Genomic DNA, 144,179 nt, shown 5'->3' with positions numbered 1-144,179 from the left:
ATTCTTAAAAAAAGGGGAGGGGGGCTTCCCTGGTGGCGCAGTGGTTGAGAATCCGCCTGCTGATGCCGGGGACACGGGTTTGTGCCCCAGTCCGGGAAGATCCCACGTGCCGTGGAGCAGCTGGACCCGTGAGCTGTGGCCACTGGGCCTGTGCATCCGGAGTCTGTGCTCTGCGACGGGAGAGGCCACAACAGTGAGAGGCCTGTGAACCCTCCCCCAAAAAAAACTTTCTGCCAAGAATATTTATCCATGCATTAACTTTGGAAATTATTGATTTGTAAGATGTACCTGAACAACAATGGAAAGTGTGGAAGTTGTGAGAATGGGCTGGCTTGTCTGGGGCCTAGGCTTGACTATCAGATCTAGATGCAGATCCTGTATCCTGGCTTTCACACTTAATATATGTATTAGCTTGCATCAGGTACCACATCTCACTGAGGCTTGGTTTTCTCATCTGTAAATTGCAGATAAGAACAAAGTTCTCTTGAGAATAAGAGATACTATATGTAAAGGGCCTAGCATTGTTCCTGACACATAATAGGCTCAGTAAATAGAAGATCTAGGGCTTCCCTGTTGGCTCAGTGGTTGAGAGTCTGCCTGCCGATGCAGGGGACACAGGTTCGTGCCCCGGTCCGGGAAGATCCCACATGACACAGAGCGGCTAGGCCCGTGAGCCATGGCCGCTAAGCCTGCGCGTCCAGGGCCTGTGCTCCGCAACAGGAGAGGCCACAACAGTGAGAGGCCTGCGTACCACAAACAAACAAACCAAAAAAAATAGTAGATCTGTTGGTCTTTAGTTGCTTTAAAATCTTTACTAAATCCAACATTTGAGTCATATCACATTGTTTCTACTTACTATTACTTTTTGTTTTTGCATGTCTGGTAATGTTTTTATACTGTGCACTGGACATTGTTAGTGATACATTACAGGCTCTGGATTCTGTTATCTTTCCTCTAAAGGACGTTGACTTGTTCTAGTAGGCAGTTCATTTACTGGCTAATACCCTTCATATCGTGTAGGTTCGGTTTTATGCCTTGTTACAGAGGATATGTGGAAAACCAAGACGTTCCCCAAGCAACTCTAACTTGGCAGGACCCAACCTCCAAAATCTGTCTCCCCTGCAGATCTTGTCAGGGCTTGGTTTTAGGCTTTGTTAGGGTGGGTGTAGAGCAGTGGTCTTTGAAAGGAGGTGATTTTCTCCCCAGGTGACATTTGTCAAATCTGAAGACATTTTTTTGTTGCCACAACAGGGGAGCAAAGGGGAGTTACTGGCGTTTAGTGGGTAGAGACCAGGGATGCCGCTAAACATCCCACAGCACATGAAACCCCTCCACATAAGAATTATCTGTCCTGCAATATCAATAGTGCCAAGACTGAAAAGCCCAGGTCTAACTTAGGGCTTTCATTAGGGCATGGTTCTGCCTGGGGGGTTAATGAGGTGTTCAGGAGGCCCTCCACTCTGCCTGGAATGGACTTCCAGTGACTTTCTTCACTACATGATGTCTAATATCTCTGGTAGGTTACTCTCTGGTAAGCCTAATATATCATGCTCTGCAGATGCTATTTCTTGAAGGTAAGATTGCAAGGAAATGACTGGAGAAATGAGAAGAATTTGTGGCTATTTTTACAACATAGCCACCTCTGCTTTTAGTGCTAGTAATTTTTAGTTCATCTAAGTTTCTTAATGCAAACCTTTACTTTCTTTTGAGCACTAAACTTAATATAGAATCTCTGAAATTATATCATTATATTTTTGATATAATGCATATTTGCTGACGTATATGTGTGACTATTGAATATCAGAACCTTACATTCAAAAGATAGCTTAATCCGATAAAACAAAAAGTTATACATGCTGGCCATATGCCTCAAAAATTACCTGACACTTTGAATTACATTTCATTAACATCTCTACATTTTCACCCATATTATTGGCTTTTCCTAGTAAGGGAGTTCAGTGACAGCACATTGTAATTAAGTAGCCAAAATATAAATAATGAATAAAGGCTTAAGACAAAAAAAAAAAATTCTATCCTTCCCAAAGGAGTTTTTTTTTTTAACATCTTTATTGGAATATAATTGCTTTACAATGGTGTGTTAGTTTCTGCAGTTCCTGCTGTATAACAAAGTGAATCAGCTAGACGTGTACATATATCCCCATATCTCCTCCCTCTTGCGTCTCCCTCCCACACTCCCTATCCCACCTCTCTAGGTGGTCACAAAGCACCGAGCTGATCTCCCTGTGCTATGTGGCTGCTTCCCATTAGCTATGTATTTTACATTTGGTAGTGTATATAAGTCCATGCCACTCTCTCACTTCGTCCCGGCATACCCTCCCCCCTCCCCATGTCCTCAAGTCCATTCTCTACGTCTGCGTCTTTATTCCTGTCCTGCCCCTAGGTTCTTCAGAACCATTTTTTTTAGATTCCATATATATGTGTTAGCATATGGTATTTGTTTTTCTCTGACTTACTTCACTCTGTATGACAGTCTCTCGATCCATCCGCCTCACTACAAATAACTCAATTTCATTTCTTTTTATTCCCCAAAGGAGTTTTATGACAAGGTACTATGGATGAAATATGCCACCCTACTTGAATCAGAGTATATTAAGGCCCATAATAAGCAGGAGTTGTCTCCAACTCCACATGGTGGTGTCACCTTGCACCTCACAGCCTGCTCTACCCCACTGCCTCATGACACACATGTCAGTCTTCTTCCTAGGACAAAATCCAGGGCTCAACTCAGGCACAAGTAATAAAGTATATTGTTTTCATCAATGTACTGCATTTCTAACCCATAACGTGAGTTCGCCTTCTCTTTTCCTCTCTTCATTTTCATAATGTAATACACAATTAAAACAAAACTATTATCCCAGGGCCTCCCTGGTGGCGCAGTGGTTGAGAGTCCGCCTGCCGATGCAGGGGATACGGGTTCGTGCCCCGGTCTGGGAGGATCCCATATGCCGCGGAGCAGCTGGGCCCGTGAGCCATGGCCGCTGGGCCTGCGCGTCCAGAGCCTGTGCTCCGCAACGGGAGAGGCCACAATAGTGAGAGGCCCGCATACCGCAAAAAGAAAAAAAAAAAAAAAAAAACTATTATCCCCACTCTAGAAATTATACTTCTTCACTTGGCTTGGAATCTACTACCCTACTTAGTAAAACACGGGTGTTGTGGAAAATTAGAAAACCAAGACATTCTGGTATGACTAAGTAGAAACAACAATATAAATGGGCCAAATATTTTGCATAAACAATATGAAGATTATGTCTAAATACTAAGTTATTCACAGTATTAATTTGATTCTTCTGTCATTACCATAGTGCTTTTTTCTTTCTGGGCAGACTATAGAGTGGTACATGCACATGATGTTCCATGGTATTCAAAATTGTTGCCTTTTGTTTGCAAACTTAGGGAAAATGAGGTCAATTCAATTCTCATTTAGTTGGCTTTGTTCAATATAAAACAGAAGTAGTACTCAATTTGTCTTTGATGATTAGAATAATGGCTAAGCTCACCAAGGCTAGAAATATGGATAGTAATTTGAATATTCATAATCCATGACTCGGTAAAAGGAAAAGAATTAGCTATATCAAAAATATACATAAATATCATAAAAAGAGTAGTATTTGAAACCCAGTGAACATGTAACAAAACTATTTTGGAAAAAAAAAAAAACTCTTGTGTTTACCATTTTCATGCTATATACCCCGTTAAGTGGCTGGCTGCAAAAGAACCCCTTTAATGATCAGGATCGATATGGTATTCTTTAAGCCACGATTCATTTTAACCATAAAATTATGTGTATTTAAATAAATCGAGAGTCAGTAATTTTTATGTTACAAGGAACATATGACATCCTATAGCTAAATATTTTGAATACCTAACTTCTGCTTATTTTACCTTAATTACAACATTATGCTTTGACATTAAATGGAAAACATAATCTGATTTATCAAAAAAGATTACAAAGTTAGTACTTTCAGGACACATTTATTTTCCAATTGATTTCATTGATCTTACAGGCGGAATAGTATCTTGATCTATTACATTCAACAACACCAAAAAGTCTACAACTCTGGTGTCAATATCAATAATTACTAAAAACCAAGCAAGCAATTTACAACTATCTGCAATTAAGGAAATTAGATCCAAAAGGCATGTAACAGCAATAACAATAAAATAGTATTTGTGTTAAGACATAAATAGCCAACATAAATTTAGTACCTCAGGCATTTTTCTAATTTATACAAATTCTGGAAATTGAGGAGCACATTGGCCAGTCCACCAATGATCATGAAAGAGAAAATACATAAATGTGCCTATTTTGCTAATAGTATATGTTCAGCACTTTATCTTGACATTGTGTGGTACAGTTATCCCTTCCAAGCATTATACGTCAGTACAACATATGCCTCAAGCTCTTTTACAGATGAATGATCTGATGAAGATGCCCTCATTTCAGAAACTAAGGTCATTAATGTTTATCTTCACTTGTAACATTTCGGAAGACTTGCTGAACCTAAAGAAAGCCCAATCTCAGACTGCTGGATGAACAGCGACACCTAGTGGTCATTTTAGCCCTAAACAAATATCTTAAAAGTATAAACTCAAGGGTATCCATGAAGCAAGTGAAATTGACACAAATGCATCACCTTTAATAGCGACACAAGCCTATTTCCAATGAAACTGTATCTGCAAATCATAAATACTTTTAGTAGATTTTCTCTTGATCAGTACTAATATAAATTTAATGAAAAGCCAGCATTGGACTTTGAATCTTTATTCTTAATCAACAACACTTATATAGGTAAATATCCTCCTTTGTAGATTTTTGTAAAAATCCAATTTCAATTTCTTCATGTCTGAGTTCTTGCTCATAAAAGCATGACATAAAGAACTCTGAAACACTCTGACCTACTGAATAATCAGTTTTGTGGCTCTTTTATGAATACATGGTTTGGAATGTCCCAGAAACAAATTCAGACACTCTATACAACAATGCACTGAGGTTCAAACTCAACACATTATAAAAAAGTGCCACTCTGTTCATTATTATTGGATTGAGTTTACACTGGAGATGTTATTAATTTTTTGGAAACAGAGAGTATCCAGTTCAACAATATTTTCTAACACAACTGATTCATGAATTATGGAATCATTTTACCATGAAAAAGTCATCGTTTAGTAGGTATGACTGTTTCCTGTTAATGAAAAAGTTGGTAGGTACATTCTTTGGCCATCTGCACAGCCCATCTGAGGCAGTCCAAGCAAGCTTCTGCTGTTCGCTGGAACCTTAGCTCACCATTCCCCATACACACTTCCCGTCACACCTAACACTGCTCCCCACACCTTTCTGGCCAACTCTAGAGAAACTCCACCTTCCTGTCACCAGGAAAGATTCTTCCTGGGCACAAACTGTATCTTGCAGTTCCATTATTGTTCATGGGACACACAGGGTTTTTCCCTTCCAGAAGGACTGAGGCACCCCCTACAGTGCCCAGACATACATGAAGGAATATAGGTGGAATCACTATCTATCGACTTATTTCATCTCCCCTAAATTAATTGCCAAGGATCAAGACTGGATTTTCTCCTTCCCTGTAACCTTTTAAGGCTTTGTTGATGATAATCAATAGATGCAACGTTTAGACAAGTTTCTGCATTAACACACAAGCCGCCCTAAATGAAGAATGAGCCTATTTAACACTCCCAGATCAACAAAATACCCACTCCTGAGCCACATGCCATGCTAGCAGTTACCTGGGACATTCACCTAAATGACACCTGTGGGCACAAAAGGGCTGGAGAGGCCAAGACTCCCAGTGACTGTTCACAACAGGCACCTTCGAACTGGGGAGCCATGAGGACATTTAAGAGTTTCCTGTAAATGCTAGTCACACATGTTCCAGTAGGCATCTCATGCCCAAGTAGGTAATCAGTTAATTTTAATAAATTAGTGACTGTGATTTATGTGCATTTAAAATGAACACTAAGGTCAGATTAGGTGCTGTAAGTGTAAAGCCCAGGGTTTTCTCCAGCCAACTCCCCGCAGTAACTCCCCAGTCCTCTTTTTCCAAGGTCCTCAGTTACAGGAGGATGCACGGGCTGTAGCCACTAGTAGTCAAATATAATGTTTACTAAGGGGACGGGCAGCCATGAGTGGCATCGGAGGCACCTGGAAGTTGCCTTCTATTGTCATCATTATATAGACTTCATTCTCCCTTTTCCCCCTTCTTTGTCCCTTTGCCTCCCTTATTTCTGCCTAAAGCTAACAGTGACAGTATGAAACACTGCTGTGCCCTGCTGCTATCTGAACTCCTGTGCTGAGTAACGAAGATGATTTCTGAATTCCAGGAGAAAATACTGCTAACTATTCAACACTCAACACACCCAGATAGTCTCAGATGAAGAGCTACGGGCAATCATAGGTTATTATTACTGTCTGCTCATAATAATAAACTTCTCCCCCAAAATAACCCAGAACTTGAACTGACATTTTGAGCGAAAGGTCTATTCTCTGTCAACATTCACATATCTTGACTTTGCACATGTTTTAAGGATGAATTAGTTCAGGTTTGCAAATAAGTCCTCTCAAAGTTACCAGCCCACAAAAACATCTTCATTGCCTCCTCTCCCTGCAGAAACTAGCCAAAGAGTGAAGTAAATTATGCTTTTTACTAGCTGCCCAGGGTCATTCTTCACTGGGCCTGGAAGAGTGGAGAAGGGTCTAGTTGAATGGCTAGATGAGTTGCCGCCACCAGATCCCCACAAGCCTAGAAATAATTTGGTCTGGGTCTGAGCACTAATATCATGCTGCCAAGTCTCTTTCTGAAAAGCGTAAAAGCAAAATATCCCATTCCTGCAAGAAAACCAACCACAAGGATGGTGCCAAGAACTTTTGGGGCCCTTTTCTTGGCCACCCGGAATGCGGTTGGCAACACCGCAGAGATTAATATATTGTTGACATGTCCTAAAACCTTGTTAAATGTTTTTCTCTTCAAGACACGCTCGTAATAGGTTTCCAAGTTCGGTCGCTTTCCATTTCCCCAGTTTCTCCTCGCAAACCCCAGGAACTTCAGTCGATGCAGTGTAACAGCAAGCGAGATGTCAGCCAACGTGAAGGATTCCCCGCAGAGCCATGGCTGGCGGCCCTCTTCTAATTAGAGAAAGGGACATGGAGGATAAGGGGCAAGCACTGTACAAATAAACTTTGGTTGGCATCTTTGGTCTTAGTCCTGACGGCAAGGGTGAGTGTAGCAAAAGATGAAGGCCATGGTACATTTTCTTGACAATACTCAGCAAGTAATTCTATGCTTTAAAAAAAAAAAAAAAAAAAGCCCATGCAAATGTATCCCAAGCTAGGGGCAACTTGTTTGACATCTGTCAGGCACCTGGGTCCCTAGGTGCCACTAGTACCACTTGAGCTCAAAGCCTGTCTATCATTTTGAGGAGTTGAGAGCCTCCAAGCCAAAGGAGTTAACAGATATTTCCTTCTGGGTTAAGAAAATGACAGGTGTACTTTAGGAAAGTCCATATGTCACTCAGTAGGTGCTGCTTTTAGTTACTTATTTAAAACAGAAGAAAGTCCCTACTGTGAAGCAAGTTTCAGGTAAAATAGTCTTTAACTTTGTTGTCAATCAGAATAGTGCAAGTGGTCCATACGTCTGCACCTGGGCTTCATCGTGAAGCCAGGTTCACAGGTGTAGCAGGTGGATGCTCACCAGCCAGCCTGCACATACGCACAGGCTGGCTCCCATGTTATACTTTACTTCAATTTGCAGTTTTTCCCCCTGCCTAAGGAAAAAACTAGAGGGAGCATTCAAGCAGGTACTCAGGGTATTCAACCAAACTAACCACTTCAATTAAAATTTGTGAAACAGGCCAGGTAGGAATCTATGAAGCATAACTTAAATTGTGCAGAAAAATTCTTCACCAGTCATATTTCACATAGATGCAGAGTTACAATTAGACACCTGGGTTTTGCTGAATTTGACACCTAGTATTGTTGCTGTCATAATTTAAACTGCCCATGAGTACTAACAATTAAAAACAGATTACAGAATGTTTTTGGTGAAACCTAAGAATGTTCCCATAAATACTCCTGATGTCCAGAAAAAGAGAAAAAGGACACAAATGAGAACCTACCTGGGGTTTCTTCATTTCTTCTTTGCAACTCAGTTTCAACCTGATCCAAGACTTTCTCCAACTCATCAAGAATTTTCTTCAAATATTTGACATTGTCGTGGTCAAGGAGCTTGGACTAATTAACAAAAATAACTTATAGGTTATTTATGCCTGTAAAAATAATCAGTGTAGAGCAGAACAGACACAAACTCGTGCAGAGTTGGAGCCTGTTTATTCTAGACAATGAGAAGAAATAGAATAACGTTGTTAAAGCAAAAGCAAACCGGACAGAAAATGTCCTGGCTGTGAAAATATCCCAGGGGTCAGACCCACTGTTCACTGGCAACTCCTGTGGAACCAAATGATCAGAGAGGGCAAAGAATATGAGGGGTTGGGCTTCCCTGGTGGCGCAGTGGTTGAGAGTCCGCCTGCCAATGCAGGGGACGCAGGTTTGAGCCCCGGTCCGGGAAGATCCCACATGCCGCGGAGCAGCTGGGCCCGTGAGCCATGGCCACTGAGCCTGCGCATCCGGAGCCTGTGCTCCGCAACGGGAGAGGCCACAACAGTGAGAGGCCCGCGTACCGCAAAAAAAAAAAAGAATATGAGGGGCACGAAGAGACTCCTCTCATGCCCAACTCCAGAATACAATGTCAGCAGCCTTCAACAAATGAATAACTGAGGGCTCAGAGATGCGAGAGGAATCTGAATGCAGTGAGTTAAAGAGGAGGTGGAGAGTAAGGCGTGCTGTATGTGCAGGCGTTTCTCTGGAGAAGCTCACTTATTTAGCTTGTGTAGAATAAAGGAGGCTGGGAAGTAGAGGCAGGATTGGGAGTGCTGACGTTTGCTAGATTTTCAACATGGGAGAAGCTTACACAGTTTGCTGGAGGAAAGAATCAGCAGAAAGAGAAAGGCTGACTCTAACTGATGAAGCAAAGACCTGCTCCTCAGAAGGCAGACACATCAAAATGCATTAACTCAAAATGGATTTAAGACTTGAAAGTAAGACCCGAAACCATAAAACTCCTAGAAGAAAACACAGGCGGTAAGCTCACTGACTTGGTCTTGGCAATGATTTTTTTAATCTGACACTAGAAGCAAAAGCAACAAAAGCAAAAATAAACAAGTGTGACTACATTAAACTAAAAAGCTTCTTTCTGCACAGTAAAGGAACCCATCGACAAAATGAAAAGGCAACCGACTAAGTGGGAGCAAATACTTAAAAATCATATATCTGATAAGGGGCTAATATTCAAAATCTATAAAGAGCTCATATAACTCAATAGCAAACAAACAAACAATCCAATTTGAAAATGGGCAGAAGATCTGGATAGACATTTTTCCAAAGAAGACATACAATGGCCAATAGGTACATGAAAAGATGCTCAACATTGTAAATCATCAGGGAAAACAAATCAAAACCACAATAAGATATCACCTCACCCCTGTCAGAATGGCTATTATCAAAAAGTCAAGAAATCACAAGTGTTGACAAGGATGTGGAGAATGGGCAACACTTGTGTTCTGTTGGTGGGAATGTAAATTGGTGCAGCCACCATGGAACATAGTATGGAGGTTCCTCAAAAAAATTAAAAATAGAACTAACATATAATCCAGCAACTCTACTTCTGGGTATTTAGCCAAAGAAAAACAAAAACACTAACTCGAAAGATATCTGCCCTCTTATGTTCACTGCAAAATTATTTACAATAGCCAAAACATGGAAACAACCTAAGTGTTCATCAATAGATGAAGGGATTAAAAATTGTGATTTGTATATATAGAATGGAATATTTTTCAGCTATTAAAAGACTGAAATTTTGCCATTTGCAACAATGTGGATGGACCTTGAGGGCACTACGCTAAGTGAAATAAGTCAACCAGAGAAAGACAAATCCCATATGATCTCTCTTATTGGTGGAATCTAAAAACAAACAAACAAATAACCAAGCTCATAGATGCAGAGAACAGACTGGTGGTTGCCAGAGGCAGGTGGGTGAGGGGTTGGGGAAATGGGTGAAGGGGATCAAAAGGTACAAAGGAAAAAAACTGAAGGCATGTGGGGTATATGTATTAAAAAAAAAAAACTCGCCGGTAGCTTTATTGGTATAAAAAAGTCATAGACAGAGGTCTAGCTGCCTCAAAGTGGAAAAGTACCTGAAATGACAGCTTCCTAGAATATTTTATTAACTTGCTTTTACAGTTTATAAGTTTCCTTGGCAACCAGCATGAGCAATGACTGCTTTTTAAGCAATTGTCGTTAGGTCTGAATATCAAATCTAATAAAGACAAATTCTTTCTAAAAGCAGAGCATAAGCCGAAGGTAACATGTGTTCTGGTGACTTGCAATATTTAATAGAAGATGTTCTAAAAAACAGTGATACTCTACAAAAAGTAGAACATTTAATACAAACAGCGGATGTCAGTTGAGGACAGCCCAGTTTACTTACCTGAAGTCGCTTCTGTTTTGCAATGTACGCCTCTTGTAAATCTGGGTTTTCTTCGGCAAGTTTTTTCAGTTCAGACTCTGTGTTACCAATTTGGCCTGATAACAAAATCATTTTTGACACAGAAAATTATTTCCTCCCTTCCATACAAGAAACAAAGCAAAGCAGAGAAACTCAATGGTAAGAGCATAAGGCCTGGGGGTCGTGCCCTTCCTCTGCCTCAGACTCTCCCTCTGTGTGCCTCAGTTTCCTCACTTTGAAAATGGAGCTATCCGGTGCTTTGTGACCACCTAGAGGGATAGGATAGGAAGAGTGGGAGGGAGACGCAAGAAGGAGGAGATATGGGGATATATGTATAAGTATAGCTGATTCACTTTGTTATATAGCAGAAACTAACACATCATCGTAAAGCAATTATACTCCAATAAAGCTGTTTAAAAAAAAAACACTGCAGACAAAGTCTAAATAAATACTGCACTCTGTTTAAAAAAATGTTTAATGCATGAGATCCCCTATGCACACACGTTGTCTCTCTCTCTCTCTCTCTCTCTCTCTCTCTCTCTCTCTCTCTCTCTCACACACACACACACACACACACAAACACACACACTCACTGGAGCAACCAGTTGTTCTTTTCTTCCTAGTGACTCTCTACTCTTTTTCTGAAGACCCTCTCTCACTTGTAACATTCTGACTTTCCTGAACTATAAGGGTGACCTTTCAGCTATTATATTACTAAGACGAATGAATCAGGAAAATAAGAAAACTAAACACCCATCTTGATCCTTTCATTGTCCTCTTAAAAGGGGGTTTCTACCTCTACATTGTTCTTCTGCATCAAAGGACCCTGCCGCTTATCTCAGTAGGTGGGAGCTGCTAGAGAGAAAGACGGGTAGAACCTTGTCGTGGAAAAGCCGATTAACAATTCCCAGGAAATAAAACTAGAATCTGGGTAAATAAATAATAAAATAAAATGGAGCTCTCAGAGTATCTGCCACACAGGCTGAGAATGAAATGGGAGGCACCGTGGAAAAGCATTGAACACAAAGCCCAGCACATCATAAGTGCTTGAGCAGGGTAGTTCTACCTTTCAATACCTTCCAAGTTTTCTGTAATAAATTTCTATGGAAAGGGAAGGAAAAAGCCTTATTTAGAGAAATATTTACTCTAGGGAAATATAGTCAGAATACTTGTTCCAAATCATATAATGAGTATTTCTGAGGAGAAGGCGGAGGAACAGGAGGAAGGTGAGAAGCTGGAAGAGGGAGGAGAAAAATGGAGGGAGGGAGAGCAGGGCAGGGAAGGCAAGAGGAGAGGAGTGAGGAGGAGGGGGTCGAAAAGAAAGTAAAATAGCATCAGTAAGAGAACTGTAAAGGCGAGGTATGATGCAACAGAAAGAACGTGCTTTCTGGAATTGAAGCTCTGGGTGTGAGTGTGCCTGGTCAAAACCCCCAGTCTGGGGGCTTCCCTGGTGGTGCAGTGGTTGAGAGTCTGCCTGCCAATGCAGGGGACGCGAGTTCGTGCCCCGGTCCGGGAAGATCCCACATGCTACGGAGCGGCTGGGCCCGTGAGCTGTGGCCACTGAGCCTGCGCATCCGGAGCCTGTGCTCCATAACAGGAGAGGCCACAACAGTGAGAGGCCCGCATACCGCAAAAAAAAAAAAAAAAAAAAAAAAAACCCCGGTCTGATCACAGCCCCTTCCCTTCCCAATCCCCTGGGCCATGGAGCACACCTCCTCCTCACCTTAATTAGTTGTTTGTATCTTTGTATCCCATGCACTGACCCTTCCCTATCCTCAGAGCAGGAGGAACAAGAGAGCTGGAGGTTACAGCTCAACCTCAGTGAATCTCTGATCACTAAACTCAGAGGAAGAGTAATGGGTAGACAGCCTGTAGCCCAGCTCTTCACATAATGAAACAAAAATTAAGGACCAGAAATGTGAACTCAGTCGCCCATAACTCCCAGCAGATCCCAGCTTTCCTTATCTCCTAGTCCATTTGTCCATGAGAACATGTTATGTTCTCTACTTTTCCACAGGCCACTCTTCTGAGTTTTATTTAAGATTGGCCCTCAAGGCCAAGAGCTGGAAAATCAGGTCCTGTAGACAATAAATGTCCAGCTGAACAGCTGAAGCACAGATTCATCTGACTGGTGCGTGGATCGATATATAACATGCACGTCCATGAGGCAAACTCAACAACCCCGCCCCCAAGTCTTCCTGAGGTGTGCTAGGTCTCAAAAATGAATTAAAAGAAACTTGAGACAGAATTCCAGGTCTTTAAGATCTTTACATACTGCGAATCCTTGTTGTTGCATAAGCTGGGATCATGGAGTCCACAGTTAGCTCAGGATGTAAAATGCAGCCATGTGTATAGGCATCCATGGGCAAGGAGTCAAGTAGTTCTCGATAATGCTGTACCCGTGGGTAATACATGCTTCCTTTATCAGGCATTAACCTGGGTGTTTTTTCTAAAATACACACACAAACACATACACAAACATTGAAGGAAAAGTTACAAACAAGATGTTACATCCAAAAGCAAGAAACAAAAACTCCAGCCCCTCTACCTTAACATTTTCAGTATTATATGAAGGGATTTAAAGGATGCTATCTCTCCAGCCCAGACATTCAAAATTTGAATTGGACTGAGGTACCAGACCAGATTCCCAAACCACAATCACACTTCTCCACCTTGCAAATCACTACTCTCAAGGTCTAGTTTTTTATGCCAACTCCTCTGCAGAAATTTCCCCAACCTTCCACAACTACCAACATCTGACTAAGTCAAGTGTGCCTTCCTCTGTACATGCAAAATACTCTGTACATACTCCATTATAGCCCTTATCACCTTAATTAGTTGTTTGTATCTTTTTGCCCCATAAACCCCTTCAGGGCAAGGAACGTATGATCCGGAGTCTAGCATAGTGTCTCATACATTTTAGGCCCTTGGTAAATGTTGGTTAAGTGAATGAAGGCTCATTATGGAAAGATGATCAGGGACCACACCTTCCCAGGCTCCAGTTAATACCAAGAGTGATCCTATTGATGCTATGCGAATGGGAATTGATCATCTTCATGGAATTCACCAGCAATTTCTAATATTTTATCTCTGGAAAGTGGGTTCTACATAAATCTTCATTTGCTGGTTAAACTCTTGACTATAGACTCCTTAAGGGCAGGGACTATGTATTGTTCTTTGTTGAATCCCAGCGCCCAGTATAATGTTTGGCTTATAGTAGGTGTTGAATAAATTTCAATTAATGAATTAATGTATTCCCAAATTGCTAGTTATTATAGAATAGTTGAGCTGCAGAAGCTCTGTAGCAGTTAATGAGGACACTGAGGTATATAGGCTGAGACATTCTCCCAAGATCCCACAGCTAATTAGAGGCAGACCAAGAACCAAAGTCATTAACTCCTAATACAGTGCTCTGTTTCGTTACATCATTGTAACATCTTCAAAGGGTTTACTTCTCAGAGACTATTCAAGAAGAATAAAAATGAACCATGTGATCCAAAGGTCAGGGCTAAGTCCCTACAGACAGAATCTATTCCCACTTCTGACTCTCAAACTTCCCCTAAAAAAAAAATGCCAACAAGCTTATTAATCTAACAGGTGAAAAGAATGACCTCAACTCTATTCATTTCTTTTTTGCTTATTCACTTATTCATTTAGTTTGAGTTATTTATTTAATTTGGAATCCTCTTGAGCATCGCACACTCAATCATAAGCATTGACAATTCAGAGTTGGTTGGAGAGTAAGATTTCAGGCAAGATCTCATAATGCCAGACCAAGTAGTACAAGATTTTGAACCAACAGGCTATTTCTGACTCTCTAAGAAAAAAGAATATGGATTACTCCTCAAACCAGTGGGCAAATGTCTAATTCCCTGCTGGGAGTCCAATTCTGAAGTCTGCATTAGAATGACCAAGAATGAAGTGTCAGCTACATTCTGCTTGTCAACCATGAATTTGCCCAACTAGAGCACACTTCCTTGCTGACTTTTCAGGATCTCAGAATATCATCAGGATCCCAACCAATGCATGGTAAACATTCCCATGAGGATAACCGACTGGAGGCCTTCTAAGCTCCTTGAAATTCTAAAGAGTTCTTAACCTTTTGTGTGCCACTGACCTCTTCTCAAAATAATGTTCTTAAATGCATAAAATACAAGACATAGGATTGCAAAGGAAATTGATTATATTAACATAAACTATCAAAGTAATTTTAAATTATAAAATACTAATATGGGTGTCTTTTTTTTAATTTTTTAAAATTAATTAATTTATTTATTTACGGCTGTGTTGGGTCTTTGTTTCTGTGCGAGGGCTTTCTCTAGTTGTGGCAAGCAGGGGCCACTCTTCATCGCGGTGCGCGGGCCTCTCACTGTCGCGGCCTCTCTTGTTGAGGAGCACAGGCTCCAGACGCACAGGCTCAGTAATTGTGGCTCACAGGCCCAGTTGCTCCACGGCATGTGGGATCTTCCCAGACCAGGGCTCGAACCTGTGTCCCCTGCATTGGCAGGCAGATTCTCAACCACTGCGCCACCAGGGAAGCCCTGGGTGTCTTTTTATTAATACACTAACAAAAGCTAGCAGCAGGTCTAATAACTACCATAATTTCAAAGTAGTGATGGGCATAAGTGATATTTTAAGATATCTGCAATAACTTGATATGCTATGAATACATCACAGTCACATGAACATATGAACAAAGTCACAGGCACTCCTGATATTGCTTTGGATTATGCCTACATTGGAAATGAAAGGAAATGATAAATTTCTGTTTGAAATAAGTGAAAAATAAAGATGTAATTTTTTCCCCTCTAAGATATCAAATGTCCTGAATTCTATTCACAGACGACTAGCGGTAAAAGTTCTCAAGGTACGGTCTAAAAACCCCTGGGCTTCCTGAAGACACTCTCAGGGGGTCTACAAGTCAAAGCTATTTTTATAGTAATACTAAGATGTTAATTGCTTTTTCACTCTTATTCTCTCTTGCGTGTACGACGGTATCTTCCAGAGCTTATACAACATGTGGTAACTCCATCACTCTAGCATTAATGGAATGTGGGGTTGTATATTCTTGTATTTTAAACTATTCTCAATTTTAATTTCTAGTTTGATGATATTGATAGATAGAACACATAAACAAAATCTCTCAAATGTCCTCATTAACTTTTAAGACAAAGGGGCCTGAAACCAAAATGTTTAAGAACCACTGTTCTGGGGGGTCCAAGAACCACAGGTTAATAACCATAAATGATACGGCATTTTAAAATGCCTCTCAAGTGGTTAAATTTATAGCTACTGGCTCTGGCTGCTTTCTTGTGCCTGGCCGGGGGCTTGTCTTCAGAAGAGCATACGACTTCCTTCCTGGGAAAGAGAATAAAAGCAGGAAAAACAACATCCAATTGCTTTCTGGGGAAGGTCCATCTGGCCAAGTCTGAATCCAAAGATTTGAATGCACTAAAGTAATCTTCTACTCAGTGCTCCATTACTATATAACTATCTCCTAAAACACTTGGTCAGGCAGAGCATCAGATACCCACTGAACCCATGTTCTTTTCCCAGCTCACTTTCTCTCTTCAAGGACACCCTGTCCAGTATCACACATCCAGTGTGCCACCAGCACACAAAAGTGTCCAGTGCCTCTGGAAAGAGAGTTTTCAAAAGACAACTGGGAATTTCCTTTGAATTATACAGAAAACTTCCCTCTCATTCTCATTTTATTTTCCAGTCCTTCCATAAAGCATTTTTGTTACGACACTAAAAAGAGAAAATCTTTTCTTGGTATTCTACCTCAATCAGGAGTGAGAAAGCAGTAGAAGGGTTACAGGGTTTGAGAAACAGGCAATAAGAATAATTCTGGGAACTCTTCATTGGGGTGGAAGGTTGCAGTAGTGGAAGCCAGGATTAGTGACTAAGCTGGAAGAATAAATAAGTACACTGGCATAAGACCTGACGTTGTAGAACTGAGTAGGGACAAAGGCAGGTCTTGTACTGCACCTAAATTTAGGCATCAAATTAGAAACAGGCAGATGGACATAAAGCAGAAAGATGTGATAAACAACAAAGAGAGAAAACAAAAGAACAAAATTCTAAATCAGAAAGAAACAATAAAAGCATTCTGTAACCATTTACTGGGGACCAACAGCTCCATATTGTCTCAAGTCCCTGTACTGTTGGGTAGAATAACAATGGCCCTGAGCCATTAAAAAAATTACATTCAGTTTCCCCAAGAGCAAAAACTAAAAAGAATCTAGGGGCTTAAGGCATACATTTTAATTATTTTCCTAAATTGGCTGCTTTGATTTCCTACACTCCCCAGTGATGGCAGATAAAGGAGGCATTATGACTGTTTTCTAGAAAGACACCCCCTAGGTCTATTTGAATAATTGTCAGGTCTTCCTTCAATGAGAATAGATTAGACTTCATTTCTATCTCTATCCCTTTGCCGATTTTTTATTTTACTTAGATCACTTAGTGATGACATTGGTACATAAGATAATATGCAGCATGTAGCTGAACAAAATTGTACCCTTCAACTAGTCATACACCAGGCTATTAAAAATATAATAATGGTAAACAATGAATTATGACCTGAAGCAAAGGATATGGTTACAAACTGACTACAATTCAAGGCTGTCATAACTTCAGAGCTAGGAAGATCAAATCTAAACACAGATGAGAAAAAACACGATGTCGAATTACACAAGTTCATTACACACATCCAGAATTTTCTGAGACAGAGCCAGATTTGTAGCAAGATAGCCAATACATTTTATACCTTAAATGTTTGACTACTGTTTAATTGGTAGTATATTCAAAACTTTTATAGGAACATTCATAATTGGGGGCCAAAAATTCCTTGATCAGATAGTTTGTTCCAATTATTGTATATACATAATAAAGAACCAGGACTTCTGTAATTTTAACACCCCGTCCTGTTCACTAAAATTGAACAAATCTGAGAAAGTTTTTTTAATTACTTTTTAAAACCACGTTTATTGGCATAATCATTAGTTTTAAAGGCTCATTTTCTTTTCCTTACCGTATACCATATTTTCTCTGCACTCAGTTACAATCCTTTGTGCTAACCTGCAATTTCAGTAGATGTGAGAAAAAGTGTATAATGTTATTCAACTATATATGAGACCCTTTTACTAACAGATATAAAATTATTTATTCTATGACCTTAACAATAATTGAAAATTCCTTACATAAATAACTATATTTTTAATATAACAGTAATTTCAGAATGAATATTATCTTTAAAATCTGAGTTGATTTTCAATATATATTGATAAAACTATATTTATAAAATAAATTTATATTTCCTAATCAGACTTAGTATGTGATACTTTAATATATACCAGAATACTTGGATTATTTCCAAACCAAATTCTTTTCCTAAGAATACTTAAAATGATATATCTAGACATAAGACATGGGACATAGTCTTCAGAGAACTGTTATAAAACATAATAAATTACCAAAATTCAACATTCACCATATGACATCCTTGATTCCAGGTTACCACTGATTGGCAGTAATAAACAGTATATATTCTAGTATTTTGTAGTTATTTCATGCTCTATTTTTTTTTAACTTCTAAAAATCTGGATTTAATTGGGCTGCCAGATTCCTAGCAATTTACATTTTTAATTTTCCAGATAATCTGGAGATTACATGCTCACTTTTTTTTATTATTTAGTGGCCAAGTTACAGTTCACTAAAAGAGATTATGATATACCAAAAGGATGTAAATATGTAAATACTGATTATACAGAAAGGTTGAGAAAGGTGTACAGGTCAGCAAGCCATCATTTTTAGTACAATCCCCAGTTGACAGACTAATAAAGGATAGAAAATAAGAGCAAAGGAGATGCCAGTTGACTATACTCTGTTCTTTAGATGAATGGATACACTTAATTAAAGTCTCTTATGTAACCATGGGCAACTATACACCTCATGAAATCCATTCACTCATTATCATTCTAATTTGTCACCTTTCCTCAAAGTTCCATCCATAATTGGTCAAAATGCTGCAGTTCCAACCAGTTCAAATATAGCAGGTCACAATTTGCCATGTTCTAGAGAGAATCTATACTTTTGAAACAACTTGAAATCACACTAGTCTTTTATTTCATTGTTGGCTTTTGTTGGTAACTTATTAGCAGGCCAGGTCTCCCATCCCATCCTTCATTAATGCAGCTGATTTTTTAAAAGAAAATTCATATCCTACTTTTAGCCTTGTTAAACTTTATCATAGGTATTGTTCCATTTTATTGTTCCATGAGAAGCAGTTCATAAGCTAGTCATCATTTTAACTATCACAGCTCACACATCCGCAAGTATAATAGTGTTTCTTCGATGTCTTTATTCAAATCATTTATGGAATTGTTAAACTCAGTCAGAGAATAAAAGCCTAAAAGAACACCAGTAGAGATCCCTGTCCAGGCTGACATCTGTTTTCAATAACTCATTCATTTTAGTCATTCAAAAGTATTTATTAAGCTCCCATTAAAGAACAGTCACCATACCAGGCACTGGGAATACAGTTGTTAATGAAACAGGCACTGTCTCTGACCTTAGGTGCTTACAGTGGTCTACAAGTAATTGAAATAATTAAAGTGTGATAAAATTATCATAGGATAAGTGAAATGAGAGAATATAGCTAAACAAGCAACATGGTATAAGAAATTCATAAATGAATATTCTTCGTTATGGTGGTTTATTCATCGGAAAATGTGCATTACTTTCATCTAGCCATATATGCTCCTTCATTCCACAGGGGTATCATATGACTTAATCTCAAATGCTCTGCTTAATTCAAGATACACTGTATCCAGAACTATGCCCAGCACCTAATAGATTCACTTTTTAAAGTGTTAAAGACATTCTCCAGTAATGTAAAACTTAAGCTGTTTCCTTTTCATCGAGATACTCAAAAAATATATACTTTAAAAAATTTTGACAACACATTCTAGAACTCTGCCACGCTTAAAGACAGTAATTTATAGCACTGCTTAAAGCTTAAGCAATTACTTAATGCACAGTAATTTGTAGTAGTGCTTCTCAAACTTTTATGTATATATGAATCACTTGGGAATCTTGTTAAAATGCAGATTCTGATTCAAGAGACTTGCAGTAGAGTCTAGAATTCTGCATTTCTAACAAGCTCCAAGGCGACACCAATGCTGCTGGTCCATGGAATACGTGTTAAGTAGCAAGGATTAGAATTCAGCCTCCCCTCTCGTTAACAATTGGGATAACATTTGTCCGTCTCTTGTCTGGCCCTTTTCCTAATCTCCATGAGTTCTTAATGATAAATACAAATTATCTCAATGATCACTGTGATAATGCTTACATGTTTGTTTTTTATTTTAACACTTTGACACAAACTTCATCTGGAGACTAGACGCCTGCATTTATATAACTGTTTTCTTACTGTCTTCATATCTACCATGGGTTTTAGTTCCCTTAATCTTAATCTTCCTTTATCCTTTCCAGTTGAATGACTACTCTCCTTGGGAAATGGGAAAGAGTGAAATAAGAGTTAATTGGACTTGCTTTATCTCTGCAACTGATAAAATTATATCACCTAATCCAAGAGGACAAACAGAAAAGTCAGGTCACCAAGGATATGCAACCAGTTTGCGACAGCTTCAGACTAAGAGCTAGAATTCTTGATTGTCTACTTATTCTATTGGTACAGCCAGAATTAAAGTCCTTAGTTTCCATATTTTCCTCTTAATGTTTAGCCCACAGTACCTTCTCCTCTGATTCAATAAACAGTAGTAAGAAAAGGTCAGTATTCACCTTGAGTAGGACTCCGAATGCATTTCAGTTTTGCTATTATATAGTCAAAGAAAAAGAAAAAGCCTAAAAAAATTTGATGAAGCCTAATAATCATTAACATCACTATACTGTAAAGTAATACTGTATATTACTGAATATCTTACAGGAGAGATAATGTCACAGAGATAATGTCACAAAGAGAATGGTAGTAATAGTAGTTCAAGGGATGCTAACAAAAGATTTAAACATGATTTTCATTTGCTATATCTTTTTAAAGTTTTTGATGATTTACAGTAGAATTCTTATGCAATTATTTTGTCTTATTCACATTATTATAATCACTTCTCCCAAGAAACACAAATTACTATTCAACAGACTTGTCCATTTCCAAAAAGCTCAAGATTGAGAAAAATTGTCTTAAATCAATTAGCCCCCATTTTCTGTGCAGTCCCCAGCATTCAGACTTATAAGGAATAGCAAGTAGTGATGGATGGAAAAGCAGTTTAGATCAGTGGCCTTTGGTTTAGATCAGTGGCCACCTCCAATCAAAATCTTAGGGAACTAAACACTTGGGTTAAGGATAAGGGAAGCCCACTGCTAATCTAATTCCCTGGGGTAAACTCCCCCCAGCCCCCATTTAGGTCCTATACCTATCTTTCTTCTAAGTACCTCAGACTTTTGGGGGCCTTATAATTTCCCTTCTCAGCTTCCAGTAATTTGGGGTTATATTCTGGTTTTATCTTGCCCAATTAACATCCACATAACTGGTGGCAGATGAAGAGTAACTGGATCTCGTCATGCAACTTCTTTTTCAGAAGAGTACTTAGCTGATAGTTAAGAGCCCTCTGTTCTCTCTCAGTTCTGTCAGTGATCAGCTGTGCAATCCTGGGCAAATATTGAAGCTACAGTTTACCTCAAAGGCTTGTTATTAGGAAGAAGCAAGACACTGCATAAGTGGCAATGACTATGAGAGATGGTCCGTGCAATAGGAAGGTTTGGATTGGAAAGGCTTGCATTCCAGCCCTACTCTGCCATAAAATAGCTATGGTACCTTAGGCAACCCCTCTGTTTCTCTTTCCTCATGTACAAAAGGGGAATCATTAGTCTACCATGCCGATCTCAGGTTGGTTTTTTTTGAAGACTGACTAGAACAGAAATTATAAAATGTCTGACACAAAACAGGCTGTCAATAAATGATTATTACTTAAAAGCACGGTACAAATGTGAGCCCTATAATTCCTCACAAAAGATATAAAATTCAAACCATACAGATGGAACAAGGGCAAAGATCTCCAAGTATACCAGCATTCTAATCTCCCTTGCCTAAGATGTATTCCTCCTTTTCCCTCCTATTGTTTTTAAGGTAGAACCATTTAGTAGACTAAATGAAACTGATTTTCATACTGTTCATTTAAAATCAGTATTATGAATTTGACTTCAAGGCTAATAAATCACCACCACACACCATACACCTGCAGGGTTTTTTGCAAGTGAATTTAAAAGGAAAGTTCCGACGTTAAAATTGGTAGTTTACGTGAAATCTTTTCAATGGAGTTACAATGGCTTATACAAAATGTATGCTATTGACCCATTTTATATTTGTGTGCTTATGGAAATGGAAAAGGTTGTTGGCACTAAACCACCATCATGAAACCAAAAAGAGGGGAGGAAGGGAGGAAAGGGGGGAAGACGGGAGGAAATAGGAAGGAGGGAAGGAAGGAAGGAAGCGGGAAAGGGAAGGAGGGAGGAAGGAAGACACATATTCGTGTTGAAAGTAAATCCAAGAAATCACAAATAGCCTTAACATTACCATCCAGGAAAGTCTGTTCAAGATAATCAATGATCTGAGTGGCCTCACAAATAATGTTTTCCCCGTGGATAAGGACGGGCACTTCTCCAGTTGAGTTCAAACGCATAAACCAGGGCTCATTGTGCTCACTCAGGGGCAGACTTACATCATGTTCCTCGCACTTCAATGCCTTTTCAGCAATTACCAAGCGCACCTGGAAGAGTTCACACTGGTTACCACAACGCGTGGAGGCTTTTAATTAAATGACATCCCTGGATACCATCAAGCAGCTCTTTTGTGCTTCCCTGAGTTATTAATATTTTCAACATTCTTTTCAACTATACCTATTCCTGGAATTAACAAGTGAGATATATTCTAGCGTCTTCCTCTTATAAGTGAGAAAAGATAATTAAGTAATGAAAAGGATACTGGCTATATTCAGTCCACAGTCACCCTCTTCATCACTGATACTTTCTCGGTGTCCTAGACCTTACGATGTGTCCTCCCCATAATAAGGACCTGAAACAGATAGGCTAGGCCTGTTGAAGAGAGTGAATGCGACCAAGAGTAAAAGAAGGAACCCGAGACGATGTGGTTACAGGAAGGCGCTTCCCTCTGCCTCGCTCTCCACGGCCCCGGAGACAAGGCCTCCCGCCCAAATACCGAAAGCGATGATTTTTTGTCGCATTTCACGACTGGTAGTGCCTTTGCACCTCAGACTGATGCTCTCTGCTCCCCTACAAGGCGCACCGCCGCCCCTCAGGGAGCGCCCGCCGGGGTTAGGGCGTCGGAGGCCTGTTTCTAAGTGGGCCGGCTTACCCAGGCAACACCCAGAGGGAGCTGTCCCGGTGCTGAAACCCGATCCGCACCGCCCGCCCGGCGGAGGCCTTTACCTTTTGAGAGCTGAAGGAATGCGTCCAGTGGTACAGAATGAGCTTAACCTCTGCGTCCGACTTGCCTTCCGCCATCAAGGGCGCTCCCCCTCTCTGCTCGTCCTGCCTCCGGGCCATTTCGGGGACGCGCGAGCGCGGGAGGGCCTCGCCTGTCCGCCCTTTACTTCTCCAGGCCACAGCGCCCTGCAAAGCGCCCTTAGCTTTGCCGGGATGCCACCCGGAGCCGGGAAAGATGAGTTCGCGCAGATGAACGAATAGACCGCTGGGAAGTGTAGTTTCGTGGGCGAGAAAGCTGCGGGGGGTGTCTGCGCACAGAAGTCACCTGGGAGGTGCAGTTGGACGTTTTTTAGGGAAAGCGATCTCAAATATGAGTCCCTGATTATTTAAGATGAGTAATGGAAAATGTTGATTGCAAATTATTCATCGGTTTTGTAGATGGAGAAGAGGTTGCTCAGGCATAAAAGCATCAATTTCCCAAGATACTTAGGGGTCCTCTTGGAGAGTCTGTGCCTTTGGTGGAAGGGAAGTTCCCGGTCTACAGACAAAACAACAGGATGAAGATTTATGAGTTTTCATTAGAAGATGCTATTATGCGGTCATGTAATAACAACAACAATAATAATAATAAATCTCATAAACAATGGCGAATTAAAATAGCCTAGTTAAACACAGAAAATATTTTGCCCATTTTTAAAATTTTTTTAACTTATTTTATTGAAATCTAATAAAATATTTATATTATAAATATTAAAACAAGTATAGTTGATTTACAGTGTTGTGTTAGTTTCAGGTGTACAGCAAAGTGATTCAGTTATACATATATATATATGTATTGTTTTTCATATTCCTTTCCATTATGGTTTATTACAAGATACTGAATATACTTCCCTGTGCTATACAGTAGGACCTTGCTGTTTATCCATTCTATATATAATAGTTTGCATCTGCTAATTAAACTCAGAATTTTTAGAGCAGAACTACTTGGGTTCATTTCCTAGTTTTTCAATTTTCACAATTTTTGAAGTAGAGATAATTCTATTTCCCCCCATAAGGTTTTTGTGAGAAATAAATAACTAAATACAATGTTAAACACTCAAAACAGCCTAGCATGTTGTAGACACTCCATATTATGCACAAGTTCAGTTGCCTTATAAACATTTTCTTTATAATCATGGCCAAAATCATAATTTTATGCTAATCTAGTTGTTGATATTCACCTCTCAAAATTTAACATAATAGTAAATTAGAAAAATTTCTCTTTCAGTAAATATGTATTAATATGACCATGAAATGAATGCTTGTATAACTCATCCAGCAAATGTTTATTGAGTACCTACTGTGTTCCAAGCATTGTACTGGGCCCTGGTAATACAAAGTTGTGTAAGACCTGATACCTGGCACCCAAGATATAAGTCTGGTGGCAGAGACAACAAAATAAACAGACAACCACAGTGGAGATGAGAACTATCAGTCTTAGAGTAAACATAGGTACTAAGAGAAAAGAGAGGTAGGCATCCAACTCAGGTCAAAAAAGGCCCCCTAGAAGAGACAAAAATCTCATGAGGTCTTTCCTGCCTTTTACAACACTTTATTTGTTGCTCTCTCTAATTCTTGTATAATTTTAAAAAATTTTTATAGTATCTCTTTATACCCTTAAGTTAATTCAAATGCTACAGCAGAAGTGATCCTTACCAAATTTGTTTTTTACCAGTTCACTCTTCAGAATAGAAGAGGAAAAAGCAAAATTGTGACATCAGTCAGAGTGGGGTTTAAATTCTAGCTCCACCCTTAACCTGACCTCTCCTGAGCCTTCAATTCATCATGTGCAACATATAGGCATATAAAAATATATGACTGACATGGGCATTCGGTGAGGGACTGTGTATAAAGCACTTAGCACATTGCCTGAAAAACAGCAGTTGATGAAAGTATATGTGGAAAAGCCCCTCCGTGACGTTAACAGGACATCATATCACACTTGCTCCTCTCTCTTTAGGCCTCAAAATGTTTACAACTACTGTATAATCCTCCTCTCCCATTCCTCTGCACAAGAACTTCATTTTTAATTCTCTAACTTCAGATTCCAATGTATACTCTCCATTCCCTTTCCTTAATGTGGTCAATCACCTCCATATCTGAATAAATCCAATATTCTTGTTAGGTCCTCTGTCACTTGCAGCTGAAAAAGTCCTGACAATAAAGCCCACGTCTATCAAACACTGAGCACTTTCTCCATCACATATTCCCAGCAGCCAAGCCATATAAGAATCAGTGAATTGACTGATTACTGTATTGGTGTTTAATATTAAGTACTCATATATGTCCTTGGAGGTACAAATGCATACAGAGCTTCTGAAAGGAAAATTATCAATATGCATCAATAACCTTGAAAGTGGGCACAACTTCTATTAACTCCTCTCTTTGCAATTTAACTAAGGAAATAACTGCAGCAAATTCTGGTCCTAAATATCTATTTTCCCCTTCTTCAGTGGTGATAGAAATTCTAGCCAAGCACATGGTTGCTGAGAAGAAAAACTGCATTTCCCAGGCTCCGTTGTAGATAAATGTGGCATGTGACTATTTTCTAACAAATGGGATGTAATGGACATGCCAAAGGGCAAATTCTGGGAATCTTCCTAAAGGAGGCAGTTGGCCTTGTGCCTCTTCTTCATCCCATCCTCCATCCTGCTACCAGGAGGGTGGATGCTGACTTGCATTATGATGAATGGGGCCACACCCCAGGGATGGCAAGCTCTGAGCTGTCCTTGGGACACTGGGAAGCAGAACCACCACATGAACCTCAGTCTGCAAACCTCCAAACTTCTACCTGAAAAAGAGATAAAGCATCTTGTTTAAGCCACCGTTATTTGGTGCTTTTCGGGTGCTATTATCTTAACCTATCCTCCCTAATACATCAACCTCGTAAAATATAGGTGGCCTTTATTTCTTTACGCTTCTACACTCTGTAATTTTTCTATAATGAATATGTGCTGCTTTTACTTCTTAAAGATTTGAACATTAAAAGAATGTTATTAAGTAGATGAGATAAGGAAACACGTTGGTGTTTTGTTTTGTTTTGAAATCACGATAGGGGTAGAAATAGAACTGCTACATCTACTTCGATTGATCCATAATCTCTGTTATTTTCCACCCTCATAAAAGCCACTCTTAGGTGATATAAAAGCCTTATTATCCATTCACATGTTTATTCAGAGCTTCTACTAAATTTTGTGTGTATTCTGTAGTGATGTCTCTTTGTACGTCATCACGGTAGATTGCAGGCTCCGGGACAACAGGAGCCAGATCCGGGTCAATTTATTTCTTCAGTACGCTTTTGTTGAGCTCTGCCTGTCCCAGGAACAGTGCTAGATGCAGAACATAAGGAGCTAAAAGTCACAGGCACTGGGAACTCAAGTGTGGAGGGAGAAAAATGAGATTTCAAGCCAGTGTGGTAATTGCTTTGATATGTAAGAGATTATGATGGGATCACAGAGAAAGGCACCTAACATAGATAGGCTTCCCAGAAGAGGTGATGATCTTTACCCGAACTGGTACCGTAACCACTCTACCCACTGCTGCCACTGGCTCATACTGCCCCGAGAGTGCTGATTGTTAAATTTGCAGAAAGTTTGCAAGCTGGATATTCAACAGAGCCATTATTAAAACTTAAATAAAATTAAATTGCATTTAAGAAATTATTTTTAAAATAAAGCTAGCAAATACTCGAAACATCACTTTCAAATTATTTTGCTATGTTTACCATCATCTATACTCTTGAGTTGATTTATGTCTATTATATTTGTATGACGGAAATCATATATAGGGGTGGGTGCATCTCTTCCTATCTCCCTGTTCAGTGATATCATGTTAGTAGCTTAAAATTGGCTGGGGCAGGAGTATTTACACTACGGAAATTGACAAATGCTCTCTACCGTGTGTTTTGGGTTTTTTTCTCGAGAGTTAGCTTTTAAATATTTACCAGCACACCACTGAATGTATGTATGTTATTTAGTATTCAAAAAATTGTCTTGACGATGATGATGAGCAGGAGAACTGGGGGTAAATTCGTGATTAAGTTTGTATGTTCATCTCCCTTTCGTACCTTTTCCTGTCCCAACCAGCTTCAGTTCTCCTTCCTTCTCCACTTCTCAGACCCCACTATCCTTATTTCCTTTTCAGTCTCTTCACTCTTTTTAGGAAGAAAAGAAATGTGCACACATCTATCTGCCCACTGTTAAACACTGAGCATTTTCCCTAGCACATCCTCCCAGCAGCAGAACCATGAACCAGTAAACACTGAATGAATCGATTATTGCATTAGTGTTTAATATTAATAATACCATATAAGCAAAAGGCATAATGTAGAATTTTCACATCTAAAACTCACTGACCACTTTCTTACAGTCTCATCTGATCCTCATGGTAGCCTGTGAGGTAACTACCATCCATCATGACTGAGTGACTGGTCCAAAACCCTAGAGCTAGTAAGTGAAAGAGCTACATTCAAACATGACTTTTTTTTTCTTTTTTTGCGGTACGCGGACCTCTCACTCTTGTGGCCTCTCTCATTGCGGAGCACAGGCTCCGGACGCGCAGGCTCAGTAGTTGTGGCTCACGGGCCTAGCCACTCCGTGGCATGTGGGATCTTCCCGGACCGGGGCACGAACCCGTGTCCCCTGCATCGGCAGGCGGACTCTCAACCACTGCGCCATCAGGGAAGCCCCAAACATGACTCTTCTGACTACTAGTCAAGTATTACTTTCTACAACACTGCTAGCTTTACACCAAAGAGACAAAGTTGTGGACTTTCAAGCTTTACACAGCCTAGGGAAATTATAGCCACTTTCTTAAATAGTAGTCCACATAGATAGATACGTCTATTGGAACACAAACTACCATATCAAACTACTGCTTATATGTCTTTCTTGTGCATTAGACTCTGAGCCTCTTGAGGTCAAAGACCCCATATTATTCATTTTAGTATCCCCAAGAATCCAAAATAGTGCTTGGCAAAGTGAGAGAGTGGCATGGACATATATACACTACCAAAAGTAAAATAGATAGCTAGTGGGAAGCAGGCACATAGCACAGGGAGATCAGCTGGGTGCTTTGTGACCACCCAGAGGGGTGGGATAGGGAGGATGGGAGGGAGGGAGATGCAAGAGGGAGGAGATATGGGAACATATGTATATGTATAACTGATTCACTTTGTTATAAAGCAGAAACTAACACACCATTGTAAAGCACTTATACTCTACTAAAGATGTTAAAAAAAAATAGTGCTTGGTACATAAAAGATGTTCCAAAACTGCTTATTAATTGAGAAAAAGAGTAGATAAACACCACCACCAACAAGAGCAACAGCAAACAATGACAACAATAACAATAGTAATAATAAATTATAGCCTATTTAGCCCACTGCTCTAGAAATTCTATGTGTAAAGGTAATTTTATTTGACAAAATGTGATACTTACAAATCTGGACTGTGGATCATGGCTCATTAAATTGACTGTTTTTTTATGTTCATTTTTATTGAAATTCTTTATTCATTGAAGTGTTTCTGAGTGAATGAAGTTAAAATGGATTTGACTGATATTGTGAAATAACAGATCACATACGCTCTCTGAGCCTGAGTCAACTTACCTATAATTATGGTTAAAATCTACCAGATATGCTGGATACACAGATATAGCCAGTTTGGGAAAGTTCTCCGAGCTAAACAATTATGATTTGTGCACTTTCCTTTATGTCTTATGTTTCTGTCAACTTTTAATTTATCATATAGATCTGTTATAGCTGAATGATGTATATGTTTATGAGTTATCATTACGTAAAGTCCTATTACTTGTATTATCTATTTGGACAGGTATTTGGTAATTCATATTTTTTATATTTTTTAATATATGTCAACTAAGCCAGAGATCTTGAAACCTTTTGACAAACTGAAATACTCTAGGTTTCTGTTTTTTTTAAGTACTTTTATTAATGACCACAAGAGGTCTCTATCCTTTTAAGAATAATCAATCCCCCGCCATTTTTTTTTTCCCTTGACAAATTAGAAAACAGAAATGGTGATATTCTCCAGAGAATATATTTAACTAATTAAGCTATCTAGTTCAAAACCAAATTTTCCAAAATTAGGGGAAAAAATCTTATACATATGTAAAAAAAACCAAAACAAAACAGAATGTCTCCACTTCTCCTGATAACAGCAATTACCACCCAGAAGCTATTTGGCCTGACGCATGCCAGTTATCTGACCCATGTGAATTGCATAAGATGTGTAACTGGTATATACATAAGAAAAAAGGGGAGAGGTCCTTATTTAGAAATTATTTTTGAGAATTTTTACCTCAAATGTGAACAATTCCTGTTATCTGATATTCTCAAACATCTACAGAACTAATTATCTAATTGAATAAGACAAAAGATACCTCCTCAAATATCAATACATTGATTTGGTTAACAAAATTGTGATGGTTTCAACTAGTTTACCAGAGCTCTAATCAACTTGACTCCTATACTTATCACCGTGCTTCTCAAAGTGTGGTCCCCTGACAAGCAGATCAATATCACCTGGGAACTTGTTAGAAAGGCACATTCTACTCTGAAGGTGGAGCCCAGCACTGGTGTTTTTAAAAGCCCTCCAGGTTTTCCTGATGCACGTTCAGTCTGAGAACTATCAACTTAGCGTATAACCGATGAACCATCTCAATTCTCAGTCCCTAGTTTGCCACATCTGTAAAATTGGTAGAGCAGAATAGTGCATGAAAGCCAAAGACTGACTTATGGTCTCTGGAAGAAAAGGTTAAATAATTTGGAACCACTTCCACAAAATAGCCGGGTAAAACCCCATGGTGCCAAGCCACCAGTTAGAGTTTACAGGCGCAAGATGCCAAGACTCCTTCGCTTTCCCCTCAGAAAATGTAGATTACTCTCTGCGGGCTTCTAGGCAAGAGCCTCAATAACCTTAGAATAGGGGGCTTCCTTGGTGGCACAGTGGTTGAGAGCCCGCCTGCCGATGCAGGGGACACGGGTTCGTGCCCCGGTCCACAAAGATCCCACATGCCGCGGAGCGGCTGGGCCCGTGAGCCATGGCTGCTGAGCCTGCTTGTCCGGAGCCTGTGCTCCGCAACGGGAGAGGCCACAACAGTGAGAGGCCCGCGTACCACACACACACAAAAAAAATACATATATATATATATATATATATGACCTTAGAATAGCCCAGACTTGCTTTTGAAACTCCAAAATGCATCCCAGAGCAAAGAGTCATATTGAATACCAAGTGCCACTTACTAATTCAGGAGGCTCTCACTGTGAGGTTACTGTAAACTTATAATAATTTTATTAATTTCCTAGTTTCTCGAAGAATCACTACTAATGTTGACGATGCACTAAACTCTTTATTTTTTAGTAGAGAATTCACTTTGAGCTGTATTTCTGGTGGAAAGGATTTGACATATCTGTCCACCCACTCTTACCCATCTCTACTGGTGTACATTTCAGAATAAATACATGAATGGTGGAAATTTCAGAATAAATTCATGAATATGGACCAGTATACAGTTAAAACAAAGACGCATTTGCACTACACGGTTGCTAATATTTTTTGAAGTGTTTACTGTGTACCAGGAACTATTTTGAAGACTTGATATGTGGATTCTGTTTTAACACTTGCAAAATCCCTTAAGGCCGGGAGAAATATCATCCCTGTCTTATAGATGAGGATACTGAGGCACAGAGAGGTCAGGAAATTTCCCAAACTCACACTAATAAGTAAGTGTCAAAACTGGGACTTGGCCCCACATGTTCATTTCTGGACTTCAGGCTGTACTCACTGGAGTACATCACTAAAAGAATACTTTGGTGATTAAATTAATATTATGCAAATATCACTTATGGGGACAAAAGAAATTAAGGAGGAAAAAAAGGAGTCGCTTCTCAGTATGCTCTACTGGTAAATGAATAATAGCCCTAACATTTCTTTCATTAATGTTACAATAATAAAGAGATCTATTTATAAATGTTTGATGAAAGCCTCTAGGATATTTAGATGTGAAAAAAGTGTATTCCACAGAGAATACTTATTGCTTATGTCTGAAATTGCAGCTTTTGATTAGTTATGTTTCCTAAAGTTAATGTTTTCCTACTAATTTACAGTATGCTTATGTACCAATCACCCTTTCATCATAACCACAGAATTGCCATTCTCTCGGTGGAGGATACCTTTTTCTTCCTGTTTCCCAGTAAATGATCCAGTAGTTTTCCAGGACACCTTCTTTTATCACTTTCTTTTTAAGTTTAAAGGAATCTTTCCAGGGATTTAAGATCATTTGGCATTTAGCCTGGTAATTCAAATTAGAATATTTAATAATACATTGGCATTTCTTCTTCCAATGTCCTTGCTTTTGTGTTCTTTTAGTCACTAAATAATAAGCAGAGAAGTTCATTTATGCCTGCATTGTCCCTGGCCACATGAGAAAAGTGGCATTAAAACTCAGAGTCATAAGCTTTAAAGAAAGAAAATGCTACTGTTTCAAGGATTGTTCTAAGTCAGATTTTGCTCTGTGAATGTATAAATAGGACAAGATAAGGTTCTGGGCAGCAGCGGATACCAGGCACCAAACAGTCCTCTCTGTTCCTTTGGCACCAACTTCAACACTCCGGCATGATTTTTCTTCTTAACCACCCAACGTCACCAGGGGCGTCAAGAGAACAAACATGAGAGCTAGTGCTATAAAAACTACTTCATTTATCTTGTTGGTCTTAATAAGATCCTAAAGAAGCATAAGATAATAGTAAGAACAAAACACAGTGCTGAAGTTTATATTCAGATACGAAAGTCCAAAGCAACATTTCCTTTCATTTTTTATGTGCTGTATTTTCCGAATGAAAGCAATATTATGATCCATGGAGAAAAGATTCATTTAAATCCTAAGCATGTAACTGAAAGCGTGGAATCGAATCTGTGCCTTTAAAGCTACATGAGGGAGACAGGTGACACGTGGCCACAGTGAACCTGTTTCCGGTGACCCCCTGTGTGACATTGGGAACGGGTTGGAGAGACCAAGTGAACCACAGAGATCTAGAGAGAAGGAGCTGGGCTTTATAAGAAATGATATCCTTTTAGAGCAGGGAGGTTTAGCAGAAAGAGGAAAACTGGTCAAATTCAGGTGATGCTTTGGTTTTCGAAACGTGGAAAAAAATCAGGTACACATATATTAGCTTAAACTGATTTCAGCCAAGACTACTGCTGTATGCAAGTTATGAAAATGTAAAAGCCCAATTTGGCCAATTCCACGTGGCAAAAGAATGTAAAGATGGTAAATCCACAACCACCCGGAGACGTGGCCATAAATTATATGAAATTGAAACGTGTCTGAATAGGGACACAGGAAGATGAAGCACTCGGAATCACAGAAATGGTGAGAGCCCGGGGGGCTGGTCTGCAAAGGGAGACTTGAGGAGGTTTGAAGGGAGGGAGATGCCACTTCCTCCAAGACCTCCCGGAGCAAAGGTGCTGATGCTGTACAATGAAGGGGCTGAAATCCTATGGGCCCGCTTTAAATAACTGATGACCAACGAGAGCCCTCTTTTTCACCTTCCTCCTTACGCATGTGCCCTGATGGCTGTGGCAGCTGCAGATAACAGCAAGTTCTCAGGCAGACATGCAGGGAAGTTCTGGGCTCAGCTCTGCAGAGCCCTGAGCCAGCTGTCAGGAAAGCCGATTTAGAATGGACCCCCATGTGGCCAGAAGGGTGCCTTCGCTCTGCGGTGGGGTTTGTGCCCCCCTCCTTTGCGTGCTAAGTCACAGCTCCAAAATGAAGCCGCTCCCTCAGCATCAACTTTTGTGCAGGTTTCCTCCAAAGCCCTGAGCCAGCCTCCCATAGCCAGCAGGCGTTGGGTGCTGCAAATGTGATCCTGTCTGTCGTTTCGTCCTCAGCAGAAGAGCGACATGACCATATTTATTGCTGTTGCTATTCTGGGGGCCGGGTGACGTTTTTCTCCCCTTGTGGCTGAGCACTGCCCGTTCATCTTTCACCACGCCCTCCAAGTCTGCAAGGCTAAAACCAGTGAGACAAATAGATTCCATCAGAAGGAAAGTTAAAATGAGAAGTTCTGAAGTATTCCCAAATCTACTCGCTTATGGCTTGAAAAGCTATACGTTCTGTGGTCCTGTGTTTTAAATGTGTACTGTTAGCACCTTACTATTATCGTAAACTGCTATTGGTGGTATCTTTGCTAAGGAAAGAAAACATGGACGGGCGGGGGGCAGAGCGGTGGTGACAATCTGGCTGATAAACACGGCTTGGAAATTTGGCAAATGTTGAGTTTTCCACTGTTGAGTGTTGGGAGTGTCCAAATGTTACCAGAACACTGGAAGCTTTTCGCTTAGCCTCATACTCTTCCTTACTCAGACACTCCTCTTTTGTGACGCCAAAGGGACTAAATGACAAGCCACAGAAACTCCTATTAAGGATACAATGGTGCAGGGCACAGGTGACACGGCTCCTAGAAAGTAACTGTATACAGACTTGCTAAATGAAGAACTTAGATACATAAATAACTAATTACCACATGCGTTCCACCGTGCACCAAATGAGAGGGATTCTGACTTTACCACGGAGCCCTGTTCTTTACCGAGTGGTCGGATCTTCGCCGTAGCTTGTAATCACTCCACGTTCGCGCTCACCTGGCTGATCGTCTGCGCTTGGCAGCAGTTATGTCTCTAGCTTTGCAAGAGTGACTCTTCAGATTCCATGAGCCCTGCTGCAATGCCACTCTGTAACGTACAAGGCAGCAGAACATTCTAGAGGAGGCAGTGGGTTGCAGATGTGGGCACATGGGCTCTGGAGCCCGCTGCCGGGGTTTGTCCTGGCTAGCCAGCTGTGGGACTTCTGTAAGCCTCCCTTTCCTCTGCAAAATTAGGACGATATCAGGAACCGCCTCCCAGGGTATTGTGAGAATTAACTGGGAAAAAAATATATGTAAACACAGTTAGAAAAATGAAAAGGCTGAGAACAGGAGGCTTGTTGTCATCTTCGAGCCGGGACATTTAACCTCCCTCCAGCATATTTCTTTTGCCTCAACTGTAGTTGGTCTTCAAACTGTTCACTCTCAAAATCACTATAGGCGAGTGTGCTGCAGATTCAGAGGTTTCTAGCTGTCTGCCTGGGAAATAGCTTTCCAGTATCCAGGGGGATATTTAAAGTGCACTCTCAGCTGGCAGCTCGGCTGATTTTCACCTGAAATGTCCGTAAACTACAGAAGTATTTCAGTAAAGGGCCTTACGACAAGGCCTAGTTGTTCCTGTTAAGAAAGTGATATATATAAATACATATCGCAACGATGGCTTTTTTTGCCCTGGTATGCTTTTGGTCTTTCTTCCCTCTTTTCGGTTGCATATTTCTGTACCATCACACCTCAGATGTGTAAAAATGGAACTGTTTTATTTCTCCAGGACTAAAATTAACAGCTCTAGAGACTCATTTCCACTGATAGTGGAAAAACTCTTAATTTTGTCCCTTTCAGGGTAACTCAGCCACTCTAATATAATACAGATCCCTTTGGGGGAAATATTCAGTCACTCTTCTCTTTCCCTCTGGTGGTGGGAGGGAGGGTGGGGAATGGATCTAATTTTCTGGTGGTTTACAATTCACCTGACCTCAAGAGAGGGGCTTTGAAAACAATCCCCCAGTCCTCAGTAGTCTCCCTTGAGATGTCTTGTCCAGCTGGATCTTCGAAACTTGACCCCTGGCCTTGCTGCGTGTGCTGAAGGCTTCATAGCTGGCCAGTCCTTCCAGCATCAGGCATGGGCAACATGCGGCCATCCACCACCACCCCCGCAATGCTGACTCTGTCTTTGCTCTGACTGATCCTCTGAAATTCAACCACGCCTTCCAACCAGTCCCTGCCTTTGTAACACCCATCCAAAGCCTTACCTCTCACCACACCAAGGAAACCCACGAGCAGTCCACCTGCTCAAAATCCTCATCAATATCAAGTCAGGAGAACTCATCTCTGGCTTCCTCCGTATTTCAACCCCCAAGCCCCAGAGCTAGTGAGACCTAGGAGGCCTGTTGCAGATAATGTTCTCCAGGAAACCGCCTTCGAGATGCGCCTATAAAAGGTTTATTGGCACATGTTCTCCAGAACAACACTTGTAAGGGAATGAGGGAAGCTGGGTGAGCAGCGAGAGAAGTTACTACTGCCCTGCAGTTGCAAAGAAGCTGACAGTGCTGGGAGCTCTGGAAGTGGGAGGGCATTTCAGAGTTGTTCCAATAGAGGCAAGGGGTCTAGACCTTTCTATCCCCAACAGTGGACCAGTCACTGGATATATGCTGCCTTAGGGAGTTCATTTGACCTTGGGCTAGGAGGCCTTCTTTGGCTAAGGGCAATGCTTGGAGATGGACTCAGCTGCAAGGCATCGGCTGCCAGGACTCCCAGCAGCCGGGGGAACGAGTACCTGACCCAGGAGGGGTATCTGGGCAGCACGTCAATGTCCACTGCACGGCCATCTCGGGCCGTCTGCCCAAATATCCACTCCATCCCCTCTGTCCTAACGTGGCTGCCCTGTGTTGCTTCCAACTGTTTGATGAGGTGTGGCCACCCTTCTCCCCAGATGTCCAAGAGGGAAGTAGAATATGCAATCCTTCTGCCCTCAGATTCTCTGTGTATCTGGGAATACATCTGGGAATTTTTATTCCCACTCATCCTCTCCCAGACCCCTCCAAACTGCTCTGATGTCATAGCCTACATCCTCTCTAATCCATGTTCCACCGTAAAAACCCCGTGTTCAAGTCTCCAACTGATGGCTTTGGGGAACCGCACAAATCATTTCTTTTTCTTAGCAAAGCCTGAATGTTGCACATATTTGGCTTGGCATCTTGTAAACCTTTTCTGACGTAAAATTTGTTCTCAAGCTGAAAGTTTCAAGTTTAGTCCTTTGTACCTTGCCCACCCCTCTCCCTGAAGTAATGGATACTATTGATGGATGGAAGACCAGTGACACCTTGAAATGGTAAAACTTAACTTTAGTTGACATTTCATATATATTAACCTGATCAACTTACAAGGATAGACGACATGATATTCTGCCTTATCAGAAAATGCACACTTCTTTTCCTGGCTGCTCTTCGTGTTTGGTAAATTATACAAAGTGTTGAGAGCTCTCAGTTTTACAGAGCCCCCACTCACACTTCTTTGAGAGGTGCTCTTTATATGCCTGATATCAGGGCTCAGGGCTCCCGGCGCTCTTAATATTTTCTTCCCACACCCCATAGGTTTGTGCACCTGACTTGGGAGGCTAGTGCTATAAGCCTTTTTCAGCCAATTGACCAGAAACATCTGGGAGGCAGAGGCATCTCAGTCGCCTCTTTCTAATCCTGTCTCTCCTGAGTACCACAGCAGGAACCACAGGGACTTGTGACCACACCCAAGTTGGTCTCTCCTTTCACTCAAATCTTAATGATCCCTCTCGACCCTACCAAACCTTGGATTCCAGTGATCCCTTTTTAGAAAGTTAGAAGGAACAATTTATCCTGTCTCCATGGCTCTATGGGAGAAGGAATAGTGCCCTTTTTTCTCCTCTAGGAAGTCTCTGGGAATAATCTGCTCTCATATTTAGAACTATTTTCCAAACAAAAGTCCACACACTTACGGGTGTTCACCTATGTATTCTAAGGGATCTGGTAATTTTCTCTAGATTTTTTAATCTCTGTGGACTGTCACTTGATTTTGGTGGCTAATCTTGTGTTTATGTTCAAGCAGACTTTGCCATTGAGTCTTTCTACTTTAATTGTTTCTGACTAATGAGAAGAGAGGCAGATCTAATATGTAAATGATGTATATCCACCAAGGAATAGCCAAATGGTATACCAGCACTCTATACAAAGAAAGACTTCCTAAGAAATCCTATACAGGAGTCCTCAGTGGCATCCAGCAGGATGCATTTGCTGAATCAGGAGAAGCTGTGCCTCTGTGGGCAGTGCCATAACTTTTTTAAATGCAAGCAGCAATTTTATTTCATCAAAACATCATGTCACATTAAATTCAGGTTGTTAATTTCAAAGTTACCAGTTTTCAATTTATGTTGGTTTTATGTTGTAAATAAATTATAAGCATACCTAAATTATAAGTATACCTTTTCTGATGGTTTGTATATTTAAATATTTATAAAATGATTGAACCCACCATGGGCAAGAAGTCTGGATAAATTTTTGTTTTTCTTCAAAAGCTATCTGTGCATTTTTCAAGTTTGGAAAACACTATTCTGTAGCAGAGGGGGTCATATCTTGCTTCAGGGTGTGTATCAGAATCAATAAGGAGGGGCTGGTATTTAACACCCTTTTTATATTTTCTTTCCAATACTACACTTCTTCCTCATTTCATTTCTCTGCCCTACCCCCAGCTATGGGGGAAGTGCCTAGACAGTCATCATTTCTTATGAGCTCTTAGAATAAGATCACAACCACACCCTGGTGCCTGCCTCCCTCCCCACCATCACCTCTTACCAAGATCCTCTCCCTTGCTCAATAAATCCAAACACACTGTCCTGTTTTCAGTTACTTCTATGTGCCAAGCTGTTTCTACCTCAGAGTTGTTTCCTCTTCTCCAGCTGATCTCCTCCTTACTTTCCAGGCCATCTCCTACTCATCCTTCAGAGCTTAGCTTACCTGTCACTTTATTGTAAATAATCCTAAAGTTCATATGGAACCACAAAAGACCCCGAATTGCCAAAGCAATCTTCAGAAAAAAGAACAGAGCTTGAGATGTCACACTCCCTGACTTCAGACTATACTACAAAACGACAGTAATCAAAACAGCATGGTACTGGCACAAAAACAGACACATTAGGTCAATGCAACAGAATAGAGAGCCCAGAAATAAACCCACACACCTATGGTCAGTTATTCTATGACAAAGGAGGCAAGAGTATACAGTGTAGAAAAGACAATCTCTTAAATAAGTGGTGTGGAGAAAACTGGACAGCTACATGTAACAGAATGCAATTAGAACATTCTCTAACACTATATACAAAAATAAACTCAAAATGGATTAAAACCTGAATATAAGACCAAACACTATAAAACTCCCTGAGGAAAACATAGGCAGAACACTCTTTGATGTAAATCACAGCAATATTTTGGGGGGATCTGTCTCCTCAAGTAAAGGAAATAAAAGCAAAAATAAACAAATGGGGCCTAATTTGCTTAAAAGCTTTTGCACAGCAAAGAAAATCATTGACAAAACAAAAAGACAATCTACTGAATAGGAGAAAATGTTTGCAAATAATATGACCAATAAGGGGTTACTATCAAATATATATAAACAGCTCATACAACTCAACATCAAAAGAACAAACAACCCGATTAAAACATGGGGAGAAGGACTGAATAGACATTTTTCCAAAGAGGAAATGCAGATGGTGAACAGGCACATGAAAAGATGCTCAACATCGCTAATCATCAAGGAAATGCAAATCAAAAGAATGAAATTCTGCCATTTGCAACAACATGGATGGACGTAGAGAGTATTATTCTTAGTAAAATAAGTCAGACAGAGAAAGACATAACTCTTAGAATGATGGATGGATAAATGGATGGATGGATGGGTAGTTGGCTGGCTGGATGGATGGATGGGGAGGCCTTTCCTGACTTTGCAATCTAAACAAAAGTGTCCCTTGACATCCTTTTCTATAGCACTAATTTTTCTTCTATAGAACAGCAATTTGCAGTGATATATTGATTTGTTATCTATCCCCTGTAGTAATCTGTAAATTCCATGAGGCAGGTCATTAATGACTTCATACTCATTATAGGGCATTCCATTTAGAAGACACTCGCTATATATATGTTGAGTCAATGGACAAAAGGAAATCCTGAAGACCACATTCTTATCACTAAAATAGCTATAAAGAGGGAGAAAAGACCTTTCCTAACATTTTAAAGTCTTTTAATTACTGGATTACATTAACCTGGTGCATTCCAAAGAAATGATAAATTTTAGGAAAAATAACGTGGCCTTTGAGATGAAAGAGAATCACAAACTGAAAAAGCACTTGCATATAGTTTCCTCAGACACCAAAGACAAGACATATGCCATTATCAATATGACAGTGACTCTAAAGGCTACAGATTTTTTTAGTTACTTCTTGGACAGAATAGCTCTTAAGATGTATAATTCAGCAGTCAACATTTACTCAGAATAGTAGAGCGTTAATGTCATTTATCTGACATTATTTTTAAAAATCTAGAAGTAGTCGTCCCAGGATCATGGATACATTCTCCTGCTGTGTATTTGACTCTAAGCCCCTCCTATCTCAATACTGCTCTAAACCCCCAGGAGTGATGGACAAGAAAAGCAGCTAATCCAGGTGCCTCTAATCAGGAGCAGGGGGCAGGCCAGTGTGCCTGGCTGCCATAGTGCCCAGCTAGTCCAGGGCCATGTAAAAACTGCCAGCAGGATAAAGGCTACAATTCTAAACTACTGAAAACCTCAGGAGCTGGGGCTAGGGATACTTTGCTGTGTGGTAACCCTAAACTCAGGCCCTATGTCCTGTCACTTATCCAAGATGGGTGAAAGAGATAGACCTCTCAAGGCCAGTGATCTCTAAAGACAGCACAACTCCCTGAGTCCACACTCCAGAGACACTGAGGAAGGAATGGAGACTTCACAAGTCCACCAACTGATTTGGTCTAGAGTTATCAGATTTCTGTTAAGTTCTGGATTTCAAGGTCACCTCATCAATAGCTTCTTTTATTGCATAAGTATTCACTATCTATTGTACACTTATCCTGAGCAAGCATGCTCTAACATAGCACTTTTGAATTTTGACTTTTAAATGATGAGGAGGATATAGTTTATAATTATTAAAGCACTTTGAGAGAGAATTCATGTGAGAAAGATAAAGTAATATTAGGATCACTAGTATCAGGCAACTTTGAAATTATTTTATCAGTTTGTGGAATCTAAGTTAGCCCACATGAGGCTACATAACCCTATAGTAATGTTTCCCTGAAGACTCAGAGTATTTATTAAAATCACAGATTCCTGAGTCTCAACTCAAACCCACTGAATCAGAATTCACCATGGGAGAAACCTGGGCGTGCATATATATAACAAGTGCCCCCTAGTGATTGTCATCAGGGGATTTTTGGAAATCGCCTTACAGAAATGATTCTTCATCAGGAATACATTAGGGGCACTTCCCTGGTGGTGCAGTGGTTAAGAATCCGCATGCCAATGCAGGGGACACGGGTTCAATCCCCGGTGGGGGAAGGTCCCACATGCCACGGAGCAGCTAGGCCCGTGCACCGCAACTGCTGAGCCTGCACTCTACAGCCTGTGAGCCACAGCTGCTGAGACCGTGTGCCACAACTACTGAAGCCCATGCACCTCGAGCCCGTGCTCCACAACAAGAGAGGCCACCGCGATGAAAAGCCCGCGCACGGCAACGAGGAGTGGCCCTCACTCGCCGCAACTAGAGAAAGCCCACACACAGCAATGAAGACCCAGTGCAGCCGGAAAAAAAAGAAAAAAGAAATACATTAGGATCTCTGGGGAACGTACGTGGTGGGGCCTCTCTCAGAGATTTTGCCAGGGGAGGGTTAAACCTGGACAAGCATCTTTTGAAAATGCTCAACAAGGGATTCTTACCTGCACCCTGATGAAGTATTTGTACTAAAGGAATATTTAGTATGGATCTAAGGTGTGGAAACGAGGCATAATTTAGCCTAGGCTGTAACATTCAGGAAGGAAATGGTGGTGCATACTTCTCTCTAGAAGTAGCAAAACGTTGAGACCAGCAAACATGGTGGGACTGACAACAGTATACAGCTGGCAGTTTCTAAATGTCCACTCTGTCACACTCAGGTAGAGAGGCTATGAATTATTCAATCAGCTGGTGAGTTAGAAATCACTCAGGCCATCTAGATCACCCAGACTGTCTTTTTCCAACTGGCAGACTAAGTTTTAGGGGTTCCTTAAGTTTATCAGATCCATTCACTACTGTACATAAGTTACTGCATCATATGCCAACAGGCAGTTATGTTCAATCACATATAAAGGATTGATTTTTAAAATAATAACATGAAAAGATGCTGAAGATTGACATTTCAATTTAATTATTAATAGGTAGTACAATTTCAAGGTGCAAAATAAAAACAAATCAAAATGTTCTTTACTGAGCATTGCTATTCCCACCTCCTTTATTTTTCTTTTTCTTTGTATCTTTACAGGGTTTTATTTTCCCCCACCTCTCCTCCCCAACAGATTTTTACATAGATTCAAGTACATAAAAAATCATCATGTTACATACACTATTCCATACATTGCTTTTTTCCACCTAATAGATCTTGGGGATTTTTCCACACAGAGAGCTTCCTCATTCTTTTTTTAAAGACCATGAAATCTGATTTTCAATTCAATTTTATCAAGTTCTAAAGCAGACTTTCATCTCTCTTTGACCATGGCCCACCTGTAAATGTAAGTGTGTGAGTGTGTATGTTTATTTTTGAAAGATCACGGGGTGTGTCAGTTCAGGGCCTCCAACAAGCAGATGTCAGGACAGAATTAGGCATACGAGAGATTTACTGGGGTGAACACATGTGAGGCAGAAAGGCCAAAGGAAGTAGGAGTAGGTGGACAGAGCCTTTGGGTCACAATGCAGGTCTGAAACCTGTGAAAGGAAGGAGGGAAGGAAGGAGGATTGGATAGAGGAAACACAGACTGCAGAATAGCTCTAAGAAAGTTCCAGCCAGGTCAACGGGAAGCACAGAAAATATGAGCCTGTCAGAGGAGGCCTGTGTTGAGAAGGCATGGATCAGCTCTAGCAATCCCACTGTGCTCAGCTATTGGCTGGAGACAGTCTAGGTAGAGTCCTGGGTTGTCAGTGCCCCTTCCATGGAGGCCATTGACATGTAGCACAAAACTCTTTACACATTCCCATAGGTTCATCCACATGCGTCTACTCTGAACCTCCATGTCTCCCAACTTCCAGTCCTTTCCCTTCCAGGCCTCTGACCAGATGGCCAGGCTGTTGGCCATTGCCCAGAAATCTACATATTTTCCCACCTTTCACATAAAATAGATGACCAGTTTCACCACTCACAGCTCTGCCCCTTGGAAAGATTTTCCCTCTCTGCATACTTTCAAGACCACTCCTGAGTGTGGCTGTAATGCAGCCTCCATTCATTTTCAGCTTCATCCACATAACAGCCTGTCCATCGATAAACCAAGTGCAGGCTTTTCTTCCTCTTTAGCTGGTTGAATGGAACCCCAATCTTCCCATAGGTAAGGGCTGGGGAAGGGGTGCAATTCTAGGGGACATGGGGCTCTGGGCCACCTGTTCTTGCAGCTTACTGTGTCCTCTGGTTCTGCTCGGCTTGGCCCTGGATATACCATGTTCATCTTACAATAGACTGCTTCTGTGTCTGTACAACTTTGTTTTGGCAGGCTCTACAGGACCCAGCTCATAATAGGAAATTCTAAAGTAACAGTCATTTGGGGTCCCATGGTCAAGCAGTCGTGTTTTTTTTGTTTGTTTGTTTGTTTTTTTGCCAAAGTCAAGGAACTGATTCTCAGAAGCTCTGTATTCTCTTCTGCAGAGGCTATGGCCTTGCTTCAGATCTCCACAGACCTGAACTGTGATTCTTCCACTAGGGCCTGCCACAACCTTCCTATCATATCTTTTCTCACCACTGACACCAAACGCCAGCACCAAAGGATCTGCCTGATCGTATGGCCCAAGAGGCAGGACTGCTTGCCTGGGCCTCCTGCAGAACTGTTTCCGGCTCTGAGCCCTCTCAAAGCTGGCAGCCTTCCATCCATGTCGCTCAGCATATAGGCTGGAGCAGTTTCTAAGTGTGGTGTTGCTTCCGGAATCCAAGAGGCCTACCGGGTCCTCTGCTTTTTGTTGTTGTTGTTGTATATCAGAGGCCATGAGATGCAGCAATTTGCCTTTTACTTTGGAGGGGATGTCCCAGCGTAGAGCATGGCCTTGACTGCAAACACCGCCACAGATCTGAAGTCGCCGCAGCTGGAGGCTATCCGCCAAGTACCCTCCTCGCCGCAGGTTCTCTTGGAGGGAGATCTCAGCAGTGCACCCCTGCAGCCTCCCCATGGGGTGTTCCTCCTTCTCAGTAAGCTTTGCTATGTGAAAGTAGTAAATGAGGTGCAAGCGATAACAAACATTCTAGAGTGTGTTTAAGGAAAGGAAGAGGAATTTAAGCTGTATTCGGAATGCAGTCAGGATCTGAAGAATCGTCCAGGGCTCTAAGGTGTGTGTGCTGAGGTGATATGTGGATTGGGACTGCAGCACTTGGCAAGGATACAACAGTCCCCAATGTCGCTCAGTTAGAGGGAAGCCTTTCCTATTATTGGCCATTGTTTCAAATCCCATTCCAGAGCTCTTGGTACCATTCATTCCCCAATTATAATTTGCGTTTCTTTACTGCCTAATAATGGATTTGTTTTTTTCTTTCCTTCAGCTGTCAGTCACTTGGCAACTACTTACTCCTTAGTTGTGCTTTCAGCAATATTGTGCACCTCCCTTCTTGGTTAAAAAAACATTTTTTATTGAGGTATAGTTGATTTACAATATTGTGCTAGACTCTGGTGTACAGCAAAGTGATTCAGTTATACATATATATATGTATTCTTTTCCATATTCTTTTTAATTATGTTATTTCAAGATATTGAATATATTTTCCTGTGCTTTGCAGTAGGACCTTGTTGTTTATCTATTTTATATATAGTAGTATGCATATGTTAATCCAATCTCCTAACTTACCCCTCCCCCACCTTCCCCTTTAGGGAAGTTTGTTTCTATGTCTGTGTTTCCGTTTTGTAAATAAGTCCATTTGCATCATATTTTAGATTCCCCATATCAGTGATATATGATATTTGTCTTTCTCTGTCTGACTTACTTCATTAAGTATGATAATCCCTAGTTCCATCCATGTTGCTGCAAATGGCATTATTTCATTCTTTTTTATGGCTGAGTAATATTCCATTGTATATATGTACCACGTCTTCCTTATCCATTCACCTGTCGATGGACATTTAGGTTGCTTCCATGTCTTGGCTATTGTAAATAGTGCTGCTATGAACATTGGGGTGCATGTATCTTTTTGAATTTTAGTTTTGTCTGGCTATATGTCCAGGAGTGGTATCGCTGGATCATATGGTAACTCCATTTTTAGTTTTTTAAGGAACCTCCATACTGTTCTCCATCATGGCTGCACCAATTTACATTCCCACCAACAGTGTAGGAGGGTTCCTTTCTCTCTACACCCTCTCCAGCATTTTTATCATTTGTGGACTTTTTTAATGACGGCCATTCTGACCAGTGTGAGGTGATACCTCATTGTGTTTTTGATTTGCATTTCTCTAATAATTAGTGATGTGGAGCATCTTTTCATGTGTCTATCGGCCATCTGTGTGCCCTCTTTCAAGAAATGTCTATTTAGATCTTCTGCCCATATTTTGATTGGGCTGTTTGGGTTTTTGTTATTGAGTTATATGAACTATTTGTATATTTTGGAAACTAAGCCCTTGTTGGTCGTATCATTTGCAAAGACTTTCTCCCAGTCCATAGGTTGTCTCTTCACTTTGTTTATGGTTTCCTTTGCTGTGCAAAAGCTTTTAAGTTTGATTATGTCCCATTTGTTTATTTTTGCTTTTATTTCTAGTGCTGTTTTAGGAAACTGACCTAAGAAAACATTGCTACAACTTATGTCAGAGAATCTTTTGCCTATGTTCTCTTCTAGAAGTTTTATGGTGTCTTTGTCTTATATTTAAGTCTTTAAGCCATTTTGAGTTTATTTTTGTGCATGGTGTGAGGGAGTGTTTTAACTACATTGATTTACATGTAGCTGTCCAGTTTTCCCAGTACCACTTGCTGAAGAGACTGTCTTTTCTCCATTGTATATTCTTGCTTCTATTGTCGAAGATTAATTGACCTTAGGTGTGTGGGTTTATTTCTGGGCTCTCTATTCTGGCCCATTGATCCATATGTCTGTTTTTGTGCCAATACCATGCTGTTTTGATTACTGTAGCTTTGTGGTATTATTGTCTGATGTCTTGGAGTGTAATGCCTCCAGCTTTGTTCTTTTTCCTCAGGACTGCTTTGGCAATTCTTGGGCAATTTGGCTGTGTCTTTTGTGATTCCATGTAAATTTTAGGATTATTTGTTCTAGTTCTGTGAGAAATGTCATGGGTAATTTGATTGGGTTCACATTAAATCTGTAGATTGCTTTGGGTAGTAAGGCCATTTTAACAATATTAATTCTTCCAATCCAAGAGCATGTGATCTCCTTCCATTTCTTTAAATCATCTTCAATTTCCTTTATCAGTGTTTTCTAGTTCTCAGCATATATGTCTTTCACCTCCTTGGTCAGGTTTATTCCTAAGTATTTTATTTTTTTGATGCAATTCTAAAAGAGATTTTTTTTAACTTTCCCTTTCTGATATTTCATTGTTAGTGTAAAGAGATGCAACCAATTTCTGTATGTTTACCTTGTATCCTGCTACCTTGCTGAATTCATTTATTACTTCTAGTTGTTTTTATGTGGAGTCTTTAGGGTTTTCTATGTATGGTGTCATGTATTCTGCATATGACAGTTTTACTCCTTCCCTTCCAATTCAGGTACATTTAATTTCTTTTCATCATCTGATTGCTGTGGCTAGGACTTTTAATACTATGTCGAATAGAGGTGGTGAGAGTGGGCATCCTTGTCTTGTTCCAGATTTTAGTGGGACGGTTTTCAACTTTTCACCATTGAGTATTATGTTGGCTGTGGGTTTATTATAAATAGCTTTTATTACGTTGAGATATGTTCCCTCTATACCCACTTTGGAAAGAGTCAAGTCTTTATCATGAATGGATGTTGATGTACTGCCCTTCTCTATTCAACCTTTTTAGGAAATGGTTATCCCATCAATTTTCACGACTTTTACCATCTTAATAGCAACACTCCCGAGTATGTTTTTATAGTCCCTTGCCCCCACCCCCAATTTGTGTTATTTCAAATTCTGAGTTGCCTTTCCTCCATATTTTCAGAATAAAGCATTATGATTTTCACTGTTGCATGAGAGAGATGAACTCATCCTCTTTTCTCCTTCAATTCCAGGGACCTCTTTTCCAGGAGGTCTCCTCTATTCTCCTAATCACAGTCATGGATTCCCCTCATTCCTTCCCTCTGTACAGTGTCTCTTAAGAAGACCATCCCTTTAGAGATATCTGGAAGGATGCCCCTTCTACATTATCCACAAAGCTAAACAGTACGCCCATGATTCCTGAGAATCGTTTCAACTATAGCAGCCTGCAAAACTACTCTATCCTCTGAACCCTTATCACACTTGGTGCTTGTTTGCTACTTATAGTTGTCTCCCTTGCACTTTTATTATTTTTCATTTTTATCTCCTGCCTCTTTAGGTATGTTTTATACCCTTAAGAGAAAGGTCTGAGCTACTTCTCTGTCTCCAAACCTAACCGAGTAATCATATATACAAGTGCATAGATATACATACACACACACATATACACACACATAGAAATACATTTTATGATTTGTTTCAGGTACTAGGTCTTCAATGCACAGATCTAGTACCTGGAACAGTCTACTCTGTGTCTTCAAGCTTACTACCTCTTTTAAGTCTCCCTTTAACCTGTCATTTACCTTTTTCATTGTTAGAACTTTTCTGAAACCCCCTGTGAGCCTCATCATTGGACACATATGCTAAGTCTAGGGGACCACTGCTCATTAAAAAGAGCAGGCAGAGAGCCACAAGGGACAAGTCATGGGAAGAAACCAAAGAACTGCCCTTGAGACTTAAATAAGGCTCAGCTGGTGTTTTTATATCAGAATTAGACTATTTCTAAATTAGACTCTTGGGCCCTAGGGCAAGATTGCCTAGTTGTATAAAATAAGCCAACAAGTATCCAGTAATTACACAAAATTTGGCTACGAAGAAGCTAATGTTTTGGACACAAAAGACAGCCTAAGGAGATTAGAAAGGGATAAGAGGAAAAATACACAGGGAATGAGACAGCTAAAGTGGTAGGAGAGGAAGAGGGAGAGGAGAGATAAGCTGAGAGATATGGGTTTTACAGAAGCTGAGGGAGGGTTAAGTGTTCACAAATATCAAACTGGCAGCTGCCGCTCCTAGCAGGATAGGGATTGAAGAGATGCCATTGTATCTGTCAACTAGGAGGTCCTTAACGGCTAAACAAGCTTCACTAGACTGGTGAGGATAGAACCCAAATCGAGTGGCGTGAGAATGAGAGGTGGGGAGGAAAGACTTGAACGTAACTTACTCATTCAGGGAAGTCTGCAGTTTCCAGAACGGACAGGAGACTTGAGGTGAAAGCGGGACCAGGAAATGAGGGCTGTTTTAACATAGAGGACACACGAGCACCTCTGTTGGAGGGAAGAAAAGAAATTAAAGTATATCCAAGAGAGAAGGAACTGACCCAGAACGTGGAGAGGAAAAGGGACATCTTTTCCTCTGGGGTGAGGTTGTGAAGAAAGGAAGAAAATGAGGACCAATCTGAAGAGAAGGAAGGTGTTCCCAGGGGTTAGCTCTTTTCCTCCATGAGGGAGAAGACAAGTAGGAAAGAAAGAGGGGCTCAGGGATGGTGATGGGCTTCTGGAAGTTGCCTGGGAAGAGATCGGCCACGCAGTGTGGAGGGGTTAGCCTGAGGCTTGACACCCATGATTTGCAATGGCAAGTGGTAAATGTGATTCTCTCCAGAAGGGGCTTCCTAGGAGCAGGGGATGAGAAACTGTGGCTTAGGCTTGGGGGCTGGGCAGGCAGATGAACTAGGAGGTCCCTATAGAAAGGACAATGCTGAGGAAAGGACGCATTAGGGCCTTCAGGCAGGATCGGGAAGGGCCAGGGGGACATGAAGGGCATCAAAGGAGTGGAGACTTGGCTAAGAGTCCATGGCTTGTTCAGGGAATGGGAAAGACCAGCGAGTGCTGTCAAAGTGGGATTGTCAAGTTCTAGTCTGCAGTGTTGGCCTACGTATGGGTCAAAGTAAGGGCCACGCTATGTCTAAGGACTTTAAGATAAAGGCCATGATGCTGAGAAAGACGACAGACGGTGAGGCCAGGATGAGGCTGCTTGGGACAATGGCAGGCAACAGCAGGTATGGGGGAGAGCAGCTAAGCCTAGATAAACAAGGGGAGTGACCTAGAGGAGATGGATTTACTGAAAAATACAGCACAGAGCCAGTTGCTGGCTTCCTACAGAGTGGGCCAGCATGAATGGTACAAGTCTCAAAGGGAAGGGCTACTGAAAGAGACCTGTCAGAGGAGAAACTCAGGGATTACAGTTGGCCTTCCTTATGCTGCATCAGATTCAACATCCACAGATTCAACCAACCGCAGATTGAAAATATGTGAAAAAAAAAAAAAGAATTCCAGAAAGTTTCAAAAAGCAAAGCTTGAACTTGCCACGTGCTGGCAACTATTTACATAGCATTTGCTTTGTATTAGTTATTATAGGTAAATCTAGATAGGATTGAAAGAACATGGGAGGATGTACATAGGTTATGTACAAATACTCTGCCATTTTCTATAAGGGACTTGAACATCGTGGGTTTTGGTATTGGGAGGGGCAGTCCTGGAACCAGTCTTCCACAGATACTGAGGACAACTATATTTACTTATCAACTAATTTATTTTTAGTCCTTGACCTGCATTACCAACTGCCTTTTTTTTTTTTTTTTTTTGCGGTACGCCGGCCTCTCACTGTTGTGGCCTCTCCCGTTGTGGAGCACAGGCTCCGGACGCGCAGGCTCAGCGGCCGTGGCTCATGGGCCCAGCCACTCTGCGGCATGTGGGATCCTCCCAGACCGGGGCACGAACCCGTGTCCCCTGCATTGGCAGGCAGACTCTCAACTGCTGCGCCACCAGGGAAGCCCCCAACTGCCTACTGAACATCTCTGAGATATATTTCTGGATCATCTTTTCCTATATGAACCTATCTTCCCAACCTCTATAATTTACTCTTCTTCCTCCATTTCTTTAACTCTAGTCTGTAGCATCACCATCATCTGGGCAGCTATTCTAAAAAATAAATAAAAGTCATCTTCACCACCCCTTCTTGCTTTCCACCCAGCCTGCTTCCTTCCTCCATTTGGAAGTTCTCACCCTCTCTAATAAAGAGTGGTAATAAAGAGAATCAGACAGACGTGGTTTAAATTCCAGCTCAACCATTTCTACCTCGAATGATCTTGGGCACATAACTAACTGTTTTAAAGCTTATTTTCTTCTTCTGTAAAATGGTTATAACACTAGTACTACTCACATGGGTTATTATGAGATTTGAATGAATGAATGCACGTAAAGAACTTAGCACATAGTCTGGCAATACCGTAATTTCCTTCAAAGTTGTGAGGATCATTAATTTCGTAAGTCACTTCCTCTTCTGACTTCATGGTATCTGCAAAGCTTATGGCCATATTTCTTAACTTTTTTATTTATTGTGGGCAAGTTTTTAAAATGTTTATGAATCTTTTATCACAGATATGCTAATAATACTCTTTTTGAAATTTTACTGAAGTATAGTTGATTTACAATTTGTGTCAATTTCTGCTGTACAGCAAAGTGATTCAGTTATACATAGATATTCTTTTTCATATTCTTTTCCATTATGGTTTATCATGGGATATTGATATAGTCCCCTGGGCTATACAGTAGGACTTTGTTGTTTATCCGTCCTATATATAATAGTAGTAAAACTCATTTTGACTTATATAATAAATCAAGTAATTTAAATTCTACTTGCTTTTTTACACACTTGGAATCAATAAACACACTTTGGACAGCATACACCTCCAGATTAGCTTTCTGTCATTTGTAGTTTTATTAAAAATTCTCAGTAACTAATTCTAATATGTAAATAAAATGAAATCACCAATAAAATTTTAAACACATCTTCTATGAAAAAAGATCAAATTCTAAGCAAAACATCCTCACCAACATGTTGTTACTAGACATTCACACTCAAATGGCTTACTTTTTGTTACAAAATTTTCTAGAATGGAAATCTACAAGCGCCGCGTTTTGAACAGTGGAGAAAAACCAAGCACTACCGTGGCTGCTGGGCCCTGGGCTTTAATGGCCTCCCGCACCCCACCTGTCAAACCAACATTCATATTCTCTTCTTACTAATCTCCTCTTAAAGCTAAATTCAACTTCCCCCTTATCCAGGGCAAAGGTTCAGAGTGAGAGGGAAAATGAGGACATTACTAACCCCAACTAGTAAACTGCAGTGTTATTCCACTACCTCCGACGTGCTGTGTGACCGTCCTCAGCACCTCTTCCTTTTCCTGGTTATCGTTCCCTTGTCTTCTCCAACCGTTGCCATTGAACCTGAACACTGACGTTAATGAACACGTCAGTCAGACTGGGGAAACATTCCACCGGGATGACAGCAGGTAAATGGGAGTATGGGTTGTATGCTTTGTATGTATGATTTTTTGCCCAAAATCTCTCAGTGAACTACCAAAAATTCAATACTGATTTTCCCCCGTGAAGAGAGTCAGTGGCAGAGTCGGGTTAGGACTGATTAGTTGAAATGTAATAGCAGACACCTGGTGGTGGATTCTTTCTTTTAATGAAGGGTCCTTCCAAGGAAGACATCTATTAGGGATAGCAAGAGGAAAAGATTAAGGGATAAGTGGGCATATCTTTTACTGTCCCCAAATCTCCATATTCTTCCCAGATGTGTTTGCACCAGCGCCCTTTGTCCATCTACCATGGATGGACTACACATCCATTATAGATCCAGAAACTTACTGACTCTGTGCTGTGTATTTCAGAAAGTCCATCATTTGCCTGAGAGCTAATTAGGAAAAGTAAAAAAGCATTAAATGTTTCCACCATGCTTTCAAACACAAGTTTAGCCCTTAAATGTTCATATATGTAGATCCTAACACACATGGGTGGGTCAAAAATAAAAAGGCAAAGAAACAAAGGTTACTCTATGAAGAAATCCAGTTCAAAATGAGAAAAAAATGTTGGCCTGAGCAATCACACAGTTCCGCATATCAAAAAGAACCCTAAAACAGATGGAAATGTGACTGTCTACACTAGTTCCTGATCCAGAAAAATGGAATTATGGCTCAGCTGCAAAATCCTGGGCCTTCGTTTTCCCGGTGGCCTAAATCAATCCCCAGCCCAGGACAAGATGCTGAGCAAGGTGCATAATTATTTCAGGCCACTAGGGTAAGCACTATTCCTAGCAACTCTGCAGGCAGCGCCATGGATAAGGGTTTCTAATTCTCTTTGGTGATTTGGTTCTGTGTAAACTGAGATTTTTCTTTCAGTATTTCAGCCAGATAAGCAGGAAAGGCCAGCTCCAGTCCTGAGCTAGAGACAGTCAAGGTCAGTTTCAGTTCCTTTTCTGTGCAGTTTAGTCTCCTTTTTCCCTGCTGCCTTCCCTGACACCTGTGCTTATATTTTTATCTGATTATCAAAACCTAGTGAGAGAACCTTTGGCAGCCTCTAGTGCTCACTATGTCATCCAAAAGCCTCTCAGCCTAAGGAATACCATGAATACTCTGCAAAGCAGTGTCCTTGAGAGGCTAACCGAAGACCCCTGGCTATGAACCACAGAGAAGTGTCTCCCATGGGTATTTTAAGGGTGAGGTTGAAACCAGTGCCTGCTTTCCCCAGAGGCAATACTGACTTAGCAACTTGCCTATGAACAAATCTCTGATGTTTGGCTTTACACTGCACCCACAGTATATTCAGTTATTATCTAACATAGAAAGTGAAAGGTAAATCTTGTCATTCCCACTTGGAAGATGGTGAAATAGAGGTTTAAAAGTTTTAAAGAGTTGCCTAAAGTGAATTCAACAAAGCAGTGTTGCAGCTGGAAAGTAGATCAGCTGACACCTGTCTCCAGTTTTGTAGGTCAGGGACTCTTTGTAAGTTTAGAGCAGTGTTTTACTTACCATATTCCTCCTTGAAAGCTTCTGTTTACTTTCTTAAACTGTGGATGCCAGTGGAGAGGTACCAGGTGTACATTCCAGACACATACAACATACACAGACTGAGCCGTCTGCCCGTTGGGTACACAGCTCCAGGCTGAAGAATTTCTAGGGTTGTTAGAAGAATAAATGAGGCATTGGAGGGAGCAGGCTCTGAGGTAGAAGCAAATATCCTATATCCCTGCAAAGACAGGTTAAAAACACCCTCTTCATTATTACAAACAAAAAAACTCACCAGTTTATTCTGTGCTTTTTCAAACTGCATTGCTCTCCCCCTATATATTCATTAAATAAATGCAAACACATGTGCTTCGAAATGGGTAGGTGTAAAAGAACATTCTGCACAATTATATCTAGGCTGTGGCAGACTTATCTCACATGCATACATGTATCTGGGGGGATGTTAATTCACGGTGACAGCTGAGCATGACAAACGCAACAGTACACAAATTGGAAGGCCGGAAAAAATGCAACTACGAACCCCATGCAGACAAACACGCATATGAGGTTTCCCTCAACACACACGTGGCCGCACTTATGGGCGCTTCACCACATTGATAAACCCCAAACACAAACACCGGGCCCTCCGCCGCCTGCGAGCTGCCTCCACACACGCGGCCTCGCCTCCGCCTCCAGGCAGGCGGGGACTCGCGCGCGGCCCTGGGCACAATCGCCCTCCCACCCGCATCCCGCTGCGCGAACACACGCGCGCCGGCCGGTCCCGAGCCAGCCCGCCCGCCGGGGAAGCGGCGGCTCCCGGGGCTGGGGGCAGGGCCCGGGTGGGGGGCGGGGGCGGTGCGGGAGCGCCGCGGGGCCGGGCCTCGGCGCCCGGGGAGGGGACGAGGGGCGGGCGCGGGGCGGCGCCCGGCTCACGTGGGCGGGTGGGAGCAGCTGAAGGTCCGCTCCGGAGCCCGGGCTGTCCTCTCGCGCGCGGCGGTGGCCAGGGCGGCGGCGGCAGCGGCGAAGGAGGAGGAGGAGGAGGAAGGCGGCGGTGGCGGCGGCGGCAGCGGCAGCGGCAGCGGCGAGAGAAGAGGGGAGGACGGGGGCGGCGTCGGACTGGAGCCGAGCGGCGGCGCGAGCTGCCCGGGGCGCTGTCGTGAGCTCGCCCGCCGGGCCTCCACCCCCGAGCTACACCCTGCCGTGCCCAGCTCTGCCCGCGTCCGTGCCCCCGCGGGGAGCGCGCCGGGGCTGCCCCCCGAATGACGGGCGGAAGGTTCGACTTCGACGATGGCGGCACCTACTGCGGCGGCTGGGAGGAGGGCAAGGCGCACGGGCATGGCATCTGCACGGGGCCCAAGGGCCAGGGCGAGTACTCGGGCTCCTGGTCGCACGGCTTCGAGGTGGTCGGAGGCTACACCTGGCCCAGCGGCAACACCTACCAGGGCTACTGGGCGCAGGGCAAGCGGCACGGGCTGGGGGTGGAGACGAAGGGCAAGTGGATGTACCGGGGGGAGTGGTCACATGGCTTCAAGGGGCGCTACGGGGTTCGGCAGAGCCTGTGCACCCCCGCTCGCTACGAGGGTACCTGGAGTAACGGGCTGCAGGACGGGTACGGCGTGGAGACCTACGGGGACGGAGGTGAGCGGCGTCGTTGGCGGCTCGGCTGCTTCGCGAGCTAGTGCGGTGGGCTTTGCCCAGACTGCGGGGAAGCGGGGAGGACGCGAGGCGCACGTGTCCGGAAACCCGCCAAAACACCTGGGGAAGCCTCCCACCCTCTTCCCGCGCCCGCTCTTCCCGGGAGGGTGCAGTGGGACGCGACTGGTGCGCAAGGGTGGGATCTGACCCGGTTCTTGGAGCGGGCGGTGTGTGCACACCCTGGGGAGCAAGGCGTGAATATACCTGGCCGGCGCCGCGCTGCCACCGGGAGGGAGCGCGCCCGGGAGGGTTGGGCTGGAGAGGGGACGCTGTCACTTGAGCCCGTCACATTACGTTCCTGATCCCTCCCTCTCCCGGGCGGGTTTGAAATCACCACTCCCGTGGAGTTAGAGCGAACGCCCTGGGCTTGTGAGGCTGGCGGTCGCTGCGGACCGCTCCTGGGATTGGTTTCACGTGGAGTCGTATTTCGCTTCTGGTCCTCTAGTAGCCTAAAGATAGAAGCCAGAACCCCATTAACTAGGATGTTGGGGAATTGTTCCTTATCTGAGGTGCTTTTGGAAACATCCTAGTTATGGGAGTGGAGAGGCCACCTGATGCAGGTGGGATTCGGAGGATGTGGGGTTTTCTTTCTGGTTTTCATTCGGTTTCTTGAAGTATTGGTTTTCCATCAAAAGAAGGTACTCATTGTTGAGCTGCAGATAAGTGGACAAATTATGAGGAAAACACTTTAGAAATGAACAATGGAGTCTACGTTTTAAAAAATACAATTGAAAGGTATAGTTGCTAAGTTAACAGCTACTTTACTCCTGAGAATGGCAGTACGCAATCGCCGATTTGCAATAAGGTGTATGACCGAAATGGTATGCTGGCTGTGAGCAAAATTCACCTTGTTTTAATATTTAAACAATATTTGCAAAAGAAATTTTGTATATAAGAGGGCAGAGTTCCCTTTTTTTTTTTTTTCCAACCAGGAAACGTATATTATTGAAACAGGTATCAAAATCTGATGAATTTCCTTTTGTAATAAACTGAGAAGCATGACTGTCTTATGCTTTGGCAAAATACATTTTCTTATACTAAACGTAATCAGTTAATTGAAGAGGGCTGTAGGAAGCAAGGTCACATTTCAGAATTCTGCAGCTCAGAGTTGGAGGATATTAAAGGGATCCAGTTAAAAGTTTCTCCAGCCCACGGCAACCCCACGGCAGCCCAGGCCACTGCTTATATAAAAGCTTATACAATTTGTACACTTCACTTACTCAGAACAGTTGGGCCGTGTTTCAAATGCAAAACGGCAGAATGGTAGGATTTGCTAAAAAGGACATCTTTTCATCCTACAGTATAAATGAAGGATATGGTTCTCATGGATTAAAAGGAGGCGGGGGGACTTACTCTAATACTTGTATATGGGCTGCAGGAGTTTCAAGTTCCACAGTAGTTAATTAGGGCCCTTAAATGTTCTGAATGGGCATAGAGTGCCTTGGTTGACAGCCTTACAAACATGTTAGCTTGTGATTGGATTTTATTGGAGGCCCCGGGTCTACAATATAACTAAATTCCATGCTCGAAAGTTGGAATACAAAACTTATCTTTCATATGTGTGCGTTATTTTATAACCTTTCAAGAAGGCCATGGATAGTTCTTTTACTTCAGTATTTGGAAGGCTAAAAATAAGTGAGTCTTCTTTTAAAGTTACTACTCATTAAACAAAATCTCTTGGTTTAGAGTATTCACTATACCTAGCAATCAAAATATATATGTAGCACAGTAAAGGTCCTCTATGTATGTGTTGTAGAAGCTCAAATAAGTGTCTAGGATGACTGTGGATAATCAGCATCTTGTTTTAAAACTAACTTTTAAAAGAATTTTTTAAAAACCTCAAAATCTGGCATAACTGTAGGACTGTGGTTCTCTTTTTCTACCAAAAAAAAAAAATCTAATATGCTACCAATTAGGAAGGGGAGAAAAAACTCTAAAAAATCACTATTCCTACTCTTTGTTTTTCTTTCATATGCCAATCAGTTAGTTAATTAGAAAGTCCTGAATCATAAAGTGAGGGCCTAAATTGAAGTGTATTGCTACAACTTATTTCATACAAAGATTTTGGCCAAAACAGGACATATCACTTCCCCTATTTTTACTTTTTGCCTCTGCACCACAAGTCCATCCCTAGCTACCCTTTCAGACCTAGGGAAAATCTGATTCCATGTATTTTGTGGTGACATTAAACTAGAGGAAGGAAGTCATAATTCCATTGACAAGTATCACTCGGTTTATTTTATTAGTGATTTGTGTGTGAAATGTTACCGAAATAGAAACTCCCTGAATATTAAGAATAAATTAGTACCATACTCATGAAATCCAAGTCTAGGTGCCCAGAATATTTGGTGCAAATTCTGATCCTGCTGTGGTTCCTTTTTTCACCTGTCGTGAAACTATTGAAAATATCTAGGAAGACACATTGTTTTGTTAATTACATGCATACTTGCACATGCACATACCCATTCACAGCATGTAGATTTAAGTTTGGCATAATAAAGTCTAAATTTGACCGGAATTCTTTCTGAACTGGAGGCCTTCCACTACAAGCTTATTTAGTGAAAATGGCCATATCTAGAAAATCAGCTCCCAGATACAGAATCATAGAACATAACTTCAAACCCATGAAAATAATTTTTAAACTTGTGAGCTATGCATCTATATTTAAGGAATTGCGAGGAACTAATTAGAACTTTATTTGAGCAGCAGGGAGCAGGTGGAAACCACCTGCTTCATAAAGAACTAGACGCCCTTTTTTTTGCTAGGTTCATTGACTAAACCTGTTTTAAATTTCAGATGAACCACTAACGCTTTGACTGTAAATTGGTTTCTAGCAATTCTGTGGAGGAATTCTTCCATATACTGTTCCTCAACAGAATAGGATGGGAATATAGCCAATGCCATTGTTCTGCTTCTCAACTCGACAGTTAAGCAACAACCTCAACTTTCTAATTATTGCTGTTGCCTTAAACCACTTAGAGTTTTCAAGCAATACGTCGTTGGAAATTCTAAATACTTTCTGGAGATAGCAGTTTAAGGAAACTAGCTGTTAATTTCCCCCCAGTGTTAGGAATTCCTAAGACAGTATGGTTGCATTTTAAAAGTGTAAATACTTCTTGATATCAAACAGTATGTTGGAAGTTGTTCTAGCAAAATTAACTTGTCATTATGTAGAAAAGTTAGGAGGATACAATTATAGCATTCCTTGCTTATTTAAACAAGTATTTAAAAATAAGGTAGTTTTAGTGCGTGTAAGTCAGGTTGTATAACTTTTATCTTAGAACTTAAAATTTTATCTATCAGGAAAAGGGAAAGTAAGTTGCAGTTTCCTAATAATTCATTTTCCTTCCCTGTTAAAGAAATAATTATTAAGGAAATAATTCTGTTTCCTTCCCTGTTTGGAGATGGCTAATATTCAGTAGAAAGCTTCTTGAATTGAAATGTTCTATTTGACTATCTTATCCTTTGGGGTTTATGCCCACCTCCTCAGAAGTTCTTAGGTGTCGGGTTAAGATGTTAAGGCCTACCCAGAATATGACATTCACAGTACCAGACCCACTTCATATTTCATTGTCTCCCTGCTACTGTCTATTTATATACCAAAAATATATCAGAATGAACAGAAAGAGATGGTAGTCTTGAAATTCGTCAAAACTTTTGACTTTGGAGCCATTATGGCTTTAACTTTGAAGTGCAATAATCAGCCCTTGTTAACACAATGATATAAAACTATAAGCAGCACTTCTCGGTATTTTAAAAATAAATGTATGCCATGCAATAGAAATCTTCACGGCAATACAAAATGGCAAGGTAGCTCGGTATAATCAGAAACTGAAAGAAGTCAAGACAGACTGTTATCATGATTGCTTTTCTGTGATATTGTGAGTTAGGAATAATAAGGAAGTAATTACATCTTAAAATTTCTACATAGCTTCTTTTGGGGGATATTTTAATTTAAAATTTTCCTTTAATTAAAAGGAAATGAACTTGATGTAGAAGAGAAAATTCTAAGTTCCCTAATCTTAACGTTCAGTTCCCCCTAAGGTTATTTAAAAAGCTGCTCCAGATTAATTTTTAAACGTCTCTGCTAATTTATTTAATAGAAAAACTTACTGAAAACAAATGCTTTCGATTAGAGATTATCCTTTTCCTGAGAAGGCATAATATTCATTGAAAAAGTGATCCGGTGTCAACAAAGTTTTAGTGGATACTGTCAAGCACACCTTTGCCCTGAGATGAATTCCATAATGCTAAGTGTGGAAGTTTATCTCAGTTTTCCCAAAGGTAAACAGTGCACGCTTTTTAGCCACCACAGCTGTATACAAAAAGCCTACATACAATTACAGAAAAGGTCTAGGCACAACATCTCAGGGACGGGATTCACAAATGGAATTTTAAAAGCATCCCTAAAAGTTGACTTGGCAATGTGCGGGGTTGCACCTTGGGCCGCCGGGCCTGCGCGCAGGGCTCGCAGGCGCCAGCGCCCCCTCGGCCCCAGACTCACGCTGTGCTCTCTTGCCGTCTCTCGAAGGTACCTACCAGGGCCAGTGGGCCGGCGGCATGCGACACGGCTACGGCGTGCGCCAGAGCGTGCCCTACGGCATGGCCACGGTGATCCGCTCGCCGCTGCGCACGTCGCTGGCCTCGCTGCGCAGCGAGCAGAGCAACGGCAGCGTTCTCCACGACGCCGCGGCCGCCGCCGACAGCCCGGCCGGCAGCCGCGGGGGCTTCGTGCTCAACTTCCATGCCGACGCCGAGCTCGCGGGCAAGAAGAAGGGCGGCCTCTTCCGCCGGGGCTCCCTCTTGGGAAGCATGAAACTGCGCAAGTCGGAATCCAAGTCCTCCATCTCCAGCAAGCGCAGCTCGGTCCGCAGCGACGCGGCCATGAGCCGAATCAGCTCCAGCGACGCCAACTCCACCATCAGCTTCGGCGACGTAGATTGTGATTTCTGCCCGGTGGAAGACAACGTGGACGCCACCACCACGGAAACGTACATGGGCGAGTGGAAGAACGACAAGCGCACCGGCTTCGGCATCAGCGAGCGCTCCAACGGCATGAAGTATGAAGGCGAGTGGGCAAATAACAAGAGGCACGGATACGGCTGCACCGTGTTTCCCGACGGCTCTAAGGAAGAGGGAAAATACAAAAATAATATTCTGGTCCGTGGAATAAGGAAGCAGCTTATACCAATACGAAATACAAAAACCAGGGAGAAGGTGGACAGAGCGATCGAAGGTGCGCAAAGGGCAGCCGCCATGGCGAGAACCAAAGTGGAAATAGCAAATTCAAGGTATGTACGCACAGGATGGGTGGTTCTGCCCGGGGCCTTCGCAGCAGTGGAATATCAAATAATATGTTTGTCAGTGCTTTGGTGACGTCACCAAATAGGTTCTACAACTGCCGGAATCAAAGGTGGAAAATGATTAAGCCCAATAGAAAGAGTCAGAAACGTACCTGCACTCTTCTGAAACTTTCCGCCCTCAAAAAATGTCGAAGGCACATTGCGGTTCCCTTCCTCACATAAATTACTTCCCTAATACTGAACGTGATGGAGTTGACTCAGAGCCTGTGTACATTTCCCAGAGTCCAGGAAGTTACTTTAAAAAAAAAAAAAAAAAAAAAGTACCCCTGAAATACTTCCAGAGGGAGCACAGTGCTTTTGTGTGCCGGAAAGAAAATACCATCCACATGGAAACCCACCTAGTGTAGGTGAGTCCCTTTATTCTAATATTAAAGTTGGAGGTGTGTACTGCTCCGCCTTAGAAAATTATCCTAATTTATAACATTCAAGTTCTGTTTATTGATGCCTTATAGGTGAGATTGGTTTTGAGAAACTCATCAGGATTCAGATAAGGCAGAAATGTAAAGTTACATGACAAAATCCAGCAGATATTCTTTGAACAGCAAAGCTTACCTACATGGGAAAGGCAGAGTGACTGAGGCTCAGCAGAATCCCCCCATTCTATGCGAGAAAGACTAGATCACTGGTGTATTGTAAAGGAAGGGGGTGGGGGAGAGCCTGACAAAGACAGATGGGACTGTCAGGGTGCCAAGGTTAAAAGAAAGAGCGGCAGAGGAGGGCTGGAGTGTGTAGGACTGAGTGGTGAATAGTAGATTGAGAAGTGAGGTGTGTGTGGGCACGCCCCTGAAGCTCTACCCATGATAGGCAGGTTCAGGCATCCAACCAGGGAGTGGAGAAACCGACTGGGAATAGAATTTTACTAGGGTTGGATGTCATATGTTAGTCAAAAAAGAAAGTGGGACGGTTATACGTGGAAAATTTTATTCTTAGGCTCATTTGAGCAGGTACTGACTGGCCCGAGTTTCGTGTGATTTGAGACATAATGTTTATCATAGAATATTAAAAATCCTTTTCCTGCTTCAGTACTATTCTCGCATTGAAGTAAACCTCCTAGTGAAACCACGAACTCTTAGCATGTCTTCAGGTTTTTATTCTTACCATTAAGTTAATGAGCCCTCCCTTTTCTTTGGTGGAACCACGTGAAAATTCTGATGTTCGAACTTTTTGATGTACAAAAAATGGTGATTTCATATTGTTCAACTTAATACTTCTAGACTTCTGAAATTCTTTTTTTTTAATGCCCCTATTTTATGGCTGCTGTTTACTTCTGAGTGTCTGAAACACTAATTGGAAAATGGAGACGGTCTTGGTTTTTGTATTATTGTTAGATATATGTGATATTAAAGGGTTCAAGATTTCCATCTTTATCCCAATTTTAAAGTTAATATTGCTTGTTAATTGGCACAAACTTTCAAGAACGGTCTCTCCTCTCTTATCTGCTGAGCATCTTTTATTTTAGATCATGGTTTTCTCTGATCACCAAGCATTGCATCTACTTGCTTTTTACTTTGCTTGTAGATAGGGTACTTGGCACATCTAACCTTTCCAGCTCCCATGGCCCTCTGATAACTTTTAGAGCTAATTGATATACTTTTCGTTAGGCCCTAGTCTCTAATTTGAAATGTGCTCTTGGATTCTTCCCTTTTGTTTTCACCTAGGGATAATACTAGAGGTAATTCAGTCTTGGCAGGTGGAAGATAAACCTATGCGGGACATTCTAGCAAATAACTTTCTTACGCTTGCGTTAATTATTGACTTTTATGATTAAATTGGAGGAACCTACATAATGAAAAGCTGTGATGCAAAGATCTCTGATTTTTACTGGTATCGTAAAACTCTTACCCAAGTTCTAGGCACAGTCTCTCTGTCGAAAGTCTTTTGGGGTGGTATTATGTAGTGTGTTATAATAGTTTATAATTAACAGACATTTAGCTTATGAGCTTGTGCTTCTAGCTAGTTAGCTCCTTCGTAAAGATTTCACTTAGCTGTTTAAAAAACGCTCGGTTCATTATGCTTAGTGATATAAGCCAGTCACAGGACAAATACATTGCATGATTCCACTTATAGGCGAGATCTATAATGGTCAAACGCATAGAAACAGTAAAATGGTGGTTGCCAGGGGCTGAAGGGAGGGAGAAATTGGAAGTTGCTGTTCCAAGGTATAAAGCGGCAGTTAAGCAGGATGAATCGTTCTAGAGCTCTCTACAACATTGTGCCTGTAGTTAACAATACTGTAGTGTGCACTTAACGTTTTAACAGGGTAGATCTCATGTTAAGTGTTCTTACCACAAGGAAAAAAACACTGTTCTGATGACATGATAGGCAAAAAAAATTTTTAACGCTCGACTAACCTTTTATATTTCACTTTCACTGGTTTGGTCTCTTTCCAGATTCCTTGCTTTAATGACTACTTCAGATACAGAGTTTTGCAACTTGCCCAGTCCTTCCTGACCCTTCTAGCAGTTGTTATGAACGGTTTTTGCTTCAAAAATATCAAAAGTTTAAGAACATAAAGACTCTCTTCCCCTTCCCCTGCCCCAGTGACGGCAGAATAAGAACTAGAAAGTAAGACTCCTGGCAGCGGCCGCTGTTGAAATCACTATCAACATTAGCAACAAAGGGAGATGATCTGTAAATGGTTATTGACCGCTTCAGATTGCCCCCCCCCCACCGATAGTGTTATTATTGTATCATTGGTTTTTTTGGTTTTTGTTTGTTTGTTTGTTTTTGCGGTACGCGGGCCTCTCACTGTTGTGGCCTCTCCCGTTGCGGAGCACAGGCTCCGGACGCGCAGGCTCAGCGGCCATGGCTCACGGGCCCAGCCGCTCCGCGGCCTGTGGGATCTTCCCGGACCGGGGCACGAACCCGTGTCCCCTGCATCGGCAGGCGGACTCTCAACCACTGCGCCACCAGGGAAGCCCCTATCACTGTTATTTTTTTATGCTACAGAGATTGTTGTTTGTTTCTGAAATCCCAGGGAAATGGATCCGCTTTTGTACCATCACCTTAGTTTATCTGGAAACAAAGCCTAGCTTTGAGGGAAAATAATTACCTTCTGTGAAAATGGCTCCTTAGGGAATTCAGGAGACATGAAACCAAGCATCTTCGGCCCAAAGATTCAGGAAACCATGGTAGATCTGTGGATCTTTCCTTTACTTCATTGAAGACGGAGTGGTGCATCTTCCCAGTAAACACAGGAGGCTTATTTCTGAAGGCTTATTATGGACCCCTGTTTAATTTTTATAGATCAGGGAATATGAGGATGACAGAGAAGAGGTAGTAGATGTTAGAAATAATGCAATAGAATCAGTAGTTACTGAAAGTTTCTTAGCTAGTTTGGCTAGCACTCAAAGAGTTAAAACTTTATAAAAATTAAAGAAAAAAAAGAATTAAAACTTTAAGGGATGCTAATAATTTGCCGACTCCTATAACCTTTCTTTAGGTGTCTGTTCTAATTCCAAAAGTTTATATGGTTTTATGTTAATAAGATTTTTAAAAAATGTTTTGTTCTCGTCTTGGCCCTGAGAGTAGAAATCATCACATGGAATTGAGAAAATGTCTCCACCTTGTTTTTTAAGAAATGTGCAAGAGAAAGGGGAGCAACTCTGCACATTTCAAGCTCCTCATTTTCAGAGGCAGAGACTGAGGGCTCTGCCCAAGGTCACCCCACTGTCCCTGTCATTTCAGTCATTTTTCTCATTTGGTCATTTTTTACTCCACTAACTCTTGTCTCCAATAATTCCTTAAGAGAGATGTTCAAATGACTGTTCCTTGAGAAAAATATTTTAAGGAGGGATTTTAAGGTGAGGCATTTGGTTGAGGTATTTAAGTGACCCTTGGAGAACCACACGTCCATGGAAACGAATAGACAATTTAGGGAGGGGTGTAGACAGAGGAAGAGCTTTGTAGAATCTGGGCCTTAGAAGGAGTAGTTATGCTAAAGGGTGGACGAGGTGTGGTGAAAAGGATGGGAGAGCTCTGGCCTAAAGCATCTGTTTATACTTGCTTCGTTGTTATCAGATTAGAAGGAAGAAAACTAAGAAGGAAGGAGAGAGCGGAGTGGGATAGTGACCCTTGCTCACTAGCTCTGTGGCCAGCCTCACTGCAGCTAGTCGGGTGATGGGCTGGGCATCCCCCAGGACCACTGTGAAGTGTCAGCGGTGGGTCAGGCTGACGGGTGGGGTGGAGCTGTCCGCTCCCAGCCTCTCCCCAACCGTTAGTGCTGCTTCAGGTCGTAACGGCAGCACCTGACAGGGAGTGGGCTGTCCCCTGCCCAGCCCTGCTGTGCTTGTCACAGGTGTAGCCGTACAGGGGGACGGAAGCAGCCAGATAGCACATGGAGGACTTCAGCATCAAGGGATCTGGTGAGCTTGCTCCGTCCGTTTGCAGAACCAGAGATTGGATTCCCTGATTGCCGGTTTGGCACTTACACATTAAAATGACAGGTTTTTTTTTTTTAATCCTACAGGAAAAATATATTTCCCATACTTCTCTTTTAAAAAGGTACATTACAGTTTCATGCCACTCTCCCCCTTTCCTCCATGCCCAGAATGACTCAGCCACTACAGCTTTCCTTCAGGGAAGTCTTTGCTCATCCATCCCTCTGGCTGGTACCCAGGCCCGGCTCCCCTGGCCGGCCCCTCGGGCTGCTCCGCTCTCTGGTTTAGACATAGAGCCTCTTCTTCACAGAGGGTTTCCCCACCCCTACCCTTCCCACCCCACCGCCTCGGTCCAAATCCCCCCGTTAGTCTAAATCGTCATTGTATTTCAGTATGTTGGTGTAGTATCTCTGTCTCCAGCTTAGACTGGAGAGCCAGGCCCTGAAGGCAGCTGGGCTCACTTTTGTATTACCAGCAGCTAGTTTAGATCAGGGCACTTTTATAAGAGCTCTAGTAAATATTTGATGAATGAGTGAATCACATCCTCACTACTTTGGGTACGTACACTGCCAGTGTTTCTAATTCCATTTTGCCAGACATTTTTAAACCGCAGTTCTCAGACAGGAAACCTAGGTCTCACAGTTCATCACCCTGTAATCTGGCAATAGTCAAGGAAGTGCAGAAAATGCAAAAGTACGTGTTAGAGGTGCCCTTTTCCCTAATTAGGTCACCATCATTAAAGTGTCAAAACTAAAGCAGAGCCAGGGGATAACAGCTTCTAGTTAAGCCAGACTGTTAATTCCATTCTTCATGAGCTGGTCCAGTGATACCTGTGAGTGTCTGGTAAGAAATGTCCAGGAAGTCATCTTTTGCTAACTACAATAACGCTGGCCTATCCTACTTAGTTGACATCACCAAAATTTGTGATAAGGCAGAACATAAGAGCTTATTGTCTTTTTAAAAATCTAAGTTTGCTGTATATTCAGCTGTCTATTTCCTTTTGAAAGGTTTTCTTGTCCAGCCATTTTTGGGGGTCATTTTTCTTTAGCTCAAATAATAACATTCAGTGGAGCAGTCCCTCACAGGATTACTTGACTGCATTCACACCTATTAAAGCCCAAAGTCAACCATGAGCCAGTGCACATTATGGATCCAAATTAAACTTATCACCACCAATTTTAGGCAAAAGCTCAATCTGCCAAGTTATTGTAAAGGGCAAGGAATTTGAGGTCCTTAGATTCTGTTGGACAAAAGGTTTCTCTTTCTCTTTTGAAAATCGATATTATTATAGTTTATATTTTATCTTTATTTCTTTTCTGGAATATTAGTGGCTGTATCACATCTTTAAAAACAATTTTAGGTTACCTTTTCCATGAATGTTTTTGTTTCTTCTACTGGGGCTCTGGTTCATTTTCAACTATTAGCATCAGTGACTTTTCATAGGAAGGCGGATTCCTTGTAATGCCTCATAAGTCACTTTAATGAAGAGACTGTTAAATAAGAAATTTGAGGGGCAAATCACCTAAAATGTGGGAATTTATGGCTGAGAAGAGCATTAGTTATTTTTTTTTCAGTTGTGTCTCCTGTGTTCTTCCATATCTGCCTTTGCTACCTGTCGCCCTTTTCCACCTGCTCTCACCAGCCTATGAGCAGATTCCAGAGGCTTGGTTAAAACACTCAGGCCTTGAGGTGCGGAAAAGCTTCTGTGTGTGGGGACTGATATTTGCCTTTTTCTGCACAGGAGGGTTGTTTTAAGGGTTGAATGAAAGAGTGGGTGTCATGGGACTTTCACCCGTAAATCCCTACATCTAGTTAATGTTTTAGAAAACATGTCGATCCTACAAGCACCATTCCCAAAAGTGAAGGTTGATAGAAGACCAAGAAGCCAGCCTGAGATGGAGGTAAAGATGGAAGCAGGAAGGGAAGGAAGGCTTGGGAAGCGGAAATAAGGCTAAGCAAAAGGAACGGAGTTAAGTCCACCAGGCCTGTGTGCAGACGTGTGTGTCCAGACTCACCCCTTTCCCAGCCTCAGTCGGTGTGGAGTCAATATATTGTCAACAGGCAGTTACATTTTTTAAGACTGAAGAGAAAATGAGCAAGGAAATGGCCCCATGTGTTTCTGTCAAGCTAGGCTGAGGTCCTAATCCTGAAGACAGTGGAGGATAACAGAGACTTCATCTTCATATTGTTTGGCTATATTAGTGTCGGTCACCATTATCCTTTACGTGTGTTGTGGTTTCTGTATTGCACATCGAGGTTTTCAATACATGTTTGTCGTTTTTACCAAAGATTGCCCATTTCCCATGGGAGCAAGTGAGGCACCCGCTCTAGTTTCCTCACGTTCTTCTCCAGGCTGTTGAAAGAAAGACATGCTTCTTCCTATCACGGGGGCCAGGACTTCTTAAGGGGCTGAGCAGTCACTGAGAATTCCGTGGGGGTGTGGAGAGAGCAGCTGAAACCACAAAGATAACCTGGGCGTCAGCCCTGTCCTGCCCCGAAGCAGAGGGCAGAGCTCGGCTCTAATGCTAGTCCAGAGGCCGAACTGGGAAGCCCAGAGAAAGCCCTCGCCCTGCTCTCCTCCTTCAGCTCTGATGTTCTAGCACCTGGTGGCTTAACAGGTCATTAACACATGACATGGGAACACATTGTATCGTGAGCACCTTATAAAACATTCTTAGGCCATCTCGTTTCTAAATATATTTCTTTAAAAGAATTCTTCAGCCAGCCCTCCCAGGGCCAGGCCCATTCAGAAACCCTGAGGCATTGAGGTGAGCCTGAGTTTTAATGGTTAACAGCTAGGTCCAAGCAATACAGATGTAATGAAGCTCAGTCTTGGGCCGCCATGATGGGAGGACCACACAGTTACCCAGGCTCTAGGGCCATTAGAAGCTTTCCTTTCTAAACCCTGAATCGTGTAGGCGTGGCGGTCCACGTGGAGCAGGGAGGGCGAGGGGAAGGTGCCGTACGTGGTGTGAGAGGCACGTGAGGTCATAGTCAATTCTGCAGAGACCTGCTTGGTGGCAACCGGCTGTGAAGACTGGAGGGAAAAAACAGTCCAGGGTGATGATAACCTAGGCTTGGGGGACACACGTTGGCCTGGTTTTAACTGCAGAAATTTCGACAGATTCCATCTCATTTATCTGTGAAATACGACACTTTCCTGATTCAGTCAATGTGGTGGAGCATTAAGGCAGCAGGTACTTTTCAGTACAGCTTCGTTGTAGTGGAAACCACTCTGCTAAACTGTTTTCCGGAAAGGCGGAGGTGTGATTGGGTTCAAGCTCCATCCCGTGTGCTCCATAGGAACTTCGGCTTTGCCCAGGAGAAGCTCTGCTTTGGGGCCAGTGGCAGGGTTCTGTGCGCACGCTAACCTAGCGGGGAGGCGCCTGCGAGCAGCAGCTGCCAGGCAGCCCGAGCACCCTGCTCACAACTTTCCATCATGGATTAAGCTGACTCTACCAATCTCACTTTACTCAAGACACCAAACTGGACGCTTGCAAGACTAGTGCCTTGCAAATCTTTGAGATGCTTTTCTTATTATAGATGAAATATGAACATTGTGTTTAGGAACAGGATCCAACAAATGCCAAAGGTATTTATGTAAGTCACTCAGCTTTAGTCCAATGGCCTCTTGGGAGTGCAACCAAATCAGCTTTTAATAATTTTGCCCTTCTGTTTCAGTTGGTGTTTCACATTTATTTGTATAATATGCTCAATTCAGAGTAAGCTGCTTTATCAGAAATTTAATTAATGTGTAAGGAATCAAGATTGCCTCGAAAATAGTACAGCTCTTTGAAGTCAAATCTTCTTAGGATTTCCCTGTGCGCCAAAAGAAACTTATTCAAGCCAAGTACAATACAATTAATTTTTATTTCACTTTCTAGTATTTTAAAAATGATCCGTTATGCCAGAGATTAACAAATCATTTTGTTATACTTTTTGTTAGCGTCTAAAAACTTTTAAATGAGGTAAAATTTTTTGCTAAATTTTACAGTATCAAGTCAATCAAATTTTAAGCTCAGTTGCTTGGTCTAAGTGTCCCTCTCAGTTTCCTTCTTTCTTTTTTTTTTTTTACATTGGTGAGGGAGCTTTTTGGAATTAGGATTTCAAGATTTCATACATATACTTCCATCTATTGGGGAAAGGTCTGAGATGCATAGGGGGAGCCTCTTAGTCAACACTTGTTGAGAAGTTAAAGTTTAGGGTTCAAGAGCGAGGATGGTGGGGTGTCAGATGATGGGGCTCCACCCACCCTCCACCAGCCCCAGTCACTTGTTCACACCCCCTCCGGCTCATCCCAGTGATTTCAGAATCAGTTGAGCTATGGACTGACAGGCTACCTTGCAAAGATGCAAATGCCCTGACAGTGCGGTACCTTTAGCCCTTATCTGTCGTCTGTTAACACGTTAGTTAACAGTCTGGCCTGGATTCCCAGAAAAGACAGCCCATTTTATAAGGTTTGCTTCTTATCTCAGTGAAATATTAATTCCAGTCACTCACCGATGACGTACTATGTAAATGTAAAATTATGATTAGGACCTAGTCCTTTCTGTCATAGCATCTGGTTGGTACAGATTGAAAAAGCAGTGACCTATTGGATGATGGCGCCTTGCTGTGAGTTTAGGTAGCACACAGGAGGAGCTTAATCATAGGCTGGGGCTGGAGGCGAGATTCTGCAGGTGGTATCAAGCTGGGAACCAAAGGATGGGTAGATGTCTTCCAGAAGAAGGTGGAGGATGGTGCGGAGGACGGTGGCACTCGTGTATCTGGGAGGCTGGAAGATGTTTGGTGTGGCTGGAAAAGAGGGCGCCAGGTGGCGGTTGTTGAGAGATGAAGTGGAGAAGTAAGCAGGGGCTCACTGACCTACAAGGGATTCAGGCGTTATCCCGAAGACAGAGGAGACCTGTTGATAGTTTCAGGCAGCAGACTTACATGATCAAGTATTAGAAAGATCACCCTGTTTGCAGGTGGTATAGAGATAGGGAAGTGGAGGGGGCAGGCAGTAAAACTGGAGACAGATTAAGTAGTAAGCGGCTGACCAGTAATCTAGGTAAGAGCCCCTGGGGTGAGCTAAGCAGTGGCAGTGGAGGTGGGAAGAAGTGAATGTATGGGCGAGAGCCTCCCAGGCAGACTCAGTAGGACTTAGTTGATGGTGTGGTGAACCAGAAGAGTCAGTGACTCGGGTTTCTGGCCTGGACACCTAGAAGGATGCTGGTCCTGTTGATTGAAACAAGGGACCGGGGAGGAAGGTACAGGTTTAAAGAGGAAGATGAGTTTGGGTTTTTGAGTTCTTAAATTTTGAGATGCCCAAAAGACAAAAGGGGCCGTGGGCCTGGAACTCAGAAAGATTTGAACTGTATGTAAAGAGCTCAGACAGTGGCCCTGAGGAACAGTGGCATTTAGGAGCCCTGCCACGAAAGAGGAATTCCTGTACATGATACTAGACACAGCTGTTTTTTAAGAGGTACCAATAAAGCAGTTCTCCCATTAAGTGCTTGGGAATCTGTTGCCTTATGACAATGCAATTCAGGTATCAGAACGTCCATTCTTGAATTTGTGAAAGTATGCTTTCTAAGATTTGTGCTCAAGGGACGTACCCAGCGAGCAAGATAGATCTGTTGGCCTGTTTTCTTTCTTGGCAACACACGGGAGCAAAATATCACTCTCAGAAATTATTATGCTAGAGAAACATCGTTGGGCAAACATTTATTTAGTGCCAGCTCTGTCCAAACATGGCACTAGGGCCTAGGAATACAGAGATGAATAAGAAACAAAGCGTGTTGTTAAGACCAGATACGCTGGCGGGTTCCTGTGCAGCCGGACAGGAGCTGGGAGCGAGGCGGGGCTGCAGGCTGGAGGGCCCCACCTGGGAGCACGTAACCCAGCCTGGGTGGTTTGTTGCAGACCGCTTCCCGCGCTCTTTGCAAGAGCAGCTCCCTCTGCCTGGAGGGGCCCCTCCCTGCCAGGCCCCTTTCCTTTGCCCGACCCCTGTTAATCTCTTGTGACTACTCTCAAGATGCACAGCAGGCCCGGACTAAATGAAGAGAACTTAATAAAATGTCTCTTCAAATCTGTAACGTCACCCCTAACAATAGGAATGTAAAGTAACGGAAGAATGTAAAGTGCAGAAGAATTTTCTAATGCGGAAGGGAAGATAACTGTGCTTTCTTTAAACCGTTAAAATACTTAAATTATTTTCATTTAAATCACATTTTTAAATTTAAATTACGATTTCTGCATAGAGTCTGTAAGATGATGTTTGACAGTAGCAGGAATCTCCTTAGCAGCCTTTGGATACAGAAACGCCAAAGGTAGCTGTTTAGCAGTTAGTGAATTTTTTGGCAGTGTTTCCAGATATGGAAGCAGTGTAGACACTCTAAACGGTTCCCCCGTGTATATCATGCATCAGTGCAAGCGCCCTTCCCCTTTTGCTCTGAGGATAGCAGCTGGGGCGCTGCCTTTCAGCCACGTGCAGACAGACATGTCTTGAGTGGTTACCTGGTGCCTGGACCTGTGCTGTGAGCTTGTCATCTGTCATCTCACCTAATCCCCATGGCAACTCTGTGAGTAGGTAGGAAACTGAGGTATAGAAAGGTCACAAAACAAATAGACGACCTATCGAGGGAGGATCCCACGCAGCATAACCATCGGAGCCCAAGGCTTTAACCTCCACGGGATTTTGAGAATTGGGGTAGGATTTTTTTTTTTCTTTAACCCACGTCCTCTCTCGGTTCCTAAAGGAAGATCTGTCTGGAAGCAGAATTATTTAGTCATATACTTCATTTGCCACTGTTTCCTTTAACAGACATTATTCATTCAACAGCCACAGACCTTGTGCAGGAGACAAACCTAAACAGATACTGTCAATATAGTATCGTAAGTGCTGAGGTCAACCTGTGAGCATGCGTAGAGGAAGAGGAACACCAAATGTGCGTGGGGCTTACGGGAGTGGGGCTGAGCCTGAGCTGTGGCGATTAGGCAGGAAGCAGACGGTGGCAAGGATGCTCCAGACCAAAGGGACATCCTGGGAGGCCAGGGTGGAGTGAAAGTGCATGGGGTGCGTTCCTACAAGCAGTGGGACTGGAGGGCAGCGCTCCCCAGGCGCGCCCCATGCACCCCGAGGGCAGATCCCCCAGGGCTGCTGAAAAATTCCTGGTCCTCCACCTGGGGCTGAATTAATAACTCTTCTTTGGCTGAGGCCCGGAGGTCTGCATTTCTCAGACTTCCCAGGTTACTCTCAGGCGCGCTGAAGTTTGCTACGTTGAGATACAATGGGAAATGAGGTGGTGAAGGTTTGGGGAGCTGGGTTTTCCACTGCTGGCCTTGGGGAGTCTTTGAAGGAATTTGATCAGGAAACCATCTGCCTTTGAGATGGATTTAAATGGGGCCAAGACTGGAGGCCTGGTCTGTGGAGATGACAAAGACCCAGTCGAAGGCTGGGGTGGTAGAGAAGCAAGGGATAAAACGAGCAGAAATTGAGGGAGGCAGATCTAGGATATTGTGTGTCTGATGCTCTAACGCCCCTAAATCAGGTTATTAGCCAAACGTTTCGTTCATTCCCAGAATATGGGTGATTTATTTCTGACACATTGAACAAGTAATCGTTCCAGGTCTCTTTTTCTTACCGATGCCATGGGAGTGAGGAAGTGGGAAAAACGGGACCAGGCAGTGACAGAAAGCCCCGGTCTGGGTCTCTGCCGTCCTGTGAATTCACCTCCTTTGCCTGTTTTTTTGTTTTTTGTTTTTTGTGGGTTTTTTTTGCGCTACGCGGGCCTCTCACTGCTGTGGCCTCTCCCGTTGCGGAGCACAGGCTCCGGACGCGCAGGCTCAGCGGCCATGGCTCACGGGCCCAGCCGCTCCGCAGCACGTGGGATCCTCCCGGACCGGGGCACGAACGCGTGTCCCCTGCATCGGCAGGCGGACTCTCAACCACTGCGCCACCAGGGGAGCCTCCTTTGCCTGTTTTTGAACCTTGACTTCACACAACTCTACCAACGATGCCTCGTACAGAAACTATTCCGTGAGTAAATCGCTCAGTGAAACACCACTGACGTTTTACTCTTCCAACTCTAGACTCGTCTGCAATCAGAAGGTGGTGGGCTGAAAGGGGAAACGACCTGCCGTGTAAACTGTTAGAAGCAGGCTTGTAGTGAGGAACATCGAACCAAAATCAAAACGGTTTTGAAGCACCCCTGACATTCCAGTCAATGTTGATCAAGTCAGAGGCATTGTTAGATGCTCACACGCTTAGACCTGCACTAGCCCTGTGGGGGGAGAGGAAGCGTGAGCCCGACCCCATGCCCCTCTGCCCACGCACACACGAGCTTTGAGTTGGTGAGAGGTAACTTGTACTCACAGAAGTGGCTAAATAATAGCACAAAGTAATACATTCAGTCAACTGTTAGCCCTCTGACCCCGTTCCATACAAGTTTTGAAGCAGATTAAAATGTCTAAATGGTCAGTCTTAGAGGTATTAAAAAGAAATAAATTGTTCATAAAACAGGTCCAAAGACTTTTTACTTGGCCACATATCGTAGTCATATTTTGGGTTTTGGTTTTTTTTTTTTTTAATGTTAGTGGATAAACTTGACAGTGAAAGCTCTTTTCAAAATTATGCTGTTCTTATTCCTCACTAAATCAGAATAACTTTCCACTCGTTGGAATGATTAAAATGTGGTTCTAAAGTGAGCAGTCAGTAATTCCATAAATGAAAACAAGGGGAAGAAACCTTATTGAAAGGTTTTTCCCTTTTTTTTTGCTTTGGAGTCTTCAGTAATGCATTAATTGTGTCATTGAAGTTCAGTCACTAAACTTTATTGTTTAAAAGTTTTCTTTAAATTACAGTTGCTATATTTGTAATCATTACAGGGCCTCCACCGTGTTTGGTGCCCAGTAATAAGACCTTAAAGATATTTCCAGGGAAGTAGAAGGCGTAAGCCAACAAAAGAAAGAAAACAAAACAAGTCTCAAGCATCCCTCCCATAAACGGTGTCTGCGTGAACATGTATGTATAGCAATGCTGGCCCTAAAGAAATGCCCAGTAATGAGAAAAGGGAGGAAAATTAGACGGCGTGAATAAAGAGGGGTTCTAGGTATAACGGGCTTGTCTGATGCCAGGTGGAATTGGCCTGGAGTGATTTCATAAGGAATTTGAGTGTTCAGCAACATTTTAAAGGGAAGCAAAGGCATGATTTGTCACAGAGGCAAATGGAGATTTTGCTAGGTGGGGGAAGAATAGCGTATCTGATGACTCACAGCCTGAAGAGAAAGAGAAACCGCTTAAAGGCAGTGAATATCGCCAGTGCTCATTATCTGTGGGCAATATTGTCCTTGTGGCTTGCTGGAGTAGATCTTTCTTTTAGTTTCATAGCCTTGTTAATCATCTACTGTTCTGTGTTGACGTTCCCTAATGACTCCCATTGCCAGTGAAACCTGAAAACAAGGCTCTTTCATGGGCAAGCGCTCCCCTCTCACCCTCATCCTACCACCGGGAACAGTGACCCGGAAAGTTGGTAAATCTGGGGAGGGCAGTCGTGGAGCTGCTCTGAAATTCCTGAAAATTATGCTGTTGGTTTGTCGAAAAGAATAAAAATACTAGGAGAGTAGGAGGCTGGAGACGCTGGACAGACCCCCCTGCTGTCAGATTCAGACTCCGGAGCGTCATCCCCTTTTGAGGAATCTTACAAATGTGTGTACAAAAATGTTCTCAAACCCCTTCTGGATTTTGCACCACCCACTGGCGTGTGTAATCTAAGCCTCACAGTGTCCTGCTTTGCAGTGGTCTAGAGCACAGCTGAGTCATGTCGGGAGAGGAGGACAATTAGATAAGGGGTGCTGACTATTAAAGGATCCAAAAAGCACTAATCAGGTGTTATGCAACACACAAGTGGAAACTGTTTCAGAGTTCTGAGGAAGTTCGTGACATGAGCAAAACAACATGTGAGGAGAATGATTTTGGCTGCCCTGCACAAGGTGGATTTCAAGCAGCAGAAGTTAGGACAGGACCATCAGGACACGAATAGGTCAATCCAGGCATAAAGGACTGGATTCTTGAAATGTATAAAGGGGAACTCATCTCGTGTGCAGGTAGTTGTGTACAAGGGAGTTCAGGCTCTGAGGGTCTGAGCCTAGGTAGCTAAGAGCACAGGCAGACCGTGAATGATGATGGAGACGCTCTGGGGAGGAGCTTTCAATTTATGGCCCTTCGAGGAGGAAGAAAACAGAGATGAGATTCCTGTAAGAGTGGCACTTTGAAGCCTTGTGCATTTAAGAGCTTCCAGAGGAAATGAAAACATCAAAGAAAGATATGCATTGTCACTTATAATAAGGAGTTGTTAGGAAAATGAGTAGAGGAGGCTGGGGTAGAGAGATTGATAAGGAAGAGCTAGAGATAGTGTCCTGTATGTGGAAAGAAGCAGGGAATTATTTTGTACTAAGATAAGATAAACTAAGACAAGATGCCGAGCAAGGTTTGGTTGTGGTTATAGCTGACATCTCTATTTGCATAATTCCACTGTCTGAAATCAAATTAGCAAATTATTTTTTTTAACTCTATTAAGAGACGAGCCATCACACTGTCTAGTGGATTAGCCATACTCTAGTCATAGCTTTCATGAACTCCATGCTGCCTAGTGTCTTTGACTAAGTCCACGTAAGAGAATGAAATTAACATCCATGACTTGCTTCGCCTAAGATGCTTAGAAAAGGCACCTTTCATTTGTTCCCTATTTAAAACATGATTTTTGTCAACAGGTTTACTGGGAAAACTACATTTAGTACAAAGTACTCAAATAGAAAAATCGGTAGGTTTATAACTTTATAAACCCAATGAAGTAAACCAAGGATTCAAAAAAAAATTCTTTTAAATAATGTACTAATGGCTAATTAACATACATGTTTCAGGTATTTTTCCTGATTAAAGTGATAGTTCTATTCAGAAGTGTTTCTAAAACTATACTAAAACGTGACCTGCATTACAGAAAAAATGTGTACAAAATGAGGGGAATAAGGACATGACTTGCATGAAGATAACATGCCTTACTAGTTAAAGAGTGTGAAAACTCTGCAGTGGCTGATTTCAGGCCCCAAACCGTATCATCCAGGGTGTACCTCTAGAAGGACATTAGTAGACGTTTTCCCTACATGGAGTGGGTAGGACAGTGAGTGAGTTAGGAGTCCCAGGAAGAACACTTGGGTTCAGCTTAGGATCAAAACCATGGGGGTGCTAGGGGTCTGTTTTGTGCTTATGATGTTCCGTGATACCAACTACGTCTTTTCCTTCTCTACCCTCCCCACTCTAACTCATTGCAGGTTTGTTCTGTTTGATCCCCTCTGGCTTGTAATAGAAAATCCACCTGGTCTCTAAGGGCTGGCATGTCCAGGAGCCCAGTCCAGGCTTTGGTGCAAATCCTTAGCCAGCTCCTGCTGGCTAAGGGCCTTCTCAGCAGGATCTGACCAACCACCTGAGAAAACACCACTCCTGCTGGAAGACGGGCAGATGTGGGAGTGCTTGATGAGGTTCAGGGGTCTCTGTCGAGCAGTATGATTTTTCCATTAAGAAGCTGGTTACTGCTTCTAGTCTGTCAAGGTTTTTCTTGCCTTTAAAACAGGAAAATATGAAAAGAAAAAATATTTTTAACAAATGATGAATGCTTCTTAAGTGAATCAAAATGTAAAGTTGTTTATGTCATAAACTCTTCACATGTAAGTTGCTCTTTCAACACCATGGATTACATTGAATCATGCTTTATAATTTTTGTCTCTGTGAGGACTGTGAATAGCCAGAGATGTAAAAGTTGAAGCTTTCAAGTCATGAAGATTAAGAAGGGATATCTTTGCAGGAAAAAAAAAATGAAATTTTTAGGCAAATTGGTATATTTACAGCTCCTACACTAAATAGGTGTAAGGACCTTTAGGAACTGAAGATAGTCTGTGCAGAACTGGATTCTCTCATGACATTTTCAGGGTTTTTTTTTCTCCTAGTTTTTCTTTTCCTCCTTTCGCCCATCCATTTCATCTCTGATTAGTATGAAATTCTGCTCACTTAAATTCTAAATAATCTTTAGAAGTCTGAATTAATAAACACTGAACTAATGAGCTATAAAGCCATACAGAATTACTGAAAGTTTTTCCTAATAATTCAGCACAAATCTAAAGCTAGCTAGAGCCATTTTCAGTAAGAATTTGGAGGGTTGTACGCCGAATGCAATGTTTACTTATACTGCACGCCTGGAAAGAAAATGGTCATCATGAGCAGGTCTTTTTTAGACTTTAGAGGCCTATTTGATGCTCATTAATATATACTGTATAGCCAAAAAGAACAATTCAATTTTTATACCTTGCATGGAACCAAGCACAGGTGTCAGTCAAGACGTTGTTGGCACTCTAAATACTTGGTTTTGATTGATTTGTCGTCTTTAGGTTGGTATTCTTCCTTAGAGATTTAGAATCCACAGTACAAGGCTAAAATCTAATCAGGTTTCTGACAGTTCCTCTATCAGCTCGGTACTACATATATGTATCTTTAAAATCTCTGTACTGAGATTACTGCATAAAAATTGTTCAGTTTAATAGAAATGATCATTCATTACTAAAAGGCCTTTATGGTTCATGATGCTGATTTCCTAGGGCTCAGCTACATAAACTGATACAGCCAATAGTTGTTGAATACTTCCACGTGGAGTGTTGTGAAAAGACAGCCCTTGCCCTCAGAGAGGTCATATACTAGGGCAGGAGGTTGAGGAGAAAACTAGTAGGTATTACCTGGTGCGATATAGCAAAGGATAGTATGCGTAAGAGCCCAACAGAGGGTCTTTAAACACACGGGGAAACCACAAGGGACTTCGAGGGACAGCTCTTGAGAAGACAAGTTGGCTTTTCCAGGAAGAGAAAGGGGAAGAAGAGCTTTCCAAGCAGAGGGAACCACAAGGGTGAAAGCGTGGAGGCTGAAGAGCTCTCTTTTGTTTCTTCCCTGCAAAAAACCTCTATTGTCATTTATATCCACGTGGTCCCAGGGCACAGAGAGGCCATCTAAACCGTTAGTGGCTGAGAACAGACACTGCAGCCCCAGTCTGCGTTCAGGTCCTGGAGCTGCCAATGATGTGTCCTAAGCAAGTGGTTCGAGCTGTCCAGGCCTCATGCCGCTTCAGCTGCACGTCGGGAATGTGATAGCTCCTCAGGAGATTGTCATGAGGGTTAAAGAAGGTAATCAATTGAAGTGGAAAGTGGATGATAACTTTCTCATGTTAGAGTCAATTTTTTTAAATTAATTTATTTATTTTGGCTGCGTTGGGTCTTCGTTGCTGCGCGGGCTTTCTCTAGTTGTGGCGAGCAGGGACTACTCTTCGTTGCGGTGCATGGGCTTCTCATTGTGGTGGCTTCTCTTGTTGCGGAGCATGGGCTCTAGGCGTGAGGTCTTCAGTAGTTGTGGCACACGGGCTCAGTAGTGGTGGCATGTGGGCTCAGTAGTTGTGGCGCACAGGCTCAGTAGTTGTGGCGCACGGGCTTAGTTGCCCCACAGCATGTGGGATCTTCCTGGACCAGGGCTCGAACCCACGTCCCCTGCATTGGCAGGTGGATTCTTAACCACTGCACCACCAGGGAAGTGCCTAGAGTCAATTTTGTAATCATTTCCACCCTCTCCCGAATGTATGCTCTGTGTAGAGCAAGGGAGGAAGGTTGGTGCCCTAGGAGAAATCAAAATGAGAACGATAGGGACCCATCCTCCCGGAAATTTATAACCAAGTGACAGAGAGATGGGTATGTAAGCAACTAGCAAGGCGGCTGGGAATTAAATAAGAGCTTCGTGGAGGTTGAGGCAACGTGTGGGAGCATCACCAGATAGGAGGTTTGTTCCAAGGAAGAGGAGGAATTCTTGGGAAAAGAGAGGTTGGTGTAGAGCCTCTGCCTGCTGTTCACTTTGGCTTACTGGGGCTCGGTGGTGTGCGAATCAGGGCAGGTCCGCCCAGGCCCACCCTTGGCCCTGTTTCGTTCCCTGTGGCCGACTTCACCTTGGTTCTTCTCCTGTCTACCTGGACGGCGTTCAGATGCTTCCCTTAGAACTGAAGCTGGAGAGGTGAGTAAGGTAGGCTTCTATGATCGGCCTGAGAGGTACAGGAAGAGCCAGTGCCGAGGACTTTCTGTCCAGTGCTAAGAGTTCATCTTACAGGTGAGGCCCTGGGCTCTGGAGCCCGTTCCTTCTAGCCATTTGGCTGTGCCTGTTTCATTGCTGTTGGTTCCAGTGGCTCCACCAACTCCCACAGTCAGAGAAGCTCCCTCAGATCTGCAGGTTGCCGTCCCCATCACTCCCCCAGGACAGACCAGAGTGAGGCCTGCATCGTGCCTGGGAAGCCTGATGTGAAAAAGCAGAGAGGCGAGTGCAACCCCTGCCTGCAGTGGGGGGACCCCCTTCTGTGCTCTGCAAGAGAGTCCCCGTGTCTCCCAGGGGCTGCCAGCCACTGCTGGGGGGCGGGCGTCCACTGCCACACCCCACTGCCCGCTGTCTTCCAACAGTTGTGTCCCAACTATCCTATTTCTGGCAGAAATATGTCAGGGATGGTGGTGTGTGCCTGGCTCTGAACCATAGTTTGAGCTCTGAGAAAACGCCATCCCCTCTTTTTGGTCAGCCTGCTCCTGGGAAGAGAGGCTCGTAAGTCAGCTCTTAATTATCATCGTCGGAAGATCAAGGAAGAGGTGAATGTGATCTGGCTGTGTCGCAGAGAACTTCAGACGGGAGAAAGGGGGAAGCAATTCACATAAATCTTTAACATGACAGCCTGATTTTTTTTTTTTTTTTTTTTGGCGGTACGCAGACCTCTCACTGTTGCGGCCTCTCCCGTTGCGGAGCACAGACTCCGGACGCACAGGCTCAGCGGCCATGGCTCACGGGCCCAGCCGCTCCACGGCATGTGGGATCTTCCCGGACCGGGGCACGAACCTGCGTCCCCTGCATCGGCAGGCGGACTCTCAACCACTGCGCCACCAGGGAAGCCCGACAGCCTGATTTTTGCCCGGAGAAGTTTAGGGAATTCTTTTGAAATCTTTCTGTAACGTGGTATAGCAGGGAAGAGCCCAGAGCAACTACAAGTTGGGCTCTGTCACTTTTCAGCTGAGTGGCCTCAAGCCGACAGTTTCACCTCTCCAAGCCTTAGTTTCCTCATCTGTGAAGTGAGCGTGATGAGTAGTGGTGCCGCCTCCTGGGGTGGGAGTGAGTTCTCCCATGCGTTGCTATGTATTAAGCGTGTGGAACAGGGTCTGGCACCAGCAAGTGCTGTGCAGGTGTGGGCTCTTACCATGGGGCCCAGAGAGAGGTTTTCGGTAAAGTTGTTCTCTTGCTGCCTCGTTGGGCATAGGCAGCGAGGGTGTGGTGCCTTCGGAGGCACCATCCGAGGTTTTGAAGACGTTCAAGTATTATAGACATGTTCAGTTATTGGGTGAGTAGGAGTGCGTCGGCAGCCATAGGTCTCTGAGAAAGAGGGCTGCGGAGATTCTCACTCAGTTCTAGACCAGGACGACTGATTTTCTCCTAATACGTCACATACAAACGTGAAGAAAGACCCCAGCCTGTTGTGGACACGGCCAGGCCCCTGGGTGAGGTGCCTGAAGGCTGCCCCAGGGTATGTGCACACGATGGCCATAAAGACAGATTTTTGCGATGCAGGTTTCTTTTGTGAGACCAGCCTGATTCACCGTTGTGTTTTGTCTGCCATGGAAGTTTAAACAGCTTTAAGCTAAACACCTGTGTCTTTGTCCTGGTCTCGCCTTGCTAGTAAACAGGATTTGATGGGACTTCTCTTTTCAACACACTGGCCCACCTACTCCCCTGCATTTCTGTATTCCCACCTCATTGCTTCAATCAACTTGTTTAGAAGAAATAGCCAGACTTGAAAGTACGAGAAAATAACATGAAAGTTGGATAGAAAATTCTCCTATACTGCTTCTCCATTTAATCAAAGAAAAAAGTGTGCAGTGTCTATTGTAAGATTATTAAAACATCTTCACTATATTCTTCTCTAAGTATGTCTGCTTAGGCTTTAGGGAAACAACTGAAACCACGCTTCTCTCCATATAAAGCTGGGTGAATTTGCCATTTGCAAAATGACATCAGAAGAATAGAGTAAAAACTAGGGAGAAGTTAGTACAGACCCACATGCCACTCACATTGTGAAAATTCGTGCAAGACCCAGACCCCCCCCCCCGCCTTATCTCAGTGAATACTGTTGGTGCTTCCGTGAGGGAGCGCTGCTAGGAGTTTGCAAGTGAGCCCGAGATAATGCTGGATCTCCAGCTGCTTAGAGCCTCGTGGTGGAACGTGACAGGTCACCGTGATCCAAGGTGAAGAGTAAGTGCCCGGCTAGAATCAGGTTTTCAGAATCTTCAGTTCTGCGGTAAAGTTTGAAAGAGCAAAGTGATTCATCCTTTTTGAGCACCAGGAAAGGCTTTATGGGGAGAGGGTTAGAGTTTGGTCTTGAACTGCTAGAAGGATTTCGGCAGCAGAAATGGGGGGTGGGGGGGGGAATGTGTTCTAAGCAGAGCGAAGAGCATGAGAAAAGGGCACAGAAGCAGGTGTGAGGGCAACAGTAACACAATGGGGAACATCTTGTAATGTACCTGATTCCTGGTGCGCTACTGAAGGTTTGTGATTACTGTGCACTTTTCAAGGAAATACCTTTGGGGTTATCACCTTTTGTAAAAATCAAAGCTTTAATTACCATTGTAAATCTGCTAGACCATCTTATTGTTCTTGCTAAGCAAATGTGTGTTAGCATCTTTCTTTAAAGAGGACCGTGCTCTAGCTAGTGGCACACTTGTGATGGATACAGACGCCCATTGCCATGACTGCAGTTATGTTAGGCCCTGGTGGTCATTTATCGTTTTAAACCGGGAAAGACATGACAATAGGATCTAACTAAACAAATACACTATCTTCTTTAATAAGGTTTCTATAGAAAATCTATTTCCTCCTTACTGAAGGTAGCTTGGTTTAAGGGATCCTGTGGTTTTAGAATAGATGGATTTCTTTGGGTTGGTTTGTTGCTGTCTTTCACAGTTTACACAGCAGCCTCCTTTCTGGTATCTCATACACTCCCTTCACCGAGTGAGTCTGTGTTTGCCAAGCAGCGAAGTCTTAGGTAACATTTTCACTCCGTGCACAAAAGAAGTGCACAGTTTGAAAGTCGTTTTTTAAGGCCAAGTCAGCTCTACACAGCTGAAATATTTACTAGGTCTTATCGGAAATGTGGGGAAAAAAGATTGTTCAAATAACCTAAGGAGTGTCTCGTTTCCTGACCTGTTTATTTAGTGTTAACTAAGAATGAAACACATTCATCTCTGTTGAGAAATGGTCCACGGGCTTAACTTTCTTTTTGTTTCGCCTTCCTCATAAAGCATTTCCTTGAGCACTCACGTGTTCCTTTAACTATCTCTTGCCTTCTAGCTCTTGCTTTTTCTGTTCACATCTGCCTTCTCCTGTTTCCCACTTCTCCACTCAAAGACAGCATCCACCATCCTTCTGGATTGGCCCATTTTTACCGCAAAGTCATGTGTAGATCCAGTTCATTTGATGGATGCTGACCGAGAGCCTACTCCATGCTGACCTTACGTATGGTCCAGAAATGGGTTTTCAAAGGCGGCCCTTGCCCTTTGGGCAAGCCAGACAAGTAAACAGCCGATTAGTGGGCAGAAGTGCTGGTGCAGCTGAAATTCTGCCAGGGAGGGTGGCAGGAGGCTTAGCGACCCACGGAGGAGGGGGGATGATGAAACCTGTCCCTGCGGAAGTGCCCCCTCCGCCCCCCGGGCCTGCCTTCTTTAACTCCCTCCGTCTTCCTCTCTCCACCCTTGGCATTGGGTGCAGACCTCTGTTTCAGTACTTAACAGGCTATAGGTGTGTACTTGTTTCTTTAAATAAGTTCAGCCAGTTCTTCTTGATAATTGCGTACCTCAAAGTGCACAGCAGATCGAACACATCCAATAAACTGTGACTTTTCTGGACTTGGTTTTTTCATCTGTAAAGTGAGAATGGTGACTTAGAATTCTGACCAAGGTTTTTCTGGCTTAAAGAAAAAATTCAGTGATTATTAGTTACAACAGTACATATTTGTATTGAGAACTATTTAGGCATTCTGTCTTTGTCTTGTGATTACACATACATGGTTTAAAAGTGGATTTCTTGGGAATTCCCTGGCGGTCCAGTGCTTAGGACTCGGAGCCTTCACTGCCACGAGCCCAGGTTCAATCCCTGGTCGGGGAACTAAGATCCCACAAGCTGTGGGGCATGGCCAAAAAAAAAAAAGTGAATTTCTGTAGCAGGATCAATTTATTAGGATAAAAAGGAGAGAAAATATGGTTTCTGTTTGGAGTGGGGGTTTCAAATGGTTTTTTTTTTTTTAATAAACTTATTTATTTTTGGCTGCTTTGGGCCTTCGTTGCTGTGCACAGGTTTTCTCTAGTTGCGGCAAGCAGGGGCTACTCTTCGTTGCGGTGCACGGGCTTCTCATTGTGGTGGCCTCTCTTGTTGCAGAGCACAGGCTCTAGGCGCACAGGCTTCAGTAGTTGTGGCACATGGGCTCAGTAGTTGTGGCTCGTGGGCTCTAGAGCACAGTCTTAGTAGCTATGGAGCATGGGCTTAGTTGCTCCGTGGCATGTGGGATCTTCCTGGACCAGGGCTCGAACCCGCGTCCCCTGCGTTGGCAGGTGGATTCTTAACCACTGTGCCACCAGGGAAGTCCCTCAAATGGTTTTGAATGCAAAGGTTTGTTACCAGTGCCAAAGCAGTAGACTTGGATGAACTGTATAGAGGCAAGTTTCACTTCACTGGATGGAATTTTACTCTTCTTCAAAAGTCTCTGCTATGTCTTAAAAAAGGAGAAACTGGACTAATTGTTAAAATGAATATGTGTACTAATGCAATTTAGTGACCTTTTCAAAAATCATTTTGAAGTGATTTCAGGGATTCTAAGGTAAAGATTTGGGTTTTTTCTAAATTTAGAAGTCAATGATTTTTAAAGATTCTGACTCTTAGTTTAGGTCTTCAGGACTCATCACGATTAGTAGATAACTTGCTCCTTTAACTCAGAGCATTTCTTGGTTTTTTTCGTTTTGTTTTTTTGTGGTACGCGGGCCTCTCACTGTTGTGGCCTCTCCCGATGCGGAGCACAGGCTCCGGACGTGCAGGCTCAGCGGCCATGGCTCACAGGCCTAGCCACTCCGTGGCATGTGGGATCTTCCCGGACCGGGGCACGAACCCGTGTCCCCTGCATCGGCAGGCAGACTTTCAAGCACTGCACCACAAGGGAAGCCCCAGAGCATTTCTTGTTAGATCATTTCTTCTGTATGCAAGAGCACCAAAGCGTAACTGAGTTTTCTCCACCATCAGGGCATGTGTCAGCACTTGGAAATTGTAAATTCAGAATGGTTCCCTGTCAGCCCAGGGTTCTACCTCTAATTGTCATTACAAGTGGTATTTGAGCCTTCAAAAGCCTGCCTTGATTGTTTTTTCCATTTTATTTTCATTTTAAAGCTTTCCTGGGAAGTAATTTTTCTTTTCTAGGCTTAATTCAGTTTAGCTAATATTTATCACTATATGAGCAGGCCCTAGAAGGCTCATTAGGAAGACCAGATATACACACAGTATAATTGACCATCCATGTAAGAAAAACTGTGCCAAGTAAAGTTTTTTTGTTTTTCGGTTTTTTTAGATTGATTCATTTATTTATTTTTGCCTGTTTGGGATCTTCACAGGTTTTCTCTAGTTGCGGCGAGCGGGGGCTACTCTTTGTTGTGGTGTGCGGGCTTCTCATTGTGGTGGCTTCTCTTGCTGCAGAGCGCGGGCTCTAGGTGCGTGGGCTTCAGTAGTTGCGGCACGTGAGCTCAGTAGTTGTGGTGCATGGGCTTAGTTGCTCCGCAGCATGTGGAATCTTCCTGGACCATGGCTCGAACCCGTGTCCCCGGCATTGGCAGGCGGATTCTTAACCACTGCGCCACCAGGGAAGCCCCGCAAGTAGAGTTTTTAAAGCCAGATATTTTATCCCTACTTTCATGAGATTCCAGTGTAATAGAAAAAATAGGACCAATAAGTAAGCATATATCTGGCCAACTACATGAGTTTCAGAGAGTTACAGACATAATTGAAGTAACCACAGGCGGGTTAGGGAGACAAAGGTTTCATTTAAGAAGCAAAAGGCAAACAGTATTTAGAGGAAGAGGGGAACGCCCTGGAAAGACCTGTATGTGCTCAAGGCCAGAGTCGAAAGAAACCAGAGTTCACGGTGACTGAGGGAGTTTGGTCAGAGGGACCCACTGACAGTGGGTGTGAAGCATTGCCTGTCAGACTTGTTAACAGGATGGATTTTAAGTAGATCGGGCTCTTGTGGTATGCTTAAAATTTGTGGTTTAAAGTTTTTTTAATTTTCTTTATTTTGTGAATGCGTGATACACGCTCATGGTTCAAACTTTTAAAGTTACAAAATGGAATAGGCTGAGTGGTAAATCCCTCTCCCGTTCCTGACCCCCAAAGACAACCAGTGTTATTAGGACTTTATAAAATTTTTCTGATATTCCTACATCCAGATACACACTTTATTCCCTTTTATGCAGATGGTTACATACCACAAGTCCATAACTGATTTCCGAAACCTTTTGGGTGCAGATTCATTTTAGAATTCAGTTTATTGGATTTTAGAAAAGCAATATGGTGCATATAGCATAAATTACATAACACCCCCCGGGGGTCTGAGCAGCGCTGAGTAATAAAAGAAATGAATTCTCCAGGGAAAATGAATATTCATACCAAGTGGGATAAATAAGAACCGTAAATAGCCATAAGAACCATAAATGCAACTCATGTCAGTTGCATTCAGGTGTTACTGTCAAATAAGTTTTGGCACTAAACTTACAAAAACAAAATTATGGTTTTTAAAAGTTTTTAGGTCTTGGAATTGTATATATAGGATTACAACGGGAATCCACACTATTCTGTACTCTGTGCTTTTTTTAATTAACAGTACGTATCATTCCTTATCAATACATAAAAAGCTTCCTCATCCTCTAAGCAATTAAAACTGCTCATATGCTAGATTTCTTGCAGAAGATAGTTTAAATACATATAGTGGTTTCTGTACATACATGTATATGTGTATATAGACATACAAGATTCATATACATTGGTGCAGTTAAGAGCACAATAAGGTCTAGGTCAAATTATTGACTTCTAATATTAGGCTGTTTACAACACTATGCTTCTTTTTAGAAATAATATAGTTAGAAATAATAATCATTCTAGTTTATGAAAAAAAAGCAGTTTAGCCAAATAGAGTAATAATATACAACACTACAAAAAAATAAGCAGTTTAGCCAATAGAGTATTAATGTATAACATTATAATTTGTTCCAGTGTTGAGGTAAAGGGGGTGGAAAGCCTTAAGAATTAGAGTTTAATTTTCGGTGTTCCTTATGGGAATTCTTTGCCCAGTAGACATGTTCAGGCTTATTTGTAATACCATTACCTGCTGGGAAAGGCAAGCGGCTGTCTAAGTAATGGAGACACTTTTTGTAATTGGTGTGTCAGCACCAGTGACCAAGAGGAGAAAGACTGGTAATAGCATGTGCACTTGTCACTGTGCACCGGTGTTTGGGCACAGAAGTCTGACTAAATAAGGCAATGCCCAAGTGAGCCTTATCAGCGTTTGACCGGGATGCGGACTAGCAGCTGATACACGGTGCCCAGCCGTTCTCTGCAGCTCTTGGCAAATGTGCATTGCTCACAGACATCAGAAGCTCCTACCTACCACACTCAGAGTTCTTGTACCTGCATTTTATTTCCTATAGAGATGAGTATGAAACGTTAAGTCCCTAGAGAGGAGAAAAGAGAGAGTTCAGTGTCCTGTTCCAAAAATGTGTCATGCATGTAAGCATACTTATTTTTAGTGATGTGTCAGTGGACAGTGTGTTTAGGAGTTCATTCACCATTCCTGGCTCCCGACGGCTTTTCCCCCCACCACCCCAGTGCCTCCCCACCCGGCCTGAGGTTAAGAGACAGGCGGACTCTCCAAGGCTGGGGTCCCAGGGAAGGAGAGGTGTGGTCACTGCCTCCGCTGGATTCAGTGCGTGCGGGGGGAGGGCAGGGAAGGGAACTTGCAGGCACATCCAGTTGTGAGCCCACCTCTCTCTTCATTTCCTGGCTCTCTGCGCATTGCGGTGTTTATACTCTGCCAGTCTGTGTATTTATAAAAAGAAAATGGAGCATTTTTTATAGGCATCAGTCCAAGGGTTCAGTTCTCATGCCAACAATTGCCATTTTCAGTTTACGTTAGTATTCCAGCCTGCAAACTGGGTCCAGTCCAGGCTTGGTTGTACAGGGGTGGGGGGGTGGCCGTGTGCACATGAGGACGTGGAACATTCCCAGAACTGGGGACGGACTATTATACCACCACGAAATAGAACTACGAGATTACAGTGACCCTGTGGAAGCAAAGCTCTGAGCTGGGTTCATACCTTGTGTCCACCCTCTGACTGTCTCCTCCTCTGTCTTCCCTCTTGCCTCCTACCTTCCCCTCCTCCCACCCCTCCCTGTCCCCCCAGCCTCGCCTTTGCTGAACCCCTTAGTGTAGAAGGTTGAAGTAATCACATCCTTCAGGTCCTGGCCTTCTGTATGCAAGACCCTCCTTGTCCCCTTTGTCTGTTTACCCAGGCCTGTCCCCTTCCCCTCTAGAAGCACTCAGTAATAGATGTTTATTATGTGTCATGGATTCTGTATAAAGGGAAAAGTGTCATTTTCTATATTTTTTCAGTTTATATGAACGGCACCAAGTCACACAGCTCCTTTTCTTTTATTTATAATTATACTTAATAGATTAATAACATTCCTGTCTAATTTTTTTAGTTTTGTTTATATTTTTTGCCCCGCAAGACAGTGTGTTAAGATTTATCCTTGTGGCCATATGTACACCTGGGCTGTTGGTTCTCAGCTGCACGGTATTCCAAAGTATGCATGTACTGCGGTTCACTGACCATTCCCTTAGTGGTGGACTCTTAGGTTGCCTCAAACACCCCGTATCACAAGCAGTGCTATAATCAACATTGTGTTCAACTATCTTTTTAAAAAAACAAGATACAGTTGAGTAAAGTGCCTCCAGTAAAATATTGTGGTACCTGTTTACATTCAAATGTATCCATTCTAAAGTTTTTCATTTAAAATCTTTTTCTACAGTTTAGAGTACTGCTGGTACCCACCACAGCATGAATATTCTTGGCATCTCTGGCCTAATGACACAGAAAAAAATTAAAACTTCCTGATAGAGAGCGGAATGCCTTGCGTGGCTGGGCAGACAGCCTCTGGGTCTTCTGTTTTAGGATAAAATATTCACACATCTTCCCTAATAATAGTTTGGGTCTTTGACAGGCAAAACTTGGAGGAAGATTCCAGACTAGTAAGAAGGACTGGTCTTATCCACGCTGTAATGTAAGGTCCTGCAATGTGGGAAGAACACGTGCTTTGGAACCGGGCGAAGTCTTGACTCCGCCTTGGACGAGTTGTTTAACTTCTCTTAGCCTTGGTTTCTTCATCAGTAAAAATAGGATTCATTATGGAGCTCTCCCAGAGGGACATCAAAAGGATTAAATGAGCTAATGTGTGAGATGGATCTTGTGTTAACACCTGACGCATAGTGAGCCTTCCATAAGGGGTGATTGTGGAACTTCGGGAAAATGTCCTCACCTCCGCTCGGGTTAGACAGCTTCACAGACGTGTTTCGGAGGGTTTCTAAGAGCTAGCTTGGTCATCTCTGTGTCGCCTCACCCCGTCTTCCAGTCCGTCACGAGGTCAAAGATGGCTATTGCCGAGCACCCCTGGGAAGGCTGAGGCTGGCAGTGGCAGCTTCGGGGGTTATAAGAAAAGGACAAGGTGTAGGAGTGCGAAATCCAACAGTGTTTAGGAAGACTTCCCATGGCCTGAGAGCATCGAAGTAGGAATATGAGGGGATAATTGTGGGCTGCGTTAGGTCAGGGTTGGGGTAGGTCCCGCTCACCACACAGGACAGACAGGAGTGGATCTGGTATGGGGAGCCGGGCCTAGACACTTGGATTCCGGTAATCAGAAGGACACTGAGCACCTTTTACAAAGTCTCATAAAAACAGAATGTTCGGGCTTCCCTGGTGGTGCAGTGGTTGAGAGTCCGCCTGCCAATGCAGGGGACACGGGTTCGTGCCCCGGTCCAGGAAGATCCCACGTGCCGCGGAGCAGCTGGGCCTGTGAGCCATGGCCGCTGAGCCTGCGCGTCCGGAGCCTGTGCTCCGCAACGGGAGAGGCCACAGCAGTGAGAGGCCCGTGTACCGCAAAAAAAAAAAAAAAAAAAAAACAACCAGAATGTTCGTCCATGAACACCTGCTTCCAAAGAAGAATGGGGCTATTTCAGTGTGTGGGGTACTAAGGCTGGGTCTGTTTGCCTGAAATAATTGGATAAACACACCTGTCCCCTTAGTATTTTCGGCTCTCTTGACCAGATTGGCTCACTGTGAAGGATCAGTAGGGGTTTTGCTCCTACTATATTAAGGCAAGCCTTACATGCCCAAGTGACCACTGGTAACATTCTGATCCTGGGAGGACAATGGTAAGCAGAGTTGGTTTAGGGATGCTGTTTAATTTCCCGTTTTAGTTTTGTCTGTAGCTCGCAGAATTGACAAGAATCTTTATCTGAATGATCAACTTACTGGAAGTTCATTTTATCAGGATTACGTGTGACTTAAATACAAAAACCAGGATGATAAGCAAACAGTTTTCACACACTAGCAGTTCCCCCCCCCACACACACACAACATTTTAATTATTTTCTCAAGGAAAGAAGACGGGCTTTTTCATTAAACTTACCTGGGTTCAGTTCTGATTCTGCTGTTTTCTGTCTACTTTGAATAGACCACCACCTATCGGAGCACGATTCCTTATACATAATAGACTAATAACCTTGAAGGATTGTAGGGAGAGTCCAGCACAATGATTTTGTTCATGAAGTGTTTCCTAAAGTTCCTGGAATATGGATGTTTAATGGTTGCAGGGCGGTTCTGTATGTTTGTTATCATTGTTGTGTGTGACGTGTGCATCAGCACACACAAGACAGTAGTTTATAAATATTAAAAGTTTAATTTTCATGTTTCTCTCAGGGACTTAAGAGAGTTGGTCAGGGGCTTCCCTGGTGGCGCAGTGGTTGAGAGTCCGCCTGCCGATGCAGGGGACATGGGTTCGTGCCCCGGTCCGGGAAGATCCCACATGCCGCGGAGCAGCTGGGCCCGTGAGCCATGGCCGCTGAGCCTGCGCTCCTCAATGGGAGAGGCCACAGCAGTGAGAGGCCCGCGTACTGCAAAAAAAAAAAAAAAAAAAAAAAAAAAAAAAAAATAGTTTGTCAGTGTTAAGCATAACTCTGGAATATTTGCTGCTTCGTCGCCCTTTGCTGTGTTAAATCCACAGCAGTCAGGGCACCGCCATCTCTCTCTTCCTCTCCTCCTCGCTTTCCCTGTCCACCCGCCTTTCTCTGGGCTGTTGCTTTCCTCCCTCCCATCCATTTCATCACTACTAAGAAAAGTGAATGCAGTAGTAGTATAATTAACTAAAAAAAATATTTAGGCAGCATCTAACATTCTGCTTTGCTGAAGAGTAGCCCAGTTCTTGGCAATCAAATTTAAAAGAGCCATCCCGGGGCTTCCCTGGTGGCGCAGTGGTTGAGAGTCTGCCTGCCGATGCAGGGGACACGGGTTCGTGCCCCGGTCCGGGAAGATCCCACATGCCGCAGAGCAGCTGGGCCCGTGAGCCGTGGCCGCTGAGCCTGCATGTCCGGAGCCTGTGCTCCGCAACGGGAGAGGCCACAACAGTGAGAGGCCCGTGTACCACAAAAAAAAAAAAAAAAAAAAAAAGCCATCCCGGCCCACAATGCATCCTGAGTCCCAGGAGGGTGGCACGGCCCCCAAGTTTCGCCACCTAATGGCTGGTGGAGTGATACCTTTTGCCCAGCTCGTTAGGAATATTAGTACTTTGCTTCCTGTATGGTGCTGTTCTCATGCCTCCTGCCATGCTGTCACCGTGGGTGCTGGCCCTGGGGAGGCTGGGGTCATATAATGCAGACATCTCTGTTGTGGACCTGAGTGTGTGTGTGTGTGTGTGCGTGCGTTCGTGCATGCATGTGAGTGTGATGTCACCTTAACTGCTCTAGGCCTGAGCTGCCTGGTCTGCACAAATTAGTTAAAACTAAATGATCTCTGAGGTCTTACTTAGTTTCCAGATTTTGCAACGTATGTTGATATCATGATTAATAATTCCAGGTTTAGTTAGAAGATTACAGGATGTTTGAAGACTGTGGCTAGCATTAGAGATTCACTTACAAAAATAATCAGCCATGAATCCTTGAGGATGTTTAGGCTTTATGATCATAGGTATAAACCTCTGTTGCTAGGGTTTTGGATCTGTGTTGTTGTAAAAGACATACAACTTCATTTTTCACTGTCCACATGATTGCTGTGTGCAGGCCGTTGTTTAGGGTGCTTTATCATTCATGTTATAGGAAAGTTTTAGTTAGAAGGTATATTCACTAGTCTTACTTAAATCTGATACCTCTAACTTTATTTACCAAAGAAAAATAATTTAGATTTAGTAGGAAGACTATTATCACTCTAAAAAATACTAAAAACCAATGAAGAGGGCTCCCCTGGTGGCGCAGTGGTTGAGAGTCCGCCTGCCGATGCAGGGGACACGGGTTCGTGCCCCGGTCCGGGAAGATCCCACATGCCGCGGAGCGGCTAGGCCCGTGAGCCATGGCTGCTGAGCCTGCACGTCCAGAGCCTGTGCTCCGCAACGGGAGAGGCCACAACAGTGAGAGGCCCGCGTATAGAAAAAAAAAAAAAAAAAAACCAATGAAGAGAGGCCTAGATTTTACTTATGTATAATAAGCGAATTTCCCTAGAAATAAACGTGTAGCTACCACAGTTATTGAATATTCAAGTTGAAAGGAACTTTAGAACTCTTACTTTCCCAGGGGTCTTCAGGCTATAGTTTCAGACCTTGGAGTTCTCAGGTTTTATGGAAGGGCTGTCAGTAGGAAGCAGGGGAAAGCCGAGGAGGTGGAAATGGGCCGTTGCAAACCAGATCATAGGCACACTTATCTGATTGCATGTGGGTGGGGAAAATATGTTAAATTTTGTTATAAGAATGAATTAGCATTCTCATTCTAACCCCTTCGTTTTATTGATGAGGAAGCTAAAATATCACAGGGAGGTGAGAGGCCTCTGGTCATAAGTAGTAAGGAATCAGCAACAGAACCCGGATCTCAGGGCTGGGGCCCGTCAGCCATGCTTTCAGAGGACCGAACACGTTTAGCTGCTTCTAAGGACATGAAAACCACTAGAGTCTTCGGGGTCATCTCTTCTCCTTCCCAGTTTACCTCTTGTTCATCTCCAGACCGTAAGCCTAGTGTCAGGTAGAAACTATTGTTGACACAATTTTAGAACAGCTCTCAGAGAAACCGGATCCACATTGAAAAAGTTGGACAAGGCAGATCTAAGGCCCAGAGCGCAGGCCATGCCAGCTCTTTGTTCCTCAAGGACATGTAGACCTTTGTGACCCTAGACAAGGAACATCACCTGGCCAGCCAGGTTACCGGGTCAGGAGTAGAGATGTCATACTCTCCACATTCACCCGCTGGTGTTTCTGGAGTGGAAAGAGAGGCCTTATGGGCTTTGGTAGCTTCTAACTGGTGGTAATGCTGTGTGTGCATCTGCGTGAGTCTTCAGATTTTCATATCTCATAGTCCCACAGCAAACGCGTTGACAACCAATTCTGGGCCTCCAGGACTTTTAAGTAAGCTGCGCAGGTTTGCACAGCTTGCAAATGCTGGGACCAGGACACAGATACAGGTCTTCTGACTGGAAGCCCCAGCACCCCTGCTTCCCCCGGGTAGCTACACTCAACTGTCGTCCCTCTCGAAGGTCAAGGGTGCAATAATTTGGCACAGTATGATACCTAATGCTTGGTTTGGACATGGTTTTCTGGCTGCATTTCATGAAGGTACAGAAATGTCGTGTGTATTGCTTCCTGTTGTGGAGAAAACAGGAACTTGTATTCCTTAAAGAAACTCTGAAAAAATCTTTATAAAAAGCAGCAACACTGGTTAGCTGTGCTGGGTTAGTACCAGAGTGAGTAAGGAACAAGGGAAGAGGGAGTTTTTTATATTTTTTGTTGTTTTTTATATTTTTTTGAACCATTTGAAGATGTTGCTTATTTAGAAACCTAATATCTGTTTAAGTTATTCAGTTAACTAAAAGGTTAGGTAGTGTCTATAATGATGTTGTGTATTCTATGCCCAGCTTTATCTGTATCATCTGTTTTTAGGGCTTTACATGTGTCATCTGTAATCCTCATAATAACTCTGCAAGGTTGGTCCTACCACTATTCTCAATTAACACATGAAGAAACAAAGGTGTCACAAGGCTAGGTCACTTGCCCTGAGTTACAGGCCGGCGAGTGCTAAGAGCTAATTCACATCCAGGCAGTCTGATTCTAAACCTCACGCTTGTAACCACTATAGGAAGGGATTAGACAAACAGCAAGAAACTCAACTTTGAGTGCGTTCCAGGATGATGTAAGAGATATTTTTAGTTTGGCACTTTTGAAGCCTGTGAATCCTAAATAATGTGTCTACATTTATAGAGCAAGTCCAGGGAGACCGTGCAGTTTCCATTATGCTAATCTAATCCAAGGATTACAGTTTGCTGTAGTTGTAACAATATGCCGTAGATTGAGGTATCGGGCTTTCAATGCCAACAAAAGTCACAAATGCTGTGACATCTAAGGACACATCGAGGGCAGTAGTGGGGAGGGAACAGTCAGAGCCTCCAGATGAAGGGAGACAACAGAGACCAGGATGGATGGCATGCTGGCCTCAGGGTGGCCCAGCAGGCAGGGGGCTTCATATGCCACCACCACGGGGGTTTGGGGTGTGTCACCCACTGAAACCCCAGTGAAAGACAGCAACACCTCAGCGTCTTACCAAGGTCTGAGGGAGATGTTGATAGGGAAAAAAAAAATCCCTTATCTTGGAGCAAAATCACAGGGAAAGCTAGTGCAGCTCATAATCACGTGTTGCTTGACAGTGTTGATTATACTTTTGTTTAAACCGAGAATTGTTTATCGCTAAAAGGTTATTATATACAACGATCAACTCATGCAAAAGAGAAATATATATGTTAATTTAGTCGTATCTGGAAGAGAATGTTCACCTTTTAGTAATTCAGATGATGAGAAAAACCAGGCGTTCATGGAGAGAATGAAAAGATCACCGTACGGAAAGTCTGCAGCCTGACTAGGATTGGGGCGAGGGGTGTGTGCACAATTCTCGCCTTCAGTTCAGATTAGCTCCCACCATTCGCCAGCTGGTAACCCAGGGTAGGTTGCAGGACCTATTGCACATAAAGTTTTTAGAACAGATAATGCAAGTTGAACCTGGCGTATAAAAAAATCACTCGGTAAATGTCAGCAGTAATTATCATCATCATCAATACTTGCTGGCTTAATGCAATAAATATATCCCAGATACTTGGATTTTCCCAGTGGTGATACTCTATATTATAAGTCATTGAATTGACTTAAGAGGAACTTGCACCTCTCCTTTGTTGTCCTGTCATATTGTGTAATGACCAAAGGCAGGGGCTGACCCCCAGGCCACAGAGGGCAGAGTTCACAGGTCACCACCCTGCTCACACCTTCCCAGCCTCGGTTTTTTAGCCTGTTGTTCAGGCTGTGTGAAGCATGCCCACCACCGGTGTAAACTTCTGAGACCTGTCCCATTTATTCACCCCTCCTTGTCCTCCGAAACCCTGACGTTGGCCTGTGCCCCTTTATTTTCAACTCCTACCACCTGTGGTTTTATTTGTCTGCTTAATGTTCATCCCTCTCCCAGGTTCCTTAAGAAATGTGATAGAATTTCCCTTAACTTCCCCTTTACTCTGTCATTCCTAGAAATAATGTACTGGTATTGTAATCTTGGAGTATGTGTGTCTTTTAGTTGGTAATTATCACAGAGAAGCACATAATATAATAAAAGTTGAACTAATAATTAGGATGTTATTAAAAGTAGGTCTTCAAAAGTGCTAATAATATAAACTAATTTTTTAAGGCCAGAATTGGTCTCTCCTACCTTGATCCTGACCTAAGAAGATGTCTTATCAAGACCTTTCCTTCCCTCTGTTCTCAGGGCAGGGAGTGCTGGTTATGGGAGGAAAGTCCTAATGACTGTTGGAGCAGCGACATTAAAGGATTCGAGGGTCCTTTAGGGACATTATACTCCCGTTTTCTGTTGTGATGTAGCCAAAATTATACTCCCGTTGGCAGTGTTTCCATGGCAGGTCCTTGATCCAGTCTCATAACTGCATGATTTATTCCAAATAGTTGTGTGTAGTTGTGGTGGAAGAGTCCCTCACATTTTTTTTCATCGTCATGTTGCCTTTAAGAATGAGGTTGGACAATATTTTAGGAAAAGAAAAAAACACTAAGAAAACCTTAGGTTATTTTATTACCTGAAAGAATACCAGGGAGCCCGGGGGAGTGCCTTTGGGAAAGAAAATGGCATTTTATCTTTCGAAATTGGGAATTAGCTCTCCTAAAGCTTAGAGCACTAAGGGTAATATGGGATTTATTTTGAGTTGTGTTTCCATGATATTCAGAGCATAATGATAGTAACACTTGTGTGCCTTCTAGTAAAAACAGGCATCTCTGTTTTGATCCATTTTCCTCCCCTCTGTTTTGGTACTATGTAGATAAATTTGAAAGCTTGTAGCCCTGACTACGTGTAACCAAATAGTCTACTAGGGCCCCTCCTTTGTTAGGGACATTTAAAAATGGTTTTGTATTAATTCGTAAGTCTATGTGGGTGAATGCTTTTTTAACATGACATTTCTCAGATGGTTTTTTGCTCATTCCAGAAAACAGAAGTCTATTATTTACTACCTGCTTGGGTAGTCAAGTTTATTCAGCAAAAAGTTAAGGAGAATCCTGGCTGACTGCAGGTGAAGTCTAATGGCCCAAGTAGTCAAAGTAAATATCACAAAAGTAAATAGGCAGAAATCCTGGTTTCTGTACTTCAGCTCCCTAGATCAGCTAGAAGAAGAGGATCTATCTTATAATTAGTCTGGATTTTAATTCCACTGCCAGCAAAATGAGGATGTCCATATAGCATTGGTACGTTAAGGTCTCAAGGCAAAAGCCTTGGACCTGTAAAATATTCCCTTGAAAGTTAACTGTCTTCAGATTCTTCATAATAGATTTTGGCTTTCGGCTAGCTTTGAACTCTGAAAGTTCACAAGACCTCAGGTGCAGTTCTCTAGAAAACCATATTTTACATTTTATTTAACTTTTAATGATTTTAAGGGGCTATTTCCAGCCTATGCGTCTTCTCTGAAGCACGAGCATGACTCCAGTAAGGACGTACGCCTTCTGTCTAGCACAGAAGTGTAGAAACCAATGGCAGGGGACGGAGGTGAGGCCAGTCAGAGGGACCGGTTAGAATCCAAGTGTTTCTAAGAATGTCCACTTTATCTAAAAGCTCAGAAACCTGAGAAAGCTGGCTTTTTATGGGCGTGCAGTTTCTCTGAGGGCTCTCTCAGTAGATGCATTTTGTTTTACAAAAATTCATATCTGCAGATCGGCCTTTGAGAAATTACTCTGCAGATATTCCAGTCACACGCAGCCAGGAGCTGGGGGCATCTTTCCTTTTCCTTTCATTGTTGTTCATGTGTCTCAGTTAGAGTTCTTGGTGACTGCTCCCTGGGTCCCTGCCATGTCTCCTCCCTGCCAGAAGCCCTCCCCCACTGCAACTTTTGGGTGGTAAACACCCGGGAGGCCGGGAATGGGAGCTAAGCCAGCATGTATGACACAGAAACTCACGCAGCTTGTGCAAAGCCAAAGCACAATTGGATTATGTCAAAAAGGGAAGAGGTGCCATGTGAATTTGCTGTGTTTCTTCACAGAGCAGGCCAATTTAAATATAGCCTACTACCACAGCTTGTCCAGAATTAAAATAGCCCAGAACAAGTGGCAAATGGCAGGGAGCAGGGCTGTTTGCCAAGAGATGGCTAAGGGATGGGAAAACGGGCTTTTGAGATGGACTGTACAGGCTCAGATAACAACGGCAGATACGACACCCTGGGATCCTACCTCATAACTTAAATTTCAGGTCAGCGTAAATGCCCAGCGTGCAAAAGAGAAGACTAGTTAAAACGCTCAGCAACTTAGAAGGCTACTTCAAATGTGCTATTTTATTATTATTATTTTAAAATTAAATCTGGTCCCTGAATTCCCCTTCAGTGATTTCTCGTCAGAAGTCAAGGACAATAGCGTTGCAATTAGGCTTTCCAGGCATAGGAGACATTTTGAACCCATGAATTGAATTACATAATAACCCTATAACAAAGCCTTATTTGAGCCTGGTGCTGCACATGATGAAATTATAATTTAAAAATATGAACAGCCCTGACTTTACTAGTTGCCAGAACGGTGACAGTACTCAGTACAAGAGTTTTAGCTACTATTTCAGTTAAATTATTCATTCCTGAAATTTTTTGCTTGATTCGTTGATTTTTAGTTTTTCTTGATTCCAGCTGTCATGTTCCCTGGGATTCAACAAAACCAAAAAACATTTTATTATAGGATAGTTAAGTATTTGCCCCAAATGAGAACAACAAAAAAACACACTCAACGGTGGTTAACATTTGTTGGTGCAGATATATATTTCAAATCACATGTAATATACACATACTAAAATGTGTGTATATTACATATTTATGTATATTAATATATTCTTCCCCCAAAATTCACTGTCATATTAAACCTACCAAGCAGACATTTAGTGCTACTTTAGAAAATTTTAATGATGTGAGGGATTTGTCATCTGATAGCATTTAAATGTCAGACTTTGAGAACCAAGGTCCATGAGCTGGTTTCTGAAGTCACGCTGGCACCATGGAAAAGGTATTTTATTTTATTTATTGTTTTAACATCTTTATTGGAGTATAATTGCTTTACAATGGTGTGTTAGTATCTGCTGTATAACAAAGTGAGTCAGCTATACGTATACATATGTTCCCATATCCCCTCCCTCTTGCGTCTCCCTCCCACCCTCCCTATCCCACCCCTCTAGGTGGTCACAAAGCACTGAGCTGATCTCCCTGTGCTATGCGGCTGCTTCCCACTAGCTAGCTATTTTACATTTGGTAGTGTATATATGTCCATGCCACTCTCTCACTTTGTCCCAGCTTACCCTTCCCCCTCCCCGTGTCCTCAAGTCCATTCTCTACATCTGCATCTTTATCCTGTCCTGCCCCTAAATTCATCAGAACCTTTTTTTTTTTAGATTCCATATATATGCGTTAGCATACAGTATTTGTTTTTCTCTTTCTGATTTACTTCACTCTGTATGACAGACTCTAGGTCCATCCACCTCACTACAAATAACTCAATTTCATTTCCTTTTATGGCTGACTAATATTCCATTGTTTGTATGTACCACATCTTCTTTATCCATTCATCTGCCAATGGACACTTAGGTTGCTCCCATGTCCTGGCTATTGTAAATAGTGCTGTAATAAACATTGTGGTACATGTCTCTTTTTGAATTATGGTTTTCTCAGGATATATATTGCTGGGTTGTATGGTAGTTCTATTTTTAGTCTTTTAAGGAACCTCCATACTATTCTCCATGGTGGCTCTATCAATTTACATTCCCACCAACAGTGCAAAAGGGTTCCCTTTTCTCCACACCCTCTCCAGCATTTATTGTTTGTAGATTTTTGATGATGGCTCTTCTGACCGGTGTGAGGTGATACCTCATTGCAGTTTTGACTTGCATTCCTCTAATGATTAGTGATGTTGAGCATCCTTTCATGTGTTTGTCGGCAATCTGTATATCTTCTTTAGAGAAATATCTATTTAGGTCTTCTGCCCATTTTTGGATATTGAGCTGCATGAGCTGCTTGTAAGTTTTGGAGATTAATCCTTTGTCAGTTGCTTCGTTTGCAAATATTTTCTCCCATTCTGAGGGTTGTCTTTTGGTCTTGTTTATGGTTTCCTTTGCTGTGCAAAAGCTTTTAAGTTTCATTACGTCCCATTTGTTTATTTTTGTTTTTATTTCCATTTCTCTAGGAGGTGGGTCAAAAAGGATCTTGCTGTGATTTATGTCAAAGAGTGTTCTGCCTATGTTTTCCTTTAAGAGTTTGATAGTGTCTGGCCTTATATTTAGGTCTTTAATCCATTCTGAGCTTATTTTTGTGTATGGTGTTAGGAAGTGTTCTAGTTTCATTCTTTTCCATGTAGCTGTCCAGTTTTCCCAGCACCACTTATTGAAGAGGCTGTCTTTTCTCCATTGTATATTCTTGCCTCCTTTATCAAAGCTAAGGTGACCATATGTGCATGGTTTTATTGCTGGGCTTTCTGTCCTGTCCCATTGAGCCAAATTTCTGTTTTTGTGCCAGTACCATATTGTCTTAATTACTGTAGCTTTGTAGTATAGTCTGAAGTCAGGGATCCTGATTCCTCCAGCTCTGTTTTTCTTTCTCAAGATTGCTTTGGCTGTTCAGGGTCTTTTCTGTTTCCATACAAATTGTGCAGTTTTTTGTTCTAGTCCTGTGAAAAATGCCAGTGGTAGTTTGATAGGGATTGCATTGAATCTGTAGATTGCTTTGGGTAGTAGAGTCATTTTCACAATGTTGATTCTTGCAATCCAAGGACATAGTATATCTCTCCATCTCTTTATATCATCTTTATTTCTTTCATCAGTGTCTTATAGTTTTCTACATACAGGTGTTTTGTCTCCTTAGGTAGGTTTATTCCTAGCTATTTTATTCTTTTTGTTGCAATGGTAAATGGGAGTGTTTCCTTAATTTCTCTTTCAGATTTTTCATCATTAGTGTATAGGATGCAAGAGATTTCTGTGCATTAATTTTGTATCCTGCTACTTTACCAAATTCATTGATTAGCTCTAGTTGTTTCCTGGTAGCATCTTTAGGATTCTCTATGTATAGTATCATGTCATCTGCAAACAGTGACAGTTTTACTTCTTCTTTTCCGATTTGGATTCCTGGAAAAGGTATTTTAACAAATCGCAAGAAGTTCTTTATCATATTAAAATGTGTTACTTACAGTGATTTACTATAGTGTCTCAGAGCTCAGGGTGTGACAGAGGCCTTTCTCAGACCAGCGTGAGAACCTTTTTAATTTCACTTTTCCATGCAGGCTCAGTCATTTGAGTTGCTGTGGCTGTGATGTCTCAGAAAAACTTTGCAGAGAAGTTCCGTATTTACAACTAACTGTTGCCAACAGTGATCATCTGCCAGAGAGAAATTTAAGAGAAAAAAAAGCTTGAATTTCACCCCCAGAATTACAGAGGGGTCAGAGCAGGATGGTGATGTGGGCAATATAAATATAATAAGTAGGGGGAGAAAAATGACCATGGGACTTAGAATTAAGTAGACTTCTGTGTGCTGCCTGGAGTAGCAAATAATTTGAAAGCATTTCTGGACGTTTGTCAATCACTGAGTACATTGAGGTTTTGTTTGAGGTAGCAGACATTAGGAGTTGATCAGGAAATGACGATTTGGACAGCAGTGAAAGGAAACAGGCCAGGGGTGGTTATATTAGAGAACACAAATTCCCAAGTGATCTGAAACCCGTAGGGACATGTCAGTAGAAAGACAAGGAGAGCAGGACATTAATAATATCAGTAAAAGCTCCTAACAGCAGAGACGTGGAGCAGCAAGCCACTCACCGGCTTCCAACTTCCTTGCCTTGCATGGAAAGAGGCTCCTTAACCTCCCACTCTGTGGAACAAATGCCATTTTTCAGGGCATTCCAATTCTTCCTTGGGAGAAGCCCTGTCTGCAGGGTGGAGGGGTTCCCACATCCTCCAAAAGGAATGGAGGCCTCTTCAGAATGGTCTTGTTCTGGACTTGATGATTGGCCCTCATAGGCTTCTCCTCTCTTTGATGGCCTATACGTTTTCAGGGTAACTGGTCAACCCAAAGGGACTCCATATGAAGCTATAAAGAGGGTTTTCTGTGTCCCATCTCATTCATGCCAGAGCAGAGTGAAGAATGGGAAGTATCATCCTCCGTTGTGTCCCTTGCAGTCCATTTGGGACTGCAATTATAATAGTCCAATTATATGTACATAATTATGTATATAATTGATCCAATTATAAATATATGTTACACGTTTCCACCAGAATCCTCCAGAGCTTCTCATGGCTCTGAGGTTCTCTGTCTTCAGTACAAGTGGATTTTTAACATTGCTATTCCCAAGCAGCCATACGACAAGGGCACATCCTTTTGTTATCAAGTCTATTGTCATTCCAGTAGATACTGTGATTCTATTGAAAGGGAAAAAAGAACTACCTCCAGTACTCCTGCCATTGCCTGAAACTTAGCACATACAGGTAATCTAACTTGGGAAGTATAGCCCATGCTGCAAGGTAAACCTGGAGACCTTTAGAGCAGCTGTCAGAGACCAGCGAAGCAGCAGGGAAGGCCCTGGACCTTTATGCTAACACTGGGCAACTCTCAACCAGGCGATGGGCAGACTTTGGGGTTGGCAGGTAACTCTTCCTGTCCCTCCAGAGTTCAGTCTGCTTTCCCCATTACAAGATGGTAGTCAGTAGATTTTGAATTCTTGGGCCTCAAAGGAAACCCCTTCCTAAGTGCCAATCAGAGCCTAAATTTCTGCCTTGCTCTTGGGATGTGCAGCATTCCCTCTGTGCCTGGAATTCTTGACATTCTTTGGAGTTGGTCTGAATCTCAGACTGGTGAGGGGTAGTTCCGTTTGGGTCAATGCATTTGTCACTAAGGAATGGAGTCCAGGAAGGCACACCCCACATTCCCCAGTGGCTGCAGCAGGAGTTTATCCATCCCACCGACAGGCATGGCATTGCATCCGAGGCCCCTGGGTCAATTAATTCTACTCTGAAAAAAAATAAAGGTTAAAAGTTCATCACAGTGTTTCTAGAATAGAAACTCAAGCCAGCAACAGGCTCCTGGTCAAGAATATTCCAAGTATTGGAATATTATTAGTCCCATAAGGATGTATAATAGTATTGAAGCAGGTCATTGACAGTCTATCGGAACTGAAGGAAAAGATTCCTATTATTTGAGCAAGAATTTAACATGATTCTTTTACCTATTTTATTTGAATTCTGCCTTGCATTTCCAGCACCATCTCTAACGAAGGAGAAGCACACATTTTTATCTCAACATACATGTGTTCATCTTCAAAACTGCCTTTGCCCCCCGCTCCAAATTGTACCAAGTGTTATTTAAACGTACTAAACAGAAAACCAGTCATCCTGGCTTATATATTTGTCTCAGCCTCCATTTTTCTCAGCGTCCTTGGGTAAGCTATTATCTTATACATTGCGTATGAGATGAACATTTTCTGTTCTCAGTTTAACACAGCAAATGCTTAAAAACAGATAGAATCACAAGAAATTTTTTAAGAGTCTCATGAGGAAAAAGAAGACAACTTTTTAAGAATTCAGGAAGAACTGGATGATCTTCTGATATTTCCTTTTAAACTTGGAGGCGTTAATTACTAATTTGGTGATTTGGGGAAGGCAACTATGAGTTAGATGAATCTGCAGTATTAGATGAATCTGCAGTATTTTTAACACCACCTAAAATGTTCCCGCGAAAGAATAACCTTGATGAAAACCACATCTTTCCTATAGTCTTTAGTAAGATGTTTTCTAAGCTGTATTTCATTTGAAAGTCAGCCAAAACTGGTTTTAAAAATATGTAGGAAAAGAAAGCCCAACATTTGCATTTTTCAGTGGAAGTTAAAAGTCTATTAATATTAAAGATAACTGAATAGAGAAATGAGGGCAGCAGACTCAATGAGGTGAAAGCATGAATATAAGAAGATAGAACTGTGGTTAGGAAGGAGTATTTATAGCAGAAAGAAAAGTTTATAACTAGAAGATGAAATAAATCACGGAACATTTGCTAAAACAAAATCTGCAGACAGTAGTACAGCAATCTCTCTTGACAGCATAGTTAGCCAGCTTTGCCCTAAAGGTTAGGAGACCTGGCTTCTGCCCGTTCATCCCACTGAATTGCTGTGTGACGAATATGTTCCTTGGTTTCTCTGGGTCTTAAATCCCTACAGAAGGGATGGTACTTATCTGACCCCAGGGGAGGGACTTCGTAGACTCTCCGAGGCTTGTCTAGCTCTAATTGTGCTTTTTAATTTGTCTGGTAAAGCAGAACTTTCAAGAGTCACTTCCTCAAATCCAGAAGGTTCACGTAAATCAGAGCAAATCCTTTGTGCTCATTCCGTTGGTGTCCCCAATGTCTGTTACAGCAAAAGATTAAAGATTTAAAGTGAAAGCAGTCAAGGACTTCTTAATTGAACTGTGGAAGGAGTCATTGTCACGGACCAGGTGTTAAATAAGTGGAGTCACTGAATTACAGTTCCTACAAGGAAACATGAAGTGAATGGAACCGGTTTGCTGAGAGAACAACTGTACCCCTACTGTCTTGGCTTTCCTCGCAAAGCAGTCCTGTTATAACACAACACGTATGTTGAATGTAATAAAGCTTCAGATGCACAATGGCTTTGCGAAAGCCAGTCCCAAGCAAGTTCGCGTTCATACCATTCAGCATCACATGCCCAGTAGAGGAATGGATGCCTTTATTGTTCACTGTCTTGGCAGGTCTAGACAGATCAAAGTGAAGTGGTAACTGGTAGATGAGGGATCTTTAGAGAGCCATTTGAGGTAATTTACAAAATGGATATTTTACTACCTAAGAGACTGTTTCAACTAGGAGTTCTGCATGGCTTGTGTCATTTTAAAGGCATGAATGATGTCTGCTTAGTTGTTTTAATGTTTAAGTATTTACGAAATGGGGTTGTTGTAGCACCACCCAGTGCGCATCCACTGGGCATTTGCTGCAGTGAAGCGGGAGTTAGGTCTGTCCGTGACCCAGTCACTGGAGTCCAGTCACGCGGCTGAGCACTGCTCGTTGCCATCATGTGGTTCGACCGCTAGGGAGTCTTACATGGCTCTTAGTCATACTTTAATCTTTCGCCACAGTGACCACTGGTAAAGGACAAAAAGCGGAACAGCACTGACACGGAAATAAAAACAGCCGTGACCTGACAGTTCTCGTCAATTCTCCTCACAACCCAGATCCCGAGTGTTGTAAAGTTCTTTTTAGGCACATCCAGACGTTTCTGTTACAGCACTAAGAAGAAATGTAGCCATGATGATATCTAATTTCATTTTATAGAATATGCTTCCATTTTGAAATAATTTGACCTGCCTTTTGTTACCAAAAGGCTGCCGGCTGGTAACTTGAACTAAAGATACACCTTTTAGTAGTAAGCCAGATTTAGTCAGAATAGGCCATTTCTATGAAATTTGCCATAGAAAAGAAGCTTTATTGCAAGCAATTAAAAAGCACCTAAAACTGTAATAACTGTAATAATAGTCTGCGTTTATATGACTTTACGGTCATCAGATGAACTTCACATTGTTCACTGGATCCTAACTTAACCCTTTGTATTTCGTCTGGTCCAGCGCCTATCACTGGCTGTGTGCCCTTCCTCCTACCCAGAGCTCTGTGATGGGCACATTTCCATCCTCCTTGCTCAGATCTCTACCCTGCATCAGTGGCCCCTGCTTCCTTCTTTGCTTCTCTCAGAAAAGAGACCCCTGCCAGAGGAAGATGCAGAATCATGTTGGCCTGAGATCAGGTCTTCCCAGTGCTGTTCAGCAATTCCAGTTTCCCTTTCTTCCATTCCTTAGAACTTTTGTGCAGTGCTGATTACAAATCCTCACCTCTTTAAGCACCCAGATTTTCCCTACCAGCCCTAAATTTCAGCCAAGGACTAATAATGGCCATTTATCAACTAAATACTCTCTCTACATTAGTACTCAGTACTTCATATAAATCAGTTCTGATCCAGAGCATCTGTACAAGGTAATATCCTCCCCATTTTACAGGTAAGGAAACTGAGGCAAAAGTGACACAGCCAGGGTGTGATAAACTGGGGTGTAAACCCAGGTCTGTCTGGTTTCCAAAGCCCAAAGCACTCTCTCTTTCAAGCTTGGAATCCTTTGAATAATTTTAAAACATTGGATCAACCCATCACCGTCCTTATGGTTTTTTCCTGTTTCCTTTCTTTTGCTTCATCTAGGACCCGACTCCAATGGTTGTTACCTTCTCAAAGCTCCTTCATTTTCTTCTGTTCCCTGAGCATCTTTCTTCCCACCTTCCAACAGGATCAGCTCTCACCGATACAAGTAAAGTGTCTTTTCCCCTTGGCCCAGCTAATCCTCCTGGTTACTGTCCAGATTTCCTCCTTCCTTTCTGGGTCAGAAATCACCAGCATGTGGCCCACACCTGCTTCCTGTATTTCCTCTGTTCCTTCCTCACCGACCCGCTTCGGTCTGGCTTCTACAGTGGCCTTCTTGTTAGAACTGCCCTCCCAGAGGTTCTCATCAAATTCATCAGCCTCTTCTCAGCCCTCACTTTCTCCAGCACGTCACAGGATTGACAAACGATCCCTCTCTCAAGACTCTTTTTTTTTTTTTTTTTGCGGTATGCGGGCCTCTCACTGTTGTGGCCTCCCCCGTTGCGGAGCACAGGCTCCGGACGCGCAGGCTCCGGACGCGCAGGCTCAGCGGCCACGGCTCACGGGCCCAGCCGCTCCGCAGCATATGGGATCCTCCCAGACCGGGGCACGAACCCGTATCCCCTGCATCGGCAGGCGGACTCTCAACCACTTGCGCCACCAGGGAGGCCCTCTCTCAAGACTCTTAACTGCACTTGTTAATTCTCACTGCCCCCAAATCAGCCGATCAGTGCAGCTGCCCCAGAGAAGAGACAAATTCAGATCTGGCCCGCTTCACTCCTAAGAGGAGCACAGGATTTGTCCAAGAACAAGAGCTTTGAGTGGTTCTGTTGGAAGTGCGCCTTCTACCTGTATGCCACTGCCGCTCACTTGACTTATTTCCTTCAGCGGACACTACTATCTCCACCCTCGGTTCTTTGCTTTTTTGACGTATGTATTTGATGGGCTCATCGATCTCCTGTGAGCTCATCCTCTGTGATCACGATGCCCACATTCCTGTTGCTAACCTTGACCCTTAGCTTTGCACTGCAGCCCTGTATTTCCAAATCGCAATGCTTGTGTCATGTAAAATCCTACTTGTCTAAAACTGAGCTTGTCATCACCTTCAAACTGTCTCTCCTTCCCGCCTGTACAATTTCTCTCTGTAGTAAAGCCATTCACCTGGACACCAAGTTAGCAACCTTGGGGTTATCTTTTACGTTTCTCTCCTTCTTACCTATGTATTCATTCCACCAGTATTTGTTGAGGACAGCCTCTGGGCCAGGCTTTATGTTAAGAGCTGGAAGAACAGATGTGGAGGCTGCCCTCATGTTTCAAAGTTCTGACACTTCTTTCCTTAAAGTGTCCTTCGGCTCTTCCTTTTCTTACCGCCATTCCCCTCACTAGACTTAGCTTCCCCTGGCTGGGATTAGTGAAGCAATTTCTCGTCTGAGAGCCCAACCTTTGGTCTTTTCTCCTCACTTCCTCTGGATACATAGGATGTTCTAGAAATACTTGTTCATGGGTGATTTTTTTTTAATTTTTATTTTTAATTGTAAGATAGACATAACAAAATTTGCCATCCTAAGCCATTTTTAAGTGTACAGTTCCGTCGTGTTAAGTGCATTCACATAGTTGTGCAGCCAATCTCCAGAACTTCTTCATCTTGCAGAACTAAAACTCTATACCCATTAAATAGCAACTCTCTGTTCTCCCTCCTCCCAGCCTCTGACAACCACCCTTCTACTTTCTGACTCTAGGAATTTGACGGTTCTAGGTTCCTCCTATGAATGGAATCATACAATATTTGTCCTTTTGTGACTGGCTTATTTCACTTAGCATAAGGTTCATCCATGATGTAGCCTGCATCAGAATTTCCTTCCTTTTTAAGGCTAAATAACATTCCATGTATGTTTATGCCACATTTTGTTTATCCATTCTTTCATTGATGGATGCTTGGGTTGTTTCTGCCTTTTGGCTATTGTGAATAATGCCACTATGAACATGGTTGTACAGATATCTCTCTGAGACCCTGCTTTCAGTTTTAGAGGTTATATACCTAGGGGTTGAATTGGTGGATCATATGGTAATTCTGTTTTTAATTTTGCGGGGATCACCATACTGTTTTCTACAGCAGCTGTACCATTTTGTATCCCCACCAGCAGTGCACAAGGTTTACAAGTTGTCCACATCCTTGCCAACACTTACTACTTTCTGGGTGGTTTCTTTTTTTTCTAACATCTTTATTTGAGCATAATTTCTTTACAATGGTGTGTTAGCTTCTGCTGTATAACAAAGTGAATCAGCTATACGTATACATATATCCCCATATCTTCTCCCTCTTGCATCTCCCTCCCACCCTCCCTATCCCACCCTTCTAGGTGGTCACAAAGCACTGAGCTGATCTCCCTGTGCTATGCAGCTGCTTCTCTGGGTGTTTTTTATCATGGTCGCCATCCTAGTGGATGTGATCCTAGCATCTCATTATGGTTTTGATTTGTATTTCCCTTATGGTTAGTGATGTTGAACACCTTTTCATGTGCTTATTGGCCATTTGTATCTCCTTTGCAGAAGTGTCTATTCAAGTCCTTTGCCTATTTTTTAATTGTTGTTGTCCTTATTAAGTTGTAAGAGTTCTTTATATAATCTGGATGCTAACCCATGATCAGATATATGATCAGCAAATATTTTCTCCCATAAAATGAAGTTTTAGTCTTATTTAGTGGTAATGTTTTTGACCTGTAGAATAACCCTTATTAAAAGGACTTTTCTCTAAAAATTATTTCAAGAATAAAACATCCCTTAACTTTGTTTTTACATCAGGTTTTTCTCAATACATAAATTATATGGCAAGGTAAATTTTAGATAAATTTTATAAAACTCAGGATAAAGTAGAAGATAGCCAATTATTTGGCATATTCCAGCCGAGGATTAGAAATGTGCTTTTGACCTGGCCTATCCAGAGAATATAGCCTTTAAGCTTATTAAGTTTGATAAAATGTTAGGGAATAAAGCCTGTAAAGTACTTAAGAATGAGGACTTATTTTCCAAGCTTGAAAATGTTCTGAATATAGAAAAAAATTCTGTAAAGGAAGCTGCATAGTATGCTCTGATGTCCCCAAGTTATCACGTATGTCCCTAAGCATTCACACACTGAGGAGCTGAAGTTCAGAAAACTTAGTATAACAAGTAATTTTTTTCAATATCCTGCCAGTTTCCAAAAAGGATTTTCAGGGCATTATAAGTCACATACATAGTAGCATTTCTGACCAGGGAATGTTAAAGCCATGTCTTTAGAGAAGATAACCATGCACATAGATTGAGGATAATTATACTCCAGGCATCCTGGTAGCCGTAACAAAAAGAGAAACAATGGATAATGTAGTTCTCATTGTGCAAGGAAGCACACCAGTATATCATCATAGACCAGATTTTTCCTGGCACTAAACTTTGAGGAATGTATTGCCCAGATCTTTATGAACATGACAGTGATACACATAATGGACAGCATTTCACATTCTTCACATGAATCTTGGTTCATATCCTATCTTGGATATCTTGGTTCATCCTCCTATCTCCCCTTGAAAAAAGGCCAAGGGCATGGTATGAATTATGATTCTAAGAAGGTATCTCTAAGATTGCTAAAGTAATGTGGTTTAACTTCTGATCTCATGGACAAGAATCATCTGTGACTAGACTGGCCTCAGCCTGGTCTCTGGCTACCCACACTTTCAAAGCCTGTGTCGTCATACCTCTTGCAAGAGTTTGGGCCCTTGAAAGGTCAAATACCAGATTTCAGTGGGGATACCATGCCCCTAAATTTACATTTTCTATCTAAATAACTTGATAATGCTTTTAGAAAAGGAAGCAATGGACCACCCTGGCAAAAAAGACAACTATTTGCTGAAGCTGTAACTTGTTTTTAACCAGGACCTAAGAACACAGTCTTGAAGTTACTATTCCAGGTCCTGCCTTTTACAAAACAAAAAAGCAACTTAGGAAGAAAATTAACATTCAAGAACTAATAAACGTAAAGATTGCACCCACAAGAAGTAGTCTTCCTAAACCAAATTTACTGAGCTTTAGCTGAATCACTGTCCATTGCAGATTAAAATCTTCTTCAGCTGTGCCAATGAATAGGTATGTGTATGAGAGATGGAAAGTTAGAAGTCCGGAGAGGCAGCTAAGGGGTCCGTTTGTGCCTTAGCAGGAGGAGTGTATGCTGAGTCTCGTGGGGTTGGTCTGACCAGAGAAGCAGATCGATACTGAGAGACCAGTGTCTTTCCGGTACAGGAACTCAGACATCATGCCTTTGCTTTTTAGCTAAGAGCTGTGGAGACACCTAGTTCTTGTTCATATCGAGAGTATTCCTTGCTTAACAGACTGATTTCTTCTTTAAAAGGGTGCCCACTCTGTAGACAAGGTAATTGGTTTTTGCAAGTCTAGGTCTCTCATAAGTGAATAATGTCACAGTCCAAAAGGAAGGCTAACTAAGGTCATTTTTTGGCATTTTCTTGCACATGATGCCGTAACCCAGGAAAGGATTTTGGTTATTGTCAGGCAATTTCAAGAAAACCAGAAGGGAAACAGAATGGCAGGCTGCAAGGACAGAAGCAGGAAGATCAGTTCAGCCTTTGCAGGAACCCGGTGAGATGTGACCTGGGCAGGAGCGGTAATGAGAATGAGACACGCGGGGTCGGGTGTGTATTTTGAACATCCTGCCGGCTGCCTTGCTGACTGTGGATGTGGTGTGTGAGAGAAAGGGAGGCAACCAGGATGACTCACAGGGTCTGGGCTTGAGCAACTGGACGAATGCGGTTGCCATTCACTGATGTTTGGAGTCTTACGTACAATTGCTCTTTTTTTTTTTTTTGCCTGCATTGGGTCTTCATTGCTGCACGCGGGCTTCCTCTAGTTGCGGCGAGCAGGGGCTACTCTTCGATGTGGTGCGTGGGCTTCTCATTTCTGTGGCTTCTCTTGTTGCGGAGCACGGGCTGTAGGTGCGTGGGCTTCAGTAGTTGTGGCACGCAGGCTCTGCAGTTGTGGCTCACGGGCTCAGTAGTTGTGGTTCTCAGGCTCAGTAGTTTTGGCTCGTGGGTTCTAGAGCGCAGGCTCAATAGTTGTGGCGCATGGGCTTAGTTGCTCCACGGCATGTGGGATCTTCCTGGACCAGGGCTCAAACCCATGTCCCCTGCATTGGCAGGCGGATTCTTAACCACTGCACCACCCAGGAAGTCCAATTGCTCTTATTTTTAAATGTTGCTAAGAATTTTCTTTAAATATATGGGTATCAAAGCAAATCACATGTACAGCTCCTGAACCAACTAGATGACAGCCTCTGCCATCAGATTTTCAGAATCAGGTCAGGAAACTTAACTTTGACTTAATAAGTAACAAATTTTAAAAGACATCAAAAATCAGCATATTTTTGAAGCAGTTTTTTGTTGGGAAGAAAATATGTAAGAAATAGAAAAGTATAAGTATTGTATACAGTTTTACCTTTAGCAAAATCCTTGTCCATTCTAGATTAAAATCTGTATCAGCTACGTCAGTGAATAGGTATATAAAAGATTGAAAGAAGTTGGGACAGACGTCTAAGGGACCTGCATCTACCTTAGTAGTAGTAGGCCTGTGTGCTGGGCGTGTTCAGTGTATTGTTTATATGCTTTTTTTTTTTTAAAGCACTGTTATGTTTAAGAAAAACTGGGAAAGCCAGACCATTTTGTTCTGAGTAAGGTGACTTGAGAGTTCGTGAAACACCATTTTTGTCACTAAAGAAAAAAAACCTCAGATTCTCATCAAATTACTGATTGGAAAGAAACAAGTTGTAATTAAGTTCTTAAGTACAGGTGATGCCTGCCATTCAGAAATTCCACATTAGGCTTCCCTGGTGGTGCAGTGGTTAAGAATCTGCCTGCCAATGCAGGGGACACAGGTTCAAGCCCTGGTCCGGGAAGATCCCACGTGCCGCGGAGCAACTAAGCCCGTGTGCCACAAGTACAGAGCCTGTGCTCTAGAGCCCACGAGCCATAACTACTGAACCCGCGTGCCACAACTACTGAAGCCCACGCGCCTAGAGCCCGTGCTCTGCAATAAGAGAAGTCACTGCCTATGCACCTCAACAAAGAGTAGCCCCCGCTCACTGCACCTAGAGAAAGCCCCCGCACAGCAACGAAGACCCAAGGCAGCCAAAAATAAATAAATTAAATAAATAAATTTTTAAAAAAATTCCACATTTACTGTTTCAGCTGTTGCCGAGTGACCTTTGCAGGGCTGATGTCCAGGAGGGGGTCACCTACCTGCTGTACCAGCTTAGCCAGTTGCCCAGGCCTCTCTGTATCTCTTTACCCCAAAATAGTAACTCTCTACAAAATTTTGGTTTATTTGTAATAGGACCCTAAAAGAAAGTCTACCACTGATGCCTAACTGAAAGATGTTGCTTTTCACTTACTTTTTGCTGCATTTTATGTGAGAAAGTATAGATGATGATAATGGTATTTGGAGATTCCTGAGGGTCTGAAGATTTATGGATGTCAGCAGTCTTTGCAACAAATGAAAGGCTTCTTAGGCATACAGGTGTGCTCCTTGTTGGCGCAGATGTTTTCCATGTGACCAGCTACATGTAGCAGCCAGGCATCCACTTTGAGTTTTTTCCGCCGGTCTCCCCAGAATGACTAGCCCAAAGCTCCCTCCCCGCAAGCCATGAACAATAGTATGTCTTACCCGTTGGGTGATAAAAGGGGCGTGTGTTGCTCCAGAACTGAGCCTGGGATTGGAGCACCTGAATAACGTGGACCAGGGTCAAGCCCAGATTTTTCCCTGGGCAAAATCAAGATGTTTTAATGGTCTGGCCACACCACACTTTTGATGACAGCAAACTCAGATGGCTTCCTGTTCTCTTCTACTTCTTGCTATCAGGTCCAGGGCTACCAAAATCTCCCGAGCAGATACCTAGTTTCAGGCTTGAATGTGGTTTTGACCATCGTGCCAGCCATGCAGGAGCACTGACACAGGGAGAGGTGCTAGATGGAAAAGTCCCCCCTCCTTGTCTGGTCTTACAGGAAAGAACAAGTGAAAAAGTAAAGGGTTAAGGCTTCACCGATGCTGTGCTTCCAAAATATATTTGCAGAAAGGTTAATCTACATTTGTCCGTTCTCCAGTTTAGCGTGTTGTCAAAAGTGGTGGAAACACTACTACCATTTTATCCCACTCCGTGGTGGTGGGTTGCGATTGTTTCGGAATAAATGGTACTTGAGTTTTGTAAGTTTATCATTGAAGGGCTATCAGGTTTTATTATAGGGTAGGATAACCGTCCTCTTGTGGCTTCATTAATTATGGTACCTAGACATAATGAGGCTCTAGCTAAGAATAGCAGATAAAATGGAAAATAATTCTGGGAAGAAAAGAGCTGAGATTCTGAGAAACTGAAAGAACATAAGAGAGGGCAGCCGTGGAGTCTTAGCACAGCACGTGGGGCTAAAGCATCATCAGTGACGGCTCCACAGCCAGGTTTCTTAGGGATATGTTCTTACCCCCTTGATTTTGCCTCTGTACTCTGTACCCTGTAGACAGAGATCATCTAAAACATCCTCCACGATTCATAAGTAACAATTTTGATGATTAGAATTTGATTCATTCATTTTTAATTAATAGACTTTATTTCTTAGAGCAGTTTTAAGTTTACAGAAAAATTGAGGAGAAAGTACAGTTTCCATATACCTCCTCTGCCCACACCCAGTTACCCTTGTTATTAACACCTTGCATTAGTGGGTACATTTGGTACAACTGATGAACCAATGTGGAACATTAGTATTAACTATAAAGTCCATATTTTACACTAGGGTTCACTCTTTGTGTTGTACAGTTCAGTGGGTTTTGACAAAAGCATGATGTCATGTATCCCCCATTAGGATTATCCAGCATAGTTTCACTCCCCTAAATATCCCTTTTGATCTGCCTGTTCATCCCTCACCCACTTTCACCTTGAACCCTTGGCAACCACTGGTCTTTTTACTGTCTCTGTGGTTTTGTCAATCCATTTATTTTTAAGTAACTACCCGGCTGTTCCTAAGGACATTCCTTTATTTATTTACCATTCCTTTATTTATAAAGTGGGCCCTCAGTAAATACTATGTGTCAGGCATTGTCCTGTGCCTTGGGAGTATAGTAGAGAACCAAAAATTTAAAAATGCCCAAAATAAAAAATCTCGCTCACACTTATATTCTAGTACATCAGTCCTCCAGGCTCAGCTGGGTCCTAAATAGGAGTGAAATGGGACCTCCCCCACTTAGCCCCACAGTCTCAGGTCAGACCCCTTTTCCCCCCGTCTTTTCTGCCTGCAGTCTAGTTCCAGGAATCCCGTCTGCCGGCCTCCTCCAGATGCCACCTGGGTTTTCTCTCCTAAGACCAGCTAGGGCATGATGCCATTTCCCAACTTCCTCTCCTGCTGTCTCTGAAAGGCCTGCAGGCGCACCTCTCTTAGACCCCCCTTAAGCTTTTACCACTAGTTATCTATAGCCCTGCCTAGCGCTAATAAGAGAAAATAGTTCACAAAATGATAAGAAGTAGGTGCCCATGAAAATTGTCTAAATACTAGCTGGGTAAGATCTCCTCCTTTGGAAGAGGATGACCCAAAGTCTCAGCCTCCAAATGCCCTCTTCCTGGGCAGGCAGACATCAGTCCCCCTGTCTTGCCATAAGAAGCCCCACTCTTATCCCTGCTGCCCTCTCCATAGCCCTTGTCTCTAGAAAGATAAGCGGTTTCAGTGGGTGAGGACCGGCCGGGGAGAAGGTGGAAGACTGAAAGGGAGCCCTTTCCTCTTTCCAGCTCCACCTCTCTGCCTGCTTTCGGTTTCACACAAGAAACATGCTTAAAGAACAACTAAATGGACTCCTCGGAACCCTCCTGAGCACAGTCTTCCAGCAGACCACTGGGTCTGCTCCTTCAGGCTGGGGGGAGCCCATGGTGTGCGTCTGTTCCCAACTACACATTCAGCAAAGTCACGCTGATAGCATGAACTGGCCCTGCTTGGCAGCGTGTACACCACGGAAATCAGTCAGTGCTACAGATCAGTTTTACTGTTTTTCCCCCCAGAGAGCTACTTTACCAGCACACCACTGGGCAGATCTTTCTTAATCAAATCTTTGTATTGATTCTACCACAGAAATTAAATCCACGAGCACCGTATTAATTCACACGCTCTAATTCTCCTCTCCATGGTTGGGAGGCGGGGAGGGGGATGCCAACCAGAGTCAACGGGGGATTTCATCCTCTGAGTCTTGAACACCAGGCTTTGCATTAAGCTGTGCAGAACTTGTTATACTTTCATACAACTGGTTATACTTCCATTAACCTTGAAAGAAAGACTGAGGCAATTCACAGGCGGTTTCATCTGCTTGATTTTCATTGATGTCTCACAACAGTATGATGTCTCACAACTTTTCCGTTGCAGATGTGGGGTGAGGATCCCGGTTAGCGTTTCTTTCCAGGCCCTGCCTGCCCCGTAGACCGTTTGCCCAGCCTGTGTAACTAACTAGGTGCCGCCCCCGCTGACGCGCCCTTTGTGCTCCTGTAGGACCGCGCACGCAAGAGCCAAAGCTGACGCCGCCGACCAGGCTGCTCTGGCCGCCCGCCAGGAGTGTGACATCGCGAGAGCTGTGGCCAGAGAGCTGTCACCTGACTTCTACCAGCCAGGTAGGACAGGTGACCTGTGATGGGAGGGGTAGGAGCGTTGCCTCTGGTTTCCTTTTTTCCTTTTAATCCAAAGGTCTGTGCCCCATGAATTTCAGCAATACTGCAAAACACGTGGGAGCTTAGAGTCACACGTGCCTGGAGCCTGAGTGTTAGCGCTGGAGATGTGGCTTCTTCCCCGGTGCCTCTCCCCCAGCAACAGACTTTGAGCTGATAGCAGGAATCTAAAAGAGAAGTATTTAAGAAATTGTGTTAGTGTGTTGGGGACCATCTCAGGTGCTAAAACAGATGCCTCAAAATCAGAAGCACCTGGAACAATCACATTGGCAGTAAGAGAAGAGCCAGTAAGTACTGTGACTTTTTTTTTTTAATACACCTCAAAGGAATTTGGTTAGGATGTAAAGAAATATACCACTTAAAGACAGATGAATCTGGACAGATTAAGAGGAGAAAATCAATCCAGATCCTCTGGCTCAGATGTTATAAAATAGCAGTAAACAAATATTTACAGTGGGTTTAAATAGTTAACTCACTTCTTAGCGGTCTCCTAGTAGACTGCTTCCATCCCTTTCTTTAATATACTGGTGTCAATAAAATGGCAGTCGCCACCTTTTTATATATGTTTCTCCATTGTTTTAGAAACAGTATCTTCCTGTTGATTTGCAGGATCAACAGATTTCTAGGCAAGAGAGACTAAAAGAAATGTTCTCAATTCTAAGTTTCGAAGTTTATATTGTCTTGGTAAAGAGCTTTTTCACATTGGTTTCTGTTAATCAAGCTGGATAAGTAACACCCTGCACAACCCATGTGTCCAATACCTGTTTGGTTCCAGTGAAGGTGATATAATATTGGAACCCACAGGGCATTAGTGTGACTACATGAACAAGGTAAGTCACAGTGAATAGAAGACCAAGTGTCAATGTATTCTAAAAGCTAGGAACTGGGCTATAACAAAGGATGGGAGAATGAAAAGGAAAGGACAGGATTTTTTTTTTTTTTTTTTTCCTGCAAAGAATGAAGACAGTAAAAGGCCATGTTAACAAGACTCCGTTCTTAGGAGGAGAGCTTAGGGAGGGGCCCAGTCCGGTTGCCAAGTGAGTTACCGCAGAGTGACTTCTGTACTAGTTCAGCTCCAAGGGGGGTGACCAGTGATAATGGGCGGCTTCTTTTGTGTGCATCCTTTCTAAACCTCTGGGTGGGATTTAAATCATTTAATACGTATGTGTATTTCATTAGGAAAGGGAAATTTTCCATTTTTCGCAGTAGGAGTAAACGCTCTTCTGGAAACTCATACCCGTTAGCAGCTCCCTGTCCTAGGGTGTGAGAGCTGGGGAGGGGATTCAGCCAGCCAGGAGGGCTCATCTTTTTCCTCCCCAGCAGTGAAGCTTTTGGGAGCAGCTCCGCAGTCAGGAGACAGTGCAGCTTCACGTAGCAGCCCTGGGCTTGAGCTGCTTTGGAAGCAAACACACTTACCATTGTCTGCAGATGGTCATTTCTTGATTCTGTTGGGGAATAGGGTCCCTGAGGCTTGCTATTAGGTGTTAACAAGAGGTAAATGATACGGGAGGTCATCTCAATTTTCCAGGCGAAATGGTTTTAAAAGCTTTTTATGATGTGAACGCATTTGAGGGGGGAAAACAAATTGTGGGAAAATGTAATTCCACCCTCTCTTAGCTAAAACAGCTTCACACAGACAAGCAAGCTGTCTGTCAGTAATGAATGTATCACAGGAGCATGAGATGACAAGGGGTCTGTTTGAGACAGGGGCTAAGGGGCGGCTGCAGTCCCCTCTGACCCGCAGCCAACACTACCTTCGGCAACTGTTTAGAAAAAGCCTTTTCTGTGCTGAGTATTGATCTTCTCACGGGAGCTTAACCCATGCTTTGCACTCTGCATTTACAGGGTGATCAAATCAGATAGACATTTCTGAAAGGGCTTTCAAGTACTTTTTCTGAGTCCGGCTGCTTGTTTAATTTACATATCTCGGATACAAATGTTCCCTTCGTTTGGAATGGATGTTTCTTCTATAGAAGTTGTGAACCCTGGGGAAAAAAGGATGTCTGTCATAGCTTACATTTCGAACACTTTCATAGTAAGTTACCTCTTTTCAGGAGCTGGGGGTATTTTCAGATATTTCCCAACTTAGTTCAGTCTTATACTTTTAGTTCAAAACTGTATCATTCTATAGTTTAGTTTAAAACTACAGAAAAAACATAGCCATGTAGAATGGCTTTCTCACTCAAAGGGCTAAGTCATAACATATAAGAAAAAGCATACAAATAAATGGATGTGTATGGATGTGTACGTAGATAATTGCATAGTACCCAGAAACCTAAATTGCCATGAGTATGAGTGACACAGTGAGTTGTCCCCCAAGAACTTAGAAATGAGGTTGCCCTCTGGGAGTTAAAATGAGCCCATGAGACTGCACAGAAGTGTATAAAGTGATCATAAGTGATAGCATGGCTATAGTATAGCAAGATTTCCTTGTAACCTGATTGAGTGTATAGAAACCTCTAAAGACTTGGTCACCCGAAGTAGTATAGAAAAAAGAGTCCCAGAGGCAAAAATAGGCAGTCCCCATCCAAATGCTATCTAGAGGAGAGCAAACCCATGGCCCAAAACCTTGGAGTATTGCAGTTGCATGGGCAGGGACGTTTCTGTTATGGGGAAGGAAGGATGCAGGGAACTGTTGCCAGCTGTTTGTGGCTTTCCTGGCAAGATCATCCGAGTGAGGAAATGGATGCATCACGTTAGCTCAGGATGTTGCGTTAGATACTTGATTCATCTCATGCCTCTGTCTTGATTCCACATCCACCACTAACCTTCTAATTTTCGTTGAGCTTCTCTTGGAGGTCTGCCAACAGGGAGAGCACACACTGGGGGTTATCAGTGCAAGTCTCAGGCCTTTGTGACATTTACCTTGCGCGTTGTACACTGATGAATTGGTCTTCTGGTGTCAACCATCAGTCTTGTGAGCTTTGGTGATGTGAGTCTGCCCCAAGGGATGGCTCTACTTCAAAGTGCTGATGAAATCAGGTTTTGAAGCCAGGAAAGCTGAGGTGAGACTTTGGATGATCACTGAGGAGGTAGTGGGGAGTTGGACATGGTGGAGAATGATTGGGAAACTATATGTATGGCTCATTTCCCCACTGTTTCAATTTGCTTTCCATCAAGATGCTTATTTTGTTTTTAATTTTCAGCGATGTTTGTCCATTGTGGGGGTCACTGGTCATGGGTTAAAAAAGAGAATGTGGTAAATGTATTACTTAGGGCCCTCTTGCCAGGTGGCCTAGGCAGCACCCTCAACGAGCTTTGTCTTTCTGTGTTTAAGCGTGTGTATCAGTCAGCTTGGGCTGCTAAAACAAAGTACCATGAACTGGGTGGCTTACACAATAGACATTTATTTTTCGTGGTTCTGGAGGCTGGAAGTCCAAGATCAGGGTGCCGGCATGGTTGGGTTCTGGTGATGCCCATCTTCCTGGCTCACAGATGGCCTTTCCCCAGTGCACGCACCTGGAGAGAGAGAACTCTGGTGTCTCTTCCTCTTTTCATAAGAGCATTAAGCCCATCGTGAGAGTCTCACCCTCGTGAACTAGTCTAAGCTATCTCCCAAAGGCCACACCTCCAATAACATCACATTCGGGGTTAGGGCTTCAACATATGAATTTGTGAGGGGCAGGGAGACAAACAGGGTGTAACACACACACACACACACACACACACACACACACACACGCAGTGTGTTGATTACTTAAAGTGAAGTCTTTTAGTATAGATTATTTTGAGACAGTGTTAACTTAGCTCACACTTCTGGTATGGATTAGAAGTCTTAAGAATTGTCCGTGCCTATCATTAATATGTAATACTTTCGGTTAAGAAGAAAGAAGCATCTGGAATAGATGCCTTCTAAACTCCCTTTCCAGACCCAAAATTCTGCATAAATTTTTTTCATAGAAAAAGGAAAACTGAATAATCCACGAGTTGATGTGAAATTAATAATTCATGGGTTTGCTGGTCATTCTTACCACTTACGCATTCCAGTGTATCCCGTTCCACACACGTGTATATCGAAAGCCCACCATGTGCAAGGGGCCCTGGGCTGGGTGTCCCACGGCTTGCAGAGAAGAGTGCTGTGGCTGTGTTCTCAGAAGCTGCGGTATTGTTACCGATGGGACTCTGAAGTCCTACGGGAATGTGGCATTATTTCCACATAGAGTATAAAAGGGATCCTGCTATCGGTTATATAATTCTTTAAAAATCTTTCAATCTGGTCTTCTTTTACTGATGGGCAGTCTCCGTAGAAAAATCCTACTTTCTATTTAATGACTTCTAATGTGGCTACAAAGCATTTGCCATCAGCACTGCCCTGGTAGACATTTGTTTGGAGGAGTCTTCGTGGTGCTTCCTCTGCCCACAGCCGTTGCCCTGAGGCTCACCTATGAAGAACTAGCTGAACGCCCTGCTGTTTCCATCCACGGTTCATGCCAGCTGTAACGCGTAACCTTTCCGTGTGGGTGCATGCCACGTGCTCAGTGTTGTTGTTTTGTGTTGTGTGGCATGTCAGTGAGCAGGTGACCCGTCTCTGACTTCTTCCCAATACAAATCCCCAGGGGAAAAAAATCCCTTCGGATTTAGAAATACTGTCTGTAAACACAGACAAAAATACTGACTGCAACAACTATCAACACTTCTCATAATTTCCCTCCTTGGTGATATTCTCACTAGTCTTTTTAATGAACTGCTGCATCTCATCAACTTTATGCTGCTGGCATTGCAACACTGACGCACACTACTACACAGACAAGTAGCAGTCACACCGTGTGCCTTCCAAGAAACTTCTCCAGGAAAAACTTCTGCCCTCTGCATTATACTAAACATCTTGTTTTAAAAGTACTTAATCTTACTCTGTAAAATCTAAGTGTATATCCTCATTTAGCTGGCCAGTCCCCAGTTGACTACACCATGTTGGAACCATTTCCAGCTGGATGCAGGTAAGGAAGGCTGGAGTTGGGTCTACCTCTAGTCAACATACTTTTTGCCACACTTTAATTTTTTTTTTTTTTTTGAGTCAGAAGTCTTTATTTCAAGGTCTTGCCCAGGTGCTTTTTTTCATTTATTTTTATTTTATATTGGAGTATAGTTGATTAACAATGTTGTTTCAGGTGTACAGCAGAGTGATTCAGTTATACAGCGTTACATCTTCGTTGCTGTGCACAGGCTTTCTCTAGTTGTGTTGAGCGGGGGCTACTCTGCGTTGCAGTGCACAGGCATCTCATTGCAGTGGCTTCTCTTGTTGCGGAGCACAGGCTCTAGGCATGCAGGCTTCAGTAGTTGCAGCACGTGAGTTCAGTAGTTGCAGCACACGGGTCCTAGAGCACACAGGCTTCAGCAGTTGTGGCGTGTGGGCTCTAGAGCGAAGGCTCTAGTAGAGCTCATGGGCTTGGTTGCTCTGCATCATGTGGGATCTTCCTGGACCAGGGATTGAACCCATGTCCCCTGCATTGGCAGGTGGATTCTTAACCACTGCACCACCAGGGAAGCCCCTGGTTTTCTATTTTAAATATAGCAGTGTTTACATGTCAATCCCAAATTTGCCATGCTTTTAAATGCCAATACTGGGTACATGAGAGTTACCTGGAGCATTTGTTAAACATCAAGATTTCTAGGCTTCGATTCATACTTATTAAATCCTCTGGGAATCGCACCCCAGGTACCTCTGATGGGCAGCACATGTGGAACAACTGCTTTGGAGCACCTTCATTCCCTTATCCAGCCAATTTTTTAACCCATAGTAAAGCTGGGAGGGATTTTTTTCATCTGAAAGGTGGTGCTAGTAAACTCTTTGAGCTCAACAGCATTTGAACATCATCAGAAGCCCCGTAAATAAAACGGAACTGAATACGCCTGAAAACCATGTCGTAGGAGATGGGCACAAGAAATGCCTTTCCTGACAGGAAAACTGTCCGGAGGAGCAATGCACGAGATTTCTAAAGATCTAAAGGAGGGGTTAGACCGGTATTTGAAAGTTAATAAACATAATAAATACATTCAATGAAATCCAAAATAAAGCTTCATAAGTCCGTTACTAGAAAATCCTCCAATGGCCAAATCATTCTCTGCTTGGCCTATTAATGATAGCATAAATTAAGAGGTAGGCAGAGTTCTACTTGCTCTTTACAAAGAGCATCTGAAACTGTGCTTTGCATTCAGGTATTGTAAGTCTGTGTTCTTTTTCCAGAGAACTAAAGCATATCACTTTTTTAAAAATTCTTTTTCTTGGACCCGCTATTACTGAATTGCCTAAGTTTCCTCCCAGGTAAACAATCTCTTGTGGCTGTTAGCATTTCAGCCGTCTCATCCTTTGCTGGCAGCTGTCACTTGCTGGGATCTGTCAAAGCAGCTCCCATTTCAGCTTCTAATCTGCTTTCTGCAGTAAACGCAGGTGAGACCAGTGGTTACCCAGATAAATCCTGAACTTGTAAGCGTCACTGTTAGGGTCTCACATTTTCAAAATGGAGCACCTAGGCTTTGTGACAGCTTTATTTCTTGTGGTTCAGTGACTGTCTTCTCCTTCCAGCATCAAGAATGTATAACTAGTCATGTTTGCCAGAGATTATTTTTTCCCGTTCTTTTCTGTTGTGTGTATTTAAACGTTAGCTTTTAATATGACTTAATCTTGAGAGAAGGAGTTTCAAAATTAACTTTTGCACTTACCCCTTAGATTGAAGACATTAAAAGTACTTCGTAATTGGTGTTTCAGAGTTAGGTGGTTTAAATGAAAAATGATTGGCTCTAAGAGTCTTGACTATTAATTACCTTTGCACGGAACACTTAGTACCATGCCTAGATGGGTATTTCAGTAATGCTCTAAAATTGGATAACAGGGAAGCACAAATGGAACCAAGTTCTGATGCAGTCTGGGGTAGAGGAGTGGGAGAAAAATATGTAAACAGCACACTGCAGAGGAGGGGCTGTGTGTAGACGAGGGGCTTCTCCGTGAAAGGCCAGCATAAATGTTCTTCATGGGTTTTTGAAAGTAGGGGCGAGCCTGTTGATGGAGAGTGTCGCTTTCTGTGCTGCGGATGCTTCTTTCTCTTGGTGGTATGTCCCCGTCACAATGCCAAGGAAGAATCCAGAAACAAAGACAGCATCTTTTGAATAATTGCAGTTGCCTCTTTTTCTTCACTCAAGTGAGATACATCTCTGTGCCGAAAATTCATACTGCCATTTTTGATGGAAGATGTAAAAGAAAATGGCCAATTTTTTTTAAAGGGGGTAGTTAACCAAGTTTAGAAAAGGAAATCTCAATTGTCAGCAATCATGACCTGTTTGGGAAATTTGAACCCTGTTTGGCTTTATCTTCTGGAGGATGGAATATGAGATAATGCTCTTATGCTTTTGGCCCTGAGTACAAGCTATAAATGTGGGTCCTTGGGGATTCTCATTTCTGGGCTTAGTATATTCCATGTTGCATTATATTTTATCTTAAGGATACACAGGAGCTGTGTGACTTTGGGTTTTTCAGCTGCTACAGCTGTTTCCATATCAGTAAAATCGGGATATTGCCTGCTTCCTAAGATTTTGGTGAGGCTTTACATTTTGGAAAATGCCTTGTATAATAAATGGCAGTCTCACAACAGTAAATTATTATTCAGACCATCATAGGAAGAGCAATTACAAGTCGGTAGTATGTAATTTTTTTATTTACCTCTTTGAAATTTTTTACTTTTACACAAATTTTTTTTTTTGCCGTACGCGGGCCTCTCACTGTTGTGGCCTCTCCCGTTGTGGAGCACAGGCTCCGGACGCGCAGGCTCAGCGGCCGTGGCTCATGGGCCCAGCCGCTCCGCGGCATGTGGGATCTTCCCGGACCGGGGCACGAACCCGTGTCCCCTGCATTGGCAGGCGGACTCTCAACCACTGCGCCACCAGGGAAGCCCTATTTTTACACAATTTTTAAAGGTTATTTTCTATGTACAGTTATTACAAGATATTGGCTATACCCCCCTTGTTGTACATCCTTGAGCCTATCCGATACCCTGTAGTTCTCCTCCCCCACCCCTCCCTCCTCCCCCACTGGTACCCACTAGTTTGTTCTCTGTATGAGTCTGCTGCTTTTTTGTTATATTCCCTAGTTGGTTGTATCTTTTAGATTCCATAAGTGACACCATACAGTATTTGTCTTTGTCTGTTCACTTAGCATAATGCCCTCCAAGTCCATCCATGTTGCTGCACATGGGAAAATTTCATTCTTTTTTATGTCTGAGTAGTCGTCCACGTGTGTGTGTATAAAACCTCTTCTTTATCCTTTCATCTGTTGATGGAGGCAGTATGTATTTTTAACAATTTTAAGGATAATTGTTCTTCAGCCCCTCTGGGCTGAGAGGTGGGAGTAGAGACAGGAGGGGAAGCAAACAGATGCAGTGCTCTGGAGTTGACAAGAGCTGGTCAGCTCCTGTAAGCAAGTCGGTGGGTGATTTCTTCCTTGGGTACTCCAGAGATGACATTGTCAGCTCCCGCCCATTTGCAGAGAAGAGGGCCAGCTGGACTGTGTGACCTTAACTTGACCTCCTGTGATGAAAAATGGCTGATGGGTGAAGTGGTGGCCAAAGGATGCGCAGGACCTGGTTACTGGGGAGGGGCTGAGGGGTGAAGTGCCTAGAAAGAAGGGCACTGCCTTGGAGCATGTCTCTGAGGGCCCCAGAGAGGCCCTTTTCTGCACCACTGGCCTCCTTAAGCGCTCACTGCTGGTACCATCTTGTGATGCACATTCTCCTTACTCCCCCCAAAATCTGCCCATAAAATAACAATGGCACCAGGGTCCCTTTTTTTAAGTGAAATTTTTTTCTATTTATGAAAATAACATATGATTGTTACACAATTCTAAAGTACTCAGAAAAAGAAAAAAAAATCCTGAGACTACAGAGCCAAAGACAACTGCCTTGTCTTGACTTTGATGCCTGCAGAAACGCTGCTGATGCAAATCCAGGCTGTGAAGGGACTCCGAGTAAGTTATCTTATAAAGTGTAACCTAAAGCTCAGAGGGCTTCCCTGGTGGCGCAGTGGTTGAGAGTCCGCCTGCCGATGCAGGGGACATGGGTTCGTGCCCCGGTCTGGGAAGATCCCACATGCCATGGAGCGGCTGGGCCCGTGAGCCATGGCCGCTGAGCCTGCGCGTCCGGAGCCTGTGTTTCACAACGGGAGAGGCCACAACAGTGAGAGGCCCGCGTACAGCACAAAAAAAAAAAGCTCAGAAGTTGTTCCTAACTAGGCAGTTTCAATGCTCCTTTGATGAAGGGTCATTAAAAATATGTTATCTGCATGTTCTCCACCTACAGTGTGGATACTTTATTAAACATTAATATATTCAAGTGTTCTAATATATTACATATTAAACATGCGAGTCAGTTTATTCTTGTATATGAGTGTATACTCTGTAGTTTAGTTATACCATGGAAATCTGAACGTTCAGATGAATTATGGTGCTGTCTCCAGTGCTCCGTCCACATGAATTCTGCCTCTGTATTCTACCAGCAGCAAAAACCAGGACTGTTTAACTTTTGTGGCTATCACAATAGTGTAAATAATCTTTTCTCCCAGGGAATGAAACGTCCTTATGCTTAGTCAAAGCCTCGTAAATATGTTTAAAACAAAAAGAGAAAAGGCTAAGCTGATTTAGCCAAATACTGTATGAGTAGCCATGAGGAACAAGCCTTTATGCCTTATTATTGTTTATCACCTTCCCTTCCTCCCCAGGCCCAGATTATGTCAAACAGAGATGTCAGGAAGGTGTCGATGCTAAAGAAACTCCAGAAGAAAAGGTCCCGGAAAAGCCACCTACACCAAAGGAATCTCCTCATTTTTACCGCAAAGGCACGACACCCCCAGGGTCTCCCGAGGCCAGTCCCAAACAAGGCGGCTCTCCCTCCCCAAAGCCCGTGAAGAAGCAGAATCCCAGCTCAGGGGCAAGACTCAACCAAGACAAAAGGAGTGCAGCCGAGGAGCAGGTGACGGCCACCGTCAATAAGCCCTTGACCTCCAAGGCTCCCACGAAGGAGGTGGGAGCGGCTGTGCCCCACCCCAGGTACTCTGGCCGTCACCACGTCCCTAACCCCAGTAACGGGGAGCTGCACTCTCAGTATCACGGCTACTACGTGAAACTGAACGCCCCCCAGTACCCTCCGGAGGACGTGGAGGAGGAGGAAGGGCCAAGCCAGTCTTCCTCGGCACTGGTGCCCAAGCCATCGCCCAACAAGTGGAGTCCCCCTAAATCTGTGACAAAACCAGTTGCCAAAGAAAGCAAAGCTGAGCCAAAAGCTAAGAAGTCTGAACTTGCTATACCAAAGAATCCAGCAAGCAACGATTCGTGCCCTTCTTTGGAAAAAGAAGGCAATTCGGTAAGTTGTGCAAGACGTGTTTTTCCTCTCACTTTTGGTTCTTTTGGGTGGCAGCGTGGGGCATCTGCGCCTTGATGATGACGATTTGCACCTAGGCTAGCAAAAGTCCCCGGGAGCACCGGGCTGTGTAGGGTAGAGCCTAGCACTGGTAGCTTGAGCCACAATGGGCTCTCGGGCAGAAATTCCTCTGTGCTCACTCAGCCAACCCTCAGGCTTCATGCCGGTAGGCTGACATGACTAGCTTGTTGCAGCTCCACTTTCACAAGCCTTTACCAGCACTTCTTGGTGAGCTTCGTGGTAGCTGTTGAATTCCCTGGCAGTCCAGTGGTTAGGACTCTGCACTTCTGTTCCTGGTGGATTTAAGGTTCTTTCTTTGTTGTGAAAGAATTCGGAGACAAAGTGATAGATTTATTCAGAGAGAAACATACTCCACAGACAGTGTGGGCCATCTTGGAAGGCAAGAGCCTTCGAAATAGATGGGGTGGTTCATTTTTATGGGCTGGTAATTTCATAGGCTAATGAGTGGGAGGATTATTCTAACTTTTGGGGAAGGGGCGGGGGTTTCCAGGAACTGGGTCACTGCCCACTTTTTGACCTTTTATGGTTGGCCTCAAAACTCATGGTGCTGGTGGATGTGGCATTTAGCATGTGGTAATATATTACAGTGAGCATATAATGAGGCTCAAGGTCTTCTGGAAGTCAAATCTTCTGCCATCTTGGACCTAGTCAGTTCTAACCAGTCTTTGTCATGTATTATGGCTGTATTATTCTTTTAAACGTTGTGCCCTGCCCCCTTCCGTCTTGTTTCATTTTCATTGCCGAGGGCTGGGGTTTGATCCCTGGTCAGGGAACTAAGATCCCACAAGCTGTGAGGCACCACCAAAAAAAAAAAGGACTACATGGTAGCTGTCTTATTAGCTCTGGCTGCTATAACTACCCTAGACTGGGTGGTCTAAACAGCAAACATTTATTTCTCACAGTTCTGAAGGCTCAGGAGTCCCAAGATCAAGGCACCAGCAGATTCAGTGTCTGGTGAGAAGCCACGTACTTCCTGGTCCATAGAACACAGGCCGTCTTCTCCCTGTGTCCTCACAGGACTGAGAGAAGACAAGCTCTCTGGCATCTCTTCTTGGAAGGGCACTAATCCCATCCTGAGGGCTCCACCCTCATGACCTGATTCTCTCCCAAAGGTCCCACCTCCAAAAATACTATCACATTGGGGGTTAGAGCTTCAGTGGATGAATTTGGGGGCAGGGGATAGTCCATAACAATAGCTAATTCTGAGGGCTGGGAAGGAATCACGGCCCACCTGCCCCCTGCGCCCCTGTGCTCTAACCAGGAGGAGGGCTCCACTGATATTTGCTAAGTCCTTAACCTGCCTTTTGACTCTGCACCCACAATGGTCAGCATCTTTAGACAAAAGAACATCTTTTCTAGCTATTATGAATTATTCTCATAAATAGTGTGGATTTTATTTAATGGCCAGGCTTTGCAGCTAGAACTTTTTCTTTCCCATAGTTAATGATAAAAGGAATTAGTATTTTATCAAATTCTGTAGAATTTATAAAATCTGAAGCTAAGTAATTTTTGATAAAAAGCTGACTGATCTGTAGACCTAGTCATATGCCTTTGGAAAAGATTGTAATTTAGGGAGGAAGCCATAGCCGACCCAGTATTTACTAGTAATTTCAGAAATGTATTTGCATAAAGGTGTGGATTAATATTTTGGCCAAAAATACATCCATCAGTTTCTTACCCTTAAGAAAAAAATTTTCTGACTGTTCTATCTACTCATAGGGTTAAACATTGAAATTCATTTTTTAATTAACTTACATTTGAAATTTTCTTAGGTTTATTTTGCTAATATCTATCAATACAGGTTCCCACCTTTTTAAAATTCTCACCATTTTAATTATCTAAATATAAATAAATCAGGTTAACATGATTAACTTTCTGAGAGTCAACCTCCACATAGGTAAATGGTTTTCAAAACAATAACTTTGAGACTGTTCAGTGAGCATTCATCTTTTAAAATATTTTAACACTGGTATGTCAGTATCCTGATATTATAACTGTGCTAATATCATCACTACTGAATTTGTTAAACGTGATAACTCACTTCTCATTTGGCTTTCAGCATTATAAAGCCTCACATACGTATTAGTATTGGTTTGCCTGATTTACAAAGGGGAGATTCAAGCAATGCAAGGCTATTATCGTTTATACCTTTGGGTACCCAGTAGTGGGGTTCAGTTGACTTCCAGAACTCCCCAAGGGGAAGTGTGTGCCCCAGTGTTCCTCAGATGAGTTACCTAGTAGTCTTTCTGTAAAACGTTACTAATAGCTATATTTGGTAAATTCACAGCCTTCTTGTTTAGAAACAGCATCTGTCTTACGAATGTGCAGAACAGTCGGATTCTGGGAGTTGGCCAAGCATCGTGCAGCTCTGCAGGCCGGTCTCTAGAGTTCCCCTAAACACCCCAAGGGAGGCCAGCAGCTCTGCACCTCTGTCGGGAGCTGGAAGGCATGACTGAGTTGGCACCTTCGTGCAGAGAGTTTCACAATTAACCTTCTCTTCCTTAACAACGTAAAGCTGCCTCTCGCACCCCTTGTAACTGTTTTCTTCACAGAGAGTTAGGAAGTGACAAAATCATCCTAAAGGTAGTCAGTGAATGACCTTTGAAACAAAAGAGCACTGCATACAATTTCGAGGTAAAAAGACACTGGGTAAGTTAGAAGTTTACAAATAACAATGTGGAAATTCATGGAAGAGTTCACACTAAAGCAGGCATTTGAGGGGAAGCAGACTGAACCCACCTTTGTGAGCAGCTGTGAGAGATCCACTTGGAGTCAGCAGCACCATGTGTGGGGTGGCTGACCAAACGACCTGCACACTTTTGTTAGCCAGCTTACTGAGACGGGGTAGGTTAGTGGCTCGCGGTCTGGCCTCTGGTGCCAGACTTCACAGGTTCACATCCCAGCTGTGTTACTTACCAGCTCGATGACCTTAGGCAAGTTTCTTGACCGCTCTGTGACTCGATTTCTTCATCTGTACCTGTATCAAGGGTTGTGGTAAAGATTAAATGAGTTGATACTTGTTTATAAAGTTCGCAGGACCGTGCCTAGCACAAAGTAAGTATTCAAAGAGCATTGACCTTTACTGAGTTTGCCTAAACACTAGTTGGAGCATAAACAGTTCATAAATACTCCAGTAGGTTTTGACCCACCCTCAGGATCACCCTGGATATTGATCTCCTAGAAATCCAGAGACTCTCCCGGGACACAGTCTGACACTTAGGGGAAGGGAAGCCCTGGCAAGGATCACTCTGCAACGTCCCTCCAGTCTGTGACTCCTGTGGACTCAAGTCCCAGGAGAGCACATTCTATGGGATGCCAGGATTTTTTGTAGGATTTTGCAGTGTGGCTAGGAGGCAGTAGAGGTATCTTTAGAGCCTTATCATCAAATAGACTAGTGAGGCGTCCTCTCTTTAGGAATCTCAACTCCTGAAAACTACATGCACCTGAAAACTACCTGCACTTTTCTCTTAGCAATTACACCGATCAGCCTCAGAGTTTGAGATGTACCCGACCTTTCTTCTGAATTGTCGTAAAACCTAAGGCATCCCTATCCCTGTTAGATCAGGTTTGAAACACACACACACACACACACACACAATAAATACATATAATTAAACTTTGCTTTTTCCATGTTTTTGGAGAAGTTTGAGGTTTAACATAAACTACTAACTAACTCTTCAGAAAATTCTTCACAATTGTAAATGAGCGATAGTATCTTGAAGAAAAAAAAATTTGAGTTAGAACGTCTTTCCATATTTTGACTTCCTGCACTTTATTTTCTAACTGCCTGAAAGTTTCTTCCAGACAAGACTCGCACTTTGCCCTGCCACAGCTTCTTTTATTACACCTGTCCCAGTCAGTCTTGAAAATCAAGACTGATTTTTTTTTCATTTTGCTATTTTAAGCTACAACTGGCCACCACAGTCATATTTATGAGACTTCACCTTAAAGCTTTCCACCCTGTACCCAGCCCACGTATCTGAAGAGCACAGAGGTCACATCTTGGTATCTGCCTATTAAACATAGCATCCCAGAATTTATTTTTTTTTACCTGGTTGCTGTTTGAGTCTTTTATTGCTGGTTTACCCTCATCTGCACTGAGTCATCTTTAAAAATAGCTTTATATAATGGAGCTATACTAGTAGGATAAATATACATGTAATTGTATATTAGAATATATACGAGAAATACATGTTCAATAATGTATGTATATAAGTATATACACACACACAAGCCCAAAATACTAACCAATTCAAAAAGGTTAGATGAATTCATAGAACCTTATAAGGATTTATGAAATGGGAGTTAAAGGTCCAGGCACACCTTAAGTCTTTGAAAGTAGCTTTACTGAAGGTACTCTATTATTCTGCTTTCCTGGGGTCCGTGTAAGTCACTGAACTCCACATTTTATTGCTCTGACCCTGTTACTTTTCCTCATCTTCTTTCATATCACTGTCTTTAGGAATTACGAAATGAAATCCACTAACCCAAAAGAGGTGAGACGATCCCAAAATTCTTAACACATTCATGAGCAAGATCTAATCAGTTTGTGTAGTAACAGCATTTCCTTAATCTCCATGCTGAGTAATAATGTTGAAAGATCATCTCAATTATTTTCTGAGTTATAAGAGTTTCCTACATTATTTATATGTTCTAAGTTAACCATAATTGAGGAGTTACATAGGTTTAGAACACAACTATACTAAAAAGAACCATTGGTCATTATCCAGATTTCATGTTTTTCTGATACTACAGTATTGTAGGATGTAGATGAAAATGCCATTTTAAAGAAGTTGATGGGAAATTATTTTTAAACTAAGGTCTGTGGGTTTAATAGAGATAAAAAGAGGATGTAGCTCTGAAGTGAACAGACTGAAGTTTAATCCCAGTTCTAATTTGTTCAAACTGGCTTGAGTAACCTTGGGCAAGACACTTACCCCCTCGGAGCTTTGTAAAATGGAACTAATAATCACCGTGAAGAATTAAGTGTTTGTTTTCCTCCCATTTACTTGGGGTTTAGGAACTAGGCTTTTTCTTCTTCCTAACAGTCCCTACATCAAGGGCACCCATTTTTATTCCTCCTCTCTCACACCCTGATTCTATTAATCACCCTGTTCCTCATTTAATACAGTGAATATATCAGTTCAACCAGCACCTCCATAGCACTTGGAAACGCACCAAAAGATTGGTTTTCATTAAATATTGGTTGCCTGGATGAATTGGGCAGCCCTTATGTGTGGGTATAGAGTGGTGAACAAGGCAGTGCCCCTGTGGAACTCAGTCTAGGGGGAAAGATGGCAGTCAACAAGAAACGACAATAAAGTGTGAAGCGTTAGGGTACTCTGACCTCTAGCAAGGAGGTTGTGACCTCATCCAGAAAGGGGAGGTATCCTTGAAGGATATGAGACTCAAGCCCTAGGTCCTGCGAGGTGACCAGCACTGGACCAGTGGCAGTTCCAGTCTCCCTGACTCACTTGCCCACCCCTCCCCACAAAAAACAAAATCGCATCAATACGACATTTGAGGACCCTGACCCAGTTTCACTGTAGTCTCATTGGATAGTCAAATATAGTACAACTGTTTCCTCATCTGTAGAATGAGAATAAAACTACCAACCCAACCTCTCTTATATGGCAAGTTTTAGAACACTTTTAATGCTACTTAAGAATTAGACACTCTTTTAATAGTAAATACCAAGATCGTCTTTGTAATAAAGATGGCCGAGCACAGGCAGATCTAAAAAGATGGGTCATATAAGGTTTCTTTGTTTTTTTAAAAAAAAAAACAAGTAAATTTTGGGTTCCTTGGGCTATTTATTATAGCAGTATTTGGCAAAATAGGACTCTGTGATTTGTTAAAATGTAACCTGATTTCTGAAATGTTGTGGCTTTAAGCAGAGGAAGGTCTAAAAATTAGACCTGCACAGTAATTTCTGAAAGGGCTCACTTTCCCACTTGCAGCTTTTACCTTAAGGAAGGGATAGTATCCAAAAAGAACACCAGGAAAAGCAAGAGTCAAAGCACCTCATTTTGAGTTTTCCCTAAACCTTTCCAGAGCAGCCTCATTGTCCTGCAGATTTCACTCTCCCGTTCTAACTGCCTTTATGAGGAAATGATTCTTCCTTATCCCACGACTTTCACCTTAAGAAAAATGCGTATCTAATTCCCATCAGTTTTTAAACACTTTATGGTGAGCTGTGTCTCACCCAGACTGCTGCCCAGTGTTTCGAGGTGAAGTCGATTATTTTTTAAGTCGTTTTTTAGGTTGAATCAAGCCTGGATTCATCTTTAAGTGAAAGCTCAGAGATGGCTCCATTTGAATGCAGCCTATGGCTACTTTTAGTTTATACCTTTGGGAACTGCTGTCATTCTTCATATCTTATTTACTGCAACTGTGTTGGGTCTTTTTTAATATATTTGGTAATTGGTTTTGTGAGCTAATTTATCTACTGCTATTAACATGGAAAAGTGACACTTGTTTTGTTCTGTTTCGTTTCCAGGGCCCTAATTCAATCGTGATCGTCCTCGTCATGCTGTTGAATATCGGGTTGGCCATTCTTTTTGTTCACTTTCTAACTTGATTGGAACTAGGAAAGGTAAGAACAGCCTTAATTTCTCTATAAAAATCACAAAATACAACATTTTTTCTCCCATATTCAAATTTACATTTTTTTTTAACAACTACGTATTGTCCTTCACTTTAATCTTGGCTGTGCCTGAATGTGATTCACGTAGTTACTCAGTGATATAACTGCTTTGACCCTTCAGTGAAGTCATGACAACTAGCGGTGTTAGCCCACAGTTCTCTGTGGTGGTGTCATGTCATCAGCCCTTTAAATGGCACGCCCCACTCAGACTCAGACACAGGGAAGGAGGCTTGGAATTAGGATGGGATCACCAGAGAGAGAGAGAGAGAGATGAAACTTGGGAAATGCAGCCGGAGGACCCGTTCGGTCCCCCTGGGAATGCTTTGGGGTCCTCTGGGAGCTGAAGCAAGCAGCCATGTTGGAGAGCAAAACTTAATAATCATTCTTTTTTAAAATCTGCTGAAGCAGCCCCATCCGGCGAAGTTCTTGGCATTGGCTACTCCATCTGTCCTAGCAGAGTGTGACTAAACTGGAAATGTATGGAGCTGCATTTTTTTTTTTTTTTTTTTTTGATGGAAGTCAACAGCTGCCTTACTATTTTACCATCTGACGGTTCTAGTAGGGAGCTGGGGAAACAAACGACTGCCCGAGGAACGTGGTCGGAGGATTGTGTTGCTGTGGCCGTGGTTCCAGCATTCACTCCTGTCTCATTAGAAGAAGTAGGTAGCAGCATCACTCACCAGTCTTATGCCATGACCTGCTGCTTTCTCATCTCCTGGAACGTCCCGGGAGAGAAGGTTTCGTTGGCTTGTGCACGATTATGTTCATTTCTGCTGTTTATTTAAATCCGATGTATAGTCATCTACAACATGCGGTCCCGGCTGGCTGAAGCACATGTGTCGCACCTCAAGGAAAAGAAACAACAGAATGCTAGAGAAACTGTGTTTATTTTGATAGCAATACATCATTCTTCATGTCGTTTAGTCTTCCTAAACCTGTAAAAGGCTATTTAAAATTTAGCAATTTGAAGGCATTACACCTACCTAAAAATAATTTAACTTTAAACATTTTTAACACTACTGAGATGAATTATTTACGCACTTAGGAGGTGCTAAATTTTAAAAGCTGAAAGGCAAGAGAATTCTAAGAAGTATAGTCAAAATGTTGCATGGATTGCAGTAACCGGTGTTTAAAGGATTCAGTTTCACTGCTGACGTACTTTACCAACCAAATAAAATCTTGTCAGTAGCTATGTTAATTCCCATGAAAGTTAAGCAAGATGCTATTAATAACTGCTCTTCTTTTTCCCCCCCCCCCCAAACTTAAATTTTTGTTGAATACATTCAGGTAGAGCATAAAGCTTTGTTAAAATCAGTGCTTCTCAATTTTATGCCTTTCATGTTTTTCAAAGTCCTTTTGTAATTGTATTTCACATTTTAAAGGCTTAGACAATTTTTAAGTATCTGTCTTTTGCAGTCCTTTGTTATTCTGACATAATCTGATTTTTTTGCTGTTTTATAATTTATTCTTTATTACTCAGAAGCATGCTTATTTAGAGAAACTACGTGGTCTTTATAATTATTTAAAAAGAAAATCAGGGGAGGTAAGTTATCTGTCCAATCTTGGTAAGACGTTATTGAGGAGAGGGAGCTCTTCCTAAACATTTTCACGGTCTGCATGGTTTCATCAGATTCTTTTTACCTGATCTGCTACTGTTCCGATGCAGAAGAGACAATTCCCGTATTAGCACAGGTGTGGACTGAATGCTTTGTCACCTGCAGGGCAGTAACGCAGTGGTGTCTTTTGCAGAAGTACAATATGTTGAGAATCCTGGGTGTGACCAATATGGAATAAAGAAGAAAGCAGAAAGAGAGCAAATGAAAATTACAACTTGTATATTTATTTATTTTTTACATTTTGCTTTGACTTTTAAATTTAGGAAGTATACGTTTTTTCCCCAAGAGACGTTTCAGTTCCTGTGTCAGTCTCAATATTCTCACTGCTCCTTCCTCACCCCATAGCTCTTGATGCTGGGAAAGCTGATTTTTTTAAAAAATTAAATAAAATATTTAATCTTCAGTGTTTATTTCGAATGTGTAATGCTTTGGAAATAATGGGTAACAGATAATAAAGGATATGTTTATAAAGTGAGCATGTTGGTTCCATTTATAAATGTATGTATGATTTATAAGCTTTTTTAAAAACAAAGCTCAAATTGTTGGTATTTTTCTAAAATGTGCACAGCTGTATTTTACATGAAAGGCTCTTTCTAATGGGTTGTTATACTGTACTCTACATTTTGGACAGCACATGAAGTCTGCCAATGTACTTAATAAAACATGACTTTGTTTATTTAAAGTTTCTTGCTGTGAAAAAGAACTCCCTACCTGCGAGTTCCGTTATTTATAATCCTTGAAACCAAAATGTATAATGTACAGTTTTCACAACTGTATCTGCTCTAATAAAAAAAAAGTTGGTTATTAATAAAGTTGCAGGTGTGTTTCCTTTATGAGTAAATTACTGTCTGGAGTTATGTGGAATTTTTGGCTGGTGATGGTGGTGAAAGAAAGATCTGCTGAGAAATTAATAATAGAAATGGGGGGGGCGGTGCTCAAAGAACCCACCTGGCAGAAGGTCTTACGCTGCACCGTTACGTTTTTTCTTCGTCTCTTTCATCTCAGGCCTTTGGAATAATTGTGCAAAGTAAGATTCATCGCTCTGCCTTACTGCCTTCGTTAATCGTACTAGTGCCTTATCCCGGGTTTTGAGTGTGCTCCTGTTTTTAAGGAAAACTTAAAGATGAAGTAAGTCTCTCTCCTGCGTGGGCACTTTTCAGTTACAGTTTTCTGACCACTGTGGCCCAAAGAAATTACTGTGTTGCTCTGGCCTCTGCTGCTTTGGTCCAAAGTGCAGCTGAATAAACTTGCTGCCACTAGAACCTGCAGCGTTTGAAGCCATCCTCGGTGCTGGCCTCGGCTGGCTCCATGCATCAGCAGGCAGCCTGTGAAGTACAATAAACGGACCTTCTCCAGCACAGCTTCCCACGGCGCTTTTAAATTCCCAAGTTAGCCACTCCTGTTGAGGGCTGAGGTATCGAAGACCCCCACGTAAGCAATGCCCAGTTATCGCCTCTAGGTGTTAACAGATTTATCAACTCACATGATTCATCTCCTAGCAAATCCTAAGGGAACAGAACACAGAACAGACTACTTTGGAGCACGCGGGAGAAGCACAGGGTGCTAGAAAGATTACTGACTCCAGATTCGTGTCCAAACCACGTTTTGATGGCTGAAGCCAAAGCTAGAGTGAAGACCGTGTGGTTGGGAAATCTGGAAAATAGTCTACGTGCCCTTTTCGTACAATAACTATTTCAAGAGTCGTGGTGAGCAGCTCCCTGGGCTCAAACTGTGCACTCGCAGCCCTCCCCCAGGCTTTGGAAAGCGGTGTATAGGCTCTTCTCTCCAACTTCATAGGCGGCTGTGGACGTGGCATATTCTGCCAGGACAGTGTAAAGATCCATCAGGCCGTGTTCGATTATCCCAGGTGTATCAATTATCTATGTCCAGCATTTCCTTCTTACCCCCAAAGTACCAGAAAGGACTTGGGATTCTGTCATAGCCTCTACAGGGGTCTGACATATGGGAGTAGGAGAAAATATCAGCATATATAGAATGCAGTGAATACGGATGAAGTTTTGGCTGTGGTCATGATTGATTGAGGATTCTTCTCTAATCTGTGTCCCTGGTTTCCTCATCTGTAAAATGGGTATAACCATAGCACTGACCTCATGGAGGAGGAAATGAGCTTATTTACCTTAAGTGCTTAGTACAGTACCTGGCACATAGGAACTGCTTTGTACATGTTAGCCTTTACTAACTGGAAGAACTAGGGGAAAATTTAATTCCTGTGTCTCAAACACATTAAAAATATATAGTAAGATCCCACTAAAGGCCTCTTTATAAAGGTTAATTATGCTATAGGTCATATGATGTTCTTCAGTGGTAGTCATTGAGTCTCTCTCACTGTGAAAATCGAAAGCCACACTTACAGAGCTCCGTCTCTACACTAAAATGTGATTTTTAATCACATTTAGGATACGAGACATTTGCTTTACACAAAGAACTTTCTCGTCTCATTTAAGAGTCTTACAAGGTCCCTGTAAACGATTTCCTGCAGGTAAATGACTTGCCCAAGGTCACGTAGCCAAAAAGTTATGAATATTTGTATCAGAGTCCCAGATATGACTCTAAATGCTGTGCTTTTTCATTTCATATATTGACTAGCATTATTCCAGACTGTCATAGTGATCAGCCATGAAAAGGCAGAAAATATGATGAAATTCAAGGTAACAGTGTGGGTTGAATGAGCCCATTTCCGTAAGTTCCTGAATGCTACTCAGGTGATGTAACTATAACAGAGTCTATCAAAAGTTCTGAATAACGGGCTTCCCTGGTGGCACAGTGGTTGAGAGTCTGCCTGCCGATGCAGGGGACGCGGGTTCGTACCCTGGTCCAGGAAGATCCCACATGCCGCGGACTGGCTGGGCCCGTGAGCAATGGCCGCTGAGCCTGCACGTCCGGAGCCTGTGCTCCGCAACGGGAGAGGCCACGACAGTGAGAGGCCCGCATACCGCAAAAAAAAAAAAAAAAAAGTTCTGAATAAGGTACTTAAAATCCTAAATGTTAAGTGTATTTGTTTCATAATTTTTAGTTAGGTATTTTTATAAGATGTTGATTTTTGAACCTTAAAAAATACTAAATATTATTAATAAACATTTAGTTCTTAAGTGCTATCTTGCTTGGTATTTTGGAGCAAGAGGCAAATGAACTTGGTGCGGGTTGTGTTTGAACCTGATCTCTAGGATTAACCCAGAAACTGCACATACAAGGCCTAAAAGATTTAGATATATATCATGATGTTCTTTTGATACTTTATCTTAGTGTTCCATAGAATTGCCTTGGTATTCTCTCGAATCCCAAGTCTGATTTAGGTAAACTATTAGTAGAATTAACACAAAAAGTGAGGGTCAGAGATTTGGTCAGCTAGTGATTGATAAGGCTGTTTGCTTACTGTGGTGAAGAGTATTATCCATCTTTGAAAAGAATTTTGGAGAGCAGGTGTGGAGGCAGAGATAAAATCAGTGGAAGATGACTACAATGTTGATGTATAAGTCCTTCCTTGTCCCCACCCCTGCCCCAAGCAAACTCATTCATGAAATAATCAAGAACAATACTGAACATTCAGTGGAATTCATGATGATATTTGCTTCAGGGAAAGCAGTGGAAGAGGGCTTTAGTTTAAGAGTGTATGTATCACATTCCTGCCACTTATTGCACATATTTGAAAGAAAAGAATCTGATAGTTAAGTATCATGTCCCTAATTCAGTAAAAGTGGAGGCAAAGGTGAGGAGCCAAAAGTCATCTAATTTTCTCATGTTCTAGGCATGTTTTAACAATCGCTCTGACCACTAGAGCAAATACCTAGAAATCAGGTAAATGTTTCTGAAGGTGATAAAGGCCAAGAAGATGCTCAAACGTAGCATCATTGTGGAGCTAAGGGGTGGGGGACCCCATCACCTAAGAACTAGACGTGGCATTTGAAAAGCAGTTTTATATTGGATAATTGAGCCAAATAAAAGGAGAGGTTAGAAACCTACAAATCCATACAATATTCAAAAGGATAAACAAGTATCACTTAAGTCTGTCATTACTCATCAATCCACTGAAACCAAGCAAGAATTTGGGAAATAATCTCAACACAGGAAAGCACTAAAGAATGAAACACATTTGTGCTTCAAATAAAAGTCTGGTGTTAACTACATCCAACTGGTTTTGTCAGAATACAACAAGTAATGTGAGGAATTCTTAATTTTTTTTAATTTCTCATTGTGCACTAAGAATATTTCCTTACTTTGCAATTTGGCTCTCTTCTATTAGAATTTTTGTGTGTTGAATTATCTTTCCATTTTTTTCTAATAATCATGTCCATTTTTTCCTTCACAAAAGAGCATTACTAACCAGAATAGATCCTAGTAGACTATATGTTTAAGTTTTTATTGGTTTACTCTATAAATTTACCTGTATTTGTGTTGACTTTCAAAGACTACCTGAGTAAATTATAAAGAAAGTACTCGAAACCTCTTTGCTGCCCTGCTCCAAGCCCTCAGGAGTTTTCACGCTACCTGTGTGTTCAGTACACTGCCCAATGCCCTGTGCACCGGGAGTCCCCAGCTCTCCATCTCACCTAATTGTGGCATGGCTCCTTATCAGGCTTCCCCCCACACCAGGGGCAAGCTTAGACACACACAACGCACCAGTGCAGTTTGACAAACAAGGCAACTTAACTGAGGATATTAATTCAAACAGAAGCACAAGAAGGCCTCAAAATCAGGCACATCACTTTCTCAGATGCAGTTTTATGAAACCAGCGACACACTTCCTTTTGAGTCGTCCCCATATTCATTGGATATGCCAACACCAAACATCTCATGTCCATTTGGGGACCCTCTAAGGAGAGTTTTGGTGTCTGTAAAATGGGAACAATAATATCTGCCTCATGGTGTTTTTGTAAGCATCAAAGTAGGTAACTTCAGTCAGGTTCTTGGCACCTGGTAGACTCTCAACATACAGCAGGTACAATTACACTTAACACTTTCACCTTTCTTAGCAATGTTTACTTATTCCTTCACTAATAAACTTCTAGGCCCAAGATGGACTCTTTTCTTGCCAAGGGTGCCAGTTCAGCAAACCAAAACGTAGATAACTTTCTAGTCCCTGCTCTGCTTGACCAGAAACGCAATATATACAGTCAGCCGATCAACCCCCAAACACCAAGCCAACCTCGACCTTCTCACCCCAAACAAAGTTGACTCTATGGCTCCAGCCAATTAGATACGTTCAATTTCTCTTTTCCTTGTTCTTTATTCTTTATCTGATAAAAGCTTCCTACCTTCTGCCCCATTTTGCAGTTCTCCAAAAGAAAACTATCTACTTCGTCAAGTGTAAAATAAAGTTTGTTTGTATCACCTAAACTATTTTCTTTATTGTTCATGATTACTCAATTCATGTTTGTTTACATTCACTGAAATGAAATTCTTTGGCTATTATGTATCAGGTCCTGCCCGAAGGAATGTATCTGCATAGAGAATCAGTTGTACTTTAAAATCATTTAAATGAGTTCCTTATCAAAAGCAAAGGGCAGACAGTTAAAAATCAAAGCTTATAATGATCATCAGAAGGTTTACTGGTGAGTATTGACGCGTTTCTCCTAAGAAGCTTAGGAATATTTAATAATACGGAACACTCATTATATACACTAGGTACAACTATTCATTAATGTCTATTAATCACAGAAACTTTATAATAAAAGATACAGTTAATTAAGGTGTACCAGAAACGAGCTTGACAAGGCTTGCCAGAGTGATGACACTTGGCTGTAGGAGGGAGCTTCCTGATCCATGTAGAGCGTCAAGATTTTCACTGATACACAGAAGTGTGTTAATGGGCCCCGCTATTATGTTTAATCTCTGTGGTTATGAACATAGTCAAGTGGCTGTGCCTTTAAATTAAAATATATTTAATCAGAAATAATAGCATGGCAAAAACAGCATCATGTCAGATCTCCCAGAGCTCAGTAGTTAGTGTAGCATCCACTAGTTTATAAGTTCTATCATTAATATTTATAGAAAAAGAACAGAAAAGAGGGTAAGAAGGTATCTGCTCTAGGCGGGTGGGTAGCCACGTCCAGATAGCTTATCTCAAACCCTGCATTAAGCTAAAGGTGGTTGCTTTTCTCCAAAGGGTAACAGGAAACAGTTCTCCTTCTTGAAACACTGTATTCACTATTTTAAGGAAAACCTCACATTAGATGAAAGTCACCTTCTGGGACTTTAAATAGCTTTTATATCATTAAACACACTTTTTTTCCCCCTCTCACCAAATCTCATTCTATATTGACCACAGCAGGAAGGAGACTTCCAGTGGTTCTTAAACTTGAACGAGCCTTAGAAGCACCTGGATGTCAAACGCTGCTGAGTCCCACAACAGTTTCTGATTGAGTAGGTCAGGGTTTCTGCATTTCTAACATGTTCCCAAGTGATGCAGATGCTGCTGGCCAGGGGACCATACTTTGAGAACCACTGCTCTATGTAATCAAGCATTACACATGTATCAAGCACCAACTACAGCCAAGGCCCTTGGCTTGGCTGTGTGTGTGGTGTGGCAAAGAGAAGAAAGAAGAATGAAAAAGAATACATGCCTACCTAATGTGTGTATAGCAGTCATGTTATTTGATCCTTAAAATAACTCTGGGAACTACAAAGCACTCTCCCCATTTTTTTTTTTTTTTTTCAGTACGCAGGCCTCTCGCTGTTGTGGCCTCTCCCATTGCAGAGCACAGGATCTGGACGCGCAGGCTCAGTGGCCATGGCTCATGGGCCCAGCCGCTCCGCGGCATGTGGGATCCTCCCGGACCGGGGCACGAACACGCGTCCCCTGCATTGGCAGGCAGACTCTCAACCACTGCGCCACCAGGGAAGCCCTACTCTCCCCATTTTGCATACGAGAAAACCAAGGCACAGAGAGGTGGAGAGAATTGTTTAACAAAACACAGCTGATAAAGGGCAGAGCCAAGACTCCCAGCCAGGTGCCTCTGGCTCCAAGTCCTGGATATTCCTTCCCCTACATCTCAGCGGCTCTCTTCTCTGGCCACCAAGAGATCAGAACACAGGGCGCAGGTGGAGAGCCCTTCTGGCTGCCACCAGTCAAGACAACATGAGGTTGAGCCCTCAGGATTAGCTGGGATGAAACACTGACGTCTCAGGCATTTTCTGTTACATGAATGAGAGTCATTCTCAGATCCATGTAGTAGTTTATCTATAGATATATCTCTCAAACCAGATGTGAAATTGAACCTCATTCTCTAAGATTTGCACGCTCAGAAACTTCCGTTTTATCAGACAGTGCTCACATTTGCAAACCTACACATAACTCCCTCTGTCCATCTGTGTAGACTTTCTCCCCTAGTTTTAACAGAAGAATAAAACTACGCAGTTAAAGACGACAGTGCCTGCACTTACAGATTCCGTCATGTCCAGCCGACCTTCCTCAGAGACCACCAGGCTAGAAGAGGAAGCTCAGTTATCAGAGAGAAGACAGATATTGGCAGGAAGTAGGGGGCGGCGGTTAGGAAAACATCCTGATCCTTATTTTTTGTCAGGAGATGTGTGTAGGACTTAAGAAATCAGTCCTACAATCAGCATCAGACAAGTCCCCTATCTGCCTCTGAGTTTATTTTCAACATTAGGATTTTCCACAAATGGCAAAAATAGACAATACGCAGAAGGGAAAATACACACTGTCAATAAACATAAAAAGATGCTCAACCTGACAGATAGCCAGAGAAATGCAAATGAAAATAATGAGATTTTTAAAATCCCGTGCCTGCCACATCGATTACATTCTTAGCTGAAATGGAAAAAGGGTTTGATTTGGAGGTAACACTGGATCTCAAATCCAGATCTTTACTTTCCAGCTCTAGGAAGCTTTCCCGGGTTCCATGGAATGTCCCTCCTCAATGACTCCAGACCACCTTGCTTGACTCTTAGCACTTCATTGCATAAATCATCTGGTTTTCAAATCTGTCTCTACTACTAGGCTGTGTGCTCCTCATGGGTGGGGAATTTGTCCCATGTCTCTGCCCCAACAGTGCCTGGTACACATATATGTCCAATAAGACTGATAAGTGAATTAATAAAACTGAAATCACCTTGCCCACTTGGGCAACTCACAGACTAGTGTAGATAGCCATCTTCCACAACTTGCCCTGAAGATATCACTCCCCACCTTTTTTTTTTGTCCTACAGTGTTAATATTACTATGCTAAATGGGGGGGGGGTGAATATTTTGTGGAAGAGTAAGAAGTTTTAGATAGTTTTAGAAGTTTAGATGTCACTCATTTCCATTTGGCAAAAACTATGGCTGAGTGCCTTTGTAAAGTTTGCTAAGCAATTTGATGATGTTTCCAAGAAAGCCAACAGATCATCTATTGGTTAAGAAAATGATTTCTAATCAACAGGTATGAAGTTTCAGTAAAGCAAGACATTTCTAGAGATCTGCTGTACAACATTCTATCTGTAGGTAATGATACTCTATTTTACACTTAAAATCTATTAAGAGAGCAGATCTTATGTTAAGTGGTCTTACCACAATAAAACGATTTTTTTAAAGTGTTTCTTAACATCTTGAATGCTTTTCAGACATTAAGATAAGTGGATGGCAGAATGGATGCTGGGAGCTCATTTGGAGAGAAGAGTTCCTGATTCCTTATTTACCTTAGAGTGGCAACTGTGGAGGTGAAAAGAAATGGACAGATGAGAGCAACACTGAGGAGACAGAATTAACTCGAAGTGGTGTCTGATCGGGTGTGGAGGTTGAGGGAAAATGTGGATTCCAGAACGACGCCCAGGTTTCAGGCTGGAGCAGTTGGGTGCTTCTTAGGCCCCTTAACTAAGACAGGGAAGGTGGGAGGAGGAACAGGTGTGCACAGGTAAACTGAAGACACTGAATTCAGTTTGAGAGCGGAGGTGTTTGGTGAGACAGGCCAAATGGAGAGAATGCCATTGGGTGTACAGGTCCAAAGTGCAAGAGAACACTTTGCGATCAAGATACGTACTGAGCGTAAAGGGAAAACATCCACTGATGTGCAATTATTTGCTCTTCTCTTTACAAATTATTCTACCTATTCATTAGAGTAGGTCCCTCAACAAGACTACGTTCAGATTTTTTTTTATTGTGGCAAAATATACATAAGTTTACCATTTTAACCATTTTAAGTATACAAGTTAGTGGCATTAAGTATATTCACATCATTGTACATCCATCACCACGATCCATCTTCAGAAGGTTTTTTAATTGAGATATTTAAAATTTGCCTCCCTTCAAAAAAATAACTATTTTGTCATTAATTTCACTAACTTGAGGTTCTTTTAATACAAAGGTGTTTCAAGTTACTATAATAACTTGTTTTATCACTGAGTCTGAGGTCCCTGAATATCACATCAAATGCACAATTTTTAAATCGATTCTATAACAAGGAATTTGATGACTAAACTACTATAAATATCTGTGAATGCTTAAGCTATTTTCCATGAAGGGTCAAGAAAGTTTTTCTTTACAAGGAGGAGCCTAGGCTTTGCCACCGAGTCCAAGGGCAGTAAAGGGGCAGCTGCTAATCACTACTGCACAAGCCCCTTCCTGCACAAGGTGGAATTGGCTTCTTTGTCCACCTTCCTGTTGTTTCAGCTTCCTGTGCAATTGAGCCCACTGCTGTACTCACAGATAAATTTAAAAAGGAACAACAAAAAGCAATTTAAATTTAAAGTCCACCAGTCATTTTTAATCATTATATAGAGAGCGCTACTATTTATTTACTGAAATTTAAAAAGAGAAAAAAAGGAATGAAAAGAAAGGGAATTAGGCTTCTGTAGGCCCTAGGATACCAAAAAAGGCAAAAACATTTCTTCTTCTAAAATGGTCTTTCATTTCTCTTATCCCCTAGAAAACAGAGACTACCTACTTACCCATGAACATATCTACTGATCTACAGTTAAATAATAAATCACTGGATAAACCAGAATTCTAAGTTGCCAAAAACCTTATTCCAAAACCTCAGCTGCTTAAAAAATCTCCCACTAGGGTAGGGAATGATTATCAGGCAATCTTGCTCCTCCTTGCCAAATTTTTGCTTTCTTGGCCTTTTTTAATCCTTGGAGGTGGCCATGTGATCTAATTCTGGCCAGTGAAACTCTGCTGAATCTTCTGGAAAACTTTTTGCTTTCCTGATAAAAAAAGATACATAGAGAACCCAATGGTGCTGCAACATGCACTTTTGTTCTGTCTTGGGTGTAGATGTGATGTTATTTGTTATGGCAACAATATTGCAATCATGAGGGAACAAGCATAAGAACAAAAACTCAACAAGAACAGGGGAGCAGAAAGTTGGAAAGAGCTTGGATCCTTAATAACACTGTTGAACTTTTCTAGTTAAGTAAACAGTAAATTTTCATTATCATTTAATCCCCATTAAAAAAATCTAAGCTACTATTAAAATGGTAACAAAAAATAATTTCAACCTTACATATATGAAAAGATAAAGTTGACAAAGGTTTAGCTAGACTCACCAAGAAAGAGGACTCAAAATCAGAAGTGAAGGAGGAAACCACTGATACCACAGAAATACAAAGGATCATAAGAGATGAAATTTATATGCCAACCATGAAAATTACATGCCAACAAATTTGACACCCTAGAAGAAATGGATAAATTCCTAGAAACATACAACCTACCAAGGCTGAATTATGTCGAATTAGAAAACTTGAATAGACTGATTATTAGTAACAAGATTGAATCAGTAATGAAAAACTTCAACAAACAGAAGCCCAGGATCAGATAGCTTCACAGGGGAATTCTATCAAACATTCAAAGAAGCATTAATACCAATCCTTCTCAAACTCTTCCAAAAAATAGGAGAGGAGGGAACACATCCAAATTCATTTTAAGAGGCCAGGATTACCCTGATAACAAAACCAGACAAGGACACCAGAAGAAAAGAAATTTATAGGCCAATATTTCTGATGAACATAGGCACAAAAATCCTCAACAAAACATTAGCAAACAGAATTCAATGATACATTTAAAGGATCATATGCCATGAGCAAGCGGGATTTATTCCAGGGGTGCAAGGATGATTCAACATCCACAAATCAATCATTATGATACACCACATTAACAAAATAAAGGATAAAAATCATATGATCATCACAATAGATACAGAAAAAGCTTATGACAAAATTCAACATCTATTTTGGTAAAACTCTTAACAAAGTGGTATAGCAAGAACGTACCTCACCATAATATAATACAAGGCTATATATGAGAGGCCCACAGCTAACATCATACTCAATGGTGAAAAGCTGAAAGCCTTTCCTCTAAGATCAGGAACAAGACAAGAATGCCCACTTCTTGCCACTTTTAATCAACATAGTATTGGAAGTCCCAGCCATAGCAATTAGGCAAGGAAAAGGAATACAAGGCACCCAAATTGGAAAGGAGTAAGTAAAATTATCACTGTTTGCAGATGACATATTATATATGGAAAACCCTAAAGACTCCACCAAAAAACTGTTAGAATAAATTAATTCAGTAAAGTTGCAGGGTACAAAAATCAATATACAAAAATCTGTTGCATTTCTATACACTCTCAGAAAGAGAAATTAAGAAAACAATCTCATTTACAATTACATGAAAAAGAACAAAATTCCTAGGAATAAATTTAAGCAAGGAGGTGAAAAAGCTGTACACTGAAAACTCTAAGACATTGATGAAAGAAACTGAAGAAGATGCAAATAAATGGAAAGATATTCTGTGATTATGGATTGGAAGAATTAATGTTAAAATGTCCACAGTACCCAAAGCAATCTAAAGGTTCAGTGCAATCTCTATCAAAATTTCTATGGCATTTTTCACAGAAATAAACAATCCCCAAATTTGTATGGAACCACAAAAGACCCCAAATAGCCAAAGCAATGTTGAGAAAGAAAAACAAAGCTGGAGGCATCACACCCCTTGATTTCAAACTATATTATAAAGCTATAGTAATCAAAATAACATTTTATGGCATAAAAACAGCAACATAGATAAATGCAACAGAATAGAGAGCCCAGAAATAAACCCATGCATATACGGTCAATTAATTTGAGACAAAGAAGCCAAGAATATACAATGAGGAAAGAGCAGTTTCTTCAATAAATGATGTTTGGAAAACTGGACAGCCACATGCAAATGCATGAAACTGGAC

The 144,179-nt window shown here is 42.3% G+C and overlaps 2 protein-coding genes across 3 annotated transcripts; one reads left to right on the top strand and one right to left on the bottom strand.

Annotated features, from left to right (window-relative positions):
• Positions 1–6,776: 6,776 nt before the first annotated feature.
• Positions 6,777–23,250, bottom strand: GDAP1 (ganglioside induced differentiation associated protein 1). 2 transcript variants are annotated; one of them, XM_060116038.1, is made up of 6 exons: positions 23,061–23,250; positions 22,189–22,381; positions 12,868–13,041; positions 10,575–10,669; positions 8,149–8,263; positions 6,777–7,159 (listed from the first exon to the last, which is right to left on the bottom strand). In XM_060116038.1, the coding sequence occupies exons 1-6, from the start codon at positions 23,175–23,177 to the stop codon at positions 6,777–6,779; spliced, it is 1,077 nt and encodes a 358-aa protein (XP_059972021.1). In that variant the 5' UTR covers positions 23,178–23,250. The 2 variants fall into 2 exon arrangements, with proteins under 2 accessions (XP_059972021.1, XP_059972022.1); XM_060116039.1 differs by lacking the exon at positions 12,868–13,041.
• A 30,000-nt stretch (positions 23,251–53,250) lies between these two features.
• JPH1 (junctophilin 1) lies at positions 53,251–130,869 on the top strand. The gene is made up of 6 exons (XM_060116143.1): positions 53,251–53,647; positions 58,236–58,995; positions 113,145–113,263; positions 123,020–123,660; positions 130,238–130,333; positions 130,790–130,869. Exons 1-5 carry the CDS (start codon positions 53,269–53,271, stop codon positions 130,316–130,318), a joined length of 1,980 nt encoding a protein of 659 aa, XP_059972126.1. The 5' UTR covers positions 53,251–53,268; the 3' UTR covers positions 130,319–130,333; positions 130,790–130,869.
• The last annotated feature ends 13,310 nt before the right edge of the window (positions 130,870–144,179 follow it).

The sequence above is a fragment of the Mesoplodon densirostris genome, chromosome 13 (assembly GCF_025265405.1).
Source record: "Mesoplodon densirostris isolate mMesDen1 chromosome 13, mMesDen1 primary haplotype, whole genome shotgun sequence".
NCBI classification, from domain to species: domain Eukaryota; kingdom Metazoa; phylum Chordata; class Mammalia; order Artiodactyla; family Ziphiidae; genus Mesoplodon; species Mesoplodon densirostris.
The sequence above is the reverse complement of the archived record's forward strand: the minus strand, read 5'-3'. Positions and strand labels throughout refer to the sequence as shown.

What these genes read in the sequence shown, in the direction of transcription:
- GDAP1 (XM_060116038.1), bottom strand. Translation starts at nt 23,177, where the DNA reads ATGGCCCGGAGGCAGGACGAGCAGAGAGGGGGAGCGCCCTTGATGGCG. An exon ending in ATTCCTTCAGCTCTCAAAAG is followed by an intron (nt 22,382 to 23,060) that starts GTAAAGGCCTCC and finishes GAACTCTTCCAG; the next exon opens with GTGCGCTTGGTAATTGCTGA. An exon ending in CAAAACAGAAGCGACTTCAG is followed by an intron (nt 8,264 to 10,574) that starts GTAAGTAAACTG and finishes TTTGTTAATTAG; the next exon opens with TCCAAGCTCCTTGACCACGA.
- JPH1 (XM_060116143.1), top strand. Translation starts at nt 53,269, where the DNA reads ATGACGGGCGGAAGGTTCGACTTCGACGATGGCGGCACCTACTGCGGC. An exon ending in GTGGAAATAGCAAATTCAAG is followed by an intron (nt 58,996 to 113,144) that starts GTATGTACGCAC and finishes GTGCTCCTGTAG; the next exon opens with GACCGCGCACGCAAGAGCCA. An exon ending in TGGAAAAAGAAGGCAATTCG is followed by an intron (nt 123,661 to 130,237) that starts GTAAGTTGTGCA and finishes TTTCGTTTCCAG; the next exon opens with GGCCCTAATTCAATCGTGAT.